This window comes from Epinephelus moara, chromosome 12 (genome assembly GCF_006386435.1).
Source record: "Epinephelus moara isolate mb chromosome 12, YSFRI_EMoa_1.0, whole genome shotgun sequence".
Lineage (NCBI taxonomy): Eukaryota > Metazoa > Chordata > Actinopteri > Perciformes > Serranidae > Epinephelus > Epinephelus moara.
This window is the reverse complement of record NC_065517.1, coordinates 9,240,707-9,348,690: the sequence shown is the minus strand read 5'-3', so window position 1 is coordinate 9,348,690 and position 107,984 is coordinate 9,240,707. Positions and strand designations below refer to the sequence as shown.

Below are 107,984 nucleotides of genomic sequence, written 5' to 3'. Positions count from 1 at the left end.
TTACCAGAAATAAGGTCAGGAGCATGTGTGTAGATGATAAAACACCTCAGAGCCAATATGGCTGCTGAATGACTGATTAGCAGTGCTTGATAGCCGCGTTAGCTCACAATATACCTTTCACAATAATACTATGGAGCCCAAGAGACATCAAAACGTTGCAGGGAAAGGCTGGTGATATTCTATATTTTTACTACTGTCACAAATTCACATNACAATAATACTATGGAGCCCAAGAGACATCAAAACGTTGCAGGGAAAGGCTGGTGATATTCTATATTTTTACTACTGTCACAAATTCACATGTGCAACTAAACCCAAACTAACAGTGACTGTATGTATCTACTAACACAGTGGTTCCCAACTGGTCCAGCCAGGGGGTCCAGATTTCTCTTTAGTCATTTGTTCAAGGTCCACACAATTAAATATATTCAGTGTCATACTTGCATTTGGCCATGTCCTTGGCCTAGTTTGCTGTCTCTGTTAAGTAGCTGTCCGTTAGTCACTAACTCTCCAGCAGGAAACCGCACTTCAAAATAAAAGCTCTGTGCCAAAAATTCACTGTACTTCAGAATAAGGTGTGTTTTTTACAAACTTCACACATTTGCGAGTCACTTGTGGTCCATTCAGAACAAACCCGAGGCCCACTTTTGGACTTTGACCTACCAGTTGGGAAACACTGTCTGTACTAATAAGTATTGCATAGCTGCCAACTGTCACGTATTCACCGTGAGAGTCAAGCAATCGGTTGATTTCACACGGTCGCACGCCACGCATCCAATTTCTCACTCGACAAAAAAAAGTGCTGGTAGTCGTTCCACTTGACATGCTGCTGTTTTGTGCTATGACCTATTTAAGTACTGGGATTTGTTATTTACTTGACAACGCCTGATCTATTATTAAAAATAGATGTTGCCTTGGCTGAAACAAAGGGTCACAAATAAATTTAAGGTTTTCAGGAAGTTTGTTTACTCAAATAAAATAAACTTCCTAAAAAGGAAGACGAAAGTTGCTGAAATCGACACTTTTGAGAAAAACAACCCGCCCAACCAGTTTTAACCGGTTTGACGGGGCTTTCCAGGGGTCTTTCAGGGTTCATGTGACTCAGAAGTGATGTTGTGACATGTATTAATTAGAAAAAATAAGAGTAGTTCTATGATTGGTTAAAAACTTAAGAAAGTGAGCAAGAGAAAGAGAGAGAGACCGAATATTAAGGTCAGTGCCCGAGCCTTTTGGATTCAGTTCTTGGTCCGGACCACCAACTCAGATAGGTTTATTTGGATGCCAAACAAATAATAAACCGTCTTGCATTGGACTTCTGATCAGCCTCCTGGTTCGTTTTATTGGAAGCAAGTTTTACTGAATATAGATCAACACCACAGACTTTTGTTTGGTTCAAGGGCAACAAATTAAGCAGGTTACTCTTTATAAATACAAGCATATGTGATAACAGGTGAAACTGTAACGAGTAAGCAGACAGTTGACTTCTCGGTTAACTTCAACGGACCGTGAGACAATCGCCAACATGTCGTCAGGAGGTGGTACGCCAGAGGCGGACATATTTGCATGGAGCGAGACAAAGGATGCCGATGAGGGAACTCAGGAATTTTGTGATAAGGTGAGCTTCAGTCTCTCTTCATTCTTCATAACCTCCTCACACAACTCTCTGGTTTGCATTTCAGTCTGGATTGACCTCATATTTAATTCCATTCATACACAGGTGAAGGGAGAGGTGGAGAAAACAACAGGCCAAAGCTTTGCAGATTACAAAGCAGTGAAATACAGGAATCAGTGTCTGTGTGGAGGAGAACACTTCGTCATCAAGGTAAATAATATTGTGACTGCCTCAGATGTGTGTCTTTGTATAATATACATGTTGAATAATTGTGACATCCAGTTTGACCTATGACACTTAGAATTCATGGCAGGACAGTAAACAGCAGTTATAAACATCCCTGATGGTGAAGATCTTCACTGTTCAGCATCAAAAGATCCAGATGAATATATATTTTTGGATGTCCAATTTTCTTCTGTTTTTTTTTTTTGCAGGTTCAAGTTGGAGAAACCGACTACATTCATCTGTATGTCGCTCGTGTGACTGGGATTCAACACCCGGAGAGAGTACCTCCATCACTGAAAGGTGTACAGCAGAACAAAACCAAAGAGGACCCCCTGGAACCGATCCCACAACCTGTTTCAACAGTGACAGTCTTACAGGCTGCAGTCTAATATTAAAATGCTCTGCTTCTTTATTCTGAAATGATCTGACGCTGACTTTAAATGCATTAACACACAGAGATAAAGACATTTGGTGTTGGGAAGCAGCAAGTTGAATGCAATACCTTCTGAAGACATAATAAAGATCAGATCATTGAAAATCTATACATGTTTCTTGTGGTTCATTTACAGGGTTTGCTTTTCTTTTGTTAAGTCTGATATCTAAAATATATGTCGTCTTGGCTCGAAGAAGAGAAAAACAGAGAGGACTAACAACATTAAGAGTCTACACGATATGGACAGTGGTATAAATATCAGTACACCGTATGCCTTTATTAATTATCTCATGTGTTTCACCTGTGTCTTCTTCCACTCACCTGTGTGTAGTCAGTGACTGACGAGTGTATTTAAAGCCCAGTGTTTCGCCCGTTCAGTTTCTATGTTGTCATTGTCGCCCTCGTGTGTTCATGCTTTCCAGCCTTTTCCTTGTGTTTGATTCCATTTTTGACTCTGCTTGGATTTATGGACTTTTTTGTGTGATTTCCCTGAATGGACTTTTCTGCCATCAGTGACTGCCCTCATGTGTTTGGCTCCGACCTCCTTAGTAAATTGCCGTCTCTTGTATTTTTGTACTTATTTGCATGCCTAGTTATTTAAGTTTTTTAAGTTTAATTTTGAAATCTTTAATCTGACTCTTTCTCCTTGACTGCTGTAACACTGGAATTTCTCAATTATGGGATCAATAAAGGTGTATCTTATCTTATCTTAAAGATTTGGATTTGATAAACTGTTCTTGGTGTTTTGCGTTTTCCTATGCAACTGGGTCCCAGTTTTGTACTTGATCATTTCATCTAAAACTATAAAAATACACTATAGATCAGATATTATGACATCTACTGATAAAGCAGTGGTATTTGACGAAATGCGAGTGAGAACGGGCTGGTAGAAATGCAACTATCTGTGGTAGGTTTGAAGCAAAATATGAAGCTCTGCCTTTAAATATTGTCCAATAAACCCTCGACATAATTTCCTCTGACTTTTATACATGTGAACATATCAGCTGTCACTGTAACATTCGTCATGTCTCCAGATTTCCATGTTGAAAAAGTTCAAGCGCCTCAACTTAATCCAGCACAATATAGTCAAGTTCTTTTGCTGCTTCAACGCGAGCCATGGAAGGGCACTAGTTTTTGAGATGTTAGACATCAGCATGTACGACTACATGTGGAAGACCAACGGTGCCTCGATGTGTTTGAGTAACGTCAGCGCCATCACCCAACAGGTATGAACACAGCCCCGTCCAATGTACAGCACAGCCCTGAACACTTCAGACTGTGGTACGTTCTCTGAACTGTATCTCTGACCTTGTTCTTGCAGCTGGCCAAAGCGCTTAAGGCACTGAAAGGCATCGGAGTGATCCACACAGATTTGAAACCAGACAACATCATGCTGATGGATCACCAGACACGACCCTTCAGAGTCAAGCTCATAGACTTTGGCTTGGCCATACCAAGGTCTAAAGCCAAGCAGGGCAAGCTTCTGCAAAACTGTTTCTTCAGGTAAGGTCTATAGGATCACTGATTATTGTTATCATACTGGAGTGAGTTTATAGTTAACCAGTTTCACCAAAATAAAGTAGCTTCATGTCCATACTTGCTGTTGCTGTTCATCTAGTTTAGTTTAGATGTTCCCTCTATGTGCTTTAAATCCTTAAAATATGACACTGTGATGCTTTTCTTCCACATTCAGAGCTCCAGAAATTATTTTGGGCCTTCCATTCTCTGAGGCCATTGATATGTGGTCTTTGCGTGTTCTGATGGCTGCCTTCGTCCACGGACAATTCCTGTTTCCAGGAGGAACAGAGTATGAATTCTGTGTGCTATCTACTGTAAGGTTCAGTAGATTAAATTATGGTGCATGTTCTCTTCCTGAAGGACCAGCTGGAAGTCTTTAATGGCTAATTTAGCTAGCAACTTAGAGCGCACACAAGGATAGCTTCTCTTCATAAGACGTCATACATAGGCGCGTTGTCCAGATGGAAGGCAGGCCACTGGAGGCAAAATAATCGATCAAACTGGGAAATAACAAAAGACACTTTAAATCCCCAAAATGGTAGAATGCAAAGGGGATGAGTAAAAAAAAGGAAGAAAGAAAAACACTGAGAAACAGCAGCACATGTGGATCAAAAACCTCCGTCTTTAGTCATAAGGAGAAAAAGCGTTGTGTTAAAAACGCCTCAATAGGCTCCTGTCATTTTGCAAAAGTGGCCCCCAGGCAATGCAAGTTGAGTATCCCTGGACTAATATCTGATCTATAGTGTATTTTTATATTTATACTGCTGTTTATACTGTGTATAATATCTGATCTATAGTGTATTAATATTCATACCACTGTCCATACTGGATAAAGTATCTGATCTATAACATAATGAGGTTAACCCTTAAGGCACAATACTTGAGTAAATGTACTCAGTTACTTTCCACTGGAGTAGTTTTTGTGAAGCTAGAAAAGGTCAGACATCAGTTTGAAAAAATGCAGAACACTCAGATATTATGTATGTGTTATCACCATCTGGAGGCTTTTCTACAAACTGCACAAAGTCTTGAGTATATGAAAATCTAATTCTTGACCTTCTTAATACAACCTTTTGACTAAATGATGCACATTGTAACAAACACTTCACAACAATACAATTATATTGTGTACTGTGGAAGTAGCAGTATAAGAAGTAATAATACTATTTATTTTATATTCCATTAAATTACTTATAAAGGTAATATGTTACTATATAACACTATATTATCATTGTGCTTTAATGTAATTATATCATATGTATCATTTTATTTCATACAGTTGTATTAATACTGTGCTGTGTGCAGTGGTGGGATGTAACTAAGTACATTTACTAAAGTATTGTACTTAACGTCCTCATATGAGAACATTACAGTTTGAGTTTGCTGTACCTCATTGTTTATTCTGCTTAACTGTAACTCTGTAACCAACTGTGAGTTCATTTGAAATGACATTTCGACATTTGATTTTTTTTTATATTGTTTATTCAATAGTTTTTGAGAAACATAAACATATGTATCAAACAAAAACAAGCATACAAACAAAAGTAAGTATACAAAGACTATGTAGACCTGTACAACACACAGGCACAGGCTTGTTCATGTAGGTTAATACACTGCTCAAAAAAAATTAAGGGAACACTTAATGGTCACAGTATAACACCAAGTCAGTTAAACTACAGGGATATCAATCTGTCCATTTAGGAAACAAGTGATTGTGAGTCAGTTTCACCTGCTTTGGTGCTAATGAAAGTGACAACAGGTGCAATGGAGAGACAAAAGCAAGACAACCTCCAAAAAGGGAATGGTTTTGCATGTGGTGTCCACAGACAGTTGCTCTCTCTGTATCCTTCCTGACTGATTCTTCTCTAGTTTTGTGTTCTGCTAGTGTCCTTGTCACTATTGGGAGCATGAGGTGGCACCTGCAGCCCAATCAGGTTGCACAGGGAGTCCAGCTCCTTCAGGATGGCACATCCATATGTTCAGTTGCAAGAAGGTTTGCTGTGTCTCCCAGCACAGTCTCAAGAGCATGGAGGAGATACCAGGAGAGCGGCCGTTACATAAGGAGAGCTGGACAGGGCTGTAGAAGGGCATCAACCCAGCAGCAGGACCGCTATCTGCTTCTTTGTGCAAGGAGGAACAGAAGGAGCACTGCCAGAGCTCTGAAGCCGCCACCTCTTCTTGTGAATGTGGAATTTTCCATTACTAAAATCATCCATACAAAAAATGTATTTATCCACCTCATTACTTTCAAAACACAGAAAAGTATCTTTATCTTGCAACTGAATTGTTTACCCAGTTTTTCTTAAAAAATAAAGTTGAACATCCACCCATCCTAGTGTATGTGCAGCTGGATTCTCTTGCGTCTTTTCCTAACTCCTTATGAATTCTCCTTCACATCTTTCCTTGACCGCATGTCCTTTTCCATCAAGGTCAAGGAAAAGTGGTTAGGAAAGGAGGCAGTTTTTTCCCTTTTCCTAGGGACCCTGTCTTTCTCTGTCTCTGTTTCTCTCTCCATGTTAAAGGTTTGTAACACATCTGCTGTTTAGTTTATTTGCGCATCAACAGGGAACCTCCAGCTCAACAGCTAACAAGTAGTTGTCGTACCATTTCTAGTACCACTGTCAGTACCACGGTCACAGTGAAGTGGCGGTGGGCAATGCAACTGCTTTTTTTTTATCCTTTTTGTTCTTCTTTTCTTTTTTTTTGAAGGGTGAAGAGCTGTTCTTGCCTATTTTCTCAATACGTGTTTGTGTGAATACTTTTATTTTGAATCTGAAATTAATAAAATATCATCTTTTTTAAATGTCACCAGTTTTTGGTGTTTTTTATGTATCCTAGGATATGTTAGCAAATAATATAACATAAATTCCTTTCTTTTGCAGTGTCTTGTTTTTTTGTTTTAAGTTACAACCTTGTCTACATTTCAATGATTCCTCACCAATAGACAGATACACAAAATAATGTAGTAGTGTTTCCCCTTGCATATTCAGAAGTCATGACAGAATTGTGATTTTGTTTTATTTTTTATTATTTTTATTTTTATATTATTATAGGGACGCTGAGGAAGGAAGGTCAGATTAGTGTACAGCACAATGCACACCATAAAGCAATATACAATGATCAATATACACAATCAATGCAATAATAAATCTCCATTATGCAGCAAAGCATTTGCATACTCCCATCTCAGCCATTAAAAAGTCTGTGACTCGAGTTTTAAAATCATTAATTGAAATGAAGCTCTGAAGCTTCAGAGTTTTTTGAAGTCCGTTCCAGGCTGAGGGAGCAGAGTACATGAATGCCCTCTTCCCAAACTCAGTGTGAGCTCTGGGAACTGAGGCAGATAGACAGTCCTGGGATCGCAGGCTGTAAGATGGATTGTGTGTGAAAGTGAGGTATGTACAGAGGTATGAAGGTAGTAGTCCAATGATTGCTTTATAGATGAAGATGTACCAGTGGAGAAGCCTACGAGCAGACAAGGACAGCCAACCTACCTTAGCATACAGAGTACAGTGATGGGTGTGTGATTTACAGCAAGTAATAGATCTCAATACACCATGATAAGTAGCATCCAGCATGAGCAGTGAAGTGGAACAGGCATTCATATACAATATATCACCATAGTCTAGCAACGGCAGAAAAGTTGCAGCAACAAGCTTCTTTTTAGAGATAAAAGAAAAACATGATTTATTTCGAAAATAGAAGCCCAGCCTTACCTTTAGTTTCTTGACCAAATTTTCAATGTGTGGTTTAAAAGACAAGCTATCATCTAAAATGAAGCCCAGGTATTTAAAATTAGTAACGATCTCAATAGGGACACCTTGGTATGTGTGTACAGCAGAAAGACAACAGGCTTTTTCTTTTGATTTAGTAAAGATCATCATTTTTGTTTTATCTGCATTAAGCACAAGTCTTAATTGCAGGAGTTGGGCTTCAGTTTCCTTAAAAGCAGCTTTCAAGTACTCCAAGGCCTTTTGAAAGGTCCCTGCACAACAATAGATGACAGTGTCATCGGCATAAAAATGGAAATTTGCATTTTGGACACTTTTACCCAAATCGTTTATATAGATAGTAAACAACAGTGGGCCTAAAATGGAGCCTTGTGGCACCCCCTTGTGGACAGCCGAGATATCAGAGGAACAACCATCAACTTTAACACATTGAGACCTGTCTGAAAGGTAATTAGAGGACCAGGCCACAGCTGAATCCGACAGCCCTATACTAACCAACCTATGCCTCATAACATCATGGTCCACAGTATCAAAGGCCCTAGAAAAATCAATAAAAAGAGAAGCACAATGTTGTTGTTTTTTATCTAGGGCCATAATAATATAATTTACAATTTTTGTAGCTGCTGTGACTGTACTGTGGGATTTTCTAAAACCAGATTGATAACATGATAAAATAAAATTACTATGTAAGAAGTCCTTCAATTGATCAATAACCAGGCTTTCCAGAACCTTGGCGAGGGGTGACAGGTTTGAAATTGGCCTGTATGTATTGAGGCTTGAAGGCTCACCACCCTTAAAGAGGGGAAGAACATGAGCCATTTTCTAAATTTTAGGGATTTCATTACAGATTAGTGTTAAATTATAAATATATATGTCAGTGGTTCTGCAATGAAGTCAGCAGCAAGTTTTAAATAGTATACACCGAGAACTTCATAAGGGCTTGATGTACTTCAGTAACAGTGAAGGGCCTAAAAACAAATTTACTATATGGAGGAGGCTCAGCAATATCAAGTGGGGTCTGAGTAGCAGTACACTTAAATACTTTGTCAAAAAGAAAGCCAGAAGAAACAAAATGTTTATTTAAGTAGTTGAGTATCTCAGCTTTGTCATAGACAGTGGATGAATGTGATACAATGCAAGGTGGGAGACCAGAGGAGTTATCTGGGGATAAGGATTTGATCGTCTGCCAAAACTTCTGTGGGTTATTTAAAGTTTCTGTTGTAAGGGCAAGGTAAAAACTAGATTTCGCCTTCATCACTAAGGCAGTACATTTATTCCTTAAACATCTAAAAGTCGCCCAGAGTGCATCAGAATTGGACTTCCTTGCTTTCGCCCAGCAAAGATTTCTTTTGTGAATCAAACTAGATAACTCTTTATATTGTTTTGTTTGTGGACACTGGGACTTTATTATTGTTGACAATGTTTAGGTTTTTTTAATGCTTAATAGGTCCTACTAATCCAAACTAACAGCTCGGAGAAATTAAAAATACATACCAAACAAAAATTTGGGTCTCAGGAGTGTAGTGCAGTACAAAGTTCTGTTTCTATTACTTTAAATACTTTATCTTTGTGTCAGTAACATTTTATCTTGCATATTTACTTGTATTTCTACTAAAATGTCAACCTTTCATGTATTTTAAATAAAAGAGATTTTGAAGGAATCTGTCTTTAAAATTAGGTTTCTGTGCAACTGTGTTGATCTATGGTGGTCCTAGGGTCCTACCTTTTCCTAGGATGGCAAAGGCATGACCCGCCCTCCTCTTCCTCTGATTGGCTACTACTTGTTGCTCTCATTGAGCTGATTGGTTAGATTTAGACATGTGGGGTGAGATTGGTTAGGATTGGGGCGAGAATACCAAAGTGAGCCAATCAGAAGCAAAGTAAGGCAAAGTAGGGCGGGTCATACCTTCGCCATCCTAGGAAAGAAAAAAAACAAAACTTGGGTGCGGAACTGTGCTGTGGATGTATAAAGAGAGGGAACGTGGCTCACTTCCGTGACATCAACTGAACTAAACGTCCACAGGTTGGTGAGTTGCGTTCACGGACTTGATTGTTGTGTTTCAGTTGGTTGTTCTCTTTAACGAGCCTCTTTGAACTGCCACAGCGGAACTCGTCATAACAGCCACTGCGAGGACTCTGCGTGTGTTCATCTGAAAAGTACAAGAACAGGTATAAAACCAGTAGAAACTAGTGTTCTGGAAGAATCTGACTCGTGTTAATCCTCGTAGATTTATATGAACATGGCGAGTTGTGTAAAGATAACTTTTAGCTGTGCTTTTACACTTTATTGTCTGAACGAGTGAGGGGCAACCAACCAACCAACCGGGCTTGAAATTCAAAGTGAAGGATGTGGGTAATTAGTCATCTCATGATGTGCCGTGTTTAGAAAAGTAAATAGTTGTACGTTATTTCACCTGACAGCTGTTTTATTCCTCCAACACAAACAGAGAGGCTGTTCTTCACATAACTGAGACGCTGGTATCTTGTTCGTTAGACCGCTGTGTCGCACTTTGCCACAAACAGTTGAGTTTAAACTGGGTGAGGCTCCGGCTAATTCATGGAGCACAAATTTAAACTGAGGAACAGTAGACAGCCAGTTAGTTTGTCTTTCACTGAATTTGCATCATGCATTAAAAATGTACGTGTATAGCTTGTAGATATTGTATCAAGGTCACGTTAAAGACCGTCTAAAAACCACTGTTGCACAGTTTGAGAGATGTTCATTATCTGATATTAATTAGAATTTTACCATGTCATGGTTAAGTATGAAACGATATATCCTGCCATTTTCACAAAAGTTTTTTAAACTAAGATTGTCACTACCATTAGCACCTTTCAGATAAGGCTGGATCATTCCCGGATTCATTTGGATTTTTATAGTCATATCCCACATTTTTTGTTGGAAGAAACATGTCTCACTTCTTTTCTTTTTTTATCTTAATACAATACCTATACGCAAGCTATCTGCTGATACTGAGTACTGATCTGATACCTGTTGTATGGTGGTGGGCGTATTATGAGACAGTGGGCCCCTGGGCACAGACATGCAAAAGGCCCCACCACCTCTCCTTCACGATGCCGGACACACAGACTTTGTGGTGGTTTTGCCTCTGTTTCGTTGTTTTGTGTCTCTTTGTAGTTGTTGTGCATCTTTTTTAGGTTTTGTGTATCCATGTGGTTGTTTTAAGTCTCTTTGTTGTCTTTTTGTGTCTCTTTTGCCCTCTTTACACAGAGCTCGTGCTGTAGCAGCGCTACAAAGTCTCTTCTCTATGCCGTCTTGGCATTTTTATACAGAACCAAACAACGGCGTGATTTTAGGCAGCATGCTGGCATCACAGAATCAAAAGAGGCATGACAGGCGTGACATGTAAAACAACAGTGTCGGCCTCTAGTGTGGCATATAACAAATGGGTCGGCAGAGCTTTCTAAACAATTATAACTGCATTAACATAAAGATAATAATTATTTACTGTCCCTGTTATGTGACAGTTGCGCTCACCCATTGCTCAGAGGGTAAGGAGCTTGGACCTCATTGTTTTACAATTTGCAGACATATTTGGCTGCTGTACTTCTTTGAGTTAGCTGCTAACTACCATCAGCTGCTTTTTAAATCTCCTGGTCTTGGGTCACACACATAATACTTCATCAAAACATCACATCCGTCCCTTCCATAGTCCCATCCTAAAGGCTGTCCCTTTGACACAAACATCGTTTCGGCACTGTTACTATCGCTGCTGCAAGCTTGGGAGAGACAGCTCCACCCCCCCATTCCATGATTGGACCTTTTTATACAGAATGGCGTAGCATAACGGTGTGATATTCTCACCTTGACAAGGCAGTATAAAAGGGGTTAACTTGTTTAGTTTTTGGTTGTTCTGTATCTCCTTGTGGTCATTTTGTGTCTCTTTGAAGTCATGTTGTGTCTCTTTGTGGTTGTTTTGCCCCTTTCTAAGAGTTACTTTGCGTGTCTTTGCCGCTCCTTTGCCTCTCTTTCTGGTGTTTTTTGTGTCTCAGTTGCAGTCTGTTCCTGGTACTTGTTAACTTGAGTGACATTTTTGCATTTTTACTTTGCCCGGTAGGCCCGTTCAGTAATCCATCCATGTGTATGGGGATAAATGAAGACAATATCATGCATCAAGGATTCTAGTGGCAGTAAAAATTGAGTCGCCAACCTGCTGTGACTGATAGTGGAAACACAGAATTTTGTATTGACAGTGATGAAAACACTGTAATGTCTTATCTGGCTGATATGATCTGCTTTACAAGATCAGTATTGTACTAGTATTGATCCAGTGTATAAGAATGGTGAAACAAAAATTTCATAATTCATCAAAAGTCTGCTTTAAAACAATAATGACATGCTTGTGTTAACATTTAAAGTGTTATTGGTTGCTGTAATCATCAGAAATCCCATTATAAGGTGATTTCAGTTTAAGTGATGGGAAACAAAAGCACAGCCTGATCACATTAGCGCTATATTGGCTTTATGAGACAGCATCATCCTGGTTAAGTTTGTTAGGCTTTTCAGAACTAACCCTGCTTTTTTTAACTGTCCTTATAAAACATCCTCTGCTTCCCGATGTAGCAAAAAAATAAATAAATCTAAATCTAATGTTTGCTGATATCATGCCAGTTTTGAGGTGTTGGTGAGCCGGGTGCTGTCTGTATTCCCACAGCACCATGAGTCTACGAGAGATCAGCGAGAACGTGAAGCTGGCCCGCGAATACGCCCTGCTGGGAAACTACAGCTCAGCCAGTGTTCTCTATCATGGATTACTAGACCAAATCAAGAAGTATGTGTACACCGTGCGGGACAGCAGTTTTCAGCAGAGATGGCAGCAGGTAAACATGGCACTAAAACCCCATCAGACAAAACTTAACAGATTGAATCAAAAAAGAGTCCTGGCTTTTCTGATGGTTATCTGTGTTTGCTTCTCAGTTGTGGCAAGAAATCAGTGAAGAGAATCGACAGGTTCAGGACATAATGTCGACTCTGGAGAACTTTCAGCTGGACACGACGCCTGCAAAACCCAGTAACCACGACGACTGTGAAATAAGGCCTGTGCCTGTAGAGCCAAGGTATTGTACTTAGTTATTTACATACTATCTTGTACCTTGTACATACCAAGTTTTCAAATTTTCTCATTCATTGCTTAAGTAAATTTTCTGCTGCTGTGTGAACACTGTTATGATTGGAGGTTGTATGAGCTATTTGTCTGTGAACAAAAGCCCTGATGTTGTCATATGATTGAGATTAGTAAATCTGAGTCTCCGATATAAGCCTGTTTTGTTCCTGCTCTGCCCTAGAGAAAGGTGCTGTGAACCTCACACTGCCTCTTTGTTTGTTCATAGGATTTTTTTCTCCACTTTAAAGTCTGGTTGCATGAATACACTTATTAAGAATTAATTAATGATTCATTTGATAGACACTGGATATGCATACACACTGAATCATCTTTTTTCATAGCCTTTTTTTCATCCCTCTTCCTCGTCTCTTTTCACAGACATTCTCCCTGCCCTGTCAGGCGGCCAGCTAACCCCTATAAAGAAAGCAAACCTCCCAACAACAGGCTGAGCGTGGCTGTGAGGGCCCAGCAGAGGCACTTGCCTCGCGGGGCCAATGGAGACAGAAGCAAACCACCTAAAGGCAAAGAAAAGAGGGAGTCGAGAGAGGCTGCTGGCAAAGCTAAAGATGATAAGGTGAACAACACACCATCGTCTCCTTCATGATATTTTATAACACACTGTATATTCAGAGAAAACTATTTGCATTGTTGATTAAACAGTATCCACATGCTGCTTGTTTGTCTACGGCCACGTCTAACCTGTAAGTCCAGTTTTTTGTCTGGAAGAAACCAGACCACATGGGTGACATTCATGGAACAGGGATGAGCAGTAATGTCTTTTGTCTGCCCTCCAGAATAAATCAGATGTCCAGGACAAAGAGTTGAAAAAGTTTGACGGGACAGGATATGATAAAGACCTCGTGGAAGCTCTGGAGAGAGATATTATATCTCAGAATCCAAATGTTAAATGGTACGTTTTCATCACTTTTTGTTCATGACAAGCCCATTTCCAAATACGGTGGCTCATGGGATGAGGTCTACCAGGTGTCATCTCTGTCTGATCTGTTTCTTAGGGACAACATCGCAGACTTGGAAGATGCAAAAAAACTCCTGAAAGAAGCAGTCGTGTTGCCGATGTGGATGCCAGCATTTTTCAAAGGCATAAGAAGACCATGGAAGGTGCTGATTCAAAGAGATTTTAGTTTTATTTGTTTTGTCATAGACATCGCTTGTATCAATGCATAGAAACTTTTTTTTTTTTTTTTGTTACTGTAGGGAGTGCTGATGGTTGGACCTCCAGGCACGGGGAAAACACTTTTGGCCAAAGCAGTTGCCACTGAGTGCAGAACCACATTCTTCAACGTCTCCTCGTCTACGCTCACCTCCAAGTACAGAGGGGAGTCTGAGAAGCTAGTTCGCCTTCTCTTTGAAATGGTAAGACTTTAGATGTGTTTGGTACAGGTGGATTCTCAAATATTTTGTGGCATATTTAGTTTCCAGGTTATCATTAAGGTTTCTGTGCATGATTAACAGAATCTAAAAAAGCAATCAAAAACACCTTATCACAGATAATTTTGATATCAACAGTGAATCAAATGATTCTGAAAAGTGAGGGAGCCACTTGTGTTGGAAAACCCTCGTTTTTGCAGCTCTGCTTTTAGCTCATTGTTTTGGTTTTCTTGCTCACATAAATGGTTCAGGCTTTCAACTCTAATCAACTGTGCATGTATATAAACCATAGTGTTTCCACCAAACAGTCTGAGAGACATGAACTTTACACTACCTGCTTAGCACGACATGGCAAAGAGCTGAAGTAAACAGATGGCTGCCAAAGAAAGTATCTAGAAAGCTGATTACTCAAGGTATTTTAAGGATTTTGTTGACAAAACCATGGCTGAAAGGAGAACTTACTGTTAGGCAGCAAATTTGATGTCTCAGCCATAATGTAGTAAGCTGATGGTTTGCCAGTTCTGTGAGTCTTTCCGCTAAATACACCTTTAGATTTTATGTGGATTTCTAGATCATGATTAGTGTACAACAAGTTGTGTGGAACTACTATGGAGTGGGAATCTGCTCTCACATTCAGTGTAACTTTTTTGATATACTTATCATATATTTGTATATTGATAATATATTGTGGTCTTGGTCAGGCACGCTTTTATGCGCCAACGACGATCTTCATTGATGAAATAGACTCCATGTGCAGCCGCAGAGGGACTTCAGAGGAACATGAGGCCAGCCGGAGAGTCAAGGCAGAGCTACTGGTGCAGATGGATGGTAAAATACCTGAGATGTTTCTGCACTCTGACAATAACACCATGAATATTGTATTCACTACTTATCTCATATCCCCTATTAGAGAAAGGTTTTGTTTGTTTTTTTAACAAGTGTAAAATTGTTAAAACTAGGTAACATAACTTTTTTGCAGTATTTCCTATTTCCCAGCATTCTAGATATACTTTATTTAACCTGCAGGAGGAAAAACGCATTCATTTTTCTGAGGCATTTTTCCATTATTGTGACTTTGGTGTAGGAGTCGGTGGAGCATCAGAAAACGATGATCCTTCTAAGATGGTGATGGTGCTGGCGGCCACCAACTTCCCATGGGACATCGATGAGGCTCTGAGAAGACGGCTGGAGAAGAGGATCTACATCCCTCTGCCTTCAAGTAAACTCACTTATTTTGCTACTTGACAATCTAGTCTCCATAATGTCATTCAGTGAAAGTGATTGAGCGATCAGAGTCCAGCAGAATGATGTGACCTTTGAGCTTTTACTGTTCAACAACTAGAAAACAGACGGTTCAAATAGAAAGACTTCATAATGTCTAAATTAACTACAGCCTAATTAACTGCATGATGTGGGCTCATACTGGACAAAGCCGCTTTGGAGGCCCTGGGGCAGAAATGAGCCCCACTGACCCCCTGCATTCTTTGCATTCTGTATCCTGTCACCTTCGAGTACAGTGCACACAGCCGACACGCATGCTGCTTCATTATATTTAGTTTTGAGCAGCAGTAATCTCATGCTGGAATGCTGCCTGCTTCTTTGTTTGTATGTTAGTTTCTGGTCATTTAATAAAACACTGATCAATTTAGAAAAGTGCAACAATGAGCACAATATCAGCATAAATATATAATACGTCACTAGATTTTGGCACAGGAGATGGCCTCAGGATTAGTCTGTAGTGCAGGACCACATGCCCTCATCATTGCAGCTAATGTGAGTCAGTGGTGCATATCCTCAGACAAATTCACTGTTGCTGTTTTTACCACAAACTAAATGACAGGCAGTGAACTTGTGTCTTTCAGGTGAAGGGTTGTCATGATCCTGGAATGTCGAACTTCAGTACAATACCTTTGAAAATTATTGATATTTGATATGGATACCACAGGGAGAAATTGACATTGAAGGCATCCAGTTTAAATTTTTCTTATAAGATAAATATACCAAGGCTGTAACATGACAACAGCGACTTCTCTTTTCTTTTCTTGGTTAGCAGCAGAATAACTTTCGCAAAAATTAACAATGATTAAATCTTACATTATTGAAAACAATATTCCCCTTCACTGTAGTGTACATGTTCAGAAGCCTGTGAGATTGTCATACATTTTAAAGGCAATAAAATGCCAGTAAAAGACAAAAGACAACTGTGCTGCAAAAGCCTGTATGCAAAGGTACCTATGAGATTAATGACGAGAAGACGGCACTGTGAGTAAGTGAGAGAAGGCGGGGCTATGGAGGCACCACAGCGGGATGTGTGTGTGTGTGTGTGTGTGTGTGTGTGTGTGTGTGTGTGTGTGTTATCTCGCTGTTGGAGAGGAGAGAGAGGGAGAAAGTAGCATTTATAAAGAAGAAAATGAATATTGAAACTGTTTCAACACAGAATCAATTAAACTGATATTTTTGACAATACTATTCTAGCACTCCAGAGCAGTTGTCTGTTTCCTGATTGGTAAACTAGCCAATCTTGAGTGGGGCAGTTTACACATGTTACGGCGTACGCTATAGGCTGTGGGCAGAAAGGGAGATGCTTGCCTGCTCTGCTTACTGTTGCATGTATGTGTGCAGCCAAAGGACGAGTAGAGCTACTCAGGATTAATCTGAAGGAGCTGGAGCTGGCCAGCGATGTGGACTTGAACAAGATCGCAGAGCAGTTGGAAGGTTACTCAGGAGCAGACATTACCATCGTTTGCAGGTGAGCCATCTCTGCTGTTCTCCATCCTTTAATCTTACGTTAATCCTTACAGTAGTTTCTATTTTACACATAAAACACATTTGCACCAAAAATGATCATCGCTACAGTGTTTGTCATTGCTACAATAGATGAAACCTTTGTTGCATGTCATGGCCCTTTCTCTCCCCATGGTTCTTCTCTGTGTCCTGTTTACTGTCCAAGAAAGGCCAAGTGTCATTAAATAAAATAAAATACAGTACGATACTGAATCTTCATTTTGCTGCTGTCCAGAAGAGCAGAACAAAAGCAAGGGCTGAAAGGAGTAAAGGAATTTAAGTAATTTGTGTGATAGAAAGCCTCTTGACATCTCTGCTGCAAGTGTCAAAATGTAATCATTGTGTCGTGCTGCAGGGACGCCTCTCTGATGGCCATGAGGCGCAGAATCGAGGGCCTCACGCCAGAAGAGATCCGTAACATTTCCCGTGACGAGATGCACATGCCCACCACCATGGAAGACTTTGAGTCAGCTCTGAAGAAAGTGTCCAAATCTGTGTCTGCAGCCGACCTGGAGAAGTACGAGAAGTGGATCGAAGAGTTTGGGTCCTGCTGAAAAACACCAGCATCCACGTCACTTGTATGTGAACTGTTGTGAGACTGAGTCATAGGGTTATGGTGAGTGTTAGTACTGACTGTGTGTCAGCTTATGTCTGTGTGTTCTTTGAATCATTCAGGTGATATTGAAGAGTAGGTTTATACTTAAGGTAAATATGTGCACTTGAAAAATGGCACCTCTTCCTATTGTACATTATGTTAATGTTATGCAGAAGTCTTAATGGAAAGAGGTGACCCGGGAGTCAACTTGATGCGTGCTATTTCTTTCAGATATTGACATATGTTACTTGTTTTAATGATCCTGAAATCATCAAGATGTAAGACCAATCCAACTGTAGCTGTGGGGAAAAACTGACAAATCTGAGGACACAAAGTTTCCTGCAACACTCGGACAGTAGAGTTTATTTCCAGAGATGTTTCACTGCTATTTTGTACCGTTATATCTGACAATGAGAAACTGAGCTAACTGCCAATCAAATGTTGCTCTTGTTTTTTCCTTTTTTATGCACTTGATTTTATTTGGAGTTTTGTGGTTCTTCCACATTTTTGGAAATGTAAATTCTTAAGCACATAACACTAACAAGATATTTCTATAAATAAAGCTAACAGTGATTATGGATATTAACATTGTTTTTCGTCAAAGTTTATTTACTAAGCAATTCGTCTGCTGGTGGGAAAAAAACTACTACACCCAGAGGACATGTTGAAAAGTTCATTCTCAATCATAAGTGGCTGAACTTCTGTTGAACCAGGCGAGGAGGCAGATTTCTAACTTTTGAGTGTGCATGGGTGGACAGAAACAGGAAAGCAGTAAGAGGAGGGGGCATAGAGGGGCTCACACACTGCATCACAGGATACACCAACTTCATCCTGAGCCTGGAAAAGATCCCTGTACTGGTGAAGACTTAGCGCCTGGACCTGGTAGCCAAGAAGAGATACTGCAAAGTAAATGACTACAGACCCATGGTCCTGGCATCCAGTATGATGAAGGCCCTTGAAAGACTCATACTCTTTCCCACCTTAGGACCCTGCAGCTTGCCTACTGGGAGAAGATTAGAGTGACCAGCACTCTCCAGGTTTATTCCCACCCAGATGAGGCTGGGAGCACAGTGAGGATGTTCTTTGATTTCTTCAATTCTTTAAACACCATACAGCCTCTGCTGTTGGGAGAAAAGCTCAAGAGTGATGCAGGTGAACACTCCTCTTGTGTCCTGGATTACAGATATCTGGACTGGCAAGCTACAGGCATGACTGTGTAGCTAAAGTCAGAGGTGTTTAGGGTAAACAGAAAGTGGAAGAGGACAGTCTATACTCATGTTGTGCCACCTGCAGACATGCGGATGTTCTCTGATGACTCTGCCACTGTCAGATCTACAAGTGGACAACAGGAGGAGGAATACAGGCCTGTTGGACATTAGCAAGACAAATGAGTTTCATTTGGACTTTTGCCGGACAAGACGGATAATTTCCAAATCCTAAACTTTGGCTTTCAAGTATTAAACAAGCCAAACTGTGCCCTTCACCAAATGTAATACCATTTTATTTTTTATATAAAATGTATACAAAAAATCATAAATGCTTTTCAAAATTTGTATTTATTTCTTAAAACAAGTGTGTTGGAAGTTGTTGCTTCTCCATCTGCAAGCTCATTTTGCATACTGCTTTCTGTTTGGTTTTTTTGTTGTTTTTTTGACCATCCAAAGTTTTTACGCGCAGAAGAAATTATCTTTGGTACAATTTTTTCCAACTGGTGCTCAGTGATGTTAATTCCTCATGTGTCTTTCCTGCAAGTTGATTGGCTGCTGTCAGGCTGGTTCAAACCAAGTGGATGTGGGGAATTAAGTGTCTGCTTGCCAGGAATAGATAGTGTTTTTCTGATTAATAAATTAATTGATTTATGGTGCACTGTAAATATGCTTTTTAATCTTTGATCTTGGGGGAAGGTAGGTGTGGGGAAAACCAAGTGAAGTCATGAATCATTGGTGTTAAAGTCCAAGTTTGGTTAGTCTTTTTTGGCTTTTCGAGTCTACAGTCATCAAATTTGTGACTTGAGCCCACACCTCTAAAACTACTGTATGCTGATTATGTGATGTTGTGCATTGTGTGTGTGTGTGGTTGCTCCAGGTTAGAGGTTGCTCTTGTAGAGGCTGTCACCAGATATCTGCTCTCTCAGCCTGCACGACCACAGTTATCACACAAGTCAAAGGTGTGATGGTCTAGAAAGCATTTAATCAGCAGACCCAAATACACAGTCCAGCTGTAATTCGTACAATTTATGCACACAAATGTCTCAAAATAGTAACACATGGGTCTACCACCATTTAAACAAAGAGCAAATCAAAATATATTTCTGTTGTTGTTTTATTCTTCAGCAACACATCTGAAAATTCATGCCTGGCATATTGTCTGCCTTACAGGCTAATGTAGTGTCATCTACAGCACTTTGTCGTGTTGACTTCATTTGGAATTTGAGGCTGAATCCGGTACAGGTTGAGCTGTTTAAAGTCATCATGCTGCTCCCTAGTTTTAAAGTTTAACTTGCTGACAGAGCAGCAAACTGCATTCACTAGCTAGACTACACATGCACCTTTTGCTAACGCAATACGTCATGCATCCTGCAGATAAACTGAACCCTGGGGAAACTAAATCACGACCTCAGCTGTTCTAAGGTGCACAAGCTGATGTTGTGAGGGTGTTTGTTTTTGAAAGAAACACAAATAACACAAAAACTATGTTGAAACACTTGGACTTGAGTTTTGGGTTAATAAAACCAACTTTTTGGATCATTTTTTTTAAACCTTGTGCCCACTTGTTTGGTCCCTCACACAGTCTAGTGAAACATTGGGAGTGACACCTGCAAGATTTATAATCTGAATCACTTTAAAAAAGAAAGAAAAGACAAAACATCCATGCAGGTTGAAGTCAAGTTTTCACTCCAATATTCAAAACTAAGTGCAGATTCTTTCCTTTAGCGATAATTTACATGTTGATTTTGTGGTCATTACTTGTGCACACACTGTACTTTACATCAGCAGTAGTTTGTCTTCTGGAGTGCATAGACAATCCGAACAACCTCACTTACATTCTACATGATTAGTAACAGGAAACCACACGCATTATCAGTCAAAGAAATTAAATACATAATCCCCCCTTCACTGATTGGGTCCCAAAGACAGTCACAGAGGCACTGTGAAGAAAGACAATCAATATACGAGCCTTAATAGTGGGCAGCAGGCCTTAGAGGGAGGTGTTTCATCAGTAACGACATTAAGAGTTTGAAAGAAGTGTGCGAGGAAAACCGTTTTCACTGAACGTGCGGACACAAGATCTGCTTCTTTTTCCTTTTAGATTAAATATGACTTCATTTATATTTGAATCTGGAACAACGGACTCAAATGTAATGGCTTTTTCGTCTTCACTTAAAGGATGACGCATAGGAGACATTGCCTGCCTCATGTTAAATATGTTGTATAAACTCGTCATAGTGCATTTGCTGCCTTAGTTTTCTTCACATTTTTTGTCAGCAGTGGGGGTTAACTTTGGAGGAAAAAACTGTGAGAAGAAAGGGTGGCCTGTGCGCGACTGCTACGTAGAGAAAGTCTCTTCAGTGAACATAAAGACTGTAAATCATTGAATGCAGCCCCTTAAGTGTTCAGTTTGTTCATACTCATCTGGTAAACCTACAGTGCTTCTACATGCTCTTCTTCTGTGTCCTCAAAACCTGCCATTTTTAGGACTATGAGGATGTCTCGTCTACACTTTGTATTTGAGTTGGTTGAAAGTATCCGAGTCACTGATCCAGAGAAAGTCGTTAACGTAATCCTTACGTCCTATCGATCAATAAGCCAATAAGCATATGTCCCGAATTTCTGAACTATTCCTTTGAATTCTAAGCCTTCATTGATATTATTTGATCTCCATAGAAATGGCTGATACAAGGATTTTGTGGTGAGATTGTTTTGTCAAGTGCTATTTCCAAAGTCAAGAATGCAATAAAAAACACTTACAGATCTTATAAATAGGGATAGGACGATACTGGATTTTATCGCAGATTGTGATTAAAAAAAAAAGAAAGAGAAAAAAAAACAAAACACTGAGTTTATGGTGGTGAATTTCCATTATTGGGATGATCGTGAATATCGTGTCCAACAATAAAAGAGACTCCGCAAAAACTGGCATACGCACTGAGGATCAATTGATATTGCGCATTTTTAAGATTACTGGAATCGTTCTTTTTTTCATCTGAAAAGCGACTGAATAAATTAACTGAAAAATGCGCTACTTTGGCTCTGATGCGGCCGCCTGCGTCTGTCTGCAGTCACCACTCTGTTGCCTGGCTCAATGTCCAGCCCACAGCACTATTTTTTTACTTTCACGACTGGTTACACATCAAGAGTGATAGCTGAGTAGTACTGCACCACAGTCGGCAAGGACAGAAACTGTAGCTGCTCTGTTGCCCTGCAGAAAAGTTTCTAAAAGTGCAGTCGGCCCATTGGAGTATTACACATACTAACACCAGGGAAGACAGACTGCAATGCGAGCAAAGAAACTGAACATAGATTGCTTTAAGGCATTTAAACAAAGCTTTGTGTTGAAGTTGTGGAGTTCGTATTATGTTAAATATTGAGATTAAGATTTTATTTTTACTTCAAATATATATCAGTTCCAAATATCTGTTGGCCGTGTCCTTGATTACTAATAATCGGTATCAGAATCAGCTCTGAAGAAACCCTATCAGTCGATCCCTAATACGCACAAACCTCAAAAAACCGAAGTGAACTTAAGCATTGGCGCATTTCAAATTGAAAGATGTGATGCCATTTTAAAAGTTGAAAACCCTGGCCTTTAAAGATTGTTCTTCACAAAAAAGGTTGATCATTAAAAAAAGATGCATCTGTGATGAAATAAATACATATATATATATATATATTTCAATATGTAAGGTAAAGAGATTAAAGAGAGTATGTTTTAAGTGCAATTTTCAGAGTTTTAAACATATTTTGATGATTATCGGGATAATAATGTAAATCACAATTATTTTGGTTCAGAAAATCGTGCCATGACATTGTTCTATCGCCCCATGCCTACTTATAGATCTATATGACACTTGCTTCTTGCTTTACATTTTAAAACAATATTGACGACAAATCTGGAAGAACAAACCGTGTTGCTACGGCAGGTTTTGGAAGAGGGTGAAGCAGAAGTACTCAATCAGGTCATTTCTTCTAAGAAGTAACTTGTTACATTGCTAGTTACTTTAAAAGGCAAGTAACAAAGTACAGTCATGTGTGACTTGGTTCAAGTGGCTTTCCATAAACTCTATCTGACCAATCACAGGAGCAAAGAGTTTTCTGTGCAACACTGAGCTGACAGCACAGACGCAGGCTGACACACTGCTAGATTACCAACACTCGATCCGCCAGCTCTCAGAGCCTTCACAGCTGAGACTCAGCACGATGAATCACTCACTCTTTTTTCCATTTTGATCACGTGATTAAATTTGAAGTGGACTGGCAACAAATTGAGTTTTGTCAGTCAAATGGCTTTAAACCACCTCCTGCTCCACGGCCATTGTGCTTAAAGGGCAAACTGAAGTTAAAAAAAAAACTGCTTTACAAATCGGAATATAAACTAGCGACAAAACCAGGCCATGCTGAAAGTGTAACAGTAACCAAAGAACAAATAAGAACAAACTGAAAATAAAGGAGCCGGCCAAGTCATCCTCACTCAAGGCTTCTTCTCTGCTGCTTCTTCTTCTTCTTCTGCCTCTATTTCTACGTTCTCCAGCAGAGTGTGCTTCTCATCCTCTGGCATGAGAGTGACAGGGTTTAGGTGAAAAATGTGCCTGTGACAAAAGAGGTTTAAAGTTTAGCATTCTGTACATCTTCTGAATATTCCAGCAGATTATTTGTTCACTGAAACAGACTCACTTGTGTTCACAAGTTGGGAAGAACATGTCCAAGATCTTGACAATGACTGCTGATCCGACGACGCCGATCACCACCACCCACATGACCAGGAAGAATAGAGGCAGCGACTCGGAGCTGAAGCGCCTCAGACGCTCTCTGACTTCCTCCACCCACTGACACATGGCCTGAGGAGAGGGTGGACATGGAGACATGAGCACTTCCTGCTGGTACAAGGCCCTTCTGGTACTAAATATTAGGAGGGGTTTTTTAGTGAACAAACAAGAATGACTCAGTTTATGGGGAGATCATCTGATGTGATCTGTACTCTCAGTGGTCTTCTATGTGTCATGTCAGCTAGTTAGAGATGACAGATGTCAGTTGCACCAGTTGCAAGTGCTTTGCATTAAAAACAATTTACACAATGAAATCAATAAAAAGAGATGGCAACAACACGCAGCACAGAGCTGACCAGATAAAAACACAGCAGCAGCAAATAAATAAGGACAGAGACAAACTAGAGACCATCTTGTGATTAGATCACTCCAGCCGCAATAAAGCAATCTGCGACTGCAAAGCTGAAAGCGTAAGCCAGCTAGGGCGGTAACTGTGGGGATGGGGACAGTGGCCCCTTCTCTACTTCCTACCCCTCTAGAGAGAATGATCATGGATAATACAGTTGGGCTAATTTAATTATTTAAATTTAAAAACAAAGATGAGGGGAGAGTGTCAGAGTTTTCAGATGAAGGCTTAATTTTTTACAACTTAGAGATGTCCTCTAAGGAAAGAGGAGAGAAGGAGCCCAGAAATAGGGGCAGGAAAAGTGTGCCATAATAAAAACTTAAAAAATAAAATGCTAGAATGAGTACACCTACAAATTCACCTCTAAAAAATAAGTTGGCTCGTTTCCAGTGATGTACTGTGTTTTTAAATACTAAAAATGTTCATATACAAGCGACCATGAATCAAGGTTTCCTCCCCCTATTGCAAGTGTGTGTAAACAGGAAATCTCGCGATACATACAGCAGGTGTGACCAGCACCAACTTAAAGAAGCAATTATATATTAAAGGTCCAGTGTTTAGGATTTGTTGGCATCTAGTGGTGAGTGCGCAGAACTGAAATTTGGGAAAACATGGGAAAGTCATGGAATTCTAAAATCTCGTTATTTAGGCCCGGAAAAGTCATGGAATTGATAAAATCCTTGAAAGTCATGGAAATAATTGTTCCAGTAATCTTCCGTGGATAACCTTTCATGTAATGTAACGCATTGAAGAATTTATTTGCTGTAGCTGTTGGCGAGACATATCTCTTATATTTGTTAATTTGTTACTCTTTGTTTACACGCACATCTGTCTCTTCATTTTCTCCCCTGACAGTCTCTCCCTCCATATGTGCCAACTAGCTGGTATTATGTTCTCATTTGAATTTGATATGTTTGGAAAAAGTGATTTTGTGACAGTATGATTTAAAATGTAGAGTCATGAATCCCGAAGTTTCTTTACCTATGCCCAACTAATCCTATTAAATTGTGCCACATTTTTTAGATGGAACAATTGATGCCCAGGGTGTCAATCAGAGAACAAATGCGCACTCTGGTTTCATGTTAACTGCTCTGAAAGCAGAACATGGTAATTTAAAGGTACGGTGCATTGTCGGCTGTCGCTCCCCCTCTCTAGGAGCTCTACTGCTCTATGTCCGCGGACCACCTACAATAATATAACTAACATTTGCAGTAAAGTGTACTACACAGTTCTGTTTGTGTTATACGTTATGAATGGTCATGGAAATTACAGGTTCTTGAAAAGTTGTGGAAACATTTTACATTTTTGTCCATGTAAATTTGTGGGAGCCCTGATTGTGCCAAGCATGTAGAACAACGGCAGCCAAAGCAAAAACGCCAATTGCCCTATCTAGAGCCCATGTTTGATTTGTCTGTTCTGGGCTACTGTAGAAATAACATGGCAGACTCCATGGAAGAGGACCTGCTCCATTTGTAGATAAAAACAGCTCATTTTAAGGTGACAAAAACACAATGATTATTATTTTCAGGTGATTATAAAACTAATGAAAACACAGTTATGACCATTATATAAAATTTCTTCAAAAAGATGACCCTAAATCCTACACACTGGACCTTTAATGCAATTATATTTTATCTGTAAATTCTGGCCAACTGTTGAACTTTTGATAAAGCTCCCAATAGCCTCCAAAAGTTTTATGGGCACTGACATGAGCTCTGCAAAAACTCAGACAGTGTGCCTTTAATGTAGGCATAAACAATGTTTTTTAACCTACTTGGCTCCTAAATTTGCAGAGTTTTACAATGAATCTCATGAGTATGCATACTAGCCAGTAATAGAGGACAAATATTGGATGTTGACAGTTTCAACAAAACCATGTGGCGCACCAACATCTCTGGAATGCAGAAACTCTCATCCTCTATCTCCTCCATAACAAACCACCCCAACCTCCAATGCTTTCCTTTTAAGTGGCTTGACATCTCTTAAGTAGTACATACTGTATGTAATCATCCAGGTCTAGCATCAGACTTACAGAGTAAGATGATACGATTTCTTTGGGCGGAGTCTCCATCTGAATCTGATCCGGCTGGCTCGGCTCTCTGTCATCAAACTCATCATCGTATCTGACATCATACAGCAGGTCGGGGTCCATGCGGAGCGGAGTCTCTGGGAGCTTTCCTGGGGCTGCAGTCTCCTCCTGGGTGGTCTCTGTGTGCTTCAGGGGGTACTGGCTGGTGGTCTGGGTGATCAGCTGTTCTTCATCTGATTTTAACATGTGAGAGAAAGTTGAGGATACACACTGAACTGGACTGCTATACACTATCTGCACAATAAATCAGTAGAAGTGTCATGGTTTCATACCTTTTCTGGGATTTGGTGGATCTGTGACGACCACATCGTTCTCCCTGGGAACCCTGAAGATCTCACTGTGTCCGATGGGGTAGATGTTGGTAAACTGAGCCAGCTTCTGGAAATCTGGGCTCATCAGTATTTTCACCTCACACATGTCAGGCTGCTGGACCTGAATGATACAAACCCAAACGGTGTGAAATCATGTCAGATCATGTTTTACATAGTATATTACTGTATTTGGTCAGTTCTGAAAAGATTTTAAATTATGGTTAAGGTTGTAAGTTTTGAGGTAGAAGGACAAACACAATTCTGTGGTTGAATTCTGTCACAGTCGAGATATTTACCTCTTTGCCCTCCATCTCTATGACTTCACTGAACACCTGCAGAGCCACCACCTCCTCTGAGTCACTGTAGAGACGATTCTGGCTCACCATCACCCGGGTGACAGTGGAAACCAAGTCCCCAGATTCAAAGTCACTGCTCCCATTGACACTGTCTACTGGAAAAAATATAAATCATTGTTAATGCTTGACATATCAAGGATGTGACTTCAGTTCCTACACCATTAGCTAATAAATCCATCAGTTACACAGCAGTAACTCTGTCAATGACAATTTAAATATGAATTAAATATCAAGTCATTTATCAAGTAAAACTCAAAATATTTACTGCTTTTGTCAATTTAATATCATTGTAAATTAAATAGTTTGACACTTTGAAGACATTCCTTCAGACTTGATTGCTTGTAATGTGTCATTATTAGTGACATTAGTTGCCACCCTCATGAGGACAGCAGGGACTATCACAGTGCTACAGATGTAGCTTAAGAATCTTGCATGATAAAGATGTTTGGGCCAAAAAAAAAAAAAATAAAGGAGAAAAAGGAACAAAGTATCCATAAAAGAAAAACTATATATTGGAGAGCTGAGAGGTGTTTATTAGGGCTACATAAACCCAATAGTGATTAAGGTATTGAGTGTCTTTGCAATTAACATATATTTTAAAGCAATCCCAGTTGAATGGCATGATATAGCGAAAAGAAAGCACAATTTAGTGACAAAAAATTCATTTCTTACAGGCGATCCTGTGCTTAAACTCAAATCTGTGATTTCATAGGGTATAAAGTCAGGAGTTGTTCCATAGACAATGAATTGTAAAAAGATGTTCCAGATGACACAGAGAGCAGCCAGGGGAATGTTCTGAGTATATGGGTACATTTTCTGTGTCAACAAAATCAAACTCCTATTCATTGTCTATGGAGCAGCCCCAGACTTTGTACTTGATGACATCACAGGTTTCAGACTCCCTTCTCTGGTTTCTGGCTTTGAGAGAGAGGAGCTCATGTTTACAAACACTGATTGAACTTTCCTCTGCCACATAAATAATGTATTTGCATTCTTAATTTAAGTTTCCCTTTAAGGATTAGAGGAGTGCCAGACCCCCCCGACCTCTTCGACGGCCAGCGTCTGGCCCATGTATTTGAAACACAAGAACAGTGCGCAGAACGTTGAAGTAATGTGAGGAAAACTCACAGAGAAGTGCTTGACAGTTGAACCTGGTGACCCCCGACAGCTCCACTGGGATGTCATTGACCAGCACCTGCTCTTCACCCACTGATATGTTTAAATTGATCTGAAGGGGGGAAAAAACAATGTTATGGCTTGGCTGATTGGTCGACCCACATCTGTACCTTCATTAAATACACTGACTCAACACCAGGTCATAAGGGTCCTTAAGGGATTCCCATAAAAATAGGGAATATTTTTACATAACTTTGTAAATCACTGTAGAGGTGAGCCCAGAGTGAAAGTCATGATAGTCACTGTTCTAATCATGAGTTTCACTTTCTCCACAGATATCTCCTAGGGGTGGAGGAAAAATCAATACAGCAGAGTATTGCGATATTTTTGTGTGGCAATACCATATTGTCACATGGTGTCAAGTATTGATTTTTTTTTTTATTATTGAAATTACTAATATAACAAAAACAAATTAAATTTTAGGTAGCCCCCTAGAATAACATAATCAATTGCTTCTTTGGATACATTTTGCTGCTGCAAAAAAAAATGGCTGAAGTGAGATGAACAGACTAACAAACTGTATCTTATTAGATAAAACAGATGTTGGCAAAGTTTTCCCCTGGGCACATAATTTACAGTTGAAAATAATAATAATAACAATAATAATAATTAAAAAATAATAATAAACTGGCATATATTTTATCACAATATCCAGCATATTGCAACATATTAAAAATTACAATATTTCCTTAACTGGAAAATAGGTTGAGAACCACTCAGTACGTTAGCTCATACTGTTTACCTGCAAGTTGTTAGAATCCTGCAACTGTGTGTCCGCCACTGTCCCTGCTGTCACGTTTATCAAGATGTTTTCCTATGGAAACCAATTATTAAAAAGAAAAGAAAACACAGGTTTACAACACAATGTCTGCCAGTCATGGTCTTCCTGTCATAGCCTACGATCAGTAAGCTAACGCTATGCTAACACCATCATCATCAGGTTAGCCCAATATTTACGGTTGCTGACATCTTACCGTATTCAGTTGCCTGGGTGACGACTCTGAGCACGTTACCGAGGCAAAGAGAAGACATATAATACTAACTACTACACCTGCCGTTTCCATTTTGTGTGGACTTTACTTCACAGCAGCAGGAGAGCTAACACAAAAACATTGAGCAAGACATGTGAAGTGCGCATGCGCGCGGAATTTCCCAAACCTCTTCTCGCGAGATCGACCATCGGCATGGCGGTGCTCCTTGAAACGACGTTGGGCGATCTTGTGATTGATTTGTTTACAGAAGAAAGGCCTAAAAGTAAGAAAATGAAGCCGTTTTCACATGACGGCAGCACATTTTATAAACTGGTTGCTATTTGAGTAAGCCATTGACGAGCTGTAGCACGGAATAAGTGGGTGCTAGCTAAGGCTGTTAGCTTGCTTGCATTTTATTCATAGCCTATGTTTATCTTACAGTTACAAACAGTTAAGTAAGCAGTAACTACACGACTGGAATAAACTATTACATAATTAATTTCGCCTCGATTCGAGCACTCTAAATAGACGCTAAGTGTAGTAAATATGTTGGTGTGGTGTATGTGTGTGTTGGTAATGTTCAAGGACTGTCTGTTTTACCTCTGCGCTCTTTTCTTTTGCAGCTTGCCTAAACTTTCTGAAACTATGCAAGATAAAGTACTACAACTACTGCCTCATCCACAATGTTCAGGTAAAACTAAATGGTCCCTTGAAAACTTCTGTTACACAGATATGAATCAGTCTCAGTTGAACCAAACCGCCTGAAGAGGGCGACATAGTCCCTCACTAGATTTGAAAAGTTTATAATTCAGGCCAGGTTCATATATGGACTAAATGTAGCAGACTCTCTGAGGTCATGGTCGTGGATGGATTACTAAACAGGCCTACCGGGCACAGGCCCACCGGGCACAGGCCCAGGAGCCCAAGGTGTCAAGGGCCCCCTCTGCCCTTCATCTGCAAAATGTCACTTGAAGTAACACATACTGTCCAGGAAGAGACTCAAAATGACAACAAAGCGATGCAAAAGAACTGCAAAGAGACACACAGTAACTACAAAAAGGGGTGAAACACCCACACTTTATTGTGCCCTTAAGTGTTTGTAATTTTAGATCTTTTTGAAGATTGTTCCATGTCCGAGGTGCAGAGTAGGAGAATGCAGTTTTCCCAGATCTGTTAAAATCTGGGGTACATTAAAAAGCAACCACTTGGAGGAGCATAGCCCCAAAAGCCACAGTTTCACATGTAGATATATTTGCAACACTTAAATTTCTATCAGAGTATTTACAGGTAAAATAAGATACAAAAAAAGATAAATAAATAAACTAGGCTAGAGAACCCCAGGTGGAAAACTAGTCAGTGCCTGCAGTGCAATTTGTTCGTCTATTATTGCAGCTCTTGTGAAAAAAACAAAACAATTTTGAAGTCATTAGGTTCTTGACTGGAAAGGACTGAACGTTTTTGTTGCCTTGGGTTCCTGTAACAAGTTAATATGGCAGTGCTCTGGTTCCATATATTAATAAAGTAAAAAAACATTTGCAGCTGATATAATGAAAATGGGAGTCTTGCTAACTAAACAATCACAATAATCATCATTCAAGTTTACACATAAATTCAAGCGAAGCAAAGATTAATGTGTGCAAGGACAGTTAGATTTGGCCTGTGTGAAGGCTGCATAGACTTTAGTAGATTCCTCTCTTCTTATTTTTTTGTATGTTATATACATTTTTTGTTAGAAGCAATCGCATGGCTTTTTCCATCATATTGGGGCTTACAGCTAAGATTGATTCGATTGTTTATAACCTCTCCTCATAATCATAGTGTAACAAAATTCCTAAATTAAGATATTGTTGTTCACACTCTAAATTGATACCAAAATCTATCCCAGCGATTGATCTCAAAACATATGAAAATGTCTTTCTGTCTTTTTTTAATGAACGGTCATAAATACAGTTAGCGAACAGAGCAGCAGACTTTATTGTCTCAAAAGCAGTGTAAAGTATGTCTTCTGGTAACGATCAGACTGTGGTGACAATGCTGTGCTTCCCTAATTTCTCCATCCTGCTGGACACTGTGTGAGCTGCTTAACAGTGTCTTTGTCTCCTCCCCAGAGAGACTTCATTGTGCAGACTGGAGATCCCACCGGGACAGGGCGTGGCGGAGAATCTATCTACAGGTCAGTCATCTTCACCACTGCTGCCGACTTTTTTTGACATCGCAAGTTGAACACTGTGACAATTATTTTTTTCTTGTGTGTGTGTGTGTGTGTTTGTGATTAGCAAACTGTATGGGGACCAGGCCCGCTTTTTTGATGCAGAGAAAATGCCACGCATCAAACACAAGAAGAAGGGGATGGTGTCCATGGTGAACAATGGAAACGACCAGCATGGTTCTCAGGTGAATAAGATGTACAGTCATACTGCTGTTTGCCATGTAAGTTGCAGAAAGCTTCCAGAGAGAGAGAGAGAGAGAGAGAGAGAGAGAACAGAAAAATGCCTTATACTAGTTTAATGCTTTCACCTGATCAAAAAAGTTAAAAAAAATAACATGGTAAGGGTAATGCCTTTTAATGTCCTTTAACATAAATCATCTCTTAATCTTAATGTATAGATGTTGATGTATATAATCTGTTATTCTTGTCTTCAGTTCCTTATTACTATGGGTGAGAACTTGGACTACCTGAATGGAGTTCACACAGTGTTTGGGGAAGTGACAGAAGGCATGGACGTCTTGGCCAAAATCAACGAGACCTTTGTGGACAAGGACTTTGTCCCATTCCAAGATATCAGGTGAACTGAGACAAACTGTCTGTGTAGAAGTATCCTATGTGTTCTATGTATCACTTCTCAGGGCGTTAAGTTATACAGTCATGAGATGAGAGTGTCATTTTGCTGCAGGATAAACCACACAGTGATCCTGGAAGACCCTTTTGATGACCCTCCTGATTTGCCAGTGCCAGATCGATCACCTGAGCCCACCAAGGAGCAGCTAGATGTGAGTGCAGTGCCACTGAAAGCTCTGAGAGTTTTTGCATTTATCTGCTCATACAAAAATATAAAGCCAAAACTGTCACTACACATAACATGAAAAAATGTATACAGCATGCACTGCCTAAATAACTATGGCTGTTTCTGCCACGGGTGTACAGAGCGGCCGAATCGGAGCGGACGAAGTGATCGACGATGCGGAAGGAAAAGGAGCCGAGGAGCTGGAGGAGAGGTTGAAAGAGAAAGAAGCCAAGACTCAGGCCATCCTGCTGGAGATGGTGAGAAGAGGAAATCTGCTCTCAGCCTTCAGCTGAAGATATCACAGATGCAGTCTGAGACATTTATACACTCATGTGTCATACGTTCCTCCAGGTGGGTGACCTCCCTGATGCAGATGTAAAGCCTCCAGAAAACGTGCTGTTTGTGTGTAAACTGAACCCCGTGACCACAGACGAAGACCTGGAAATTATCTTTTCTCGCTTTGGGACCATAAAAAGGTGACGCTAACCTCCAAGTTCTTCATAATGCTAGTTTGTTGTCAAAATGTTTTGTAACAGGACACAAACGTCACGGTTTGGTTTATACCCCAGTGTAGGAGTCATGGTTTAGTGCAAGTTCAGTACAGAGGTAAAAACAAAAATGTCAACGACAGACACAGTCTTCCTGCTAGGGACCGAGGTAGTATTTTGCCCACTGGAAACTGTTTTCATTTATAAAAATAAGGAACATTTCTGTATTACACTGTAGTAACACTGAACAAACACCTTCCCAGAAGGCAAGAGCAGGCTATGAAACATCTCTTATGTCATGAAATTGAAAATACAAAGAACATAGAATATCAAAAATTAAACCTTGTGAATTGAGAGGAGTGTTTCACTTCCTTCCACCTTGGCTGTGTCTAAAAATTCAAAGCTCCCAAACATTTATAATCCTGGTAATCAGCACATCTGTGTGATGTTCTCGAATGTGGGTTAGCATGCGTTTCCATTCACTGACCCTACAATGAAACAGCGATTCACCATCGTCGTCTATTACAAAACTCTCTCTCCGTTGTTGTTGTAGGTGACCACTGTTTCATTTGCACTCGCCATAGTGTGACTGACTCACACACAAATCAGCTTGTTGTGCTAACCTCAGTACATGTTGCTAATGTGGTATGGCCACAAGTTTCTAGGCGGAACACCCACTTTCGAACTTTGGTTCCACATTTCGTGTATCAGTCTACATACTGTGTATTCTGCATGAGGCTAAGTGCGCCAGGCCATGACTGTTCGATACACATACACTAACTGTTACATCCCTAATGTGTACCAACATTTTGCTTTATGTCCATGCTCTAAAACATTTCTCATGTTACTCTTGTTGTGTGTAGCTGTGAGATCATCAGAGACTGGAAGAGTGGAGACTCCCTCTGCTACGCTTTTATTGAGTTTGAAAAGGTAAGCATCTTATATGTCCGCTTAATGTACAGTGAGTAAACTGTGAATGTGCACTTGTGTATACAGAGTAATCAGGGATGTGTTTACAGTGAGAGTGAGTTGAGAAGATCAATATTAATCACATTGTGAGACATTGTCACAGACCTGGAGTCAGACTTTGGTTAGCTTAGCTTAGCATAAGGACTGCGAACAGCCTGTCTAAATAAAAAAAAAAGCTTGGCAACATGTGTCTCATTGGTTTGAACTGTACACAAACAAAAATGTAAAAGCAACAATTTGATTTTATGAGTTTTGTTGTCACAGGTTGCCAGGTTTGGTGCCATTGTATTGATGTTTTATAAGAAGTACAAAGAACGTTAACGGTCAAACATGAGCAGTATCCCAGTTCAGGGAAGGCCCCTCTTTAAAGTCACTTGTTTAATGGTGCGTAAAAGTGGTCCTCCTCACACATCAGGAAATATGACACAGCAATTTGTTTCGGATTTTGCGTTCATGTGCTCATTTTAGTAAACAGAGTTATTAGTGAAAGTGTCAGAAGGAAACCCCCCTGCAGGATGTGAGTAATGGAAGTCAGGCATGACCTCCATTGTTTGCCCTTGTTATGACGCATTAATTATCACATGGGCTGCCGGAGTCATCGTGATAGAGAAGTGTTATTATAGATATGAAAGTTTTATAGATAGGCCATCTATATTACCGTCAGCATGGTGCATCACTGACTGGCTGTCCACTGTGGAAGTAAAATCTTAGAACTTGTGAACTTGGTCAGGCAGTTTTTGTTACTGTCTCTCAGTCCTCCAACCACTGGCTGTAAATTAAAGGAGAAAACCTCTGAGCAATATTATCATGACTGATAATGCTGGACACGGTGAAGTGCAATTAACATTTACACCATTAGAGGGCGCTGGGCAGTTTGTTTTAGATAGAATGTGTTTTCACTCAGACTTCTAATAAGTGACATCCAGTAATACAATGAAGTAAGTTTATGAGATAGAATGAATTGTTTGTGTAAATGAGCCAAAAAAAAGATGCCATTACGAATGTGAAAATTGAATGGCAGCCAAAGGTAACTCCACACGAGGAACAAAGAGGCAGCTCTTCCCATCGGTGTTTTCTGAGCAGCTGGTTGACTGGCAGTGGTTTGGCTCATCATCAAACATGTCTTCATGTTCATTGAAGACTTGTCTTTTGTTAGATATCTGATTGCAGATACAAAGTGAAATTTCTGGAAATAGCTTATCTTGTCATTTTTTTTATCTTCCAGCAAATGAGGTGTGGTAAAAAGCAGTTAGTGTGCTTTTATTTAGAATTGTTCTTTGTTTTTCTGGGTCATGAATGTCAAGTTTGGGGAGACGGTATGTTTGTCGCATGTTTTTGTAGTTGAAATTGAATGTGTTCTGACGTCCTGCTGCACACTTTTGTTTGTACTTAAACATAATGGACATATAGAAACTAGAGCTGAAATGAGATGATTGGTTAGACAACTATTATCTTAAACATTTAAGTCATTTTTTTAAGCAGAAACTCTGAAAGTTCTCTGGTTTCAGCATCTCCAATGCAATGATTTTGCAACCCCAGTTCCAACAGAGTTAGGACTCTGTGTAAAATGTAAATGACAACACAATGCAGTGATTTGCAAATCTTTCTAACATATATTCAGCTGTACACAGTACAGAATGCAGAGCTTGATGTCGTCAGTGCAAAAACTATGGCATGTGACTGAACACACGCGCTGCCTCTACACCTGTACGTCACAGTCTGCAAAACAGCTCTGCCCCAAGTTCCTTAGAACTTTATAAAATCAGGACATGCGTCAGTATCTTTGAATTGCATATGTGCATAGCTTCACAAATAACCAAATATTGAGCTTATATGAACATTTATGAGTAATGCAGTGTGAGGTTGTCAGAAAAGTAAACAGACTATCTTCTCTGCATAATGAAACTTTTACGGCTTCATTCATCATCGTTTACATGGACACAGTGAATGAGTAAGGCTGCACAGACGCTGTGAAAATTAAATGATTTCACTTTTTTCAACTCTTTTTTTTTTTGTTCTTAAGTATAAAAGACACTAAGAAATATGAGGTGAATAATATAATACTATTTATTCAGTAAGTGTTCACTGATTTGTGTGAGCTACAGCATCAGGATGTGACAGGACAGTCAGAATGTGACATACATGTTACATAGTTGGATTTTAAAATCATTTATTTACGTGTTTAGGCCTAAACATCTAGCTATTTGTACTTCGATGTAAAATAAGGTCCGAAAAATCTATCGAGAAGTCTGGAAAAGTGTAGAAATTTTGAAATGGAAAATATGTAGAATCCCTGTCCTTCTACCTTTTTCAAGTAACTTTTTGTTCACAAGTTGTGTTGTTTGTTTATGATGCTACATGATCTGTTTCTACAGACATTTACTTCTTCAACAGTTGCTCTCTTACCTCTTTGCATGCTTCCTATCTCACAGCAAGAAGACTGTGAAAAGGCCTACTTCAAAATGGACAACGTGCTCATTGATGATCGACGTATTCACGTAGACTTCAGCCAGTCAGTCGCTAAGATCAAATGGAAAGGCAAAGGTACTCACACTGAAGCCTCTGTGGTCACATGTTTAAAATATTTCTCTTTTTTATTCTGAAGGATGAACAGATTCCCTTAATCTAAACCTACCAGTGTTCTAGTCCTTGTCACCTTGACACTGTGTTTCCTAAGAGGTCATGGCCTTGTCTGTCTCCTAGGTGGGAAGTATACTAAAGATGACTTCAAAGCCTACGAGAAGGACGTGGAGAACCGAACCAAACTGGCTCTCAAGGATCAAGTGAAGCCTAAACAAGAGTATCCTTGTGTGTTCATATGCTGGCATTTCATTTTCTGGTTACTCTACTTCATGTCATAACATATCAGTCTGTAAAGCCTCTGTTGTGATGGCCGTTTGATTTGGCAAGATCTCTCAGCACTGACTTTCTCAACTTCCTGGTGATTTCCATAACTTTCCCAAAAGTTCCAAGTATGACCTGCTAATTGAGGATGAAGAGGAGGCGACGAGCCATCGGCACTCTGAGAAGAAACACAAGGAGAAGAGGCACCACCATCATTCAGATGACGAGGACAGCAGGAAGTCCAAAAAGCACAAGGTATCTTTGAGGCAACAGTATAGTAATATTGTGTCTTACTCTCCCTGTTATAATGTTATGAGGGTAGAGCACATTGCACTGCAGTTTCTGCTTTTGTACTCTCTTTACACTACAGGGAATCTGATTTAGATTTTTTTTTTTTTTTTTTTGTCTAAAAAAGTCATGTACTAGGGTTGGGAACGATTAACTGATACGACCGGATATCCGGTTTGACAAGCGAGAGATACGGCTACGTCGGTAGCAGCCTCCTCAGTCGATACGAATCAGCCATGAATCCTTAGATGAATCGATTGTAGAGTCATGGATTCGGGTATCGCAAGACTAGCAATCGGTTGACTGACTTTAACAGTTTGCATCTCGAAAACAACGCGAGAACCGGCGGCATGCTCCGTAGCAGGCATTACTGACAACGATAAAGTCTATGATGTTAACATTAGCGCCAGCTTGACCGGTGGAGCTGAGGAACAGAAGCTAATGCTAGCTGGATAAACCAGGGAGCAGCCAAGCCGCAGCAGAAACTAAAGGCGAATCCTGCCGGTTGTGGGTTGAACGCGGGGTCACAGACACAGACCGAAATACGTATTCCTGTCAAATACGGCGGCGCATGATAACGGCTTACCGGCCGGCGACTGAGAAGCCCGGTCCAAGAAGTCTTCGTCGGTGTCACGACTGCCCAGAAATACCAGCCAAGCCCTGGCAGCACTCAGGAATGTGACGTGTCAGAGGAGAAACGAGCCGTTCACATTTCCACAAACCTCACCACACTTTAGGGACTGTTCCTAAAGTGAGAGGTCAGAGGAGGAGGGTGGCTGGTTGATTTTTATTTTATTTATTTATTTATTTTTGATCCCCCCTATGTTAATCACTTATTGATGCTGTTTTTGAAGTATGAATAAGTCATTAAGTCATTTATTCCATTGAAATATCAGTGATGTGTTATAGGAAAGTGATTTATCTTTTTATAAATGACAGAGTGTAGCAAACACAGAGAAATAGTCTGACATGCTGTCAGTGATAAGCTGCTAGTCATCACAGTCCATGATATCAACTAATAACAGGAGATGTCAGATTCTGCCCCTACATTGCATGTTATTATTTTATTCTGCTTTACGTTTATATTGTACAGCGTTATAATAAACTTTATTCCAGACTCAAGTCCATATAAGATACAAAAACACAGACAATACCATAAAAACAACACAACAAGTAGGTTTAAAACACTTAAATTTTACTTAAAGTTCACTTCACTTAAAGTTTAAAACTTCTTCTCAGTTTTATATTGATCCCATCCAACAAAATGATGTTCATTCAGCAAGACTTTTTTTGGTCCATGTCTAAAAATAAATACATTTGACATGTGATTTTGTTGTTGTTTGTCTTTTTATTTTATTTTTGCCAGTGCCATACAGCAACAATGCTTGGGGATGTGGTCTTTTACAAATTTGAAAATACTGTAAGAATGTCACTTTTATAGAATTGGCTTCTTTATTTTATAATGTATGATTAATGTCTACATCAACAAATGTTAACCATAGAATCGTATCGAATCGAATCGTATCGTTCCTACACTGTATCGAATCGTATCGAATCGTTCTGTATTAAAAATATATAGTTTTTTAATCGTATCGTAACCCGTGTATCTAGATACGTATCGAATCCTCTATCACAGAGAGATTCCCAACCCTATCATGTACCGTGCAAATCATCAGAAGTTACACAAACAGCTGATTCTGACTTATCTCACAGTTTCTCAGAGCATAGTAGCTGTTAGCTACCACCGTGGTCGGGGCATTCTGATTGTATGCATTACATACAGTATATGCATAGTTAATGTAGGACAAGCCTCATTAAGCTCCTCTTTGCCTCAGCAGTCTGTAAAAAGTTCGGCCTGATTTGAAGCAGGTTATCTGCACAATAGCAGAAAACAATTGCTACATTATTTGCCATTTTGTTAGGATTTCTCAAGTGTTCATCGTTCAGGAGGTTTGTACAGGGAGCTGAATTATCCGTAGAGGTCTCTTCTTCTCCAAAACAAATAGACCAGGTGATTAAAACCATTAGATCCACTGAGTAAAGCAATTTCATGTTAAGGCCTAGACTCACCAAACCGACTCTAGAAAACTAGTGGTGATGCTGCGTCGCCTGATGTCGCCATGTCTCGGCCAAATAAATTGCACATGAACACACTGCAGAGACTACAGCCAATAGTCAACTGGCAAGTATATTCTACGCCTGTGTGAGAGGACATAACTCCACACCAGCAGACAACATTCATTTATATTCCTCATCCAAAAAGGGAATCCACAAGACCGTGTTGACGCTAGTTAGCCAGGTAGCATCCTAACAACACAATCCAGTGTTGAAAGAACAAAGCATATTTACCGTGTGCCAGTGAACAGTAGCACAAACCATCAGGAAATGTTTCTACTAAAGAGCTCAGTGGCTAGAGAAACATAATCTTACCTCAGTAACAAGTTTGTCTTGGCTAACTCCCTCTCAACTTCAGCTGTTTGTTTACTTTGCTCACTTCCGTTTCTCCTCTCATGCGGTGAGCTGAACTGCCAATATATAAATATTATATTTTTAATAGTGAAGTGATGGTGGCAATGGTGTATGGTGACATCACATATGTACTCTCTATTGAGTCCTGGCTTGAATGTGTGTTCAATATTTATTTATCTATTTTAATGTCCCGGAATTATAAACATAAAAATCCCAAGGAACCCATGTTCCTTGGGATTTTTATGTTTATAATTCCGGTCAAATGTTTCCATCTTTCCGTGTGTTTAACATTACACAAAGGCCCACAGATCTGTCATCTCTTCAGCATAATTAGCAAACTAATAAAGCTGTCCATAACACATCAAGGCAACGCCTAGGGAGGAGCAGTATTCCATTTTTAGGGCTTTCCCTGTCTGTGATGAAACATTTTACAAAACAAGTGAGCATTTGAATGAGGAAATAAAGATATTAAATCCCAAGTCAAGACAACAGGAAGTAATCTCCAACACGTTTTTATATTTATTTAGTCACAGATTCATGACTTAAAGTTTTCTAAACTGACATACTATGAGTAGTTCAGGCTTGTAAACAACCTGACAGTTAATTGTCACTGTAACAGTAACCCAGACGTTCACACACAGACAAACACAAATAGAGCCTTGTTCCCAGAAGCAGGTTCACTCATCATTCATCTGGATTATTACTGAGTAACTCCCTCACCCCTGGTGAGTGACTGATACAAAGAAAGTTGTTCCTGATAACTCAGTAAAGCTGATCGTTGAACAGGCCCAAGCATGCACGCAGAAACACACACACACACACACACACACACACACAGTGCCCACCTGGCTGTCTCAAGTTCATCTACCCAGACAAGTAGTGCAAATGGCTATTGAGTAAATGAATATTTAAAGGTCAGATTTTTGTTTTGTTTTATCAGATATGTCACAGCAGAGATGCAGACAGGAATCTGTGAGGGTGAGAGTTTTATGACACGTAGTCAGAATCAAACTGGAGGCATCAACTATCACAGTACACAGTATATGTGTCTTAACCACCAGCCCAGAATGACACACTTGCAGTCTAAATTTTGAATTCCAGTGAGAGTTAAAATACCAATTTGAAAATAGATATTGAATTATATTGGTATTTTGATGTTGTCCCAATGAGACAATATCATTAATTCAGCGCTTCTCAAACTGTGGGGTGAGATTGAGCCACTGCAGATGGGATGACCAGTGGAAAAATATATGGAGTGAAACAAAGTTGAATGGATGTGATTTATATGGGGGAAAATAAACAAGAGTTTGCTGATGTTTACTTCACTGAAATTCAACATGGATCCTTTTTGAGTAGCTGCTTCCCCAATTATTGTTAATGATTGATCAAATTTGTGGGATGGATGAACTTTATTCAGCTTCTGAAGGGAGGTATGACAAAAGTTTGAGAACCACTGCACAAAAACTATTTTTTGATGTGTGGTGGAAATTGTGATATTGTGACAGCAAAAAAATATAAATTCACATCACAGATTGTGTGACAACTGAGACTGCTTCCTTCTGTCTGCAATTTTAAAGTAGTTCATTTTTTTCCCCAGCAATTCTACCAACAACAAAAAAAAAAAAAAAAAAATCAAGAACACTCCTGTTAACTATAAAAAGTCTCAACATGGAGTTTTTCTGTGTGTGGGGCCAAGGTGTAAACACCAGACACCACTGCTGACCACAGATATTTGTTATAATGCTGCTGGCTCCCGTCCTCTGTTATTCCTGTCAGTGGTGTGTTCGCTGACAGTTATTACTGTACTTGAGCCTGTTTATAGTTCGTTACCTGGCTGGCGTCCATGTGGCTTTAGTCTTATCCCTCTATCCATTTACTTTGACCTTTGATATTTTGTTTCCCTGTTGTCATTAAAAACATATCTGCCAGCCTGTAGTGCCCTGCCCTTCAAACAACAATCTATTACATAAGTGATTAATAAAGGTGTGCAAGCAAACGTGCAGCATGCTGCCTCTAAAAGCACATGTGTCTCTTCAGTGGCACGCAGAGAAATTAAGTTTTAAATTCTGTTGACACCTAAACTGGTTGGAGCAGCTTTAAACAAACTCCAGTGTGTTTGCTAATTTGCTGTGTTTAACATCAGAACGAGTTATTTATTTATGCTGATTCAGGGTTTCTACTGTCGAGCGCAGGTCTTAACAAAGCTTAAACAAAGACTGTATGCTTAAACACTTCTATGTCTGATTTCTAGCATGTACTCAGCATATCAGTAATAGTGCCAGCTGAAGAAGTATTTCACTGCTGTAAAGATAGTCTTTTTATAAAACTGGGCTGTCTGTGCAGTAGAAAGACAGAAATACTTTTGAAATGAGTGCTACATGACCAGCGAAAAAGGGCTGAGGCACTTGAGCTGCATTTAGAGGGCTCTGAGGTTTCCGAGGACCTGACATGAAAAGCCCGGAAAAGCCCCTACTTCCGGAAAAAGTGCGTTCATCACCTCACATCTGACCTTGGACGTAAACAAACATGCATGCCCGCAAGAAGATTTTCGCTCTGCTGTGTTGTGTTCAATGAGAATGCATAAATCTGTAGCCCAGTGGCGCTGGGCTGATGTTGTTAGCCTTTTTGGCTAAATGAAGAGGTCAAAGATGTTTTGCTAATGTATGGTGTTGGCAGTGTTACTAATTCTACATATAATTATGTTCAAATTACATGTAGCAGTGGAGAATTTAAAGAAGTCTTTGAGATGCATTTTTTTTACCTAAGAAAAATTATGTAACTCACCGGTAGTAAAGGGGGCCACCATTGCTGTAACGCCATGCCACGTCAACTCGGGGTCCTCGGGTTGCTACACTTCCGCACGATGTTCCAAGCGCAAAATCCCGCTCCGACCACATGTTCAAAGCACTTTTCCCCCGAGTTAATGGTCGGGACCTCGGAACCTCTGACCTTATGAACGCCGCTATGGATTTGCTCAAAGGGTAAAAAACCCTACAACCAATAAATGCTCTTACTGGTGAGTGATGTAATCCGAACTTGGCCATTTTGGCACAGGAAACGCGATGGACAGCTGGTAAAAAACAATCTTATATTACAGCTAAACAGTACACTAAAAATGTTTCTGAAAACATTTGAGGTGAGAAATAGGCAACGCAGCAACAGAATCTGGGCTCATATTTTATCAACAGTGCTGGTCTTACTGTTTGATTTGGAAGTACAATCTGTAGTTTGGGCAAAAGCCCGAGAGCTAGTGAAAGTTTGAGCAGGGAGATTTGGGTGCGGTAAGATGGAGGGAAGTTTACCACAGTTCATTTACACATACTACCCACATTGTTATGATACAAAGCTGGTTGAAAATTGATTAAGTATCCCTTGTAGTACCGTATTAGATCCAAAAGCTTAACTTACTAAGTATATTTAATCTGCTTTTCATGACAACCATGTCCTCGGTCATATTGTTGTACAGGACATGTCTGTTGAGGTCTTGGCTGATGTTCATATATCCAACTATTGTGACCATCAGAGAAGAGATACTCTTAGAGATACCATGAGATATTATGGGATAACGTTTTGTCAAGTGTAGGTGTCAGGTCTTTATTTGAATCAGGCCCATATATTTAGTAAGAGGCTGAGCAGGAAGAAAATCCCACAAAATGGAGCATCCAAATCAGTAGCAGCCGGTAAATACTGCATAACACGCAGAGGAAACAGTGCTGGATTGTTCACAAGTGAATGACGGTGTTGCGTAGATCTTTTTGGTTGCATCTAGTCATGCACTGTGAGGTTTCCACTTAAGAGGCATTGTTTCCAGGAAGTAGCAGTTTTTTTCCAGGAAGCACAGCTCCCGATTTCATGCCCTTTCAGTGCTTCTATTCGAGGGATGTTGTGTGGTAAGTGTGGGCAGCTGAGGTTTACCAACAACTGCATAGAGAGAGAGAGTCACTGACAATTTGTACCTCATTCTGGCTTTGTATCTCATAGTGTCCCAGAGTCATGAAAACTTGTTAGTCATTTTTGAAAAAGTATCTCATTGCTATGATTTTATAAACTGTAACAGAAAGGTTCTTCTATGTTATACCATTAAAAATTATAAGAAAATTTGAAAGAAGACGGACATAATTTAGGGGAAATACACCTTTTAAAGTGTAGCATAAATGAGCTTCCGTACAAGGTAGGTATTAAGATTATGTTGATTTAGTTATCAGGTCTGTCCACAGTGCGTGCTTTGTTTTTAATAAGGCAGTGTTTCATAAATAATGGGTTAAAGTGCAACTTTTTTCTGCTTTGGTCCAAGGTACAGTCTTGAACACAAGCTTACCTGCATGTCCGTACACATTTGTCTTCACTGTCTCACACTTTCCCATCTTCTCTGACATTTCCAGGACAGCGACGACAGCCGACGAGACAGAAAGACGGGACGCCAGCGCTCCCGATCCCGCTCACGTTCCCGCTCCAGAGACAGGGACCACAAACACAGCAAGTCCCAGCTCAAACATGGGAAAGAGGGCCGCGATAAAGGCCACAGCCACAAGGACCGGAGCCACAGCAGCTCTAAGAAGTCCAGTGATAAAGACAGGAGTAGGTACAGGTGAGGGAGCTCACCTTACCTCTCTGGAGTATCTTTCTGTGGCAGGAGGGTGGAGCCACAGAGAGGTCGACTGTATTCAGCATGAGTTATATGGTATCTCAATATTCACGAGCCGTCCTAACTACTGGCTTTCCATAATATTACTTGACCTTGACTTTTGGAAAACAAATTGGATGATGATCAGCTCTTTGTCACATTGTCCCAGAGAACAAACATCGTTTCATAATTCCTTTTTTATATGTATATTAAAAGAAATCCCCAAAATGTGATGGTTGTCTTTTGATTTTTAGCAAATATAACTTTATATTTCTGCTTCACTACATTTCAGAGGGAAATACTGTTCTTGTTACTGAACTCTATTTGTTTGATAAATGTAGCCACTAGTAACTTTACAGAGTCAGATTAATAATACATAATTTTATTTGTTGATAAAATTTTGTATTGTAGGTTACGATGCACAGCAGTACATACGGTAGTTCAAATCAGCTCCACGTTTACCAGCCGCATCATTAAAGTGAATCATCTATCCGTGAATAATGCAATACCCTCTGTCATGGTGATTTGTCTCTGTTGTCCACGCATTTTAGCCATTCTCTGGGTGTGTTTTGCAGTCAGAAAGTGCTTGTTAATATTGTTTGTGTTCCACCACGATGTAGCACACGAGGTTACACCTGCTTGGGTGAAGAACATCGGGGAATTGCCTTGCACTGTGACTAGCGGTAACTTTTGTTGTTAAACTAAGACATTCATGTCGCACATGTCTGCGTCTTCGCAACCAGACACAAAGAAATGATTGGTGACGTTATGCAGGGGACTGCAGTGATTGGTGAAACTCACAGGAAGCTACGATGATTGGTCAAATTTGCTGAAAAGTTGCGATTAGTTAACAAAATTGCAAGGTCGCGCAGAATTCATGGGGATTGGTTGGATTTGCGTTAATTGCTTGCAACATCCTGAAGAGGCAGATAATGAATACTTCTACGTTGACCGCTTTAAGTTTATTTTGATGCTCAAACTTCTGTACTTAGTAAAATTTAGAATACAGGACTTCAAACTGTAGCTGGGTATTTCTACACTGGGGTACTCCTCCCACCACTGTTCCACTAACTCATCTGTGTTCCACAACAGACTTCCCTCTCTGATATTTACTTCCTCTTCCCCCGTACACACGGCCCAATATAGAACAAGGGTGGTGATGATTTATGCCTCACCTTTGACTTAAGTTTATAACAGATGGGGGGATTTTTTACATTCATAAAATTTGGGCAATGGAAAATGGCTGGGTGGAGTGTGTCTCCATGGCACTGAGGGAATTCACTGGGGTCTCCCTCCTCCCACCTCACAGAGCCAGGGTGAAACATCTTTCCCCTCTCTTTACACAATCTCGAAACTAGGACGTCTCTGGCTGCAGGCTGAAGGGCAATGGTTAAAAGGAGTGTTCTGGTGTGAGATGAGGAGATAAAATACACCAGAGTGTCATCTTGATCTAAATGTCTTACAGATAAAAGTCTTGGTGAGATGCTTTCTGAAAACAAAAACTGTCTTTCATATGTTCCAAAGAAATAAACACATACAGGAAACGTGTCAAACGTGAGGCACAAGACATTAAGAACATGTCCATGACGAGGAGGTTTACACTAAGTGTATCAGGCGATATGTGACTGCAGATGCAAGTTTTGACATGAATCCTCTCTGTGATCATCAGCAACCACAAGCGCAGTTTCGTAGTCCCTTGTTTGAAAACGTCATTCTTAAGAAAGATTCACCACGCAATGTTTTGAATTTCCCGAAAATACACAGTTGTTTCGTAGGTTGAGACTGTGTGGTGATCAGAGATGGAAAATAAGTATTTCACATCGAAGCTGAAAACACTCTGAAAGGTGAAAGCACCAAGCAGCGTGGAAAATAAGGGTTTGCACAGCCTCACTCCCCCGGGTGGAACCACTGCTAGAGACTTCCCCATACGCCCACGCTGTGTGCACACCTCATTGTCACCTTTAACCTTCTGCAAAATCACAGAGCATGTGATCTGTGGTGTTAGTCACTTCTTTCCTGTGACATTAGACCTGGAAATTCAAAACCAAACATGAAATAAGCCGATAATATTATCAGCAGTTTGCTTGTGTTTTGGCCGAGGGAGCAGAACTGGGTTTACAGTCTCATGCTGATCCAAGCCTCCGCCTTGTCTTTAGATTTTCTCATGTCAGTTTCAGCATTGTTCTCTGCTGCTTCTGTCACTTACTCATGCTGTCAGTATGTTAACTTAAGGAATGCAAGAATGTCAAATGAGCTGTTGTTAAAGCTGAATGGTGGGTTGTCCTGTAGAAGCTGTCATACACTCCTGTCAGTCCAAATTCCTCCATAGACAGGGTCATGCACACATACCTTGTTAAGGACGTCCACTTATGCAAACACACACACACAGTGTAGGTGTACTGTGTAGCAGTCATGTCTTCTCTCGCTCTGCCTACTGGAAGGTCAGTATTACTTCTTTCTTTTTACACCACCAACTGTTCGCTAAAAAAAAGGTAGAAAACTAGAAAATTGCTGCTGAGGTGTAAATAGATTCATAAATTGTTAAAGATATGTTTGTGAAATTCTTAAAACTTAAAGCTGAGGCTGACACACTCAAAGGAGTTGAGGCGTTGAGGCACTTAAAGGGTTTAAAGTGTCCAATGAAATGTAAACAATGAAAGCACTTGACATGTCAGCTACATTGTACGCACTGAAAGAGGCTGAAGGCTTCAGTTCAAATAAAGGTGCTCGAACCATTTGAAATCAGTTGAAGTGTGACTGGTGAAAGCATTTGAAGTCTCAGTATCAAGTGCAAGGACTGTAGACAGGTGAAGTGTCAGTAAGCACAATAAATGGTAAATGCAGTTCAAGGGTGAGCACCAAAGGTTTTGAATGTAATTGTACTGAGAAAACCAACCAATCAATCAAATCAAAACCTCTGATTTAAGAAGACGTTAGGACGCTGTGTAAAACCTAAAAAAAACAGAATGCAATGGTTTGTAAATTATTTTTGATCTTCATTCAATTGAATACAGTACACAGACAAGATGTTTGATGTTCAAACTGACAAACTTTATTTCATAAATATACACAGTTTCTGAATTTGATGCCTGCAACATGTTTCGAAAAAGTTACGACGGGCCTTTTTACCACTTTGTTACACCACCCTTTCTTTTAATAACACTCAGTAAGTGACTGGGAGCTGAGGACACTCATTGTTAACGTCTTAAAAGTGAAATTGTTTCCCATTCTTGCTTTATATACGACTTCAGTTGCTCAACAGTCCGAGGTCTCCGTTGTCTTATTGTGTGCATCATAATGCGCCACACATGTTCAATTGGAGTCAGGCCTGGACTGCAGGCAGGAGTCTAGTACCTGGACTCTTTTACTACGAAGCCACGCTGTTGTAACACGTGCAGAATGTGTCTCAGTGTCTCGCTGGAATAAGCAGGGACGCACCTGAAAAAGACGTCGCCTGGATGGCAGCACATGTTGCTCCAAAACCGCCTTTCAGTATCCATGGTGTCTTCACAGATGTGAGAGTTACCCATGATGCCATGGGCACTAACACACCCCCATACCATCACAGATGCTGGCTATGACCTTTGAGCTGGGAACAATCTGGATGGTCCTTTTCCTCTTTAGACCGGAGGACACAACGTCCATGTTTGCCAAAAACAATTTGAAATGTGGACTCGTCAGACCACCGCACACTTTCCCACTTTGTGTGTGGACTGGATGTTGCTGATATATGGCTTTCACTTTGCGTGGTAGAGTCTGAACTTGCATTTGTAGATGCAGTGACAACATATGTATACTGACAATGGTTTTCCAAAGTGTTCCTGAGTCCATGTAGTGATATCCTTTATATAATCATGTTGGTTTTTAATGCAGTGCTGCCTGAGCAGTCAAAGGTCACAGGTGTTCAATATTGAATTTCAGCCCTGCTCCTTATGCACAGGGATTTCTCTGGATTCTCTGAATCTTTTGACAATATTATGGATTGTAGAGGGTGAAATCTAAAACTTCTTTGCACTTGTGTATTGAGAAATGTTCTTAAACTTCTGTAGTATTTGCCCGCACAGTTGTTCACTAAGTGGGGAACTTTGTGCCACAATTTCTTGTGAATGACTGAACCTTCCAAGGATGCCCCTTCACACTCAGTCATGGTATTTTAATCTGTTACCATTTAACCTGTTTATCTGTGGAAAGTTCCAAACCACAATGTGTTGGAAAACATAAAGCATAGTGACAAACCAGTTGCACCTAACCACTAAGTGCTTCTGAGGAGCAGTGAGTGACACAGTCCTACCAGTGCACAATGTTTTACTTTTGCTTTGCTACACAAGTCAAGCTGTTGCTATAACTCATGAAGGTACTCTTGTGAATGTTGTACATGATGTAGTCATGCTTTGCTAGCTGTCTTATTTATTTTACTTGAATAGATGTGACCAGCTTTTAATTACTTTTAATAACATATAGAAGCAACAGTATTCTCAGTAGCAGTAGTACTCAACCTTTTTCATGTCAAGGACCACTAAACTGACCCACATTAAGCTACATACAGGCATGTGATGAGATTCCGCTTCACGGACCTCCATCTGAAAAGATTTTGGTTGTTAGATATGATTAAGACCAGGAATAGTCATTGCTACGGCTGAGGAGATAACATTGGAGGAAGTGAAATGTATGATCAGAATAATCACTCTTGTGACTCTTACTCACACTGAGTTTAGTGAATTAGTGAAAAGAAACTATTCCCCATGGGGACACCACAGGTCCCACCTGATCAAGCCCAGATTCACCATGTCATTAACATGTGCCTGTTATCCAACCTATGCAAAAGCTACAGAAACAATCCTCTATCACCAAGTTCTGCTTTAGACTGGCTCTTAACAAGCAAAAGCACCATATATATGGACAAAAAAAAATTGCTGAAATTTGCACGTTTGTCTGGGGCAAAAAACATGTGATCTTTGTTCCAGTTTTGTATCCTATAGGCCCCTTTTAACAAAAACTGTACAGTAAAGGAACCGTGAGTCCTAACCTTTTGACCTCCATACTGGTCAGTAATGAGAAAGTAGCCAACAAAGCCTACAAGAGGCAATAGTACACTATAAAGATACTCTGTTACAAGTACAACCATTCAATATTTTACTAGAGTAAAATGTTTTCAAATGAAAGTTCATCAGGCAGCACAGTCCCTCCAGAGAGATTATTACTTAATTTATTTCCTAATGCAGTGGAGTATTTAGAGTACAAATAGGCTTCTCCACTCACTCAAACTGTAGGCCTACTTAAAGTCCAGATGAAACAGCATAGAGTGGTGCAGGAATGAGTCCTAAAACCAGGAAATGAGTTAGCATTTTAGCACTCCCAGTTCCCTCATCTCAGAGTGTCAGTGGATTTTTTTAATGGGTTTTTGGTAAAATGACTGAAATAAGGTCTGTGGTTGACACACTTAACAGAGTGGTAGTGTCTTTGTGGTGGCAACGTTAGATCGTGCGATCATGTAGTCCATTTGTAGCTGAATGGTAGCATTTTACTTCTGGTTACTGCCTTACAGCTTAAAAAACAAATCATAAAAGTGGTGTTCATTTATAAAGATTATCTTGCTGAATACCATTAAACGTGTAAGCATCATAAACTTTTGTTTGTCACAGAGCTTATTTTCTGCAATAATCCAAAATTGAATGGAAAGATTCCATTGGCTTTTTGGAGCGTTAGCGTCAGGACGATGCTAACTTCCACATCAGCCTACAAAAGATGTCATCCCTGCAGCACTCTGTTACGAGAGTATCTAGCTTCAGTATCTTGATGTATTTCTGAGTGAAACAGGATTAGCAGGCGGGATTCCCATGCGGAATATAATGTTGGAGGTAATTTGATTTAATTGTTGGAAACAGAGGCCTGGGACATAGCATACTGTTGCTGGTTAGCTAGCTAGCTAACAGCAGATTGATTTATGGGTGAATGCCCTGGTATTTTTAGTTGAAATTGGTTGGTAAATATGTATGTAAGCACGCAATATTTTTTGTTTTACAGGAAGAAAATATGACTGGGTTTTGATATAAGAATACAAAGAAGTGGGTTTTACGTTATTTTTTGTCATATATCGTTATATATGTGCACGATATGACCAGGGATGTGATCTAAAAGGGTTAACAATGCATTTTTAATTTTATCTTGACATTAAGAACAGTATTTTAGTAAATGTACTCAGTCATTACTCAACCCTGGCAATGTTTAGCATATGTATTAGAGTCTCAGCTGTTATGTTGGGTTGTAGTCGTCTTTTGGGTAACAGCTAAATGCCTTAAATTCCTGTAATGGAAGGTGTGAGCCGATGGCGCTCAAGCTTTACGACATATTGTAGGCGTTCCTGAACCAAATGATGATAGCTGGGTGGTTGAGTGACGGCTAAAGGCTGGGAGAGGGAGCTGCAGGCAGAGAAGTGTTGCAACTTATGTCTAACATGAATCATCTGACTGGAGACAATATCACGGCACAGTCCTGACTAATGCTGGCAAAGCGTATTTAACTTTGTTTATTTATCTTGTACTGATAAGTGTGCTATTCTTTTCCATGTCATTTTTTTTTTATTAAATGAAAATTAATTTCCTCATTGTATTAGCTTATTTCCACATCAGCATATTGCAGCCACCACGACTAACCAAAACTAAGAGTCCATGCTAACGGCTCTTTGAGGCTCTTTGAGGCTCTGCTTACTGTGAGCACAGTGTTGTTTTCAACATCAGCATGCTTACATGCTCATAATGACAATGCTAACATTCTCATGGTTAGCTGGTACAGGCCTCGTGTACACCAGGTTCACCATCTTAGTTTAGCCTGTTAGCAGCATGCTCTTGTTAGCACCACTTGCTAACTCAGCACTGAACACACACTGAGTGTTCCAAATACTACCATACTATATAGTATGCCAGAAGAAGATTTAGTATGTCCCAATACATATGTCAAATGCAGAATGCCAAAAATACCAGGATGTTCTACTACATCCAATCTGATTTTAAAGTATGCTAGTCTGACCCACAACCCACAGCCTTCAATAGGGGAAGGTTCATCACATTGACTGAGCCACAAACAGATGACAGCAATGTCGCAATGATGGATAAGAGTGCATTCAAGTAACTGATGACAATAATTGTCCAATAATTCTAGTAGGAATATGGTTTAAGTGAACAAAATCAAAATCAAATAATCATGAATATTACAAACAACAAAAGGACATACAGCTATAAAAATAACAATGACAGAACTGCAGATGTAATTTCACTGTCACAAATATAATATGTTAGAATCTATAATCTGTGTAGTTATAACTTAGTTAACATTAAAGTTAAACTACATACATCACAAAGTGACAACAGCAGATCTCCCGGTTGATTTTTGTTTCTACTGAGCTCGGTAAGTGGCGTTTGTTTTATCCCGAAGGTAATGGATGTAAAACCAAGAGGGTCAAAGTTCAGGGCATAATGTCATGACACAGTTGTATGTCCCAATTGTGTGTATACTGCATGCAAAAGTATGTACTTTTTAAGGGCAGCTGCAATACATACTAAAAGTTAGAATAAAAAGTATGTGATTCGGAAAGCACCCAAAGTACAGCTAATGCTAATGGGAATGTCACCAAACTCATTATTATCATGAATGTTTGCACAAATTGTTGTTCTGATTCAACAAGCAGTCAACATGTTGAGATATTTAACTTTATAGTGAAAACTTTGACCAGCTGGTGCCGCAAGAAGAAAGGTCAGAGGATCACCAAATATTAGAAGTCATCCTCTTGGGACCATGAATATCTGTACAAAATTTCAATCCATCCAGCTAAAAACGGTGGGAGCGTGGCTACAAAAGAACTAGTTTTTCACTGTGATAAGAAACTTTTATCATTATAACTTAATACACAAGCTATTTCTGTGTTATGTTTTTACTTTTCTCATTATTGTTACATACCAAATTATGTTAACACATAACCAGTCATGGTGCAATTCATTGTATTACTAATGTAGGCTACAGTGTCTTACCATTGACTGGAGTATTTTTTTTTAATCTTTTCTTTTTACAATAGAAGGACAGCTATGGAAGTTTGTTGTTCAGACAACATACCAACTTATAAACTAAAGGTTTCTTGTAATGGGATAAGTCTGTGTATCATTATAACAACAAACATTTCTGATGTATTTTTACAATGCTGGTACACCGGTATTACTTTGTAATGAGACAGACAGCTTTTTGATTTAAATATATAACAATATGTTGCTAAAACGTTCTATTAAAACAGAATAATTCTCTGTGTTGTGGGCTAATATTGTGGAAAATATACAGATATATTTCCTGAAACACAGTGTTCTATACCTGTCTTTAATCGCTAACTCACAACGTGCCTGTCCTGAAGTATACATGAAAAATTCCAATCAGCAATTTCATCACAGATTCTTGTTCTGCCCCTCCTAGATTCACATACACACACACATACACACACACACACACACACACACACACACATACACACACACACACACACACACACACACACACACTGAAAGCCCATTGGTTAGTTTTTTGCATGTCCAACATCCTGGTTAGATAAAGATACTGCTATTTCATTGTGAATTTTACATTTCCTGTTCCTACTGTTGTTCATGCTTCCCTTGTCCTGCCTCTGTCTCTGTAGACACACCAGCTTTATTCAACATCAAAGAAAAACTGCATGCTGGGAGAGCTAGTAAATGGGTGTGTATGGAGATCCACATTGTGTGTGTGTGTGTGTGTGTGTGAGCACAGTCTGTGCACTTGGATCATTGCAGTTCTCAGAATAAAGGTCAGTTCAGGTTAACTGTGTCCCCAGCGTGTGTCAGTTTATGGTTTCAAATTACCCTCAATAATAATGACAATAACATAAAAATAATCAAACTATGATGAAAATTCCATCCTCTAAAAACAAACACGGTGCTCAGCTATTTTTAGCCGTCTGTGTGACAGCCCTGTTCACTCAGCTGTTTGGAGCCTCAGTCAAAGTTGTCTTTGTTCAGCTGACTGACAGTAGACAGTATTTATTTATCTGTATGAGTGTCGATTGATCAGGTTTCACACTCTATTGTCGTTGCTGAGATTCCGTGAAGATTAAACTGTGACACTTTGCGTCACTGTGTGGTTTTGTGAACGTCAATCTGAACGTGAGTATCTTGTGTTTTGTTGTGTTTTATGTTTACTATCTGCAGCTGAAGATCATTTCATGACAAACAGACAGACAGAGAGTGGTGTCAATCTTCTCATCGAACTCTGTGCCAGAAGACATGGACTAAAATAAAATTAATATACAGAGCATGAATGACTAATAAAACCTCAGATGCCTCAGTCTAACCCTGACATTCCTCCTGGTGCTGCTCTGTCACAGACATTCAGTCAGCATATATTTCACCACACTACAGGAAGAGCTGAGAAAGAAGAAGGGTGAAGTAAATCCCTCAGGCTCCTAGATCAGCCCTGACTCCAGATGAGGAAGTAGTGATCACACATATACAGAGTCACAGAGGCTGGTCACAGAGGCTCTCCTTTTCTCAGCAGCGAGCTGCTACTTCCTCCTCTGAGTAATAAGAGCAGCTTCACACAGAGCGACTGACTGACTGACTGAGAGAAGCATACACACAGAGGCACAGCGGGACAGACACACTCATGCTCCGATCCGGCACTTGTTAAATGTGTAAGTACAGAATCAGACAACTTGGGTCATGTGACAATGTAGCTCTGCTGTTGGTGTTTTAATGTGAATTTCTCAGGCAGAGCCGTCTGTCTGGTCTTGTTTAGACTTGTTGGATTGGGAGAGACAAGTGTACCACAGTGAGATTGTGTGCTGACTTGTGTTGCAAAGAGCAAAGGTTGCTGGAGTTTGTGAGACAATGGAGCAGAGATAATCATTTCATTTTCAGGGTAGAAAATGAGTCTGAGGACCTTGTTGATGAACTGAACTCAGCAGCAAAGGATGTGGTTTGGTGCAGGTTGTAGCAAGCCTTTGCAAAGCCAAGCCCCGTGCACAGGGAGGGACGCCTGAGAATAAAAACACCTCTTTTCCTCATACTTCAAATGTCAAGTTGACACATCAAATGCAGTAAAAGCTAATCAAACCATCTTGCATAGCAAGGGATCAAAAAGACTTGGGAATGAAAAATGCTTCAAAGCATGATGGATATGCTTCGTCTACAGTGATAGACCCAGCACGCCTTCTCGGTCACCGTTACAGTGCTTTTGTGTTTTCAGTGTTTCAAGTGTTGTAGTGTGTGAGAAGTTTGTTAAAGTTTTGCGCTCAGAATAGCTCTGCTGTGGGAGGAAAAGTGAAAGAAGTGGGGTTGAGTCAGCCTCCCTTACATCAGTGCGATCTCTCTTTTGGCCATGAAGTTCAGGGGGTTTCCAGAAAAAGCAATAAAACATGTGTGGAATGGGGTGAGGCTTGTTGCATTGATACCCACACTCACACTTCAGTTCCATTCATGTTTGTTTTGGTAACTGACCTCAATGAAACTGGAGATAAAATTAGAGCAGTGATCAGTGTGGACCTCTCTTGGTGTGTGTGTGTGTGTGTGTGTGTGTGTGTGTATGACAGGGGCTTTCTTAACCAGCATGACGTCAGCCGGTGTTTGCGCTTGCGTTGGCAGTCATGAGCTTGTGGTTACCAGAGCAGGTTCTATCAGCGGGGCGCCAAACCTCATCGATTTGTCCAAAAACCCCTGTGTGACCGCAGCTCTGCTTCCTGTGTTTACAGCCACAGAGGTTGACTCTGCCTCTATCCTCTTTTGACACCTGTCAATCGTTTGAAAACACAACCCGTTGCCGTGGAGACGGGCCCACAATAAGGAGGCGAGGAGGATTCCCCAAGCCAGACAAGACCTGAGAAGTCAAGAGGAGAGGAAACATTCTGAATCAGCCTCCACGATGGACCAGCAGCAGCACGCCAAGGTAGAGCGATTTCTCAAGTTGGGGTACTCTCACAGTGACATACTGAGGGTGCTGGAGAGCCTCCGCCATGACGCACAGACCAATGATATCCTGGAGGAGCTGATAAAGACTTGCCACACCCGCAGCAACAAAAGTCTCCCAAATAGCCCCAAGTTGGTGTCCAGAGGCTGCAGCCCTGGTCCCACCCAGCCCAGACCTGGAGGAGACAGAGAAAAAGTTGCTGACTTCAGACCAGTGGTTATTGATGGAAGCAACGTGGCCATGAGGTGAGTCAACTTAGTACATCTATCATTGCTTGTCTTATGTCTTTTGTATGTTTATGAGCAGCTGCAGTAATGGAGGAAGAAGGAAGTGCAGAAGAATTATCAGCAAAATGTACCTAAAGAATCAAAAGTATTTGTTGGGGAGTGCCATATTATTTCATCATTATCTGATGATTAAACTGAGGCCTTAATACATTAGCAGGATTTTAATTCTAGTCAGGTTGGAGCTGATTGAATTGCTCTATATGCTGTTGGATCATTTAATCTTGCTTGGGGCACCAGGGGAAGGTTGCCTAGGGCACCAAATGTGCTCGCTCTGCCACTGCAAGTATAAAGTTATATAGAAATACTTAAGTGAAGTGCAAGTATCTCAAAGTTGTACTTAAGTACAGTGCTTGACTAAATGTACATAGTTTTTTTCAACCACTTTCCAGCTGGTATTTATTCTCTGGCCAAGCCAAACATATTTCACAAATATTTCACATTTCTTTCTCTTTACTTCCTGGAAAAAATACTTTCCTCAGGTGTGAGGCTTTAGAATAACTGAGATGATCATACATGTGTATAACTGAATTTAAGATAATGGAAAGATAACATTAAGACTGCACTATTTTCGTGTCTATTTGTGTCAAATTGTGTTTCACTTCACAGATTTGATTTCACCACACTTCCTCTTTAAAGATGTGGGAAGTGAAAACAAAAGGCGTACCTATATATTTCTCTTTGCTTCCACTCACTTCAAGATTATTTAGCGCCTGAAGGGCAAAGTGACATGTTTAATGTCACCATCAGGTTCGAGCTCTCTAGATGATTCTCCTATTCGGCATGACTTGCAGTATGTGTAACATAATACTGAAATGACATTCCTGCATCACGTAATCACACGTTAGCTACCATTATGTTCCTGACCTAAATTAGTAACAAGGAAGTTCTGAATCGAAATTTGCTCCAACAACAATCAGGGCAAGTGGGAGGAGGACCTGATATGAATTCAGAATAGAAAACAAAAGAGCAATGTGTTCACAGCACATATTCCTGTAAGGACATGAAGTGAGGGGAAAGAGGACGAGGGCTGAGGTACTTCCGTCACACTTTTTATTCTCAGGAGATGCAGTTGAACTTTAGCCCGGCCTCAGGCATGAAATCTCAGAGGGGAGACTTTTCTTTCTGTTTCCCTGTTGGTGTCAGAGTTATCCTGATCTGATTCAGTATTGCACTTTGAGTAATTTGGAGGACTTGTGAGAGACAGATTATAAAAAGCAGCAGATGAGATAATGCTGAGTGTTAGTCCCAGGTAGAGCTCAACCTCCAAAAACATTGGTTCCTACATTTCCCATAATGCAACTCAATTAGGAATGTCAGTTTCTGTTAATTTTGCTTTTGATAGCCCGACACCAAAGCACTATCCATTTAGAGATGGTGATGTTTTAATATTTTGTGATGGAAATGTCTTGCCTTTTATTTTCTGTTAGCTTTGCTTACAAACAGAGGGCTAAGTGTGTTAACATGCGGAAAAAGTGCCCACTGGCCCACCCTCCGATCTCCACTGGTTCGCTAACATTAGCCTTGGCGGCTCTGCACTTAGCGCCACCTGCATTGGGTGGGAGCTAGCTAGCTGGACGGCTCATTTGCTAGTAATTCTGTCTCAGTGGCGGCACAGCATGACTGTGGAAAAATGGCGCCCACCTTCTGGTTTCCCCCCCAAGTAGCCCCAGTGAGTAGGCGACTTCATTTTGTGCCCCAAACCCCCCTTTAGCACTGTTAACTATGTTAGCACCACTAGCCGTGCTGACACTGCTAACCATGCTAACAGAGCTAGCAGTAGTTAACAATGCTAAAGAGGGTATGTGGTTCAAAATTCGGCTGCTTACTCTGCTTGGGACAGGGTGACCTTGGAGACCAGAGGGTGGGCACATGTTTCCAGAGCAACGCTGCTGGGTCAAGATGGTGTTACAAGTAGTAGTCGCAGAATGAGTGATGCCGCTAGCTATCATTTGCTCCCACCAGAGCTAGGTGGTGCACAGTGCAGTAAACTAAAGATTAGCAAAATTATCCTTAAAACCAACTTGCATAACTGCTCAAAAAAATTTTAAGTAGGTTAACAGTTAACATTGCTAAAGTCAGAATCATCTTTTGTTGGACCCTCCCTACCCAGTAAAATCTCACATTTTTCTTAGCACCCCTAGTGTGTAACAATTTCTTAAATAAATCTGTAGTATCCAAACCCAAACCAATTTACTCAGTCTCACATATAATATCTGACTTACATTCACAAGGTGGCCAAAAACATGACTGAATGAATGCTAATGTTGCTCTGTGCTACTGGATGTGTAAATAGGCAAAAATATGCTAACATATTAGCTACAACAACTTTATAAGATGTTTAAATGTAAGTGTTTACAGCTGGTTGTGTTGACCCCAAGTGGCTAAAAAAAAAAGTAAGAAAAATCAATTATTGCAACTTTAAACCAGCCAACAGTATATGACCACATTAAAATACTTTGCAGAGGCACCAGTCTTCAGAATGAGTCGTTTTACATTTGATTTCTCACATTTTATTAGTTATTTTATTAGTTAGACAGTTAGTTCCTTATGACTGCTTGTTTCCATTATGGCTCTGCTCTTAACATGTGTCTGGTGCTTTCATAAGCTAATATGGGCAATGTTTAACTTAACTTATGGGCCCATTCAAGCAATAAAATATACACCAAGTCTGCAAATAAAGCAGCTCGCTGAATGTGCAGCTCTCTGAAAGCACTGATTATATTTGGTAAAGAGCTACTGTAAGAATAAAGTATCAAGGAAATATTCAAAGTCAACTTGATGCACCAATTAAGTTACGCAAGATACACGTATTCGGAATCTATTAACTACCTCATGCCAAGCCTCGTCTTTCTTACCTGTTGTATGCAAAGTGTCTCGCTACTTCCTGCTGAGAGTGAGAGGGGAATCCCCAGTGTGCGTGCACGCACACACATACACTTTCTACCTTCTCCCGCAGGCAAAACGATCCAGTTTACTTCTGCAGTAGCTCTTGAATGCATCCTGGTAATGCAAGTGTTAGAGCAGGTTTGAATTTCAGAGAACAGATGTTTGTCAGATGTACTAACAGATCTGATAACAGGTCAGACATTGCGGCAAGTTATGATCATGATTTCCACATTTCTCTTTCAATAACTTTTTCAAGGTCTAGTTCAGGGAAATGTCATGCTTCAGGGTTAACATGAACATAGAGGCCTTGTTTCTTCACTCAAGATCTTATCACGTCAAAGAAAATGTGTAAACTGCTATAAAATATCAGCCATGACTCTTCCCTCGGGATGTAACATTTTAAAAAATACTTTTAAAGCCGTCCATCATTTTTCCCAAAAAATAAGCCCTTATTCTGTTTTTCTCAAATGTACAAAGCTCTAAGGACTTCTCGGCACTGGTGTATTCCTATCATGTTCACTGATCAGAAGCTTTGATAAGTTATTATCAGGGTTTAGATTTGATAACTCTACCAAATGCTGCCAGACATGGTTTTCCTTGCTGTGTGAGAAAACTTTAGTTTCTCAATATAAAAATCTTGCCGCTGTTTCGTAAGGCACAATCATTTACAGTAAAATTTAATTTTAGGATTAAGGAGAGATTCACGCTTTGCTACAGAGTGCACGTGAACAGTCTCAGTTCTGCGTTAAGTTACTCGTCTCTATGCTTTTGCAGTTGTGTTTTAGAGAACTCTGAGCCTTGCAACACCGTTTACTTCCTCAAAAAGGGAGAAGAGATACGTGTGTGTGCATAACGTGCAGAGAAACACAAAAGAAGAAGTCGTTTTTTTTTTGTTGACTCCAGCTTCTGTGTCTTTGTAGCCATGGCGACAAGAAGGTGTTTTCGTGCCAGGGCCTTCAGCTGGCAGTGAACTGGTTCAGGGACAAAGGGATGCGAGACATCACCGTGTTTGTTCCCCTGTGGAGGAAGGAGCAGCCGCGACCTGAGGCACCCATCACCGGTAAGGTCACCTGACTGAGCTGAGGTGGCACTGTCTGCTCATTCTGACACCCTGTGAGGTCAGTTTAAGGGAAGTGCCACCGCTCACATGCTATTTGTGTTCTTTAGGACAGTTAAATCAGAGTTTGTGTGCACATTTTCTCCTTTCTGGGCTCAAGTCTGACCTCACCCAACTGTGATGTCATATTAACATCACAGTTAACATAGCTGCAGGTCGTTTATAGACAATGAATGAAATGTTGCGGTGACTGTGCCACACAACAATAACCTTCTGATTAAAGCACTGTTAATCAGGACCAACCAGAATTTAAACTTCTTTCATGGATGCACCCACACTTAAATTTTGTGTCAACAGTGTGAGCATTGTAGCAGAGCAGGATTTGACAGAACCCAACTGCACAGAATAAATGTTGGCATTTACGTTACTGCAAACCAACATTTTACATATTGTGGATATGTTGAAGTTTTCTGTTTCTTTACAATTCAGTTTCAATTGTATGTTGTGACAGTGCTTTGGTTAACTTGTAGTTAGGTTTAGGCACAAAAACCACTTGGTTAGAGTTAGAAAAACATAATTTTTTGGTTTGAAATGCCCAATTGGTGGCTGCAAACACAGCTGGACATGTCCCAAACTGTTGTTAAAAAAGCCCCTGTTTGGTCACTAAAACCACAGCTGAACATGTCCCAAACTGTTGTTAAAAAAGCCCCCGTTTGGTCGCTAAAAACACAGCTGAACATGTCCCAAACTGTTGTTAGAAAAGACCGTTTGGTCGCTAAAACCACAGCTGGACATGTCCCAAACTGTTGTTAAAAAAGACCGTTTGGTCGCTAAAAACACAGCTGGACATGTCCCAAACTGTCATTAAAAAACATCCGCTTTTGGATGGATCAGTGGTCTTGTGCCATCTGCTGCTTTGCAGACAGCCCATCTATATGTCACACCATCAACCATCCCCTCCTCCTCCTGATGAGAAACTGAGTTCTGAGATACGTCATACAGATAAAGCATGTGACTGTAACATGTATGTATGCCAAAATTTTATTGTGGTGACTGGGCTGTTTGACATGCCAGCTTCCTTATACAGGCACGTCATGCAGCTTCTAACAGAGTGTTTCAGGCTTGAGCTGCAACATGCTCCACTGTGTTCACCTGCCAGTCTCTAATTGTTTCTGTCTGCTGTTTGCTGCTGAGCAGGTAGTGTACATTGAGTTTATCAAAGGTTTTTCTCTAAAACAGTTGCAGCTGTAAACAAGGTTGATGGAAGCAGAGTTAAACAAAAAGCTAAAAGAGGCTGAAAAGTTCAATGGAGCTGAGGGAACTAAATCTCGACCCCTTTCACCTTAAACATTGTGATTTAATCTATTGTTAATACAAGATGAATATTGATTAGCTTTAACTTGCAAACACAGCCTTTAGATACAGAGTCCCAACATCAGCTCCCATATTTTGGTGACTGTAATTACAGCCAAACTCCTATCGGCTGTTCACCAGCCTGAGGATAATCTAACCATCAAACTTAATGAAATACAGTATGTTCAGAATGTTAAACATATATGAGGGCTGAAACAAAGACTTTTGAATGACAAATTAATTGCTGATCAGGAAACTAACTTAAAAAAAAAAAAATGTAACTATATAATCAATAACCATGTTAAAATAATCCAGCCACTTTAATGTACAAATATTTTTAATATAAGAAAATATCAGTTTTGCTGTTCTTCATCTCTTAATTCTAAGTAAAATGATGCATTTTACACTCACAGCAAAAACTATTGGATTCATTTGAATAAACGGAAGAAAAAATAGAAGCCATTACACTGAGTAGGAATTCCTTATCACCAAAAATCAAGGAAATAAGAACAAGTATCATATTTGCAACTGTACAGGCCACTCAGGCAGGTTATCTTCATCCTGTTTGGTTTCCAGTGACGACAGTCCATCTGATGAGTTTCACCCAGTTCCACAGTGAAAAATAAGTATCAAATTGCCCATGAAAACATCTCAAACAATAAGGAAGTGTAACCACCAAAACTATAATCCAGTATCTTGCTCATGTTGGATCAAGTTGGCTAAAAATATCTTCTTTCCTGAAAGCGATCACCAGCAGTTTATAAGGAAGTGTTCTCGGTGCCAAGTGCAGTTTCACACCTTTTATGATCATGGTGTAAAGCTCACTATCAAACAAGCAGACTAAGATAAAGATAAAAGCTTATATGGACTGCAGCGTGCAGGTTGTCCCTACAACCAGCGCAGACTTGTTTTCTTACGTTAATATTTCCGTGGCTGTTATCTTATGTTTATGGAACATGACTATGTGCTGCATGCTCAGACACAATCATACACTAACCTTTTAATGGTTCCACACAGGAAAAAAACGAAACAATTCTCAGTACTAACTTTATTTTATTTTTTCAAGTGACTTTTTGATCATGAGCTCAAAAATAGATCTATAAATAAGGATATGTATTTATTTATGATCAAACTAGACCTGAAGATAGATTTCCAGTGTTCTGTGCACCTCAGCAATTTAATATAATATATAAACTGCAATACAGCCTTTGTAGTGATGGGTCAAATCTGCTCAGCCGTGTGTTGGTGCAAAAGCTGCAAACTTACTGACTTGTATTCATACACAAGGAAACTAAGTATTTCCTGCACTTCAAAGTGGACAGTGCCCCCAGTGATCAGGGTGAAGTGGTCAAAGTGCACAAGCTTTGTTGTGCTTAAACCTGACTTTGGTGAATCATTACCAGTATTAGAAGTTTCACACAAACATTTTCTTAATCATTTAATTTAAATGAAAACACCTAAAATCTGTTGCTTTTTTTTTTTTTTTTGTTAAAGGTGTCTATATTGTGTCTATATAGGTGTCTATAGGTGTAGACAGCAGCAGTGGATGCAAGGGACATTTGCCCCTTAATATTTAGCAGTGCATTTGTCCCCCCCACCAATAAAAACATGAAGGTAACAGAAGTTGACGACATTTAGATCATAAATTGATGCAGAACAGGCACAAAACTGTGCATTAAAATTCACCGGAATGTAGAAAATTAGGTGTTCGATGCCCAAAATCTTCTAGTGGAGAACCCCAAACCCCATTTCTTAAATGTGCCATTAACTTCCTGGCAGAAACCCACCTAAAAAGGTCTAGGCCTGAAAACTGCAGTGCACCCTGGGAAATTTGGGGGGGTAACATACTTTAAAGGTAGTAATGGCACAGTCAGGTTGAACTAACTAATGTGCTTCACCAAACTACTGAGATGACCATTAAAGCGTAGACATTCTTGATTTTTTCAGGCACAAGAAAGACCAGATCATTGCTAGCCCTGGGCTTGTAATAATAAGCCTTATAATAACAATAAAACAACAATATTCTTATTGGTTTTGTAGATCAACATATTCTCCACGAGCTGGAGAGAAGGAAGATCCTGGTGTACACGCCGTCCCGCTGTGTGAACGGGAAGAGGGTGGTGTGCTACGATGACCGCTACATCGTCAAGCTGGCTGTCGACTCCGACGGCATCATTGTGTCCAACGACAACTACCGTGACCTGCAGACGGAGAACCCCAAGTGGAAGAAGTTCATAGAGGAGAGGCTGCTGATGTACACGTTCGCTAACGACAAGTAAGTCTGATAGCAGCTTTGGGCCACTGTACACATGCAGGGGTGTGTGCGGAGTGTGTAGGGGCAGAGGGAAAAGGGGCACCTATTCTCCACACATACAGTAGATAGAGAGACCCAAAATGTCACATGTGATATCGCCTGATCCTGACTGTGTCTCTGTGCTGCTGCAGGTTCATGCCTCCAGATGATCCTCTGGGAAGGAACGGCCCCACCATTGATGATTTTTTGCGGAAGAAGCCGTGGACCCCAGACAACAAGCTGCAGCATTGTCCTTACGGTTGGTTTACTCTTCTGTTTCACCCAGCAACAGATACAACAGCTCAGGTTACACTTCCTCGTACTCTCCCAGGGGATTAAATCAGTACAATGACAACCAGTTTAGGGAAACTATCTGCAGTACATTTTTGCTCTACTTAGCTGTGTTGTGCTTTAAGCTAAATGCTAACGCCAGCATGCTAACATGCTCAGAATGATCATTCTGACTATTATGACGATTTGTATTATGAGTTTTTCAACCGTGGAGGTTTTATATTTGTAAAACTTTCCTTGACATGACTACTGTGTATATTCTGTGGGCCGCATACCAATGCACCAGAGGAGCAATTCTTATTAACATCTGTCCATCATTAAGAGTCAACAACGTCTTTCTGACATCATGTTGACATCCGGTCTCAGCAGGGGCCGCATTGCAGACACTGTCTGATTGACCACAGTGTATTTTTTAAATTATCCAACTGGATTAGAAAAGATTTCACAACACCAAAGTGTTTCGTCTTGCCATAGAGGAAGTATAAAGTCCAGGAACATCACCCCACTTGGAGTTTCAAGATGTCAAGTCAACTGAAAAGTGGAAGTTGTGCCTCACTGAAACTTTGATTTCAACACATAATTATCTTTCTTATTAGTAGCATTTTTATAAGTGAGCGTTTTCAGAGAGGTGTAGAGCCAGTAGGGGGTGCTGTTTTCTTGTCCGTCCTTACTCCTCAGTGACTCCGGACTGAGGCGTATGAAACTTGTAGAGGGCCAACCCATCTGTCATGAAGAGATTAGCTGACGAGTGATTTATTTGCCCGCCTGTCAGTCAGTGATTGGGCCAGAGAGACACCCGGGGGATCACTTCAAAGAGTTCTACAGTAGTAAAGTCTGTCCGCACAAAGAGAGCACGAGGTTACAGCCGGTTTATGTGTGAAGCAAAGTGTGTTTACAGTCGTGCAGACAGGAAGAGAGGGCTCGCAGCGCACTCAGACACACACATCCTGTGTTGACAGTTTCTTCAGGAGATACATGTTGACATCTGCGGAGCCCAGAAATAATCTCTTCTTTCTTTCTTTTAGGAAAGAAGTGTACTTACGGAGTCAAGTGCAAGTTCTACCACCCAGAGCGGGCCAACCAGTCACAGCTGTCTGTGGCCGATGAGCTGAGAGCGCTGAGAGACAGAGCCAAGAACTTCTCGCCCAAACCCAGCCTGCAGGACACACACTGCTGCCCTGCTGTGTATCAGCCGGAGCACGGATACATTTCATCCACCCCTCCTCCGCCCCTGAGCGCAGATGATCAATCCCTCAGGGCTTCACCCAGCGAGCAGTTCTTGTATCACAGAGACACCAGCAGCCCGAGGAGCCAGCCAAACACCACCCTGCACCTCTGCCCGAGCCCGGATGTGGACGAGGCCTTCAGCTCCATGGACAGCTCCATGTCCAGGCTCTACATCCATGATGTGCCCCACAGCTACAGCAGTGGCGTGGCCAGCTACAGCCTGAGCCACGACGACTACTCCTCATCAGGGTCCTATGGCGGGAACACCCAGAGGCCCTGCCTGAGCGGAGGTTACTACCCCCATCAGAACGGCTCAGTGTCCTGCGAACGCCCCATGTGCAGCCACTGTAGGTGTGCTCACCAGGAGACAAGGGTGTCCCACCACCAGAACCACCCAGCATGGGGTTCCTGTCCAACTCTGCCTCCACATAACAGGGAGCATCCTGGTTATTATTCAGAGAACCAGTACTCGAGACAGCACTCCAACAGACAGAGCCACAGCTTACCAAGGGACCCATGGGTGCAGGGCAGAGCCAAGAGTCCATCCAGCGAGCAGAGGAAGGGCCTGAGGAGCCAGCTGAGCACCCTCTTCCCTCAGAGCATGGTGGAGCAAGTCATGAATACTTACCCACACATCACAGACATGTCTGAACTGATCCCTCTCATCCAGAGCCACAGGACCAGTCACATCTCCTTCTAGATTAGAAAGACTTTTTTTTGACTCAAACTGAGTCCACATCGTAGTTCTCATCCCAGAAACAAAGTGAAAACTGAGAAAAAAATCTGCTTACATACGAATCATACTGTGGCAAGCTTGCTTGAGCTCATCCCAAACTCAGCCTTTATCTTAAGCATTAAAAGTGACTCGATCTGATGAAGTCTTGAAAATGTAGCAGACTGAATGCTGTTTCTTTAGTATAAAAGTGCAATGCACTACGCTCCATACATGCTACGTATTGTAGCAGTGAAAATATTTTATTAAAGCAGCATGTGTTGTTTTTCTCATGTTGCCTCAAAGTGAGGAACTCTATCGTACCATTCTGTACTTGTGTAAAGAATGGCATCGACCTATTTTTATATAAATTCTAGAGGCTTGTGTTTTTGCTGTTCCTGTGAAATAAAAGCACTCAAATCACTCCGGATAATTGTCAGTGATTAACTTGTCCTTAAAGGTGGGTAATACAAGTATGGAAGCCCATTTCTGCCTGTGTGATGGAAGAAAAACAATCCTTTATCGAAATAATGACTAACTTATCTCAACATGACTCAGTATCTTAAAATAATGGAAACTTTTTTAAATTAGTCAGAATCCAGATACTGAGAGAGAGAGAGAGTTTCAGTCTGCAAAATGGAAGTAGATGAACAAGATATTCACAGTGCTGATTGAAATTTCGAGCTGCTGCTGCTCTCTGGTGGTTGAACCCACCAGTGTTGCTACACTACATTTAGTGATGACACAGCAGGTGTTTTCCATCAAAGACAAATACCTGCTGCAACATGCTGAGAGCTCTGGTCTGGGTTTAAAAGGAAATATCCTGACTTTATTTCCCCATATTGGAAAGCTGTTGAGATATTTCAGTCTGGCTCAGGGGGTTATCTACAGGGCCCAGGTGTTCAGAAGTAATCTGATCGGATTTTGGCTATCGGATTGAATCAAATCTTGAAGATGGGTTGTCCAAAAGAAAAACAGAAATTCTGATATCAGATTCGATCACATAATCCAGCTTCTGTTTTGATCTGGATCAAACCTCCAGTATGTGTTGTTCAAAACTTTATAGTGGGGTGGCTGGGATACCTTTGATCCCAAAAAAATCAGGAGTATCCTGATTGCAGCAGAAGGGTGGATTACAGGAACAAAGTGCTATAAAACCTTTAAATTGGTCAAATATATATACACTTATTCAGATTTAGCACGTGACTTGTTTAGCCATTACAGTGACCAAATAGAAAAAGTAGGCATTAGGTTACCTATTAAGCCTTACAGTACTGGATAAAGGATTTCGTCCCCATAAAATAACCCCCAAACATCTGTTGATATCAAACAAAAATACTTAATGTTAACCTTCATTCGTCACTTTATAGTAGTTGCAATGACACAGTCAAAGGTAGTTTCCAACAACTGGAATTGTCTCTTCAAATAAACACAGAAAGTGAACCCAAGCTTCTACTATACTTGTTCTTAACGTGGCTAGTAGACTACATTGTGATATGTAATTCTACTTATAGCACTGGTTGTTAGGATACTGTTATCCTGGAAATCTGAATCCGGATCAGGGTGAACCAATGTTGTTTTGAAAAACCAGCATAAAAGTAAGATGGATTAGCTGATCATGGATAGCAAAACAACATTCTTTGATCTGGATCATTCTGATCCCTATCAAAGTCCTTGAAGTACTGGGCCCAGGTCTGAAAATTGAAATCAGTGCAGAAGTGCCTTGAACCTGCATTCTTTCTAATGGCCAGCAGGGGGTGACTCCACTGGTTGCAAAAAAAAAAAGAAGTCCAATTGTTTAGAAGTCTGTGAAAAATTCACCCTACCTCTCACTTGATTTAATGAGTTTATGGTCTCAATCTTCTTCAATACAGCATGATTTTCATTTTGTCGATGACGGTCCTTTTTAGAGTAAAATAGATGATAAAGGGTGTGGCTACCTTGTGACTGACAAGTCTCTATCCCAGTGGTGTCCTCAGGCTCTCAGTCAGCTCCACCCTCTCATCCAAATATGGTCACTTCTGGCTCCAAAAAACCCAACAATCCAAGATGGCGACGGCCAAAGTGCCAAACTTAAGGCCTCAAAACATGCGTCCACAAGCCAGTGGGTGAAGTCATGGAGGCTACGTCCACTTCTTATTTCTGTTGTATGGTCTGGGGCAGGGGTAGGCAACCTACGGCTCCAGTTGCTCTTCCACAAGAAAACAGAATTTAACTGTATTTGAAGAGACTTGTTTGCTTTTAGTGCCAACTCTGCAAGGTTTAAGTTCCAATAAATCACAGTCCCCTACAGTGCCACCTGGTGGTGAAACATATGAATGAATGAATGAATGAATGAATGAATGCTCATTTAGACCTATTTGTAATTGACAGGCTAATTTATATTTAATAAGCTGCATTAACTTCATTATTAATATGATTTGCAGCTGTTTTCCTGATAGATTTTTTTAAAATTATTTTTGGTCACACATGGCTCTTTTGATTACGAAGGTTGCCGACCCCTGGTCTGGGGCAACAGAGGAAGAACATTCATTCATTCATACACCATCCAGGACCTGCCAACATGTGAGTATGTATAAAATGTGTATTAATACACAGCTGAAATTGTTGTTGACAAAAAGAAAAATAAAGTAGTCATATAACACCAGATTCATCCTTTTACTGAACAACAGTCACTGTGGCCACAAGTGACAAGTAAGGAATATGGTCAGTGCTAAAACAGAAGCATATCTAGAGAAGGGTCATAAAGTAATATCCACTATATAACAATACCTAAGCCATACTAAGCTTAGTTAACCCCTTAAGTGTCTTGAATTAATGACTCCCAAAATCAACTTATCCCTCATGATAGTAAGACTGTCTTCTAGTAACACAGCCTGGTTTTAAACCAATCAGCGCTCTCTGTTGGTTCAAACTTTCAAGTGTCAGGACGCCCCGCTGGCCTGGGTTTAAAGTGCAGACTAAAAGCAAAAGGTGAAAAAAAATTAACAAAAAGGCCTTCAAGTGTTGCCACAACATATTTAGCATGCAGGTGTTTTCATTAGAAACATACAGAGAAATTCAAGGCAGTAGCAGTGTTTAAACACCTTGTTACTAATTCTTGGTGTAACTCTCAGTCGACCTTTTTCACAGGAGACATATTGACATATTGAAGAAGAAGCACAGGCATAATTAATAACATTAGTAATGGTACAATCCTTCCCCAGTGAGCCACAATACTAATGAAACCTAAATGGTATGTACCCATCGTTTTCCTGCAATGACCGAGCAAAATGTTTGCTCAGTTAGTTTAGATCCATTACTGTCAGAACCCTTTAACCACATTATGCCAGTGTAAAGATTTAGAAACATTAAAGGAATAATTCACCCAAAAACATTCAAAATTGCATATAGTACTGACCTTTCTAGGCTCTCTGTGGTCCCAGGAAAAATGTTCTATCGAATAGTGTACAGGAGAAGTGAGTGCCCAAAAAAAATGAAAGCATATCAGTGCAAATAGACTTCGACAGAGGCTGAACGGAAGACTGCAACAAACGTTAGGAAAATGGCCAAAAAAAACCTAAGTATCTTGTATCCATTTGTTGGTTTGTGGAAATCCAAACACCTATTTTCGTGCAACTATCTCTACATAATGCAGGATCATCTGAAAATGCTTCGTTCAGCAATAATTTAGATATTTGGATGATGCTGCACACTAATTTTCAGTTTTTTTGATGTTTCATTACCTTTATTGCTGTCTTTCGTTCAACCTCCATTCAAGGATGTTTGCACTTATATGCTGCATTTTTGCTCTTGGTAATGCCATTTAATAGAAAACTTTTTCGGGGACCACAGAGAGCCTCGGGGTGCATACTATATAAGACATTGTTTCTGGGGTGAATCTTAGGTTTTATCAACACAGGGCTCAAAGTGACACCATTATTAATGTTACTGATTATGCCTGTGCTTTTCCCTTTATGACCAGTCAACACATCTCCTATGAAAAAGGTCGACTAAGGGTTACACAAAAAAATTGTCACTGGTGTTGAAAACTGCCAGCATACTGTACTTTATACAGGGTTTCTATATAGTAAAATGAAAACATTTGGCTGGACTATTCCTTTAAGCAGGTGGCGAGAGTTGACGTCTCCACTGACACCCATGTTGGTCTCTTCTGCCCTCTAGTGGATAAAAACACCCTGACTGTTGCATCAGTATCACAAAGACAAACCTCAAAAAAATCAGAATAGATTTTTTTAATTATTTTTACAAATAACTTATCTGTTACAAAGACAGTTTTCCCAGCTAAAATCAAAAAAACACTTTAGATATCCAAATTACTTTTTTTTTCTCCATTTAATAAAACATGAATAAACTGCCTCTTCACACCAAGGTGCAGATAAAGCTGAAAACTGGTTTCTTTGGATTGGAAAAAAGGAAAAAAAAAGTATGGCATAAGTGCTTAAGAGACAATAATTCATCTACTTTTAAATGGGTTTAAACAATACTAAAAATTTTGGTTTTAAAAATGGCACTCGGATGTGACAGAATAGATCATCAATACAAATTGGATAGTTCTAAAGGCACTGATTCAAGGCAACATTTCACAAGTGTGGAAAAAAAACAAAAACAAAACAAAGTAACTATTCCACAGTTAAGGTAAGTTAATGACGATAAGTAAACTTTAGAAACACCCTCATCGATAAAAGCTTAGGAGGATGACATGAGCCAAATAAAAATACGAGTATACAAAGTGGACAGTCATGTTGTCTGCTTCCAAGATGTTGTGACCTGTTGTATATAAGGCATAGGACCATCATAGAGAGAAACATATTCACTTTGTTACCTCACAAAAACCTAATTCAGGTGCACAGCAACATGGAGACTTTGAACCCAATCAGCTGTTCCAGGAGCACTTTGACATCGATCTGCGGTAACATCCTGATTGTACTTGTAAATGAGAGTCTCTCTGCACTGAGGTGTAGCTGTCCCCAAACATTAAACTTACATTCCAGTTGTCAGATAAGATGGCAGTTTGTAAATTTTGCTTTTTGACCCCTTCCCTCCCCCGACAGTCCCGACATATTTGGCGTCCTGAATAAAATAAAAAAAAAAGAAGAAAAAAAAAAAAAATAGACTCCTCCATCGCCTTCCTCTTTGCTGCATCTGCAGATCGTACACAAGAAACTCAGCAATTACACAAGCGATGAACGGACCGGGCAGACGTAGCTTCATGATGACTGCGAGGGTTGTTACCGCTCTGCTCCTCTCCTTCTGCAAGGCTTCAACTCTCACAGAAATCAAGTAAAAAGCTTAAAAAGGGAGCATGGTGCTTATTCGTTTGAAAGAGGGAAACAAAACAAGACAAAAAAAAGTTAATAAAGTCTATAAAGCTATACTTACAGGAAATACAAGTGATTCATAGTGTGAGGAAGAAGGCTTTCAAGGCACATTCTAAAATTATGTACAGTAAAAAGCTCAAGGGGAGTTTCTGCCTCCGTGTACTGTACACAAAGCATGCAACTTAGTTTCTTTTTTTTCATTAACTCATGACTGAAGAGACAGAAAAGGGGATACTGAAGGGGGGGGGGGATGAGAGGCACGTTTGAGCGGCAGCCACACTGCCGGTTCCCCCTTTTGACATCCTCTAGAAACAGCAAACAAACTTTAAAGTCCACGATTAGTCTGTTAGTTTTCCCTTCAGGTGGAGAGCAGTGGCTGAACACAGTTCCCAATCCCCTGGTCATGCCACCACAGAGGAAGAAAAAAACAAAAATGTAATCAGCAAAAAGGCACATTGGCACCTGTGTTGTGTGTGTGTGTGTGTGTGTGTGTGTGTGTGTGTGTGTGTGTGTGTGTAGGTGTGTGTATGTGTGCCGTCACACTGCAGGGCCACACTCATAATACTGTAAGTGGGAGCAGCGAGGTATCCCCAGGGTTAACGTGTCACCCGTCGAGCAGAAAAGGGGGATGTGACCCCCCTCGCCATCTGAGTCTCGAAGGTGAGGTATCATCCGACTCTGCCAGCCTTTATGAAAAAACACAAGCTGTAAACACTATCCAGTCAAGCCTTCAGTGGACAGCATTCTACAAACCATAGAGAGGAGAAAAGAAGAAAAAAAAAATCAAGGAAAACAGGACGCATGATGCACGATGACTACGCCCCGTCCTAGTTTTCATACAACTAGGGTGAAAAGGAAACAGAAAGGCCCTTTTCTATTCTGGTCTGGTAGAAGACAGGCGGGCAGAGGAGGGGGCGGCGCAGCCTCGTTGGCTCAGAAGTGCCGCGGGAACTCGCACTGTTCACAGCGGTTGAGGGCGGGGTGGTTGAGGAAGGTGCAGGCAGTGCAGCCCCACTGCGTCCCCTCGTCCTCCTCCTGGTCTGCGATGGGCTTCACAATCTTACTGCCCGGGTCTGTGAAGAAGAGGAGGAAGAGTCAGAATACAGAAAAAGTAGTGCAGCTCACTAAGTTTATCCATAAAATGTTGAAAACATGGACATCCACATTATTTACATTTGTGGCTGTGGTGAAGTGAACACCTGTGTATCAGTCTTGGCAGTAAAGATTTAAAGGTACACTGCGCAGGAACTCTCGCTTACTGTTTGTAAACACAACATTCAAACTTGGCCCCTCCTCCCTACACTGCTTGTACGTTCACTGCAAGCTACTAATGTAGGAACCTTAAATTTGTTGTGATGGAAAAGCCGATATTTGAGCAAGCTAACTAAGCTAACAGCTAGCACCTATTTGTCCAACAGATTGCTGGGATGATACTCTTACGTCCTGACTCAATACAATCATGATACTTGAGTATGTATTGCCATTTTAAAGTATTGCAATTCTAAGAGTATTGCAATTCAATATTACAATTTATTTCAATTTTTGTTTACTTTTTTAGTCAAATCATACACTTCTAGTCTTTATATATTTCAGTAGCACTTTGGGACCTTACTCTGTGAAAGGTCTTATATTAAATCGACTTTACTTCCTAAAATGAACATGTACAGTAGAATACATTTAAAATATTTACTTTCTGAGGTATACTTAAACTCCTATATTTAGCTGTCCCTGCTTTGTTTCTACTACACCCACCAACCGAATCACCGTGCAGAAGGTAGAGTGCATCTACTGCTAGCTAACGTAACACCTAGTAAACATACCAGGTAGCTAACGTCACAGCTCAGCTGAGGAGGACGCCATTAGTGTTAACATCTGACGCTGTCACGAGCATGAGCCTCACATCCATGAGCAGATGCACGTTTCCTTCTGCGTGGTGATACAGTTAACAAATGTAGTGAAACTGCTCACAACAAGGTCTGTGGATTATCTTGAGTAACCAGGTCATGATTTCTGTAAAGAGACATTGCTGTTGAGTTTTTCAAATGTATTATTTTGGCACTTTGAGCACCACAAGCTGAGTGCCATCTAGTTCCATTATATTGGAGAGAAGGCAGGCATCTCTATGGCCGATATCTCCAAAACTCGGCAACTCACACCAAAACAATTTGGATTACTAAACAGCACTACAGGGCAGAGGAAAAATATGTATTTATGACTTCTGGGGTGAACTGTCCCTTTGAGATAATTAAAAGACCTGCTACATAAAGACAAACCTATAAATCAAAAGGGGTAAAAAAAAAAGCTTGTGGAGCTCGTTAATGACAGGATACATGGTTGATGATAAAGGGAGGAAGACTGAAGGAAGAGGAGAAGAGCAGAGATACCAACCAAGTGGGAGAGGAGGGGGAGGACCAGAGGAGGGCTCCATCATGAGCTCAGAGGTCACATTATATCTACATCCTCTCCTGTCTGGCCCAGGGGTGATGGAGCCGAGCAAAGGGCAAGGAATGTATGGATGGATGAGGAGGGCGGATGGATGGATGAAAAAGATTGATGAGCAGGTAGGAGGAAAAGAAGGAAAGTGCAGAAATGAAGAAATCAATCAGTCATAGACAGGGTTAAACCAATATACTGGGCTGATTGTAATGTAATGATCGACTACACCTAATGAAGGAAGCACTTTGAGTCACCTCTCTGTCAGCTCCACTAAATTTGTGCTAAATCTAGGCTCTTATGTCTATCACTCATCAAAGCGAGGAAATTACCTCACCAGTTTGTAAAGTCTCCTCTTGCCTACTTCTAGCTAGCTTGCTGCTAGTTAGCCTGGTCAAGGTTTTTAAGTGTTAACATCAGTAAATACTGAGGAGAGATGAAGAATAAATGGGCACCAGCTGAACTAGCATCCTGGTTGCCATTGTGCAGTCAGGATAATAAACTGGATGACCTCCATGTGGCATCAGTTTCCAACAGGATATCCGGAAGTGTAATATCCTTTGATTCACTGAAACGTAGCTAAATCTTGGACAGTGCCTTTCAACCAGGAGGCTCTTTTTTTATATGCTGATTTTGGTGTTGGCTTTCAGCAACCCATATTGGTACAACCCTGATAAAAACAAGAATGGAACAGTGAAGTTAGTAACATTAATCTTATAGATGCTTTGTGGGCAGTACAGGTGGTTTTGCATATTGTGGCCTATTATCCAGTGTGGTTTAGTAAACACAAGCTGTTACCATGCAACACCAAGATACCATGCAAGGAATGAATGAATGGATGACTGAATGAAAAGTTGATATTACAAATTACAACCATATGCCTGGCTTGACCTTAGCACATAAGGAAATAAATGAAATAGATATAAAAATATAAATAACCTATCAACAAGATTATAAAAGGGGCCAATGCTAATGTAGTGAATCCGAAAAGGTTAATCGAAAGAAAGTGTTCAACAGAATGAGGAATGTCAGCACATGTGACCATGCAACCTTTTCTAAACTTACCGATAGATAAAGTACCTTTGGGTTTGGGTGGGACAGGACCGAGGAATCCAATGTTGTCATAAAAATTATGGATTGCACTGGGATTAAAGTGTGGTCCTGTAAATGGATGGAAACTAGAGTTACCGTCTTGTTGCTGTATGCCTCTGCACACCAGTCAGGTTTCTCTTACAGTTTACATCCATGTCTTTGAAAACATGGATGCTTCACACACATCTTCGACCCGGCAGCACAGACGATCGATACAATCAGAAGAGTTTCAAGGTGAACACCAAAGACTAGTGTCACCGATTCAGTATCTGACCAAATGTCTTCCCTTCTGTTCCTGAGTTATGATGCTGAATAATGGTGAGAAAAGTGTTTATGCAGAGCATTATGATGTCACAGTGAAGCTGACCTTTGACCTTTGGGATATAAAATGTCATCATTCATGTCTTGGTGTGCCATATCAAATACCACTTCATGTTTCATAGCCATCACTTCTGACTGCTAGCTATACATAAACAATTAGAAAACTGGCTGTGGCGTGACAACATAGCTGGTCACATATCTCACTTTAAATCCCAGGTATCACCAGGTCTGTGACGTTAGTAAGTAACAGGCATTGTCATAAATGTGAGCCTTCCTCCACCTGTGTGAAGCAGCTGGTCGGTGGCTTGGTTTCTGTCAGCAGTGGAGTGCTGCCAGGGGGCCAATAAATCCCGTGTTACCAACCAGCAACAGGATGCAATTCAGGAAGGACTGGTAGTTAACAGTACAATGGCAGCACCTTGAGTGAGTGTGCAGAGAGGATGTGAGCAGCTGCACAACCCTCGATCCAAACTGACCTCCCTCACTCAACGACTTACTGCTAACTTTATTATTATTACACAACACGTGTACATGAGCTGAAAGCCAGAATCATACCTCTTGTTTGTAGGAGATCAATTTCTTTGGTGAGGCAGTCAATGTCGATCTGCAGTAACCTGTTTTTGCATCGCAACTGCTTCATTTCCTCAATCTGAAAAAGAACGAGACAGGAAGGGATCAGCTGGTCAGCCATCACACACACAGGCAGCTCTAAGACATCCTGCTTCTAAGTCAGTGGAGCAGATCTGGGACCGTGTCAGGAGGAGAGCTGCTCCGCTTTCCCCAACTGGCTCGCCTCAGTAAACAACACTGAACCAAAGAGCTACTGAGCTCAGCAACACCAGCCAATTAACCTTCCGCAGCCACTTTCCCCCTCTGTTCGCTCAAACTGTAATAACCGACAGAAACAGCTGACTCAAGAAGAAGCTCAGAGTGGCACTTGATCTGAACCCAAGAGGTTTCAACAAACTCACCGCTGCAAATCTAACATAAACACGAAGCTTTGCTGAAGATAAATATAAAAAGACACATTCGCTTTATGTTTTCTTTTGAACTCTCACCATCGCCGCTTTAGCTGCACAACTTGCTGCACAGCTCCAGAATGAGCTGTGAAGTGAATCTGACAGAAACTGTGTGCTCTGTCGGTCTGAAAATATGGAACTGAATCAGCCAAATCATAAACAGACCCTGCAATCAGCATAGTTTCAGGGTGTAGGAGCATCGATAGGAACCAAGAATGGCAATGTGACCCAGATCATTTTGTTTTTGTCTGCTCAGCTTTTTATCTGTCAGTAATAACCAGAAAAAACATTTGTTTGCAGTTGTGAAGAGAAGAACATCTCTGATGACTGCTAATAAAATCACATTGAATTTGTTTTTAAATTGATTGATCTGCCAGTGAATGATGCTTAGATTTACTTAAGATTTTCTCTCTCCCAAATTTTCTACTTTCTGGCTGATGTTAACTAAAGCTGATGATTATTGTTCTCAACAATAAATATCACAGTTTGTAAAAATTAGGCTTGGGCTGCAAGGGCATCCAGGGGTCTGCTGGTAAAGGCCAAGTCCTGGGACCATTGTGTTATTATATACCCACCTATCTCGTCTTACATTTTCTGTCTGCATTTCAACTGTCACTGTTAAATTAAAGAAAAAAATAATGCAACACATTTATATCTTTAAAGGCGACCTTTTATGCTTAGATACAATGTATGTCGGATGTTCATTTTAAATAAGATATTAATAAGATAAACATACATAAAAGTAATCCTTGTGAGCAAAAACCCCAAGCTTCAGACCGTTCTGGAAAAAAAAAACAAAAAAAAAACGCTTTTCTACTTTTGAGAAAAGCTGACATCAGCTCCTAATGGATTTCTTTATATGGTCATCTGCTCCAGGCATGCTACAGCAAGCAGCCTAAACTGCTACATGTAGCTACATGCTAACGTCAGGGAAACATGTTATCTTGGTTGCAGATGTTGTTAATTTCTCACTGATTTTGGATCATATTCCTACTGAAACATGTCTGGTTCTGTTTAGAAGCTTTTATTGGAGATTCTTCCTGGTAGAATGTGCCGCTATACTCCGTTACAGTCATTCCCTGGACTGCATTGATGGTGCAGAGACACTGAGTTACAGAAGACTGGAAATGCTAACCAATCAGAGCAGGGTGGGTTAAAGAGGCAGGAGCTAAAACGGAGCGCTTCATACAGAAGGTGATAACAGGAGTTGCAGCTCAGACAGTATGAAGGGAAAAATGTGTTTTTTGACCATAAAAGTATGTAAACATATTCTGACAGAAATTCAAAATACAAGTATTACTGAAATTAAGCATGATAGGTCCCCTTTAAAATCACCAAATTAAGCTTACAGAAGGAATTTGGGAAGCCGAGTTGGATCTCTCCAGCCGTCTCCTGGTCAGGTCATTCTCCATCTCGTTGACCTCCTCTTTTAGCTTCTCCAGCTTCTTCTTCTTCAGCTCCAGCTCGTGCCACAGTCTCTCCATGCGGGCCTTCTGATGGACCAACAACGCTGGAGAACACACACACACCACTGTCATCGATTGTCTTGTCAACATTCAATCACTAGTAAACTGAACAATGTAAACATCATTTAGCATGACAGAAAATCAAAGAGGGAGAGACACTCAATAAGTATTATATATATATATATACATATATATATATATATATACANAAAACTGCTGACAACAGTCATTTGAAGGACAATGTGCTGTACTGACTGTATTTTCAGATACGCCACAGGATGATCTCTGTATACACCAGTCAAACCAGTTTTGAGCATAAAAACAACTTTGTGAAAGGAGAGACAGGGGAACTACATCAGATTCCTTGGGCTTTCTATCGGTCTACGTTTCATCACCTATTGTGGTAACAGCGAGAGATCAGACGTATCCCGGTTAGCAAACTGCTGCAGGCGCATTCTGCTGCACTGTTTAATACAGAACCTTAACTGTGCACATGTCCTGCTCAAGTCTCTACAGCATGTTTCCCATAATTCATTATAGTTCCTGCATCTGTTGGCAGGTTGTAACACCTCCTGCGCAGACATTCAATGATAAACAACTCTCTGGCTCTCTGCTGCTACACACAAACACACGCCACTTCACGACTTATGAGAAGATGGAGAGCGTACACTTGTTCTCTGGTCAAAATATCTTGGAGCTAAACTGCTAACTCCAAGTCACACAGTATGAGAGCACATGAACTAAATGGTATTAATATACAAATAGCCCAGCACGCGTACAAACGAATGTGAACTGAACATGATACACAGTGCATATGAACACATTGCCCTGCTTTACAGTGTTAAGTTCAGCTATGATGAGGCAAATGTGCCTTTAGTTTCTCGGCAGCAGATAACAGTCTTTGTGTTCAGCTTTTTAATTTTAATTTATTATGTGATGATGGTAGTTTAAGCTTTGTCTTCCTTCTTGGCAAACACATAGCACTATTTTTTGTCATTTTACAGTACAAAAGATGACGGACAGTCCTCTTCCTCACTCAGGCATCAACATGACCCTGTCTTACACCTGATTCGACAAACGGCCCACTCACCCACCGTTTAATTTCTCCTAACCTATCCACCAAATTAAGCTGCCAAATAGGTCCTGCAGTTACAGAGTAACACTTTTTATACCCGCAACACCTGCTTTTAATTGTTGTTTTTGAGATGCAGGAATTTGGGGAGACAACGAGTCACATTATTATTCAAAGGTTCACTCAATGATCTAGTACACACAAGACTAGATTAATTATTTTTCCAAAACCTTTAAGGAATACTTCACCCCCCCAATGACTGTTTGTATATCAGTTACTAACCCTGTGTAACGTTAAATTCACAAAGAAAACAACAGCAAAATCACATCAAGACAAACATTTACAAACTCTCATGCAGTATAATCCAAGTCTCATTTATCCAGTCGTATGCTCAGTACTTCCCAAACACCTGCATTATGACTAAACTAAATCTAAAACTGAACTGGAAGCGAAACATATCTGTGTTCTCTTCAAAGCCAGACTCCACTGACAAAAACAGTAATTTGTCACAGGTGAACGGAGAGGCTAGTGGCCTACCCCTGCCTCAATCGGTAGTTTTTGTGTCGTTGTGTGACATTGGTGAATCCAGACTAACCCTTAAAACACTTAACCATATAATAACACAAATTAACTAACTGATCAATGCAGTGGTAGACAGCAGCTCCTGTGTTCAGCAAGGTACCATTAACATTTTTGTAAGGAGAGTCTGGCTTTGAAGAGGGCATGGATAAGTTTCACTTTCAGTTCAGTTTTAACAAGAGTGCATGTGTTTAAGAAGTACCGAGCTTACAACTGGATAAATGAGACTTGGATTATACTGTGGGATTTGTGTGAGAGTTTGTAAACAGATGTTTTAATAAAGTTTTGCTGTTGTTAAACACGGCCCCCATTTACTTCAATTCATCAAGAATTTTCTCAATTTGTGGATTCTTCGTTCACTGTGGAGGCATGCAAGAAAAACAAAGTTTTGTTAATTAATTAAAAGTAACACAAGGTGAATAACTGATATACAAATTGTTATTTTGTGGTTTAAGTGCTCCTTTAATATCTTAGAAAAAAACTCTCTGTAAAAAAAAAACAACACGCTGTAGTCTAGCTGTGTGAGGTTACTAACCTACTATACCACAATAACAAACACATAAAAATAAAAGAACATACAGTGTCCCGCAGGAATATGTGCAGAATCAAAGGGGTAATGTCTTATGGCACCAGATTTAATTTGTCTCATTTGAAACAGGCCTTCACTTTCCAACCAGAACCAAGTCTTCAACAAAATTATGTAATAACAATAATATTATTCTGCTGCCAAACAGTAACAGCTACAGCTCTCGTGTAAATAGTGACTGGTGATGGCTAACACATTATTGTTTTATTAACAGCTATGTGGTGACAGGTGTGTCTTTATCAGGTACAGTGCTGGTGTCAATATACATTTTACAAGCCAAAGCAGATAAATTAGGGGGAAACTGGGCTGATGAGGGTCAACAGCAGAGGCAGCATGCCCGCTGTGAAGCCCCTCTAGGTGGTAGTCACCGCAATGCAGGAGCCACAGCCGGTGACTCATACGTAATACAGTCAAAAGCCCAAAAAAGGAAACAGCAGTGTGCTCTGACACGTTTGACTCACACTACAGAATCCACCAGTCTCAGGGGTCGTCAGAGCAAACGCAGCATTTAGTGAGGAGGACTCACGCTGCCGTCATCACGCCGGCCCTCACTGAGCGAGTCACCTTTACTTTTATCTACCTCATAGAGGCGGACATGCAGAGTGCTGTTTCTACACTAACTGAACATTAGTGGCAGCAAGTATACACAGTCTGGCTGGAGAAATACATTACAGTCAATGTTATGGAAAGAGACTTTTAAAATCACACAGTATACTTTATAGTAAAATTACTTTCTTGGCAGGAAGGGATGGAAAAAGCATTTAGACCAGCTGCTGGTAGCAAAAAAAAACCCTTCACTCACAGTTAAAATGGGTCTGAAAACTGCTCTTTTTGCCTCATCACTGGGCTCTCTATAGCCACTTGACATTTGCTAAACAACCAATAAACGGCCCAAACAGCTCTAACGGGACATCAGAGGCCTACTTGGTGGAGGAATCACAGTGTAAACCATTTCTGGACATTTTTGTCTGTTTGGTCCAAGCTGTGGGCGTTTACCTCCTTATCTGAAGTATGTGTCCGCAAACTTACGTGCTGTGAAAACAGCTTCAAGATTTCATTTTGCTGTGCAAGTTATGTCAATTATCGTAAAAAATAATCCAGAGAGGAAATGAACATTGTAAAAAAAGGTTTTAAAGGGTTTGTAATTACTTTATTTACTGGTATAATATACTTTTGAGTAAGGAGTTGTGAATATGTAATTTTTTTTAGAAGATTTATTTATTTATGTTTAGTGTTCTCATTTGCCTTTTTATTTCTTTTTTATTATCATTAACATTTTAATTCTACCTTTTTTATGTAAAGCACTTTGAGCTACCTCTGAATATGATATGAAATAGTATGTTACATAAATATACTTTCCTTGCCTTCTTTTGCATTTGCCCAGAGCCAAGGGCCCAGAGGCTGGACTTATGATCTAAGTGATGATACTCAGCATTGCTCACCTTGTGTGTACGCTGCATCATCAGAGCCCATGCTGAGTCTGCGAGGCTCACTCGGCCTCTCCCTGTGTGGCGACAGCGGGTCTGAGAGATGGAGGGGGTCTGGTTCCGCGAAGTGGTGTTCTGAGGGTAGGCTGAGGAGGTTGTTGGGCTCAAAAGTCGGGGACACAACTCCGGGGGACACGGCTGGGGGCTTATTGGGAGATACTGTGATTTTAAAAGTGTATTTGGTGTTGGGCTGAGTCACCACCACGCGTGGGGAAGAAGCTGTGCCTCCCCCTCCTAAAGAGGCACGGGACTTAGGTGGATGGTGGTGGATGTAGGCGGGGCCCATGCTCACTTGGCCCCCCATGTTCCTGGCCCCCGACGGCCCCTGCAACGGAGGGTTGGCTGAGATGTAGACTGTGGGAGGGTTCCTACCCCCACTGTCATCACTGGAGGCGTTGGCAGAAATGTAAAACTTAGGTTGGGAGCGGGAGCCGGCTGAGGCCATGACGGCCTCCTCAGAGGGAGTGGTAGCAGCAGTAGGCGGGCTGGCAGAGATGTAAACAGTGGGCTGGCTGCGGCTCAGACCTGGGCCTCCGATGGAGAGAGGGGTGGTGGGGACAGTAGCTACCCCGGTCGAAGAGGAGGAAGAGGACGGGCAGGAGGAGGAGGTGGAGGAGGACCGGGGCCCGCTGCTTGTCCGCAGCACGGCAGTTGTTGTTGTGGAGTTGCTCCTCTGAGGAGATTCAAGTTTGATCTCTATCTGATTCTTGCGCGGGCCAGTGGAGATGTTCTGGATGTTGTACTGGCTGATGGTCGACAGGGACGTGGGCATGACAGAGGAGGACGAGGAAGAAGAGCATGAGGAGACACCGGAGGAAGAGGCCTGGCTTCCAGTGGGAAGAATGGAGGGCGCCTGGGGATTTGTCGGGGAGCTGATTGGCATGTAGACGTGAGAGGTCTGGTGGCCCTGGGTCTGGTGCTGTGAGGTATGTGAGGAGGAGGCGTGCTGAGGGCCGGACCAGGAGCTGGACAGGGAGTGGGGATGTGAGATCTGGTAGATCTGCTGCTGGGGCTGGGAAGTGGGGCTGTACTGGGCCCTGCCTCCCTGCTGCTGGTTCTGCCGGGTCGTACCAGTCTGGCTAACGTAGGGCCTGATGTAGATAGAGTTACCCTGTGGACTGCTGAGGCCCGACTGTGGGCCGCCATGTATGTGCAAAGAAGTGGGGGTGTTGCGGCCCGTCTGGATATTGGGGGCTAGCGTCACGGTAATAGGGTTGAAGCGTGGTGTCTGCTGGACACCCATAGTCGTTCCTTTGACACCCAGAGGGTAGAGTCCAAGGTGCTGTGGAGGTTGCGGTTTGCGTGTGGGCTCCATCACACCAAACACATTGATGCTGGAGGGCACCTGCACTGGGGCTGACTGGGGCTCCTGCTGAAAGAAGTCACTGTTGGGGGCCTGGCCTGTCGGGAGGGGCCCGTCACTCAGGCTGTGGGCCAGAGTCCGGCTGCCGTTCATTCTCAGGCCGTCCCGAACCGGGGACACGTGCACATTCTGTGACTGCGGGCCCAGGTTCAGCTGGGTCATGTGATTACGAAGCCTGATGAAGCTGGGGTCGTCAGAAAAGCTGAGGTTTCCTTCTTCACTGTACAGGTAGCCCGGACTGACCTGGGACAAGTATTCACAGCAGGCGTCTAAATTGTTGTTGTTCTGAAGGAAAGAGAGACAGGAAATAAAGTTATTATCAAGGATTAACATTAGAATCCTCAAAGGCAACAAAGACTGTATCATCAAACAGTTACATTGTAAGTTTGCAACTCTTAACAATGACACATACAGTTCGCTAACTGACGTATATTTAAGGCTTAGGAAACACAACACACACATACATTTTTGGCCTGGTTCATTTGTTGCAGTAAGACAGTCAGACACGTAAGTACCGACAGTAAAATAAAGCAGGCTGACATGAAACAAACAATGACACGATCACTGATTCACCAATGTTGAGTCATCTGTTAAATATTTGTTGTCAGTCTGTGAATTTGTTTCAGTCCTTCTACACTCATGTATTGCTCTTTTTAAAACAGCAAAGCTTAGCATTAAGGACGCACCAATTTATCGGCCAAACATCTTGTTGACTGCTATCGGCCAATCTGCAAATAATATTACATTCACCGATGGCAGTAGCTGTTGTTGTTTTTTTTTGTTATGTTACGTTGATGTTGCGCAGGCTACAAAGCAGGGCTAAAGACAACCTTCATCCTGAAGACATTAAAAACAAACAGAGATCTTCCTCAGGAAACCTTCAGGACAAAAGGACGTTTTCACGCGTCTGGAGACGGGAAAATTTAGTTTTTGGCGTGAAATAATTACAGTTGATTAAAAATAACTGTTTCTACTCAGTGAAAAATGTTTAAAAAATGTTTTTTTAACGTGAAAAAAAGGTTATTATAGGTTGTTTCATAAATTTGTATGACTGAATTTGTGGCAATTCAAAGGTAGAGTAATGAAGGCGAAATTACAGTTCAGTTAATTTTTTATTTTATTTTTTTAAATATTAGTTTGTTTCTCTGGCACAAAAGGGGAACAACAAAAAGAAAATATAAACAACCACCCCAAAAAACAAACAAACAAACAAAAAAAACACTGCTATCGGCTATAGGCTAAATCATTACTTTAAAAATTGGAATTGGCCCAAAAATTTATAATTGGTGCATTCCTATTAGTAGTAGAGCCCAGCTGAGCCCAAGCTGACACTGATGTCCATATTTAACAATTTAATAATCCCGATGACGATATATCTGCCATTATTTGTTTTGTTTTGTTTGTTTGTTTGTTTTTACATAAAATTAAACAAATTCTTATCAAAAATGGTTGTTACTGTTGTTAGAACTGTGATTAAGATATGTACAAAGCTGGATATTTTACAGTTAAAATATAATCTATTATTCATGTAATGGTTTCTAAGCACTTGCAGCTTGTTACCTGTTATACATGCTGGCACCAATATATACGCAAAAAGCAAATGACAGCTGATTTATCAGCCAGGCTTTACTCAGTCAGAACAGATGTTTGAACTTGCTCACCTGCAGAACACACTGGGAGACAACACCCTCTGGTACTTCAGGGAACTTCTGGCGCAGGTCATGCAAAACCTGAATGTCAATCTGGTGGCTTCCCTGGGCCATTCGTATGTTGCCAGGTCAGGACTGCTTGTTCTGTTCAGCGCACTGGGGCGTCAGTCGTGGCAGCAAACCGCCTTCATCTTGAACATCTTCTAAATTCAAACAAAGACAAAAAAGGAAAACATCTGATGAGAAAGTTGTCTCCATATGAAAACAACACACACACAGAATCCAATCTTGCTCCTTCACATCATGATACGAGCTGGAGAAGTCTGTGTTTTGTTAACTTTCAATGAAAAGGGGAGCATGTCCAAGTAGCAGGGAAGAAGCCAATGCGGTCTACTGGAAGCCCACTCTACGAGACATCCGTCAGACATTTGAGGTTGTCCATTTCATTATGCCTGGCAGCTTTAAAAACAAAATTTCACAGATCCTCAATGAGAATAGATGGCATTCATTTCAGAAGCCCTCCTCCACACAAAGCTCCTTAATAAAAGAGTAGCAGAGGGAGGAAACCACCTCTGACTGACGACTGAGAAAACCACCCTTTCCAACTGATCTTAACATCAACATTCACTTATTAAGGAGAGAAGGGGGGCCAACAGTAGTCTGGTCTGGAGAAAAATCTCCACATAAAGATCTGTTAAGCTCCAGCGTGAGGCACCTCTGCAGAACAGTTGATTCCCAAGAATCACTGTTTTATTTCTGACACTGCAGCACAAAGACAGAGCTGCAGGGCTGTAAACTGGGTTTGCTCCTGACCGTCTCACATGTAAATCTGAGGGGCATTCATTTTTATTCATCTCTTAACCCCAAATCAACCAGAGAGGAAGCTTCTCCAAAGAGCATAATGGCAATCTTTCTGCAGATACAGAGAAACTTGCGAATGGATCTGGAGATCATATTTAAAAGCAAGACAACAGTGTAGTAATGTCCTTAGTGCTCTTGAGATCCATACTGCCAATATAGAATATGACTACAACAACAGGACAATATTACCTTCAAGGACATAAAACTGCATGCTCACAAGAACTCTTACAACTCACAGGACTTTGGGTAGCCTCTACATGCAAAAACATTTCCCTTTCAAGCTCTACAAAATTCTTAGTAACATGTTTTCATTTGTTATCATTTAATGGACATATTTGTGCAGTAATGGGACAGTTGCTAGCATAACTGTTTATCTTAATGTCACACTAAAAGGGTTACTTGAGTGACACAAGTACTTCAGCCATGTCTAACTGTCCTCACATCCCCTTTCAGAAAGGAACAAGGACTAAGGAAACCCAGTGCTAATGATTTCACTATGAATGGTTACACTGGTTTTCCAACTGGGATTTTATGTGGGACTATACTAATTATTATTTTTTGACCAGGAATGAGAAAACAATTATTCCGTCAATTGTCAGAAAATTTATCAACAGTTACAGGAGAGTGTTATATAGTCACTGACATGTAAGCTAACTGAGAAGCCATTTTTTATCCCCCTTAAAAATGATGTCTGTTCAAATGCACATCATCTAAACCTTCCTTACCATGATGTGCTATCATCAGCTGCTCCAACATGCAAAATCTACAAGCCTGAAGTTTTTTTGCTTTATGATGAGAAGTGTTTCAAATATTTTGTCTAGCCCACTTGAAATTGACTGGATGGACAAATATTAGAAACACCTCCCTGTATACCTTGAAATACAGTTCAGCCACACCACAATATACAATAGTGTTGCCAAAAATATTGATTTAACCGTCTACATACAGCCCAAAAAATTACAATTAAGTTGCAAAAATGCCTCTCCAACAGTTTGAATAAAGACTGAACATTATAACCTTTCTAAAGGAAGGATTATCGCAGGGCTGTTGTATTAGACTACATTAGTTTTACCTGGGTAAACTCAATAAACTGGCCACTGAATATATGTTTTAAATGTTGGGTGGTGAGAAAAATGACAGGCTGGTAGGTGTTTACCGACAGTCGTGCTCAACTGTTTCCTACCCACATTTTATCCATAAGCTATACTCATACCTGGGAGCTGGCCAAGGCAACCACACAATTACTACTAGCCACTGTGCAACTTCACCAGAGCACCCAGGGCTTTACTCAACACACTTGCCTTGCAACTGTACAGTTGTTAGACCCAGGTTTTAAAAAGCTGGTTCAGGAATTCGATCTGGCACACCCTCAGGTACAAGCTCACTTCTCTACCCATTACCCCACTACTTTAAAGGGACTAGAAACACAGACAAAAGTGATCAGAACAGTCATGAGAGGTTGAAAGTGTGAGTGCATGACAGCCATGTCTTGTGTTATCCCACACTTTTCTTCTAACCGCACTCTTTCGAAACATCTTCCTGTGGGAGGTTCAGATATGCCATTCAAAACATTGTGACACATGAAGCACACCCTGTTCTGCTCTACGGTGATCAATGCAGTGTGAGTCAAAGAAAAAGAAGCCTGTGGACAGCAATCTGTATACATCAGAGAAAGTGAATTTTGAGGACTGACATAACCCGCAACAAAATTTACGGACACTTGAACACACTTAATCAATGACAAGGAAAAGTCAAGTATGTGCTTCAAATCACACTCTGATTTCTGCCAAGAAGACAAAGCATTTATCTGAGCAGATGTGCTTCTGTCTTATCTAAGCTATGAGGATGTGTAATGCCATAACTGAAAAGTTGTAAATTGGCTTTGTAAAACATTTGTATGTAGCTGATAACAGGAGGAAGAGGAGCCCTTTGGCTACTGTCAATAGCAGAGTGCCAGCTGCAAGGAGGAGCCTGAACTCTGAGAGAAGGACCTGAGCTACTAACTGATCTGTAAAGAGCTGGTTGAACATAAAGCCCCTTTCCGAGTCTAGGGTTGGGTATCATTTGTTTTTTTTTGTCGATACCAGTGCTATATGATACTTTTAAAATGGTAGCGGTGCCTAAATGGTGCCTGAACTGATACATTTTAAAAATGTCGGACAAAAGAAAGGTCAACTATATTTAAGAACAACCTTTCTTTTAACTGCAAAGGTAAATTTGAACTTCAAATTAAACAATATATCAACTCTTAACAATTTAAAAGCATATTCAAATACAGAAATATGAAAAACACAATTAAAAAATTCACCTCATAAATAAAACCTATGCCAACTACAAGAATTTAACACTAAAACAGTTACATAACTAATAACAGCAAAATAAATTTTGAGTTCAAATCAATAACTGATTCCCTAAAACAGAACAGACTCAGCAACCAAATATTTTCCCCTAATCTGTTAAGAAGCAGCAGAGACTGTCACTCAGCTGGTCCGCCCCAACAGTCCATCCTAACCGAGCCTGGTCAGGTTCAAATGCGAGGCTAACTTAGCTTGTTAACTTCAGGGCTAACCCCCTTCACTTCAAAAAACAGCAGGAAAGCAAGTCACAGGAACTTAGCTTGGATCAAGTTGTAGCATTTATCAACTGACAAATAGCCTAAACTGTAGACATGTTGCACTGCTATGTTTAAATTCATACTCTCTGCTCAGGTTTCCACAGCCTCATTGTCACCCGTCAGTGTCACACACACTCTCTTTCTTGCCACCACACACTTGCTGATGTTACACACACAATCTGGTACCCAAATGAGGCACCGAAATCTGTGTATTAATTCTGTCCAGTAGATCCCTGATGTATAGGAACTGATGCCAAACGGTACCAAACCCTATTTTGCACTAAACGGAAAAAAAAGAAAGCCATTAATACCTACTGACATCTGACTTTTGACGACTAGTGGGAAAGGTTACATTCATTATTGGGACAAATGACTATGCAGTAGCCTGGCTCCAACTGGCAGTGATGGAGACATGACACCCAGGTGGACAAGCAAATTTTCACTCGGGACTCCGTCAGTAGCTATTTCGACTCTTTCTCATCTGCACCATAAATTTTGTCCATCTTCGTCCAAGCAGCATTTCAACATGTTTCACATAGTCCGCCCCAAGTATTAAAGAGAGACTAAATAAGAAACAGATTTAAAAAAGAAGTAACCACCATATATTTACTAACCCAGTTCTCCAGCGTTTCGTAAAGAGGAACGCAACACACCAGAAGAAACAACAAAACAAAGCATACTTGTCTACTGGCTATAGGAAAGGAGCTTATCATCTTTTCTTATCAGGTTTTCCAGTCCTTAAAAAACCCACTTATGCACATTAAATTTGGTGGAAAATGGGTATAAGTGACACGATTGAACACAGAATGTAAGCTGCATCTCTCTTTTTCTGAGTTACTATCAAGCCCCATGTGACAGAGAGAACTCACTGACATCTGATCCAGATCAGTCAGTGCTCTTTTTTTGTCTTTTGCAACACAAGGAAATCGAACGTTTTGCAATTATGCCACCAGACTGTGGAATTCATTTTGCGTATTTCAAAAAAGAAGTACAAAACGCAGCATGGAAAGCCTCTAAATGCAAACCAGAGGAGGACAGTTTGTTATATCTCAGATTACATGTTTAGAGCAAAAGTTACTGCCTCCATTAAAGTATCCTTCCTCTCCTCCAGCAGATTAAGCCTACAGAAAATTAGGCTTTTAAAGTGTTCAACTTCACACACTACTAATGGAGCCAAACACATTATCAGTTTAAAACTACCTGTTTAAATTACAGGCCGATACCAGACATCACAGCACAGACCTAAGAACAACAGTCAACCATTCAGGCCCCGCTCAGGACGCCGGGCAGCTCAACCATTGTGGGAAAGGAAATTCACTACTTGGCGGCTGACCCACTTACAGGTCAACAGTGCGGTTAGATTGTTTCCTGGCTTCAAAAACAAAAAGGTCCACACCTCTTCACTGTACGTAATTATAGGCCCGCAGCCGGCCCAATGTGTGGGGGTGGCTCCGAGGGGGGCAGATTAGTCCTTGCTGTCCCTGGAGGAGCTGGTGGAACAGGGCCTGAGGCAGTGCCATGCTGCCAGCAGAGATAGAGACAAAGCTTCTATTGCTGAGGCTGTTATTCACCGTGCCAAAGCATTGACCCACAGTCCCACTCTCATTTCTAGAAGTAGCAGGCCTGCCATGCTCCATCAATGGGCTCATTCACTCTGCCAGAGTGAATGCACCTAAAAACGTCCAATTTAATTAAAGCCTAAATAAAATATATAAATAATCAACAGGAGTCTTTGGCAGAAATATCAACCCAGCACCTGGCGCTGTGGCCACTGTGATAGCCCACACTAAACTAACTGGTGTAAACAAAGGGGCTACACATTACTGGGAACAAAAAACACACAACAAAATGTCATGCCATTCTCCCGTCAGCATGCAAAGACTGGACGCTCTGATTTTGATTGTTTGGGACAGTACTGATCTCATCAAACCGAATCTTGCGACGAATTTGCGGAAATGGTAGTTCAAATATGATAAACAGTGAATACAGTGGAAACGGTATGGATCCCTTCTGAACTTCAATCAGAAACATCCTCTGCGGCTTTAAGGAGCAGCCCAGCGGCACTGCATGGAATGTCTAGCTGCTGTGTCTTGGTCCAGCAAAATTTAAACAAATAAAGGGACTAATTGGCAGTGGACGCTGTTGAGGGCTGCTGGCAGGCGCCCCAGTCTTCCAAAGAAGCAACGGACATGCTCCTGTGTGATTGTGTGTGTCTAGTGCACACACACTGACACGTGCACGTATGAACATTCAAAAGAATGTCCAACTGCAGAGCGGCATACAAACCCTGATTACTGCTTCAAGTTCTCAAAGGACCAATATGCAATCACGTGCATGAGTCATGATCTTATTTTCACAACAAAGCCAACATTTCCACTTGAGAGAGACTAATGTTCCACCTGAGAGCTGCTGATAAGTCAATTCAAAACCTCAAATGGTTATTTACGCCTGTGACTGAAAAGAATGCGCTTGTTAAGGATCAAAGAAAAGCATCCAAACTAATAACATATTGCTAGGGGTGAACACTGATATTGTTGACTGCCATCAGTTTATCGGCAAGTAAGACGACATTCACCAATGGCAGTGGTCGATGTTTTTCTGTTGCAGCATATATAGTAAAAATGCATTTGAAGCAGTTTCAGAGAATAGGTTTTCACAAGAAAGAAGGTTATTTTAAAGATTGTTTCGTACATGTGTATGATTGAATTTGTGTTAATTCAAAGGTAGTGTAGTGAAGGACTGAATGAGTTAAAACAGTTCAGTTATTTTTCATAATGATGATGTCTTTGTTTCCCTGACACAAAAAGTGGAATAAAAAAAAACGACAAAAAGATAAACAAAAATACCGACAAGGAAAACCCAATTAGTATGGGCATCAGCCATATGTTATTGTTAACATCAGTGTTAGTATCGGCCCAGAATTTCACAAGCATACATCCTTAATCAATATTGATCCATTACTTTTGTTGGACTACATGATGTTTAAAGATAAACAGTTTTGCTAGGCTGTAATGGAGGCTGGTTTCAGCTGTGCAGTGTGGTGCACCTCAGATAGCAGCCCTGATGGAAACAAGCAAACAGCAGCAGCAGCCTCACAGAGGGTCTGCTACACTTTCCCTCATGCCATTCCTTCTTCATTTTTCTGTGAACTACTCATATACACTCGTCGTTCTTAGAGAATGCAGCTTGATTCATATGGGGTTTTTTTTACATTTCATTCTGATTCGATGACTCTGTAGAACCACAGGCCATACCTTGCCTCCCACGGAGCGTAGGAACACACAGAGGCCTGCATGGAAACTTTAGCGAGGAGACTAGTCTTAACAGAAGAGCTTTTCAAGTCATCACAAAAGCTGTGACCCACTGAATCAAAGTGATTTCCCACCATATTAATGTCAGACTAAAATAAACTTTAAGATAAACTGCAAGTGTGTCATCAATGGAAACTTGAAACAGTTGTGCATCTTCAACAAGATTGTCTTAAAACATCCTGAAACTTCATCTTGAAAGGTCAGGCCATGCTGAGAGCGTAAATCTCAAATCTTATTACCAGTTTATGTGCTCAGAATGAAAAATTCTCCACATTACTGAGATAAATACATTTGAGACAATAACATTTTCCTTAAACAATTTACATTCATCATAATAATGACAACACTAGTACACAACAGATTTACTGTAAGTATGTTGGTCTTGCACATGAGCCCCACACATGAAGCAGTTCTTTTGTTCCAGGCGACGTCTCCAGAACAGAAACAAACCACACTTTATGTGCAGAACCCAAATTGCACTCAACTGTGCCATGAAGCCTGGGCCTCACAGCGCACACAGAGCTGGGATCAGCTCTGCAAGACAGCCTGCTCGGCTTTTAGTTGCCCACTTTTAAAAACAGGGGTTGGAGAGTGTTTTGTGTGCAAGCGTGTGTATGTGCGTGGTGGTGGTGGGGGAGTGTGTGTGCAGGAAATCAAAAATTCTTCAGCGCCGCAGCCTGCAGCTGGTAGTTTATTGGAAGCAGGCAAGGGCACCAGCTCCCCAGGTCGACCAACCCCTCCCAAGGCACTGTGGGAAACTGGGAGGTCTTAGAAACATGGAGGAGCGCCTCTCTCCTGGCTCTCTGTGCCAGTCCAACTTTTTGTTTTCCACTGTAAACACTGTAAATATCGGTTAAAAAAGCTGCCAGGCCGGTTGTGTCTCTCTTGGCCGTATAAGGAAGGAAGAAGAGGAAAGGGGGGTATTTAGAAGCGGTAAGTAGGTGAAGCTGTTGGGCGCTTGCTGCAGCTTGCTTTTCTGTGTGTGTGTGTGTGTGTGTGTGTGTGTGTGTGTGAGAGTGTGAGTGAATATGTGCTTGGGCTCAGACACTAGTTGACTCCGACCTCCCTCCCCCTTTCTCCTCCTCCCCTCCTCCTCCTCCCACCTCTTCAACACAAGATTTCTGTGGGCAACAAAATGCTGAGCTCATCCAGCAGCTCCTTAAAGTACAAATGTGTGAGTTCCATCATGGAGCCTGACAGCTGCTTTCACCTGCAGTCACCTCAACAGCGAGCAAAATGTTCTCAGGCCTTTCACCAATTAACAGGTCCAATTAAAGGTGCAACTGAGACAATGTTGTTGGCTGAGAATAGTGGTTCCCAACCTGGGGGTCGGGACCCCTCAAGGAGCTGCACAATTAACACACAAGATAATTGTCAATATAGGAATATGACTTCTCTCATCTTTGCATCTTTATTGTGAAATAACAACGGCCAGTTGTACTTCTTTAGGCTTCAGCCACTTAAATAAAAGTCTGAGAAGGGAATATTACTCACAATCCAGACAAGGTTGGTCATGTGTAGACATTGCTTTATTTAAAGGTTTTCAAGCCAAAAAGGTTGAGAACCATTGGCTTAAAAGCTTTTACGCAGTGCGGTATAAATGACAGGAAATGCAAAATACTCGCCTGCAAATATTGTAAGTTAAAACTATTCATACTAGCAGCTCTGTGAATTTGAGACAGTTGCAAACAATTCTTCAGAAAAATATGATGATACCCTCAGGTCCGACTAGGGATGCGAACACCGCATCTGAGGAGTCAGAGGACGTACCAGGTTCCTACTGACCCAGAGCAGCGTCTGGCAGTCTGTCTGTCTGAGCTAAGTTGTTATAGTAGTAGCCTAACATGTGGTCTATATATAGTGGCCTAAGCTACTGCAAGCTATTTTGTTATGTTTCCTTCCTTCGTCTTTCTTTTTATGCTCTGAGTAAATTTCAGTTCCCTCTGGTGAACAGTTATGAAAGGAGTAACACAGTTTACCATCTTGGTTTGGACTATTAAGCCTCCGCTTTGCTGTTGTTTCGTACAACGTGACTGGTTGATGCCTTCGTTTGTGGTGCAAAAGATCAGAAAGATTGACCTCCTTCCTGAAAAAATTACATAGTGTTTCCACGCAGTAATATTCATGTTCTATGCAAAAGCAGTAGTGGTGCTGTGACAAAAACAGCAGTGTGAAAAAAATACACTGACATGTAAATTAACTGCACCAAAAAAAAACAAAAAAAAAACCTATGTGTAAAGGCGTTAACTATCATGGTCCTTCAAAATAACTGGATGACTTAACCACTGATGCATCTTTACACCGTTTTACCCTTATTTATCCAGGGTGAGTAAACAGTACATGTCCAACACTATGTCTGTGGCAGTGTCTGCAACATCTGTCTAAAAAACATTTAAAGACTTATTTTACATTTGCTCCCCTACCAACACAAAGACTAATGCTTTGCATTGTGGTCTACATTTCTTCTTTTTGGTGGCCTGACACCTGCTACGAGTCATGAATGACAGGCAAGTTAAATATATCCTGCAGAGGTCTCATTGTAATCGAATATACTTTCGTTAGTCTTAGAAAAATGTTAAATACACTCCTACTTCACAAAACATTTGTTGTTTTTGAATGCTTTAAAAAATACATTATTCAGCTTTTCCTTACTTTCTATTGGCACATTACTACTACCAACTTTTGCTGTGCATTACTGTGTAGTAATCATCTCATCTTGAACACAATGCAAGGTTTTCTCCAACATTCACTCTGATTTGAACTGCAAACAAATAATGTCTTCTTGTACTGCCGTTACAATTCACTTTTGAATAACTAGTTTGTAAAAAAACAGATAACTGAAAGGCTTGACAGCTTAAATCAGCCTTACAATAATTATTTTTGTTTTTAACCGCCTTTGGAGATGTATGCTTGCTGACTGGCTTACTCTGAAGAGAGCATAAGGAAATGTTTCCAATAAATGTTAAAAAATGAGGCTATTCCAGCCACCCTCGGAGAAGACTTTTCTCTTCCTTCTTATTATGGATTCATGACATACTACTATGAACCATCTTCCAACTCCATGTCCACATGTGGAAACAAATGACCAGAAGGTCAACTATCCATAACCACATAAACGAGCTTATCTTCACAGAGCTGCGTCTTCTTTGTGGTATGAAAGAGATGCAGAGTTAAAGCATACACACAGTCTGGGTAAACACACTGCTATAAAAATGCAAATGCATAGTCAACAGCGCGTCTGGTCTACATTAATGGAGTTACTGACTGAAAATTTAAATTAACATTATACACCATGAAAGTGATTTCCAAGGATCTCTGCCAGGCTGATCGTAAATTAAACACTGCTCCCCGTCAGCGGGCGGTTTGTACTGGTTAAGGCGAGGAGGCAGGGCTGCATGTCGGTGGATATAATATGATAATGATGAGCTCCACTGCTGTGCTAAATTCTTTAATCATGAACAATCCTCTTTTTATTAGAAAAGTGTATACTGCACTGTTTTGAAGTATTTGGTGTTTTATCGTCAAACAATGTTAAATCACTTTGGATGACATTAGGACTATTCATTCACTGTTTTGAGATGCAATACACAAGTGGAATGACGAGCACCAACAAGTGATATCTTAATTTCAGCTAAACTACATATTTTAATAGGTCTCAACTCAACCACAGAAACACTGACTACAAATCATGCTAATTTTCAGGTTCATACTTGTATTTTGGGTTTCTACTAGAGCATATTTACATGCTTTAATGTTCAAAAACACTTTATTTTCCTCACACTGTAAGTGCTGGAACACCTGTATTCACCCTCTGTGTGAAACAGAGTGCCTGTCTCTTTAAGCCCCCCTTCTGCATTTTTGGATCTTCCGTATCTGTGTTCTCAGTAGCCTTTTTACACTGCCTCTTCAAAGCAGGACTGTAACAGCAATATTCCGCCTCTCCATAGTGTGTAAAAGGTACAGTCGTGTATGAGGGGACAGAGGTGTCTTGTCTTTAAGCCAGCATTAGAAGTAGTAACAGTGCTGAAATGATGTCTGTATAAACTGATAGCAGTTAGCAGCTAACTCAAAGAAGAAGAACAAAGCCAGAAATGTCAACAAAGAGGGAAAACAACGAGGTCCAGGAGCTCCTTACCCTCCAAGCAAAGGGCGAGATCAGCCACCACATAACAGAGACAGTAAATTATTTTTATTGACACGTTAATGCCATTGTTATTATTTATGAAGTGCTGTTGACACCTAAAGCACATGTCACTCGAGAGGCCGATGCTGTTTTGTTAAAAATCATGCTCTTCATGCCTCTTTTACTTCCATGATGCCGACATGCTATCTAAAATCACACACTGGAGCAGCATGATCATTTGGTTCTGTATAAAAATGCAAAGGTGGCACAAAGACGGGATTTCATAGTGGCCCTATGACGCAATCTCTGTGTAAAAAGAGTTAGTGTCTCTGCAGCCATCATTGCAGCCGAGCAGCACTTTCTACGATTAAAATCACCGACAATTGTTTCTCAACACAACTGGACATGTTTTAGCAGGACTATGATCCAAAATCTGGGAAAAAATAACAACAACAGCGACCAAGATTAAGTTTCCCTGATGTTAGCATGTTGCTACATGTAGCAGTGAACTTACAGCTCGGGAATGTCTGTAACGGAGAACAGTGGCACTTTCTACTGTTAACATTTTTTTTTACAAAATTACAACCGGACATGTTTGAGCAGGAATATGATGAGAAATCAGGAAATTTTTTTTTTACAACAACCAAGATTACAAGTTTCACTGACATTAGCATGTAGTTACATGTAGCAGTGTACGCAAAGTAAACACTTGCAGTAGCGTGCCTGAAGCAGATGATTGTATAAAGACATCTGTCAAGAGCTGACATTAGTTTGTCTCAGAAGAACAAAAAAACACTGGAAAGAGTATTTAAAACGGCCTGAAGCCCGAGGTTTTTGCTCATAGGGATTACTTTTACAGACATTCACCTCATTATTTGAGACTTTGGCCACGTTTAATGAGAACATCCGACATGGTAACATTATATATATGACATAAAATAAGGAAAAGCATAATAGGTCCCATTTAAGGTCACAACAAAAACCACACTGACACGCACTGAGGACATCAGGAAGACTGCTCCACAGTTGATCACAGGAGACTCATTTTCTACCAAAGTGGTGCCAGTGAAGCCACAAAGCTGAGTGACACAATAAACAGTCAACAGATGCCCTATTGAGAAAGATCAGGAAGTAAATCTAGAGCAGCAAACTGTTTAGGCCAGGCCAGATCTGCATAATTACACATGGCATTTTAATTTTGGATTTTCTTTCCTCTACAAGGCTTTATGAACCAGAAATATTCATACATCTATCCATTAATTTGAGAGAAAATGATAAGTTATAATTTCACCAAGAGGATTTCTTTAAGGGCTTCCTGAAATGTGCTGCAGATTGGGCCTTAAAGGATTTTCTCTGTTTGCAAACACAAACCATCGCTAAAATAATTTCTGTAAAGACAAACTGGCTCATTCTTTGGAAAAGAAAATGGTTTCACAGGATGAGACAGAGGGCTGATGGCAAGAATAAAGAACCAATCTGGGTACAGGACACATGGGAAAAACTGTAAAAGGACACCAAAGCATCCTTACAAATTTCTGTCATACAAAACCATCACACAACCACAAAGTCCTTTAAAGCCTGACCCAGCTCCAAACATGCCCAGCGCACCCTGACTGTGTTTCAAAATGAAAGGCAGCTATCTACATGTCGTACTGTGAGTTTACTCCACTGTGAACACTAGTCCAAATCAGATCCTAATGGTGATGGTGACTGGTGGTGAGATGAGAACACAAATTACTTGTTTGGGTCTCACAAAACTGGTGTTTTCAACTCAAGTGTTGACAACAGAATACAGATTTTGACAAGACACAATCAGGATCCACGTTCTTGACGTACAGTATTTTAAAAGCCAAAGGTGCAGCTGCTAAGTGAGAGGCTGTGCAACAATCCTCCACCTCTACACAACAGTTGTTTCTGAGGGCCCTCCTCCCTGCTTTACTTTCCTTAGGCATTATATGTCACGACCACAGCCTGAGCTTAAAATAGAAACCTCAGCAACATGAAAAGCCTTATCCTAAACCACTAATCTTTTTTGTATGGTTTCTTCCAAGAAAATCTGAATTAAAAAAGAGGGTGTGACCAATCTACAAAGCAAAAATTAATAAGTGCAAAGAGAGACCAAGCATGTTAACAATGACAGTCTCAGCAGGGCACTGTGCAGTGTTTTTCCTTACATTGTGGAAACATTAATTGCCAGCTGACAAGCCCCGACACAGACTCTAATTGAGCAGGTATAGTACAATCTATAAGCTAAACTTTCCAAATCAACTCTCAGGAAAGATAGGTTACATGATAGAGGTTATTTTTCCAGCCATAAAACATTCTGCCAAGCAGCGGTATCCAAACCATGTGACCGTGTACATTACTTTCACACCTTATTGGGATAGCGTGCTTGGAAGGAGGCAACCACTTTACAAACTGTTGGCATTCATTGCAAGTAGTGCAGTATTCTTCCAAATACTGCCACGGGCCAAGAGGAGGGTGGAGATTTTACCCAGCCAATCCAAGCCGAGACAATGGGAGAAAAAAAAAATACAGCAATGCAAACCTTTAAAATGGGTATATAAAGCAGTTGGATGCATGTCTGAGCACTTTATATCCCAGGATAGCACAGAGTCAGCACAGTGTAGCAGCAGGGCTCTGGCCTGACCAAACACTGAACTGTTACAGGCTCTCTGCTCCATATATTGTTATTTATTATTCCCATCTCCGCACGTCTTGGTAGATCCTGTTGTATTTGGATAGCCACTAAGTGGGCTTTTCGTTTTGTCCAGAGAAAACACCCCAGATCTTCTTTCAAAACAACGTGCTCCAGCAACAAATTGTGGAGCAACAAATACTGGAAAATGCTGAATGCTGAGTGAAGGATGCGGATGAGACAGATTTTGTTGGTAAGCACCAGGAAGGGGCGACCAGACAGATAAAAGCATTTTCCTGTGTCTTCTGAGAATGCTGACAGACTCAGTGATGCAGCTCCGAGTCACCAAAAGCCCCTGTTTTTCCTATTCCTTTAAACCAAACACAGTCACCCTAACCTTTCACTGATTCTGACAACAGTCAACTCTGTCATCTTTTCCAATCATGAACTAATATGATTACCCAAATGAAACAGGAATAAGTCATGGTTTGAACTTTTATGTATTTACAAAAGGGCTATTGTTGTTCCTAAACAACAGACATAATGATGGTAAAAAAATTCCATAATGAGGGGAAAGTGTATTATAGGGTTAGAGCAGGACACAACTAACGTTTATTATTGTTGATTACTCAACAGTAATTCTTCTCTACATTAATCAATTATCATTTGGTCTATTTCATGTCTAAAAATACTTAGTGTCTACGACAGTTTCTTAGAACTCAATGTAATGTTTTCAAGTGCCTTTCTCTGTACCACCTAGGCCTGTCACGATAATTACGTTACCAACTTATCGTACGATATATATGGACATGACCTCGATCATTTTGCTAACCTCGGTATTGCTCGTCGTGTTAACATGCGCTTGATTTTTTGTGTCGCCAACGTGATGCCAGACTAAACAGCAGGGTTTTACCAACCATTATAAGACTTGAGCCCCACAATTCTACCTTTGTTTTTCTCTCCACCCCGCCTACTTGCACAAGTCTGAAGAAAAATAAAACAACATTTCAAAGACGACACAGTGTAGCTAACTGGTAGCCTGCAGCAGCACTTTTGGAGTGGAAGAGACACAGTACTGATAGTCGTTAGCTTGACAACCCCTGGAAACAAACCATAAGTCCTTAGTTTGTTGTTTTACCATCCAACAACTTAAACCTCAACCTCAACTCTGTAAATCCACCAGAAAACGACCCAGCTCCCAGGCCATCTGTGCCTGGGATATGACTGCAAAAACACCAGCCAGATTATGAAGGTAACTGCGGTGCTCCCAGTGTTTTAAAAACTAAAAATGCATTGCTTTTTGAAAGGGTGTACTTGCATTATAATGCTATTATACTGCCATTACATGAGTGACATAAAATAGAGTCAAAATAGCAATGACAAAGTTTATTGCAATTTTTTCTTGGACAATATATCGTCTGATAAAAGTAGTTACCAGGACAGTCCCAATCCCACCAACAGTCAACAGTCTAAATCAACTACTTCCACTCTGTGTGGTGGTGGAGACAACTGGCATAGTGCTAGATGCATTACCACGCTGATAATTTAAAAACTAATGAAATGATAAGCATTTCAGGATTCCAGAGATATAAACTTTAAGTAAGGCAGTTTTATCATTACCATCATTTTAAATTAAGAGCTACTGTAAAAGCAAATGGGCCTGACTCAAGTTTTTAAGTGAGAAAAACCAACCAGACATAACCCAACTGTTGGTAAATTTAGGTTATGGCAAGTCTGTTTGTTGACTTTGCCAGAGGTTTTGGCAGGTAGTCGTCAATCACTGGAGGGACTAACGCTGCCTTCATGTGTTTGTCCAAAGCTCCCATTTACCAGCTGTCAAGTAGTAATTATAAAGCCACTGTGTTCAGCTTCTGAGTCACAAACACAGAGGATGCTGGGAGAATACAGGAGCTCCTGAATGAAAGCAGAGCCTTTACTTACTACAAACTTTTCAGTCAGGTGCATATGATCATTCTGAATCTGTCGACATATGTTTCAAGCTCAGTAAAACATGATTCAGAAATTTCTGTATTAAAATGGCTCGCAGTGGCCCATTTGTGTGTACAACTTCAAGAAACATTCATGTTCAACTTCTACAATATCAGCTTGCATATCTGGTAGGTCCAGTGGGGTGTGGAAGCAGGATAATCCAGTTAAAATGGTGGTTTAAGAGCTGAAGTGGTGCAGATGCAGCTTAGCCAGTGGTAAAGGTACTTCACTGAGCTCATTGATCGCACCGAGGAGCTCTGCATTCACTGATCACAGCAACACTGCACTGTGCAGAGGAGCTCCTGAGTCTATCCACAACGAGTCATACAGTGACTCATGGACATGTGGCAGAGTGAACCTGCTGGCTGCTACTAAAAACAACTGAATACCAGCTGAGTTGTTAAGTGGAAGAGAGCATTGTACAAGCAGCCTGTGAACTACATTTACCAGGTACAAAACATCCAAAGCCTGTTATGAGACTGGCCACAGCCCTGCTCAGAACAACACAACTGCCCCTTTTTGTTATATCGCAGACGGACGCCAATGAATTGAAGGAAACCCAAGTAATGTGAAAACTGATCTGATACCAGTGAGGGCTGGGAGGACATGGACTGCAGCAGGGTGGTGGGCTAAAAAAAGGTTCAGAAACAGTTGGTTCTGATAGATTTTCCGCCAGGAGTTTCTAAGGCCGCTCGGCTTTACTGGCCAGCTGCGTGGCAGCAGATTCCTCCACTCCATGATTCACAGTTACAGATTATTTGTCAGTTTCAGAGCCACGGTTACAACCTCTCATACCATTTCTGCTGAGGGCTGCTTAAGCTTGGGAATTCACTGGGTTATCTTTAGCTTAGCATCAAACCCATACAAATCAGGATGTGACAGAAGTTATCAGTTGAAGCTTTAGCACTGCGGTAAGTATTTAGATATGTACATCAGCGATTATTCACCAATAAAGCTGGAGAAACTGTGCAGTCATCTCTATCTACTGTTATGGTTATAATTAATTCCTATCATTAATTATTTAGATGCAAGTCTATTTATCGGTAAGATTCGGGGGGGAAATGGTGCAATGTACTGACTATTGAGACACTTTTGAAAGACTGTTTGCAAACTCAAAATCATGAGTAACATCTCCATAATAGTCTGCAGGTTGACTAATACCTGGTTTGTCGTCTGGTACCTTAACAGCCCTCTAAGCCTTGTCCTTGAGATAACAAAGCTGCATACAAAAAGTCATAAATACCAGACATAACTTTCATGTCAATCCCATTCCACAGCCCCACCTTCAAGAGGAAGTCTCTCTCACACTCACAGACACACAGACACACAGACACACACACACACCTCTTTCTCAATGGTGCAACAATAGTCATGCAAACAGAGCATGCCATCTCCCTCAAAGATCACACCCAATGTTTCCTGCAAAACAAAACAGATTTTTAGATGCTGAAATTACACAGGATACACTTTTTTTTAAACCTGTATTTGTCTGCAGACAATTGACCAACTGTTCCTTCTCTTTTTCAGCAAGGCCCCGCTTCACACTTCACACTGAAGCCAAGGTTTCAGAATCGATTGGGCAAACTAGAGTTGTAACTATTGATCATTCTATAACTGAATAATTTGTCAATTATTTCTTCCATTAACTGTAAAATAATTTAGCTATAGATCAAAAGTAATGACAATGACATTAATCTGAAATTATTTTAATAATCACCTGTTAGTTTAAATCATTTTAGCAAAAATGCAAAAGATGTGATTGTTTCGGGTTCTCTAATGTGAGAATTGGTTGCTTAGATTATAGTTAATTAAATATTATTGGGGTCTGAACAGTTAAACCATTGTCTGGTGTCAGTGTTTCCCATACACTGATTTATTTGTGGAAACATTGCCCTCTACAAATTGATTTTATTTTCTTTTTTTTACAATTTAAAATGAGTAGAATCTTATTTCATTGTAGAGCTGTGCACAGCACATTGATTCACTCAGACCCTCATTGCTCCTCACACACTCTCTCTCTCTCTCTCTCTCTCTCTCTCTCTCACACACACACACACACACACACACACACACACACACACACACACACACACACACACAATAACAACGGACCTATCACCTTCTATTGATTGAACCTACTTAAGGTAAAACTGGCTGTGTTCCAATGGAAACCGCATTCACGTGGGTCCAGCAAAATAAGGTGAATTTACTGTCTGTCAAACAACAAATGAGTATAAGTTAGCAAGCACACACACTGTCCCAGAAAGACAGGACCCCCCCAGACAGCCACCACCACAAACACTTCAGAATTCAAGAAAATTATCAGCAGATTAATCGATAACAAAATACTGGTTCTTTGTTAGAATTGTAACACATTTTCTAATTTATTAATCAACTAATAACTTCCATACTAAATCATTTTTGCTGTGGTTTAAGATAAAACCATGCCCTGAATTTGTTATGGTGCACTTGACTTATTTTCCCAGAGCATTAACTGCTGTTCACTATTCAACTGCCTTGCTCAAAGGCACCTCCATTTCAGCCTCTGAGGAAGGGGAAAGCCTTTCACATCCGCTTCCACCTCACACCTCACACCTCACTCAGCTGGCCTGGGATTCAGACTGGTGACCTCCCGGCCCACTGTAGCTGGAGCTTGGGTGGCAGCGCTGTCTCTCAACACTCACTGCGAGGCAATTGAACACAATGAGACTGCTTGCACTCAGGCGCTTGGCGATGACATGCCAAGTATGCACCGGCCAAATCTTCACCCTTTATTGCCTTACGAAATGCACTTACTGTATGTCATCATGCTCTTTGAAGTACACAGACAGCGGGACATTAACAGCACTTCTGTCTTTGGTCAGCTCATTCCATCAGTTCACTCCCACCGCTCGTGGTGTTATCGGGTCCTCACACACAGGAAAAAAAAAAAAGACCTCTATGAAGCCTTTACACCACACCTCCAACAGGTTTAACCACACCTTAACAGAGATGCTGTATCAGATTTTGCTTGAGGTTAAAACAGGGCAATGAATATTTAAATCAGATAAAACAAATCTATATGTAAAGGCAAACCAACCTCTTTAATGCATGTGAAGGAATTTCTGCCTTTACTGAAAAGCGGAAAGTGGCCCCTAACATGATAACGTTCAGTCAAAGAAAGGCCTTGTGACCAGCACAATTCCACACTTTCAAAATTTTATATATTGGTGGTGGAGAAGTAGTTATCGATGCATCCCTGCTTCAGTGTATTGCTAGACGTCCGTGTGCTTGGCTGAGGAGAAAACCCTCCGCCGGAAATGCTTCCTGCAGCTGTTAGGAGTATCATTCTCCACCTTGAGGCCAACCAAAAGACAAATAGCAGCCAGGTCACGTGACTCCTCTGCTGCTGAGATGCCATTCAGTCTTATTCCAGCCCTCTCAAAACATTCAAGTCATACTTGTCTCCCTCAGTGAGCAGGCCCTTTTCACCTACATCAGGGTAACTGAGTTGTAAAACAACCCTGTTTAATATCATCACAAGTCCAAGCTACCGAAACCTTCTGCTGTTGGCGATATATGGTCCATAATAAATGGATCTAAAAGGTTTTCGCTCTACAGCATCTGTGCAATGTTTTAATCACATAATAGAAATCATTTAATTCGTAGAATGTTGCATAGCTTTTATTTCCAATAATTAAAACAGGACAGTCCTACATTTTGGGAATTACACTGGTCGAAGCAAGGGGAAACTGCCAGCCTGGCTCTATCATAAAGATAATAAATCCAACAACACCAAAGATCCAAATACAGCTGCTGTATTTACACGCCGTAACCTGGTTTATGTGTAGACACTAAAATAATAAATGAGACTTTATGGTTTTAGGAGCAGCTGGCATTGGTCGAGTCATTTCTTGACCAGTGACTGCTGGATGTAGTGACTGCATCCTTTCAAAAGTCCTGTCCTCATGTGATATGCCACATTAAAAAATATACAAAACAAAGACAGGTGGCTACTGGAAGTATTCCTAACAGCTTACAACAAGACACAGAATGTAAAGTGACTGTTTAAAGTAAGGCTGCATTATTTGTCATTTCAGCATCACGTAACCTGTCTGAAACTGTGGAGCACATGCTTTTCTGACGCTACAGTAGTGAGCAGCATGTTTTATCACAGTGTCTCCCCACCATTCTTCCCTACAGAGCTGCAGGACTGTAAAAGCTAACTACCAGCTGCAAACTAGGCTAAAGCTAATGGATTTACAGCTTTGTTTTCCTTTGTCTTGAACAAGGATTTAATCATGTGTATCAGAAATATGTTGTGGTCCACTGTGAAGCAAAAATGCAATTGATAGGGGAGATTACAAGGGCTTTTGATTTTTGCTTCCAAAACAAATTATGGCCTGCAAAGAGAGATCTGGAAGCCAGATATCTCAGCACCTGCCCAACAACTTGTTGAGTCACTGGCACTGATCAACAGCCCTATACATTTTCCAGACAGTCTGTTTAGTAAGGTGATGCAGTATAAGTTATATTTATTGCCAATTTTAGGACACTAAATCAATCATCCGTGTTCTATACTGCAGGATGGGCAGGTTTTATGTGTGCATGGCTCTCTTTTCCCACACACCCACACTTGGCTCATGTGTGGAGGTGCAGTGTGTGCAGGCAGTGATCGGCTGTGCTGGTGCCTGCAGAGGAAGGGAGGGAACAACACAGCACTAGTTCTGCGTAGACTGGCACCAACAGGTGTGCCTTGGAGGGTGCCAGCGCCAGACTGGCCTGATACGCTGCACAGACAGCAGCCAACCACACACATATACACACACACACACACACACACACACACACACACACACACACACACACACACACACACACACACACCAGAACCCAAGGCAGCAAATTCCTCTAAGGAATACCACAGCAAACTGGCTCTGTTATGACATCTCTAACCAGGAGCGGAGGCAGGCCAGTGGGTTTGGGAGGCCAAAGGGCGCCATGCAAGAGAGAGAGGAAAAGGGTAGGGGGGTAGGGAAGAGGGTGAGGGGAGCTGGGTGGACTTAGCTAACCCAGGGATATCCCCGTACTGAGCAATCCACTTCCCTCTTTAAACTGAAGAGAAGTTTCCATGGATCAGTAACTGAGAACAGGAAAACTATCAGAAACATTTCAAACAAAGGGAGATTTTGGGCAACTGGGAGAAAGTGCAAAACCCCCGTCCTCCTTGGTTGATTCTGCTTGCTTTTCTCTTTCTGCTGAATCTGTATAGTTTTAGAAACTTGTCTCTGTATTAAAAAAACTGATGTCTTTGCACATTGCTGATGCGAGGGTGAAAGCTCCACAAGCTTTAGTTTTGTGTATGTTTGCAGTGCTGTTGTGCAATCTCCAGTGGAGGGAAAAAAAGATCCCCTTCAAAGTGTTTGCTTTCTGCCCCCGGAGCTCAGGTGGTTTTATCTGAGATGCAGAAAGGTTGCAAAACATCAGCACATCAGCAAATGTAGGGTCTAATTTAATAGACCACTACTGCTGCAAGAATTTCATAGAGACCCACACAGGCAGTTGCCATTGGCAAAGCTACACTGAACCACAACAAACAAAGGCTTTTCAGCTGGGTGGACTCTGCTGTCCACCACGCCCTGACAATATGTTTTCAGAGTGAGACAGCAAGGGAGCAAGGGAGTAAGAGAGCCTGAGGCCCACGCTGTTACTGATAGGACACCAGATCAAAGCCCTTTCCCATCATTTGTGAGTACAAAAACCTGAGAGAGATGAAAGACCATCGGCAGACTGTGGGAGAAATGATGAAGGACAGAGTAGTCCCTGTATGGCATTTACAAACAGCACAGAAGAAGAGAAGCTTTCTGTGCTGCGTCTGTGAGGAAAAGTTGGAGGGAGTCTGAGGGGACGTGGGGCCAGAACCTGCCCACAGGATAAGCAGGGGAGTGATAAGACAGCAGCCCGTAATATCCATCACACAGAAAACAAGCAGCCAGGAGGTCAACTCACTATCTGCTTACTCACACTATATCAGTGCCATGATGCATCGTAAAACTATTCTAGTAAATCCTCATTCACATTGATCTTCCTGCTGAAGACAGCAAAACAAAAATAGATCTATTTAGATTTCTAATCGGCTCACTGTGGCTGCCGCATCCTTTATGCAAACCTGTATGCTAATGTTGATTATGGCCGCAGAAAGCTGTAACCGCCTCACAGGAATCCCATTAAGTCAATGTATCTGCCACTATTAAATGCTTTAACTTCAGCAGGCTGGAGTGCACAAAGACCGGGACACTAACCTCCCCTCAACCTCCCCCAAACCAACATGCAGGTTCAGGATGTCATGTAAGGTCTGGAAACGCTCTGGTAGAGATCAGTGCAGTGTGTAGTCAAGTATTTATTTCAGAGCAGAAAAAAAGACAGAAAGAGACTGTAAAAAGATTAAAGGGAGACAGAATAAGGACGCAACAGGAGACCACACCAAGCCAGGCCAAGACTCTTTCAATGACAGGTAAATCAGTGAGGTTGTAGATATCCTAAAGCCCCTAAGTAGGTAAATCCATGATTGGCTATTACTTCTGTAATGTGGGCTCCAATGTGCATATAGTACACACCAACACATTATGAGAACATAGCCTTTGACACATACTATGAAATTCTTCAGAATCCGTCTCTCCCTTTCCTGTTACTGGGTTGCAGTTAGGCGTGGCTAAGCAAGGACATTAATTACATAATAAATGTCTGACCCATTATATTTAGGAGCAAGCTGACTTCACAACACTTCAAATCATCTTCCCCATTAGAAAAACGGTGCATGGTGCATTGAGAATTCAAATTAGCCTGACATTGTTTGAAAGCTACTGTGTTAAGATGACTGGTAGACTGGGGTACACCATCCAAACTGGATGGAAGATGCTAAACACTTAGCTTCTTAGTCTCAGTATAGCTCAATAAAATCAGAATCAGAAATACTTTATTGATCCCCGAGGGGAAATTATTTATGTTACTATATGGGTGGTCTACCCTCGTCTGCTAGTTAGGCAATTACTCAAGATAACTAGCAGATGAGAGGGGTAGTTAATAATAAGCTCAAAAGTCTCACATAGAAATTTTAATGCTAACGTTTCATGTAAGGGAATAAAAAATGCTAAAACAAAATTGGTGGATGGCCTGTGAGCCAGGTAGTTTCCTGATGGATTGAGGGAGTGGAGGATGAAGTTGCTGGAGGGTAAAACTACAAACAATGGACTTTTTGGCTTCTTGCTAGACAATGGCAAGCTAACGACTATCAGGACAGTGTGTCTTCCACACCAAAAGTATAGCTAGAGGCTACTGGTAAGCTAACGTTACGCTGCATCATCTTGAAGTGTTTTTTATTCTTACTTCAGACTCTAGCAAATTAGACTCACAAGTCAGTCTTTAGATGCTTTGCTTAACTAAAGACTGATGTCTTTCTCCCTGATTTTGTGTTTAGATGGGTGGATACAATTTCAGAGTTTAAATAAACTCTCTACATTGCAGAACCAATAGTAAATCCGCAGGGCAGTCCTTCCGTGGCTCGCTGAACTCTTGTGCTCGTAAAACATAGTCCGACTGTGTTAAAAGTTTTAAACAACATCGCTGTAAGTCCTTCATTTAAACAATCTTGTGGACTGAGAACACGTTTGATAAAACGGAGTTAAATCTCTCGGCATCCATTATCAAGCTCGGGCGAGAAAAGGGGGAGCGCACAGTTCCGGGAGTGTGTGTCCTTTTAAAAAATGCAAGAGGCGTTGCTTTGTTGCCGGCCGTTTTCTCCAGTGTGTTAAACACATTTTAGAAAGGAGTGTCCCCATAATATCAGAAGGCGGAGATCTCTGATTGTCTGGTGGCGAGACTACTAGCAAATAGGAAGGGGTGGAGAAAAAACAAACTGGAGGATTGCTGCGCCCAAGTGGCATCATGTTGACTAAAATGTTGGTGACATTCTCGTTTCATAAACTCACATGAAAACACAAAAAGGCAATATCAAGGTCAGCAAAATGATAGTGGTCATGTCCATATTAGGGGTGTAACGATACATTGATCCACATCGATACATCGATTCATTGATTAACAATCCGATTATATCGATGCAAACTGAAAACATCGATCCACATCGTCATCTTAAAGATACACATTTATTTTGAAATTCACATAGCACGTCTGTGTCACCATTTCTGGGCAAGTGTGCCTCCGCTCAAACAACAAACAGAGCTCAGAAATAAAATGATCAAATCATATTCTAGTTGATGTAAATGATTGTGTTAGATGGGCATATGATATCGCGTCATATCGATTGCAGGCTCCTGAATCGAATCGAATCAAAATCGTATCGTGACAGACTTTGTGATATCGGCAAACATCGTATCGTCATCCAAACAAATCGATATAATATCGTGTCGTGATGAAGCTGGTGATTTACACCCCTAGTCCATATATTGTACATTAAAAAAATAACGTCGTTATCATCACAGGCTTAGGTGTAGCTCAATAAAAACACAGATTTAGGTGGTCTACCCCAGTTTTCTAGTTAGTAAGGCTTTCTAAGCAAGTAGGGTCCATTTGATATATTTGGTAGTTTATTTATTATTCATGGACTGAAAGGAAAATAAAATAGAACTTGAGCTGAAATGAAGCTGTCAATCAAGTGTGATCTGATCATGCTCAATCCTAAAAATGGTTTCAGCAGCAAAATGGGCTGTTTTCGAGATACTTCTTCTAATAGTTAAGAACAAAGCCTATTCTCACTCAGATCTTTTGCTTCATGAGACACTCAACTTTGATATCATACATGCAATTTTACTTTTTCTGGTTTCCAGTGGCTTTAGCTAATCTTGTCAGGATGTCAATTCTCAAAATGCACATACTACCACACCTAGGGCTGGGCGATATGAACAAAATCTCATATCCCAATATAGGTCATTTCATATCCTGATAACGATATCTATCCCGATATAGCACATTTTAATCCAATGAATAAAAAGTAGGCTGTACTCCAAATGATGAAAAATATTGCTGTAAAAAGTGTAATTTGCGTCACAATGATATAAACGATAAAGCAAAATATGAAACGATAGACATTTTTCTCTCATCACACGATATATATCATCATATCGCACAGCCCTAACCACACCCATAGGGTAGGACACTATAAGTTCATGTACCATGAATAAGATATGGGATAACCATAGGTTGGGCTGTCGGCATCCCTGCGGGGGGTGATCGGGAAGTCTGAGTCAGCCACTGCTGTGACTCGACACTGGGGAGCATGCTGTGAATTCAGATCTAGAAGGGAGACGTCCTGTGATGGATCTTTAGAGTTCATTACGATCTGAATAAGACCAGTGTGTGGAACCTGTGTCCGACGGGACGGTAAGACTCTGAGTGAAGGACTCAAGAGCAAATAGTGGGCGCGCATTGGGTGTATTATTAAGGGAGACATCCTATACACTCATTAAAAAACAGACCCGACCAACAAAATTCAAGATGGTTCAGAGCCAGGGACAAGAGATCCTAGCTGAAATCTCTGACAGAGCCGGTTTTTGAAATTAAACTAAAATGTTGTCTAAGAGCACTTTTTGGTGG

The 107,984-nt window shown here is 40.8% G+C and overlaps 5 protein-coding genes across 17 annotated transcripts in view; 3 read left to right on the top strand and 2 right to left on the bottom strand.

Moving 5' to 3' along the window:
• The first annotated feature begins 9,441 nt into the window (after positions 1 to 9,441).
• On the top strand, positions 9,442 to 17,999 carry katna1 (katanin p60 (ATPase containing) subunit A 1). 6 transcript variants are annotated; one of them, XM_050057743.1, is made up of 12 exons: positions 9,466 to 9,542; positions 9,624 to 9,688; positions 12,196 to 12,361; positions 12,459 to 12,598; positions 13,024 to 13,219; positions 13,440 to 13,555; positions 13,659 to 13,764; positions 13,861 to 14,019; positions 14,736 to 14,862; positions 15,119 to 15,253; positions 16,657 to 16,783; positions 17,174 to 17,999. In XM_050057743.1, exons 3-12 carry the CDS (start codon positions 12,200 to 12,202, stop codon positions 17,370 to 17,372), a joined length of 1,467 nt encoding a protein of 488 aa, XP_049913700.1. In that variant the 5' UTR covers positions 9,466 to 9,542; positions 9,624 to 9,688; positions 12,196 to 12,199; the 3' UTR covers positions 17,373 to 17,999. The 6 variants fall into 6 exon arrangements, with proteins under 6 accessions (XP_049913702.1, XP_049913703.1, XP_049913700.1 ...); XM_050057744.1 differs by having other exon boundaries at positions 9,528 to 9,546; XM_050057745.1 differs by lacking the exon at positions 9,624 to 9,688 and having other exon boundaries at positions 9,442 to 9,542.
• A 1,718-nt stretch (positions 18,000 to 19,717) lies between these two features.
• ginm1 (glycoprotein integral membrane 1) lies at positions 19,718 to 28,862 on the bottom strand. Of its 2 annotated transcripts, none has more exons than XM_050057748.1 (8): positions 28,709 to 28,862; positions 28,477 to 28,548; positions 27,687 to 27,786; positions 26,499 to 26,653; positions 26,164 to 26,323; positions 25,835 to 26,064; positions 23,305 to 23,468; positions 19,718 to 23,219 (listed from the first exon to the last, which is right to left on the bottom strand). In XM_050057748.1, exons 1-8 carry the CDS (start codon positions 28,796 to 28,798, stop codon positions 23,102 to 23,104), a joined length of 1,089 nt encoding a protein of 362 aa, XP_049913705.1. In that variant the 5' UTR covers positions 28,799 to 28,862; the 3' UTR covers positions 19,718 to 23,101. The 2 variants fall into 2 exon arrangements, with proteins under 2 accessions (XP_049913705.1, XP_049913706.1); XM_050057749.1 differs by having other exon boundaries at positions 26,499 to 26,650.
• Positions 28,863 to 28,870: 8 nt separating this feature from the next.
• Positions 28,871 to 43,645, top strand: ppil4 (peptidylprolyl isomerase (cyclophilin)-like 4). Its single transcript, XM_050057740.1, has 13 exons — positions 28,871 to 28,988; positions 29,329 to 29,396; positions 30,814 to 30,878; positions 30,982 to 31,099; positions 31,349 to 31,491; positions 31,600 to 31,696; positions 31,851 to 31,967; positions 32,062 to 32,186; positions 33,062 to 33,128; positions 35,600 to 35,711; positions 35,871 to 35,967; positions 36,134 to 36,266; positions 43,151 to 43,645. The coding sequence occupies exons 1-13, from the start codon at positions 28,871 to 28,873 to the stop codon at positions 43,358 to 43,360; spliced, it is 1,470 nt and encodes a 489-aa protein (XP_049913697.1). The 3' UTR covers positions 43,361 to 43,645.
• A 2,099-nt stretch (positions 43,646 to 45,744) lies between these two features.
• On the top strand, positions 45,745 to 64,896 carry LOC126399030 (probable ribonuclease ZC3H12D). 2 transcript variants are annotated; one of them, XM_050058754.1, is made up of 6 exons: positions 45,745 to 45,833; positions 54,152 to 54,611; positions 58,460 to 58,599; positions 61,990 to 62,224; positions 62,395 to 62,501; positions 63,559 to 64,896. In XM_050058754.1, exons 2-6 carry the CDS (start codon positions 54,322 to 54,324, stop codon positions 64,458 to 64,460), a joined length of 1,674 nt encoding a protein of 557 aa, XP_049914711.1. In that variant the 5' UTR covers positions 45,745 to 45,833; positions 54,152 to 54,321; the 3' UTR covers positions 64,461 to 64,896. The 2 variants fall into 2 exon arrangements, with proteins under 2 accessions (XP_049914711.1, XP_049914710.1); XM_050058753.1 differs by lacking the exon at positions 45,745 to 45,833 and adding an exon at positions 52,923 to 53,095.
• A 5,133-nt stretch (positions 64,897 to 70,029) lies between these two features.
• tab2 (TGF-beta activated kinase 1 (MAP3K7) binding protein 2) overlaps positions 70,030 to 107,984 on the bottom strand; it is a 48,908-nt gene continuing 10,953 nt past the window's right edge. The window contains exons 2-9 of one of the 6 annotated variants that reach the window (XM_050058060.1): positions 101,193 to 101,305; positions 82,873 to 83,060; positions 79,804 to 81,496; positions 76,008 to 76,168; positions 74,195 to 74,288; positions 73,292 to 73,387; positions 72,182 to 72,262; positions 70,030 to 70,866 (exon numbers count right to left, since the gene is read on the bottom strand). In XM_050058060.1, coding sequence (XP_049914017.1) covers positions 70,727 to 70,866; positions 72,182 to 72,262; positions 73,292 to 73,387; positions 74,195 to 74,288; positions 76,008 to 76,168; positions 79,804 to 81,496; positions 82,873 to 82,974 — 2,367 coding nt within the window. In that variant the 5' untranslated portion in view covers positions 82,975 to 83,060; positions 101,193 to 101,305 and the 3' untranslated portion in view covers positions 70,030 to 70,726. Of the gene's footprint in view, positions 70,867 to 72,181; positions 72,263 to 73,291; positions 73,388 to 74,194; positions 74,289 to 76,007; positions 76,169 to 79,803; positions 81,497 to 82,872; positions 83,064 to 101,192; positions 101,306 to 107,984 lie in introns of all 6 variants that reach the window. The other 5 variants (XM_050058061.1, XM_050058059.1, XM_050058058.1 and 2 more) reach the window with 5 other exon arrangements.

Coding starts and splice junctions, on each gene's coding strand:
- katna1 (XM_050057745.1), top strand. CDS start 12,200: ATGAGTCTACGAGAGATCAGCGAGAACGTGAAGCTGGCCCGCGAATAC. Junction 14,020..14,735: donor TTCGCCTTCTCTTTGAAATG/GTAAGACTTTAG, acceptor GGTCTTGGTCAG/GCACGCTTTTATGCGCCAAC. Junction 15,254..16,656: donor CTACATCCCTCTGCCTTCAA/GTAAACTCACTT, acceptor GTATGTGTGCAG/CCAAAGGACGAGTAGAGCTA.
- ginm1 (XM_050057748.1), bottom strand. CDS start 28,798: ATGGAAACGGCAGGTGTAGTAGTTAGTATTATATGTCTTCTCTTTGCC. Junction 27,787..28,476: donor AGGATTCTAACAACTTGCAG/GTAAACAGTATG, acceptor TCCCCCCTTCAG/ATCAATTTAAACATATCAGT. Junction 26,324..26,498: donor TAGAGATGGAGGGCAAAGAG/GTAAATATCTCG, acceptor TGTATCATTCAG/GTCCAGCAGCCTGACATGTG.
- ppil4 (XM_050057740.1), top strand. CDS start 28,871: ATGCGCGCGGAATTTCCCAAACCTCTTCTCGCGAGATCGACCATCGGC. Junction 28,989..29,328: donor TACAGAAGAAAGGCCTAAAA/GTAAGAAAATGA, acceptor TTTCTTTTGCAG/CTTGCCTAAACTTTCTGAAA. Junction 29,397..30,813: donor GCCTCATCCACAATGTTCAG/GTAAAACTAAAT, acceptor TCTCCTCCCCAG/AGAGACTTCATTGTGCAGAC.
- LOC126399030 (XM_050058754.1), top strand. CDS start 54,322: ATGGACCAGCAGCAGCACGCCAAGGTAGAGCGATTTCTCAAGTTGGGG. Junction 58,600..61,989: donor ACCTGAGGCACCCATCACCG/GTAAGGTCACCT, acceptor TTGGTTTTGTAG/ATCAACATATTCTCCACGAG. Junction 62,502..63,558: donor GCTGCAGCATTGTCCTTACG/GTTGGTTTACTC, acceptor TCTTTCTTTTAG/GAAAGAAGTGTACTTACGGA.